This window comes from Trachurus japonicus, chromosome 3, assembly GCF_045865225.1.
Source record: "Trachurus japonicus isolate A0001 chromosome 3, Traja_1.0".
In the NCBI taxonomy this organism is placed as follows: domain Eukaryota; kingdom Metazoa; phylum Chordata; class Actinopteri; order Carangiformes; family Carangidae; genus Trachurus; species Trachurus japonicus.
Window position 1 is genome coordinate 19,913,523 of NC_140909.1, and position 144,179 is coordinate 20,057,701.

At 41.6% G+C, this 144,179-nt stretch overlaps 3 protein-coding genes across 19 annotated transcripts; all 3 read left to right on the forward strand.

Moving 5' to 3' along the window:
* Positions 1-287: 287 nt before the first annotated feature.
* On the forward strand, positions 288-6,778 carry aktip (akt interacting protein). Of its 6 annotated transcripts, none has more exons than XM_085765714.1 (10): positions 288-424; positions 1,147-1,271; positions 2,297-2,511; positions 2,674-2,738; positions 2,886-2,986; positions 3,887-3,975; positions 4,334-4,432; positions 5,418-5,525; positions 5,677-5,737; positions 5,920-6,778. In XM_085765714.1, the coding sequence occupies exons 2-10, from the start codon at positions 1,224-1,226 to the stop codon at positions 6,025-6,027; spliced, it is 894 nt and encodes a 297-aa protein (XP_085621840.1). In that variant the 5' UTR covers positions 288-424; positions 1,147-1,223; the 3' UTR covers positions 6,028-6,778. The 6 variants fall into 6 exon arrangements, with proteins under 6 accessions (XP_085621840.1, XP_085621859.1, XP_085621874.1 ...); XM_085765733.1 differs by having other exon boundaries at positions 2,300-2,511; XM_085765748.1 differs by having other exon boundaries at positions 2,303-2,511.
* A 1,786-nt stretch (positions 6,779-8,564) lies between these two features.
* On the forward strand, positions 8,565-81,372 carry chd9 (chromodomain helicase DNA binding protein 9). Of its 12 annotated transcripts, none has more exons than XM_085765819.1 (39): positions 8,565-8,742; positions 13,180-14,908; positions 33,599-34,008; positions 46,409-46,514; positions 48,172-48,318; positions 49,007-49,075; positions 49,309-49,364; positions 50,157-50,274; positions 50,588-50,674; positions 50,945-51,082; positions 52,819-52,940; positions 54,529-54,772; positions 57,529-57,705; positions 57,859-58,002; positions 59,929-60,184; positions 60,762-60,972; positions 62,907-63,102; positions 63,447-63,629; positions 64,623-64,808; positions 65,057-65,167; positions 65,293-65,492; positions 65,628-65,827; positions 65,974-66,133; positions 69,061-69,150; positions 69,917-70,020; positions 70,345-70,462; positions 70,602-70,659; positions 70,862-70,910; positions 71,093-71,339; positions 71,478-71,683; positions 72,204-73,082; positions 73,318-73,487; positions 73,740-73,970; positions 74,888-75,065; positions 75,388-75,527; positions 75,689-75,922; positions 76,162-76,311; positions 76,481-76,585; positions 77,292-81,372. In XM_085765819.1, the coding sequence occupies exons 2-39, from the start codon at positions 13,286-13,288 to the stop codon at positions 78,291-78,293; spliced, it is 9,105 nt and encodes a 3,034-aa protein (XP_085621945.1). In that variant the 5' UTR covers positions 8,565-8,742; positions 13,180-13,285; the 3' UTR covers positions 78,294-81,372. The 12 variants fall into 12 exon arrangements, with proteins under 12 accessions (XP_085621945.1, XP_085621922.1, XP_085621955.1 ...); XM_085765796.1 differs by having other exon boundaries at positions 75,379-75,527; positions 77,292-78,682; XM_085765829.1 differs by having other exon boundaries at positions 73,740-73,919; positions 75,379-75,527; positions 77,292-78,682.
* Positions 81,373-82,173: 801 nt separating this feature from the next.
* Positions 82,174-95,361, forward strand: LOC146989904 (retinoblastoma-like protein 2). Its single transcript, XM_085765769.1, has 14 exons — positions 82,174-82,308; positions 88,682-88,804; positions 89,235-89,338; positions 89,841-89,944; positions 90,072-90,209; positions 90,413-90,577; positions 92,285-92,333; positions 92,483-92,583; positions 92,721-92,897; positions 93,398-93,469; positions 93,568-93,625; positions 94,335-94,495; positions 94,658-94,825; positions 94,914-95,361. The coding sequence occupies exons 2-14, from the start codon at positions 88,731-88,733 to the stop codon at positions 95,136-95,138; spliced, it is 1,596 nt and encodes a 531-aa protein (XP_085621895.1). The 5' UTR covers positions 82,174-82,308; positions 88,682-88,730; the 3' UTR covers positions 95,139-95,361.
* Positions 95,362-144,179: the final 48,818 nt, after the last annotated feature.

Below are 144,179 nucleotides of genomic sequence, written 5' to 3' on the forward strand. Positions count from 1 at the left end.
CTTATTGTGTCCCCCCCGAGTACAGCGAGTGAATTAATAAAAGTGAACAATAGCATCCTATCATGAGTAAAAAATATAATTTATGTGACATAGCAAAGTGGCACTATTGACCTTTGTCTGACAGAGAAACCACTGTCCCGTCAGGTTTAACGTGACGGAAGCACCAACAAATCAGCTGTGAGAACGTTCATCCTGTAGACCAATGAGAATCCGAGCTCACACACCGAAACGCCCCCTCATTTCGTTAGATTGAACTCCGGTTTCTGTGTCTGTCAAATTATTTAGCTAGCTAACGTTAGCAACTTAGCAGGAATGCCACCCAACGGAATGGCGAGCAACAGAGACTAGTTTCCCTGAAAATTATACCGAGACACGCGTCAACGCATCTGTTAAAGGAACATTTATAAGATCTCGAGCAAATACGGTGAGTCACGCCACTGAGGTTGTTTGCGTGCAAAGGCTAAATTTAAAGGGATAATCAAGTTGTTAGCAACACCAAAGGTAGCTTATTCAGCTAATGCTCAAGATGTCATAAAAAAGTGGATGAAAAGAAGCAGCTGACACAGCGTCAGTGTGTTATCATTGACTTTTTGCATACGTTGGAGAATTAATTGGTCATATTTTCAGCGGTCAGCTACAATCACATTGGTTTTGCCCACCTACCGTAGCTCCCTAACGTTAACGTTTGCTAAGTTAGCACTGTAACCTCAGGCTTTGGCGAATGACACGATAACTCGATATCCTGCCAGAAATACCCCGACAGTATGAGCTAATTTTACTGAAATGAAAACACGGCTCCCGACAACCACTTTACAAAACTTAGCAGTAGCTATACGAAAGACTTTGAGTGTCGACAACAACAAAATAGCCTACGTTAGCATATTCCAGTACCTAGCTAGGTTAGCATGAGGCTAAATGTCCCAAACACTCCCTCGTTTGGAGCGAACTAGCTGTTTAACTTTTCTCACTTTGTGTTCTGTCAATGTGCTGTTAAGATATTTTAACAATGAACGCCAAGTTGAAACCATACGTGTTTGGTGGATGACATTAGCTAAACATTGGATCGGATGCTTGACTGTGCATTGTGTTTACAAACTGTTTGTATGGGGCGGACATTTGTTTCACATGTGTTTCTTTCCATCACAGCAGTTGATGGCCTGGACAGCAGTTGTCGTGGGACCTTCATAAACGGAGGAACACCAACCTGAACCTCTGGATGAGTAATGAACTTAAACCCCTTCTGGAGCATGTCTGCCAACACAAGTCGTAAGGTAAACGCATTGAATTGCAACGTGCTGGCTACAGTGGATCTGAAAAGTTGGTCAGTGGCCAGTAAGTTAAATCCTGGGCGTGGAAGGCATATTATATAGAACTTTAGATTGTACCCAAATATATGAAAGTCTGTGAAAGACTTCATCTGAAATCGGATGCAAATGGCAGTAATGTTCTTCTCAGCAAGGGATATGAGATATTGGTGTTTAACATGTTAAATATGCGTCATTCAATAACATGATAGTTGTGCCCACTATGGTGGGTACACATGAGATCACATGTGGGCTGACAATATTGGCAAAGGAAAGGATTCTTCAAAGGTCTTAAGATGGTGGAAGATTGGAATTTGGGAACTTTTACCTGAGAGTTGTAACTTAGATTCAAGAATCAGATCTATCAGCAAAAATTAGCTTGTTGTGCCTAGACTTCTTCTCCACAGCTTTGTATTTTTGTACATTTTCTCAGAATTTGCAGGGATGGTTTGCACTATAACAACAACATTATACTCAAGTTGGGGGTGGTCTACTAGTCATTTTTAGAAGGGGGAGCATGCATTGTAGCATCTTGGTGCAATCCTGGTGAGGTAGGGTGGGGGCAAACTGTATTACTTTGTGCATTTGTGTGAGTTTATTCCTCTACCTGCCTATTCACAGGAACATTTTTGAAAACATACTGGGGGCAAGTCTGACATCAGTGAATGTACCAACTAGGTCTGTTGTATTAATGCACTATTCACTGCAAGCATTCCTGGCATACTTGCAGAATTAATCAGCAACATTCGTTGTGGCTTCCTGACACATTCCTGGCATCATGGTGTGTGTCCAATACAGTGTACAGTGACACTACCACAGCTACCCAGAAGCATCAGTAAGATCTATCCATCACAGCTCTACTTGAGAGCATGCTATTGTCTAGACACTGTTTTCTGCTGGCTGCAAACCAGTTGGGTCATAACCTGAGATGTTGATGACGGCACATGGTCCTTCCCTTGGCCAATCATTTCTGTTATATTTCTCTTTCTAAGCAGCAGAGACCTGACAACGAGGAACAGGGCGGACACGGGGAGCAGAGAGCCAGTCCAGCCCGGCTGACCTTTAGCAAAAAGCAGCTTCCACCCATTCCTAAGAATGCAACCCCCATTACCAAGCCTGCATCATTGGGCGCTCCAGCCCAGTCAGCCAATGGCACACATGCCTCCTACGGTCCTTTTTACCTGGAGTACTCTTTGTTGGCTGAGTTGTAAGTACTAGTCCAGTACAAGAAATTAAAAGTTCAATTGATTCGTCTTTACTCCATTGGTATTTGTTGTGTTATTTTAATTAACCCAATAATGAAACATGTTGCATGCATGTTTTCCTCCCTTTTTTGTATTGATTTAACATATTGCCATGTGACTTGCAGCACACTAGTGATTAAGCAGAAACTCCCAGGAATTTATGTCCAACCATCCTACAAGTCGGCACTAAGTAAGGACTCTCTCACACTAAAGCACTTAATGTTTTATATTTGCATTCATGTAAGACCTACTTAATTTGAAATGTTTCAATTTGTTTCAGTTCAGATTTTTTGCAAACAAGTGAAGATTTTGAAATATCATGTGTCCCTCTGTTTAGTGTGGTTTGGGGTCATATTCATCAGACATGGCTTGTACCAGGACGGAGTCTTCAAATTCACTGTGTATATTCCAGATAACTATCCGGATGGAGAGTGCCCTGTGAGTAATGAAATATTGACTTTTTTTTTTTTTTTTACAAGGCCGCAAATTCTAAAGAAATGATGCACGTCTTAAAGATTTTGGAACTGTTACGCAGGGACATGTGTTCAGTCATATTTTCCCCGTGGAACATCACACTGAAACACTTCAGATCTATCTAAAAGTCAGTATGTTTACATGCCCAGCTTAATCAAGCTATGCTCAAAATTCGATTTTGGCGTCTAATCGGACTTCTGTCCTTGTCCCAGTTTACATGCAACTGAGAAAATCTAATAACTTGATGGGAACGTGTCCTCCTCCTCAACACTAGGTGGCGGTAATGCGTCGTTTCAGCAGGTTAATACGGCCCCTTTTCCAGTTGACCTATTAACTAGGCGGCAGACCGGCATTTTCAAACAACAGCAAGATGGTTAATCGTACAGTTTTGTTCATCTCGTATGTAATGTGCGTGTTACTTATTGTGCAGATGAGGTACACGCTATCCCTCGTGGTCATGGTGATTTCGAGAGGCAGACGAGAATGCCGTAACGCTACAACAATAGCTTCTGCGACTGGCTTTCTTGGATGTTTTTGTTCCGGGGTCTTACGCCAGTGCGGGGGGTGTGGAGCATGTGCACATGCGTTGTCTAGTTAAACTCAGATTAAGGCATATACATGCCGGAGAAAGTCGAATTCCAATCGCATTATTATATTAATCAGAGTCGGACTAACGCGTTTACATGCGCTCAGTTGTCCAGCTATAGTCGGATTAAGGAAATAATTCGGTTTTCTCAAGCGTTATGTAAACGTACTGAGTGTAAATCAAACTATAATAATAAAACCTAACATTCATGAAATATTATTGAGAGGGGAGAGAAGTGGGAAAACCTTCAACTATTTCTTTCTTGTGCTTCATTTTAGAAATTGGTATTTGACATCCCAGTCTTCCATCCTCTTGTTGACCCTGTGTCTGGAGAGCTTGATGTGAGAAGAGCTTTCACCAAATGGAGGTCTGGTCCCTATTCCCACGCTTGTGTCATTTACTCTCCCATGTTCTTCAAACTGTGGTTTTTCAGTTGAAAAAAATGCAAATTTTAGTGAAAGCTAATTAATTAATTTTTGTTCATCCTTAGAAAGTCTATCCCACACACTGTTAACTTAGCAGGGCATGGTATGCAAAGTTGTACTTAACAGAATTTGCCCGAAGGACTATTTAAGAACAATGAAAAAATAAGCAGTATGACATGGTGTGAAAGTATCTTTGAAAATAAACCTGATCTGGTGTTTGATTTTATTATTGGTCAAGAAACACACCATGTTCCTTGCAAAAAGGTTTGATAATATTGTCATCTCCTTGTGCTCTTCCAGACGAAATCACAACCACATCTGGCAAGTCCTGATGTATGCACGAACAATTTTCTACAAGATCAATACCACAGAACCACTCAACCCAGAGGCTGCAGTTCTGTAAGTGTCTGACTTGTTTTTATTCAAATGCACAAGAGGACACATTTTAGCGACAAGTAACTTATTCTGTTCTGAAATATTGCCAAAGAAGCTTACTGAAAATGTTCTTCATTTCCAGGCCAGGTATTTTATCTTTTACATATTTGCATATGATTTTAAAGCTAGAGACAATTTAAATGCAAGTCGGACATGATAAATCTTTGGTCTTTTTTTTCTGCTAATGTGACTGACAGAATTGTATGAAATAAGCTTCTGGCTATATTGTGCTGGTAAATACTGTTACAAATGACCAACACCTACTGTGTCATGTTGAACAAATCATAAATCAGAATATTTGTATTTCTATGAATTTGGCTTTAAACAGGACACTTAAAGGGACAACGAGGAGTTTCTATTTGGTTATAAAAAAAAGTCTCATGTTAATGTGTGGATGAATCTACGCTACCCACACTTGTTAATGGCTCCATTTTCGATAAATATATTGTTTTGTCTCTATCGTTATTTTGTTATTTTAATTAATGGTGGAAATGCTGGGCGAGCCGACCAGCGTTTCCTCACTTTCGCGGACGCTCATGAGAATAACGCCGCCGCATTGCCGTTTATGGTCGGGACTACGACGGTAACTGAACCTCTTTGAACCTCTGACTTTAATTCTTGATGAATGAAAACATGAGTCCGTCTTGTGCCGGTCGAAGAATTCTACGGTGCGCGCGGAGGCTCATAAAAGTAGTGTGAAAACGCTTCGCTTTTCCAAAACTCCTCGTTGTCCCTTTAACTTGGAGCATGAACTGCACAGGTGTAGTTAATGCGAACGATCTCTTGACTCCATTTAATGTGTCAATGACCATTACAATAAGAGGACCCTAGTGTTTTGAATTAACTCTAGCTGTTGTCAGTTATGGCTGTGCTTTTCTTGCTACAAGTCTTAAGTGTCTACTGTGATTTGAATTGCCGTAGAAACATTACTATTTCTTTTCTTTTTCAGATATGAAAAGGATGTGCAGTTGTTCAAAAGCAAGGTGGTGGACAGTGTGAGACTATGCAACAGTCATCTCTTTGACCAGCCCAAGATAGAGGATCCCTACGCAATAAGGTTGGTACACTGTCTCCATTTTTAAATTCCACAACTCTGACCACTACAGGTCAGTCAACTTGTTATTTCATGTGCATTCGGGATGAAACTGTGAAGGGTAAAAAATGTATGTTTGCAACACTCACTGTGCCACTGTTTTTATCGGTTACAGTTTCTCTCCATGGAACCCAGCTGTTCACGAGGAAGCAAAAGAGCGGATGTTCACATACAAAGTAAGTTTTTACAAAAGTAGTGAAGTTAACTGTCTCAGGTTGTAAATGAGTAAAAGTCAAGTCTGTTGCAGTTCTCTAAGATTAAAACCCAAAGGATTTGGTTAAGAAAGTGTGGGCTATGAGCACCTTGATTGGTTGAGCTGTTCCTATTATGTAACTGCTAATTTGCCTTGTTGCCCTAGAGACGGCCTGACGATCACCACAAGGGAACGCAGGTTTCGGGGCTGTCTTGGGTGAAGCCTGGATCGACGCAGCCATTCAGCAAAGATGACAGTCCTCCCCAGAGCTGAACCTGCACTGCGGCTGCAGTGGCCACTAGAGGGAGGCACAAGCATTGGATGCCAGGCCACTGGCAAGCCTCAGCTGTTTCTGTGAACTGGATCCTTGAAACAGTTGGGAGAACTTAATATTAAATCTCCACGTTATTGCTCGGCTTTAAAAGCTTTGTAGGCATCTCCTCAAACAGCTTTAGAATAAGGAAAAACGTTTGTATCATGTGTAAATCAACGATGACATATGGATGTCTCTGCAACATCATTTAGGCTGTGATGCAAACAAAGAGCTTTCTCATTTAGATTTTTGGATCCATGCACATGTTGGGCTAGATGATAACATAATGTCCCAAACGGAGCGGAAAAGTATGAGCAAAGCAATTTGCCTTCATACAGTGAGTATAGTGGAACTACATGATCTGTACCACTTGCTGAAACTGGCTCAGGACTGTTTATTTGTCAGACGTGGAATGTCACAGCAAAAGCTGTGTGAAGGAAACATCCTAAATACCACCTCTCCCAACACCCAATTAGGCTGACATGCTTTTATATTTGTTTCTTATTGGAAGATTATTTCTTTTTAATTCTACTGTCTGTCCTCTCTTGTCTTACATAGTCCCTAATATATATATATATATAAAGCAGAGCAGCCATGTATGGTTTTAAATGAGATGCTAAATGAGTTCATTTATTTGGTCTGATTTTAAATCATTTGAATGTTTTTATGTACCTTTGGCTATTGGTTATTAAAGGTTTGATGTGTAAATAATGGTTGCTGTGGTAAGGTTTGACTTAGGGAGACATGACTGCTTGGATTTTCTAAGTGAATGTTTTGGTTCATTTTCTCTCCAAATGTTATTTAAGCATCTTTATAGATCTTTACTTTACATGTCAAAGAAGTTACTGCGGGACTCCAATATAGGTCTAAAGAAATGTATTTTCATAAGGTTTAGTTATTATCGAGTTTCTGAGCAGCACAAAATAGAGATCAAGTCCACTAGAAGAATACCCCTTTTCTGTTTTGCCAGACCAAAGTAACTTTACCACACTATCCGGCTACTTTCAATATTATCTAACTAAGGATGTGGATGAGGTGTGACATTCTAAAAAGGTGTGAGAACCTCTACCTATCTATTTTATGATAGCTCATATGGTGCTGAAACATATTAGATCTATTTATAGCTGCAAAAGGAAAAGATGTGACAAAATGTGCAATGTACTTGTACACACTGTCTTTCAGGCCTTTGGCATCTTCAAACATAAGTTTTAATGTGTTCAATATGGAACAATTCCTGCTCCAGTTTATGAAAGACATTGCTGCATAGATCATGTGGGATATATTTGCTTTTTTTCTGAAATCAATAAAATGCTCAGTCAAATCATACTTTGTTTTCTTGTGTATAACTTAAGTATGTCATAATTAATACTGAATTTAAACCCCTAAAGCAGAGCACAAATTACCTTAAGGTTGTTAGAACTGGCTCTGAGGCCGTAACAAACCACGGAAAAGCACACATTACGTGAATAAAGGCAATAAAGTTTATTGAAAGAAATAAAAATTAAATATACACAATGGGGTGCGGAAATGAATGTCAGTGGTGCGTGAGGGTGCTTATGTGCCATATTAAATATGTGGTGCATGTCGTCGGTGTAAAGCAAAACAAACCACAAGCAAAGGCCCGGGGAAGATAGACAACCTCATCACATCATGTTTGACCAATAGGCAAACAATGCATACTGGTAGTAGTAGCTTAGCTCAACTAGATTCCACATTGTCCTACACATATTGCAGAAGGATAATTATGACATTATTTTCTGTTATGGGAATATACATTTATTACAAAATAGAGCCAGGGACAGGGACTTGCATGGTTCCTGGGGTCAGTTGGTTAGGGTTATGTACTGAACTTAGGCTTTATCTTTATCTTATTTAGCTTTGATCTTTTATACCCACTGCCATCAGACTTTTTAATTCTTCTGCAAATGGTAGATGAGCTGACAGACAAATGAATTTCTGTTTGGGGATTAATAAAGTAGCCTAATTCATAGGCCTATTGGTATTATAGTCCCTCACTTTTAAACAATTTTGGATTAGGCTAAATCAAAAAAAGCTATTAAATCAAATTAGCAATATGTAACGTGTGCTTCAAGAGATTAAATGTCATAAATCTTCTTGGTATGAAAGCTGTATTTAGGACAGTAGGCTACTCCAAAGTGGTATAAGCGAATTTAAAGGCAGTATGTCACTGGATCTGCCACCAGAGGTCGGTATGTAACCACAGTGGGGAGGGGCACTCCCACTCCTGTCACGTTTGCATTGAGTAGAGACTCCGCTCCATGTGCTAAAGTAAAACCTCTCCGGATTGGCTCTGGCCTGAACGCGGCCATCTTATGCACTCTGTCAACATAGGGATTTTGCGGCTGAATAAATGATTTAACCAGAAGGTCCGCGGTCCTTACTTGGGCCGGCAGCGCAACAAAAGTACTAACAGAGAGTGAACCGGTGTTTAATCTCGCATTAAACTACGATATTGTGGCAATTTGTGGGTGGTCCAATCACAGAGCAGGTCACTAATATGCAAATGTGGTGTTATCACAGTCACGTCAGCACCAGCGGTAGAGCCGCTGTGCCGTGGTCGCCAGCAGGAGTACAACTAACAACACAGTCACAACTTCGCCGATAACACTCAACCTACATTGACGCCCGGAGTTGCGCTTTAGGGATCGTTTCAGGTAAGGAACAGCACGTCTTTAGATTATTTTGAGAGACGATTTAGACTAGAGGGGTTCTGTTTCATTCAGGGTAGGAGCTGTCAAATTTCTGACAGTCAGTTAGTGAGGCTCGCCTCAGCTGTCTGATGACACACCGCCTTGCTGAGTGTGTATCTTCCCGGTAGATATGCTATGACTTGTCCTGCCATACTTGTCCGCGTGTGTTTTCCGTCATTTGGCTTTTTAAACAACAAAAGCTATACTTTCTAACAGTTTGCGGGCTCAATGAAAACGTGCGCTACTTCTAAGTAGTCCACCGTGGTTCTCGGCCATGGTGGTCCTGAACTGACAGCGACCGGCCGGGTTCACTCTCTCAGCACCGTACTTTAATGTGGACGCGGTAACTGTTGGCAGAGTCATAGGCTCCGTCCACCAATTTATCAAATACGCGGACGAAAGTCGGTCGAAAACACCGTCGTCGTATTATCATGGACACCATCACTGTCGACCTCTCCATCCATCTCCGGCCTCTTCCCCCTCCTCCACACCGTCCTCTTCTTCTTCTTCACTGAGGAAACGTCACGGTAGTGACGACACCTTTTGAATCCAGTGACTTCCAAAGTGGAGGTTTGGCCCGGGGCGCATGTGACTTATCTCAATGACCCCGGGTCTTACGCTTTACATTTAAAACCAGATGTCCAGGTGCATTCTTTTTGTTGTTGTTGTTGTTGGCGAGCACTTGTGCTTCAAGTGGCGCAACACATTGCCGCCTCGTCGGCTTCTCAAACAGCGTGCTCGCAGGAGTTGAGTTGAAGCCATTAGCTACTGGGTGAAGATGAAAAGGATGCTGCCGACTTCTGTGGTGAGCCCCGAGTCTATTTCATCGTAGTAATCACTTCTTGATAAAATATAACGCGGCGACGATGTTTTTCCTACTTTTACATGGCACAACTGTAGCCATGTTGTAACCCTTAAACATTTTATAATTCTTTCTTTCTACTAAATGAAATGCGCTTTCAGTCACAGCAACACTTACTTAGTTACTTGTGCAACATGGTTAACTTTTTACCTCAGGAGATAATAAGGCATATTCTATATTTACTTAGCTTCTAGGCTACTGCTTGGTGTTGTGCTGCGTGAAGTGGCCATTTGTGTGACAGCAGATCCAGCTGGCTTCAATGGCGACCTCCGGACACTTGCTTGTACATAGTTCATGTTGATATGGGACCCGAGTTGCACGTGCTTGGATGGTGCTTACAACGTCACGATAATGAAGGAAACAGCTGGAAGTCGGCAGAGACAGGAGAGGTGGGGGTGGTGTGCTTTTGGACTTTTAGGCCGGGGGCGTTTGTTAGCAGTGGCTTGATTAGCAGGCTCAGGAACATGCTGTATTGATTCAGGGCACATGGCAAACGTGATTTAATCGTGTATTATTTTTCACAACACATTGCAGTTATGGGATCTACCATCACTTCCAACTGTTGTAAATCCAGTTTCAGTGGACTGTTTCTTTTCCCTCAGCCTTCAAGTTGAGGGCAGCTGTGATTCAGACTTTTACATTGTCAGCAGTTTGACAAAAAACCCAAAAAGTGTCAGTCCAAGCTCAGGATAATTATCCCGAAGATAACTAAGTACAGAAACAAAAAAACAACCTGTTATTTACTCTAAAAGCCATTTACTAGATTAAGAGATTGTGTAATATCACTTTCTTATGATTGGTAGTTTTTTTTTTTCTATTGTTCTTAAATTGCTCCAATGTGGCTATTATGCACATTTACTCTCCCAATTCTTGCCCAAGCAGTATTGTATGTTTTCACATGCCTCCCATTTAGCTTGTTGACAATATGAAAGAAATCATCGTTATGTTGTCCGTGAATATAGGCAAGCGGGAATGCCTCATTGTAGGGCAGTCGCATGACTCCCCAATCAACAGGACAGTTAACAAAGCACTGGGGTGAATGTGAAACTGGAAGTACAGCCTGAACTGAAAACAGGAATGGCTTCATGCCTGTGTGGACACATTTATATTGGAAGCCGTTGATGGTGATTGGTGGGGATAGTGATAATATGCATGGTAGGCTACATACCTGTTCGCATGAGGCTGAGCTTTAGCAGGAACTGTGTGTAGTGATATTCCAGTAAAGCTGAGTACGGTAATTTTATAGGCCTAACTTCTCTTTGCTCCTTTGCTCAGTTAATGTTTTGAGTTTGGATAAGGCTTTGTTTAACTGAAATTACAACATTTGGGTAGCCTGACAAGCCAGACTATATCACTAAAATGTATAGTCTGGAAACGACCGGTAGACCTCAGCTCAATCCAGGGGGCGGGATGAAGGCTGTCTTTCAAACTGCCTCTGCACGCAATAGGGTAGCGCTACGACCAATCAGAGCAAAGAGCAGGATGTCGTTAGCCTGACAAACCAATTAAAATGTATGTCGTCATCGCGTTAAGCCCGCCAACGACTCTCTAAACAGATAGAGCGCTGTGATTGGTGAACACAATCGGTGTTCGAGACTCAAAAAGTTCCTATGGCTCGTTCCTAGACCCACCTACGGAGCAAATATATTTGCTGCCGCTAGGGTGCGTCTAGATTTCTAGGCTAACATTTGGGATGAAGTACTGAAAATAAAACTTAATTCACACCTGACAGAAATTAATTTGATTTGTAGCACTGTCAAGTGCAGTGCTTGGTCCCTTGTTTTGAAGAGATAGCCTAATTTCTGGTCAACACTAAAAATTATTTACTTTAAAATATTCTACTAAACTAAATCATATGTCTGGTCTAATTAGTCTAATTCAATTTTAGCTCCTGAAATTCATGAATTAGTTCACATACGCTGCATGAACTGACTCAACCACAGTATGATAGATATGAAAACAGGACAACATGCTGACTCAGAGAAGTTTCAGAACAAAAGTTTCTGGGATCAAACCTGCCGACACCTGCTGGGGCCTTTCTGTGAGGGGGTTGAATGTTCTCCCGTAGGCTGTGTGGATTTTCTGCAGGTGTTTTGGTTTCTTCTCACCATCCACACACATACAGGTTAGCAGCGAAAAATTGCCCATAGTTGTGAGTTGTGAGTATGAATGACTGTCAGCCCTAGTGACTGGCAACCTATCAGGGACTGGAAAGGTTGCCAGATAATGAGTGATTGTAAACCAAAACAATGGAATCAACAGTGATACAAATAGCATGCACTGGTTGATATGGGCCAAGCAGGCCACATGGCCAGATTTACTGCTTCAGTCTAGATATTGAAAAGATGGCAAATGGGATCATCAGTAACCTGCCCTAACTCCTGAATCACATTTTAGTGTAACGGCATGGGCATGTTGCTGATGCTTGTTAAGACAATATTTGAGTTTTCAAATTCACTCAGATTGTAAAAAAAATAGGCTACATAATTGTTCATCCTCAAATTGTGAGTTGAGGGTGTTTAACCACTTACTTGCGCTCAGTGTTTGTCATTGTTAATAATTTATTTGGCTTGTGACTCAAAATCACATGTGCTGTAGTTTTGGAGAGAAACACCACAAGCAAAACCTACTGTAATTTGAAAAGTAGTACAAACAACAGTTTTTTTTAAACCACGTATTAGCCTAATGATTTGTATTTAAAATAAATGAGAACCACTTTAGTATCCCATGCAAGTTAGACTGAGGCACTGGAGAAATGTCTGTGTCTATTCGTGCCTCTGTGTGCCTGGGTGCATAGCAAGTCAGCATATAATGACTGACCTGGGTTAGCTTCTGTCATCTTCCGCTGGTCTGTGGTTGCAGAACACACACACCCACACACACACTATCTCGCACGCGCGCACACAAATGCACGCACGCACGCACGCACACTCTCAAAGGGCCTCATCTGCCTCTGTCCCTAGCTGTTGAAATTCTATCAGCTGTCTGCACCTCCCACACATTCTGCAGCGGCAGGGCAGGCAGCTTCATTGGTTGTGGGTGTGGGGGGTGGGGTTGAGGTGCATTTGTGTGTGCGTTTGTGTGTGTGTGTGTTAAAGGGAAGGGGGTACAGGAAGAAGCACCTGCTGGTGGCTGGCGGTTGGTTTGCACCAGCTGCTTTGCTGCACACATGAAAGCCAGCCCAGTACTGATGTATAATTGACAGAACCAAATTTCTCCCAGACCCTTCAGACCTAGCCCTTACCTGCCTTTTGAAAGCTTTTTTTTTTCTTACACTGGATGGAATTTTCTTGTAGTTCTATTAAGAAGAAACTGATGATTAACAACAACAAAAAAAGACATGGTGTGTGGAAAAAAGAACTTGATAGACTAGTCTAAAAATAATTCATTTGCCCGTTTTTGTGGTGGAGTTTCCACTGGAATCATTTAATGATTATCTTGAAGTGTGTTTGCAAACTGATCTGCTCTTTATTTAGATCATACACTATGCAGTCTTTATCATCTGATATTTACGTTGTTGTTTTTTTCTTTTTGGACAGGGACTCAACATTTTGGACATGCTGTAACTGTAGAAAGTGAGGCTCATTGGGACCAGCTTGGATCCAGTGGTGTTCCAAAGGTTCCAGTTACCCCTGGGGCTCTGCCATGGATTTCTTTGATGACCCTAGTCTCTTTGTTGGAGGTTTGGATGGGCTGGATGAGGATGGGTTTCCTTCAGCACCATCACTTGTGGATGAGCTAAACCTCAGTGCTGACTTTGAACCCCTCCAAGTGGAGCCGTTAGGTTCAGGGAAGCACCAAGAAATAATGCCACCAGTTTCTGCCCAACCAGTCCTGCCCAACTACAGTCAACAGATGGGTCACTACATCGGTATTAAAGCACAGAATCCCACAGGGCAGGCATTTTCTGGTCCTGGGGGCACCAGTGTTGTAGGTGGTGGTATGATGCCAGAGCAACATGGCCAGTACCACAGCGCCGCCATGAGCCAAGTACCCCAATCCAATGGGCTGTTCTGTAACAGTAGCAGTCCAATGTGGGGCAACCAAGACCAGAATGGGAACATGTACCACCCCATATCTCAGCAGCAGCAGCAGCAGCATCAGCAACAACAGCTTTGTCATCAGCAGCAGCCCCAGCAGCCGCCTCTGCACAACCAGCAACTTCATGTCAGACAACAACAAATACAACAGCAACAACACCACCCCTGTCACCGTCAACAACAAGAGCAGCAGCACAGAATAAGGCAGCAGCAGCAGCTACAACAACAACAGCAAAGTCATCAGCAACAGCTGTTAAACCAGCACCAGCACCAACAAATTAACACACAGACTATGCCCCTGCAGCAACAGCAGCATCACAATTTTCCCTTTCACCAGGGAGGTCAGAGCCAACAACAAGTTCATCACGGTCAGCAGCGGGTTCAGCACCAACTAAATGTAGGGGGACCAAGGTTCCAATCAAGGGCTTTGCCAAGTAAGTCTTATTTAGATAGTCAAAATGCGTCTCTGAGTGGGCCTTGCTTACAACAACACCAGCAGCAGCATGGTAGGTACCAGTTGACCAGGGGGGGCCAAGCCTTCACTGGATCGGGGCCAGAAGACCCTAACCTGCCCTTCGCGATGCACTCATCATCTATGGTTCACTCTCTGCCCACGTGCTCGGTCAGTTCTGCTACTGCATACCAACCGGCTCAGTACCCCGCTTACCCCGGAGAGCCAGAAATACCCAGTCTCAATCAGCAGTCTATGTCCGCAGCCTCAGTATCTGGGCCCACCACCACCACTGCACCCCTCACGTCTACAGTGCCTGAGCTGTCGGGGACAGTATGTCAGTTTCCATCCACAGGAGCTATGAGTCAGCAGCACACAAGGGTCCCAGTCAGCCAGGCAGCAGCAGAAGAATGTCCTTTCCGGGCCCTACGTTGTTCCAGGGAAACCCAGGGAAACTGCAGGTCATCTGAGATGTTTGGTGAGTCTATGAGCTGCTACCCCAGCATGACCAGCCAGCTGCCCTCTGAGCAGCCCCAGAGCTGCGGGGCTATCAACACTAATGGATACCAAGCTTTGGGTGATAGCCTCCTGACATCAGACGCTCAGGAAGAAGACTTGGAGGGACTGGAGCCTCCTGACCTCCTGCCTGACCTACTGCCCCAGCTGGAGGCTGCTCTCAGCCAACAGGATGACTCCAACTGTTCCTGGGCCAATTCCACTGTGGAGGGGGGACATGAGCACAGGAAACCACCACCTGTTGAGTACAAGGAAGAGAAGGTAATACAAAGCTATAAACTTCATTCATCACTCCTTTTGGTTTTTAGTATTACATAAGCATGGCTGAATATTTCAGCCAGTGATATTCTCTCTGTTCCACTCTGATTTATATGGGCACTCTGGGCCCCATTTCCTCTCAGCTTTGATTACCCAGGAGAAGAGATGATAGTGACGGTTAATACACACACACTTAATATTTGCAATACTAATGGGGAACATTTCTTTGCTGAAATTTAAGAGAATTAGTATCACTATATAATGGCACAGAATTCAGTCACTCATGTAATGTTTAACCAACTACCCCAGATAGAACATGTGCTTGTCTAGTAGGAGACCTGCGATCAATGGTGGAGTGGGGGAAGGTGGAGAGGCGGTACCTAGAGCCATTTGAAAGCCCTCTGAAAATGATAATGGTCCGTCCAGCCTGGTCTGCTAAGTGCGCTGACAGCAGGTCAGGCCTGATTAGGCTAAGAGTGGCAGGAGTGTCTTCAGGACTTAGCTGTAAGCATACTTAGGGCTATATCAAGATGTGGGTCAGGGCAAGCCAGAGGCACTTGCACACTGCCTCGATAGAGTGTGGGGGAGGTTGCATGCTGTTGTGGTAGCTGCCACAGTCTTCTGTGTGTCTGTGTCTGTGTGTGTGTGTGTGTGTGTGTGTGTATGAGTGCATGTGCACGTGTGAGAGAGTGGGCGGGTGGAAAAGAGCGTGGTGAAGGAGAGTCGTAAGCACTCGAGGGAGGGGGAGGGGGTTTGGGAGATGGAGAAAGCAGTAGTTCATGGAAAAAGGAGGGAAAGAGACAGGAGAGGAAGAGCTCGAGAGTGAGAAAAAAAAAGCGAAGGGGGAGGCTGTGAGAATGCATTAGCTGGCTGTAACAGGCCTCAGGCGGTTCCTGGACCTCAGTTGGCTGGTAACTTAGCAGCATCTACACAGCCTCCTGGCCCACAAGTGACACATGACCAGCAGCCAAAGCAGCAGACGTTTCATCGTGGTCTGCACTCTGCACATTCACGTTTGTGTGTGTTCCTTTTTGGTAACATTTTGTGTTAGACTTCAGCAACGTTATTTCAGAAACTGTGTGAACATATTTGTTTTGAAGGCAGCAGAAACTGATTATCTGAAACCCCAGCACATGTTGATGTCAATAATTCACACTTGTTTTTCATGTGTACTTCTGTTTTTCATGGCTCACTGGAACTGACACAAGTGTTGTTTGACATTGTCTTAACTCTTCACGACCAAACCCTCTCTGTATCTGCACCTATCCTAGGGTGACAAAGGCATGATCAACTATGTTACAGTAATCGGTTTCAACCAAACTCATGCCCACGAGCCAAAACACAACCTGTTTGTTGACTAATGCCACAACAATCTTCCAATGGGCAGCAGGCGACTACAAAACTGGTAGTCTGCCTAAACCAGACCTCATCCACACAGGCTATTTGCCCATCTGCAAAGGTCCTTGATTGAATTGGGCCGTGAACCACAGCCATACGCATGAGCCTCTCCCTGTCTGTGTCAACATCCAGCCCTGTGTTGATGCTTACAGGCTGACTGTGCTATTCATGTGCACTGATGTGTGAAGAGCCTGCTGATAGTGTGTTTGCTGAACAGGCAAGGCATCAGGGGATAGCTGCCCACTCTTCACTCCCCCACAGTGAATGTGGCTAATTAGGATTTCCAATGGTTGTAATGGTCAGCTGCAGCTGTGCTGAGCACCCGTGGTTCAAGAATTTGGTTGCTGTATTCAGAGGTTAAATTGAGTAAAAATAATGTCTTGGGCCCTGTTGCAATGGATCTAAATTTAAATGAACAGATTGTGAGGAACTCTCCTCTGTCACATGAATCATTTTATTTCACTGTGAAGTGTCTTCTGTGAGGAAGTAGTTTAAGCTTGCAGGCATCAAGCACTCCAGTGAGACCCATCTGAGCTGCATGCCACTCTGAAATCCTTGCGTGTACTCAAGTGAGTCAGCAGTCAGTCTTTTTGCTGTGACTAGTTATGAACTCAAGACTGATATCTTTAAAATATCTGTGCATGTTAAAGTGGCAGACGAAATGGTTGTGCGACATGGATCAGCCAAAAACAGATTTTTCCATCTGGTCATTTTATCTTGACAATAAAAAGTCATTCAATTGGTTCTCCAGAAAATGTATTAAATTATATGTTGCAATATTTTTTTTTTTTTTTTTTTAATGATCCATTCCTAAGGTTTAAGGATAGATTGGAAAAAGTTGCACAGAACAGGAGTCTTTCAAAAGTGCAGACTTGATTTGTTGGTTGATTTTGGATACGTAAATGTTCCAGGAATTTCATCTTTGGAAATCTAGTCGTAGTTTATTTTCAATGGGAGCGTTGCTTTTTGCCTCTTTTTAATTTTTTTTTTTTTCATTTAAATGTGTGTGAATTTTCATTTGATAGACCTACATATTGATACAAATTAAACCATGCCCCAAAGTCAAACAGGAAACTGGTTTCAGATATGTGTGGGGCAACAACAGCATATTCAAAACGCCCTTTCCTCGGTACACTCAAACTGAAAGAGGGTGTCTACCAGCCTGATTTTTGTCCCACCCTTTCGCAGCAGATGAGGCATCATCAATTCAAAAGTGACATGGTCCATCACCTTCGTGTGCATACTCATAACTGAACTTCAAAAACTGGTTACGGTAAAATCTGTATTGTGCAGCTGGTCTACACTGATATGTCTTCAGCACTCTTCGAAACAAGAGAGTGTATTAATGATTTGACTACAGACTAGACCGGGAGAAAAAAAAAAAATCAGTTTTCAGTTTTTTAAGTTGCTCTCTTTCTTGTGTTTCTAGTTAGTGTTTTTTTTTTTTTTTTGCCATGTCACTTTAATATATTATGGTAGATCTGCAGCCCTTGGTTCATTGCCTTGCTGCTCGGATACTTAAGGATTACCACATTTTTGTCCTGTTCTTACAGTGCTGTTGGTAATTCTCATCAAACAAAAGGCTGATGGGCTACTGTGGCCACTACAGGCCCTCTGGCAGTGACACTGACCAGGTGCCTCCTCCGTGCCGGCCTGCCTCCCTGGCTTAGATTTATTATCTGACGTGGTGTCACTGCTCACCCCTCTCTACCCTGCCGCGGCTCCTGAGCTGTGTTGCCAGTGAGCAACTTCGGGTATATGTGTGTGCTTGCTGCGTCAGGGTGACATGCTAGCTTTGTTGGTTACTGACCTCTGGGAAGTTTATATAACTCCAAGCCAACCAGCCGACCAGACAGGGCAGGCAGTGCCATAATCAGCCCTGAAACCTGACACCATGCATCACCCCAGCACTCACCCCACCACCCACTATGTGCCACACGCACATTCTGAGCACACACACATATCCCTGGGAAACCTGCTGCTTCTGTGGTCACATGGTGATAGGCTGTCTCATTCACACACTTTCCCTGATTGCCTCCCTCAACATCTATACACCCCCCACCCCACACACACACACACACACACACACACTAGACACACAGACAAACACACACACACACACACACATACACACCACCCCAAGCCTTGCCCCCGCCCTCTCTTGCTCGCTCTGTCAAGTGTTCTATGTGTTTGCATCCGGCCTCATTTGCCTGTCTGTTTTGGAGGCCTGCCAGATGAAGGCGGGACAAAGAGTAACTAAGGGTCAGGGGTAAACAGGAAGTCAGGCGGTGTTTGCTGCGGGCGGAAGGGGAGGGGTCTGCGGAGAAGGAGGAGGAGGTGGGGGGAGGAGCTAAGAGAGGAGAGGAGAGGGAGGAGGGAGTTGTACTTGGATTGACTGTGTCAGGAGCATGTGGGAACGCTGCCAGCCCAAACTGCACAGTAGGTCTGAATTTAAAGTATGCTCTTTTATTCAGTTTGTCTTTTCTTTCCCTTGCCTTCTTCTCTATGGATTAAATGGCCTTGAGTATTTTTCAGGAGTGATGGATGGGTGAGTGCTTGCTCAGTGGTCAGATGTGGAGGTTTTCATTTGTGTTTGTGACTGGAATGTGAGGCTTTTTGGTTGTGACTTTTGGCAGCCTCCTTGAACTTGTGTTAACCTTTGACTGGCGCAGAGGGGGAAGCCGGGAGCTGAGACAACCTCTGTGTCTCTGAGCAGACAAAGACCTGCGTTTGATGAAGACCACACGAAAACTAAAAATGAGGCTTAATGAAGGGTGCAACAGGGGAAATTAGAAAAGACATTAAAGGGTAATGACCTCTTTGCCCTTGTGTTTATAACTGACACGGTGGTTGCTGTTTTCTGATAGGAGCAAGAGACTGTCGGTGAGAATCTTGAAGTAAAACATCTTAATATTAAGTAAAGCTTTAATAAATCTAGCTGTAGTTAAAGTTAGAGGAACCTTAAATCTGTCTTTCTGTTTCCGTTTACTCACGGTGGTCTGTGTGCCACAGTTTGACTTTGACAGAATCTAATGTTGGTCATGCTGTTCACAGAGATGACGGTTGGCTGACTGGTTACTGATTTGTAGGTTCAGCAAACAGGTTTGTGTCATTAGGAAGTCATTACCTAGTTGCCATGGACTCCAGCGTTGTAAGACGAGACTTTGTTATTGTATGTTACTCATTGTGTAGTGAGACATGCTATGGAACTGTCAAACAGGTTCACAAAAACTTTGTGTTTGACAAAATTTCTTGGGAAGGAGGGGCTGCAGAGATATACTACAGAGAGCTATACACACCACTTTGCATCAAATTTTGAGTGCCAATGAGATTGTCAATACGGATAGACCATCCTCACATCCAGTGAGAGTGCATTATTCTTACCTGAAGTCCCTCCATTGCCAAATGAGAGGAAAGGGGGTCAGGAATGAGTAATGAAGCAATACTGTAATGCACCAATGAGAGGACATGATGGGTATGTACTAAAAACAAATGGTCAACTATCCAACCATTACGTTTTTTTTTTTTCTTTTCTATTCTATTCTATTCTATTCTTAATGCTTAAAATAAACTGAATCAACCAGTCAATCAAATAAAAACAACCACCACACATACACATACACATACACATTCACATTACGCATCATGTCTTCAGGTATGTGGAATAGTTGATACCCACACATATACTTCCAATTATTGATAACCATGTGAAGGGAGAAGCATGACGGACAAGGTCAAACTGGTGTAACCTAAGGTCACGAGGAAATCAGTCATTTAGAATACCCTCCCTTGTCTGTGGAATGCATTCCCTCCAATTTAATTGTAATGCCATTGTTGTTGCAGCATAAATCTGAGAAAGATAAACTCATTGGGGCCTGTTCAAATTTGACGAAAAGTGATGTGTGTGTATTGGTCTCTCTAATTTCAATTCCCCCAGTGCTTATGAAGTACTCCCATATGATATTTTCCATTGTAGGATATCATCCCAAAAAGGTTATTTTCTGACTTTAGGAGTTTATCAGGTGCCGTGGTGAAGTAGTTAAAGGGACAACGAGGAGTTTTGGAAAAGCGAAGCGTTTTCACACTACATTTATGAGCCTCCGCGCGCACCGTAAAATTCTTTGACCGGCGCAAGACGGACTCATGTTTTCATTCATCAATAATTAAAGTCAGAGGTTCGAAGACGATCACATACCGTCGTAGTTCCGACCAGAAACGGTGATTCGGCTGCGTTATTCCCATGACTCGCCACGAAACCGAAAGTAAGGAAACGCTGGTCGGCTCGCCCAGCATTTCCACCACCACTAATAATACCAAAATAACGACAGAGACAAAACGATATATTTATCGAAAATGGGCCCATTAACAAGTGTGGGTAGCGTAGATTCATCCACATTAACGTGAGACTTTTTTATAACCAAATAGAAACTCCTCGTTGTCCCTTTCAGTTTTGAATTGTATAAAAATAAACAAGAACATTTTTTTAAAAATGGTTGAAAAAACTTTTTACTGTCTGCATGTGTTTCAACAGTTCCGTCTTCCCTCTCCTGCAATCGGCCATCATGATAATGTTAATGACTTAAATGGCTATTTCCTGAAGAACTGAAACTATGAAGTAATGATAAAAATGGTAGAAAAGTAAGTTTCCAAAGTACCACATACTGCATATCTGGGGTTTAATACAGCCTCTTTTTGTCCTCATCAACAGATTTTTATTTTATTGACAGAAATTTGAAGGATCTTTTCTGGTCCTGCTTCCAAACAAAGTTGCTTTTTTTGATAAACAATATTTATATATTTTTCATCAAGATATATCATTGTCATCACTTGCTGATCTTGGTCTGCTGTGTCTCACAGACCAGCAGCCACTCTGACTGTCATGATGGTTTGCTCTACTTTTCATTTATTGTATCATATTTACAGCATCAATTGGATGAAATGCAGCAATTTAAGAATCCTGAAACAATCCAGCCAGCCTCTGACAGCTGGCTGTCTTAACACCAAACTGTTGCAGAGTACAGTGTCTGTCTCTGCTTGTGTCAGTGAAATGATCAAACACTGACAATTAACTTTTCATAATAATCAGATTCCTTGTTTGTTTTGCCAGTATTTTTCAGCAAGCAAATTGGTCTAGTAAGTCTGCATATACTTTTGTTCCTCAATGCAGCTTTGGATAGTCACATAACCCAATCCTTGTGAAATTTGTGCATGTATCTTATCACCTATCCCCCTGTTTTAGGATAAATGTCTATTATCTAAATGTGTGTGATTGAATGCAACATTCCTAACACAAGCCTTCCAACTCACATTTCTAGATCATTAATTTTCTTATTCTTTCGCAAAATTGCCTTCATACAGAGTTGAGGTGATCCAATTAATTATCTTCTCTTTTGTGTTGGAAGTCTGTTTCTGGCCTCTACCATTCCAGTGCAGATTGACTCCACAGACATCTACTTTAAACTAAGCAGGAGGTAGAATTCAGAGCACGGGGGGAAAAAAAGATCCTTATACTTCATCAATTCCTGAAGGCTGCAGGTTGACTACACACCTGCTCTGTATCTCTTGTGTGTGATTGTACGTAGCTGTCTCTGTGTGTGTTCTCTTTACACAGGCATTGGCCCTGCTCTCCCTTTGCACTGCTTCAATAATGAAGGAGTTGTAAAGGTCTGGCAGTAAGCCCCTTGCTGAATTCCCCTCTTCCTCATCCCTCCCTCTCTGTCTCTGTCCAGCTCTCTCTCTCTCTCTTTCACATCCTGAGGGACCTCCTCTCAGCTCCACTCTTCAGTTTGCACCGATGTTCCCATTAATGAATGGCATCATCCGGCTTGTTTTGCACAGTTCAGCTTCACTTCACTGCCTGGTGCCTGACTTGCTGTGCCATCTCTGATTTAGAGAGCAGCTCAAAACAACCACTAGTAAAAAAAAAAAAAAAACAGGCTTAACAAAGAAGCTTTACAATTTTGTTGATGACACATCATGTAAAATATAAAATGTATTTCATTCCTCTGGGGAAAATGAATTGTACAGCATTTTGCAAAACTGACATTTTTTTGGGAGCCACCTGTGCTGCCTTTAAGTCCAAGTTACCTGAGGCTCATGTCAAAGGAATAAACAAATACTGTATGTTATCTTGTATGTCTGGTTGAGGAGACCCCATACTTTAAAGGATAATTTCAGTATATTACAATTTAAGTTTATTTATTTAAAATAGAGACAATACATTAGGGCTGGGCGATATGAGAAAAAATCCTATCACGATAATTTTTTTCATATCAGTCGATATCGATCACGATAGGACTCAAGTCACTGTTTTTGTCAAGCCTAAATGTTCCATCATACTCACAAGTGAGATTTGAAGATATCAGAAGGTTATTTCTCATTTAAATATTTATTTTTTGTCAAAAATTGAACATTTCAGATGTAATGATTAACATATAAAAGCAATGAGTAGCCTAATAACAGTTTCAGATAAATAAAACTGTACAGTTAGTTTCAACCAAATAATTTGATTGGACAAGAGACATACATGAGTGGTGATATACTACAGTACAACAGCTGGGTCTTTTTACAGACATTATCACTCCACGGTTCAGGCGTTCTTTAACATTACATCAGACAGGAGTTAAATCAGAGCCACGTTCCCCATACAGGAGCTGCTCCATCTCTCTGCTGCTACACTTATAAACGGACTTGAAAATTAAAACCCGGACCTGACGTGGCCCGTCTAATTAGCGATCATTCTCAGCCTAAACCCGGCGGAAAAAGGAAGACTCGCAAGTGGCCAGTGTTTAGGTCGGCACAGCTGAACAGTGTCGCTCTGGTGTGAGGAGCAGCAGCAGCAGCAGCAGCAGCAGCAGCAGCAGCAGCAGCAGCAGCAGCAGCAGCAGCAGCAGCAGCAGCAGCAGCAGCAGAGTGGCTACGCAGTGACTGCGCTCCCTTTGATGTGTGACGGTGGCCGGAGCTCGAGCCGCTCCGACTGCCTGCTGTCTCCGTGGTTAAAGTTTAGTGTTGTTTACGGTACTGTATCAGAGTTCCATCAATCGGGGTTAATGTAAACATGACGTACCACGTCTTTTCGCGGTCACTCGTCCTAGTTCTCCTCCATTTTTTCTTTCGAGGCAACACTCATTCTCTCTCTCTTTTTACTGGCGATGTCCCGCTGCTGACGCCAGGCTGCAGCAGCCCAAACATTACCACGTGTTGTTGTGCTGTGTACAGTCTTCCTGTGCTGTGTCAATCTAACCTGGTTGGCTCAGCCAGTGGTTCAGCGCGGCGCAACTCTCGTTTTCATTGGCTGTTTCAAAACATGAATGAATGAAACCTATCGACTTTCTATCGACCACGTTTCATATTGCTATTGAGTAAAGTTATATCGCGATATATATCGTTATCGTTTTATCGCCCAGCCCTACAATACATATTACAAGCCTGTTATAATGTGGCTCTCATTTCTGTAGACTATCTTCTCTATTAGTTATGATCATATTGCAGCCTACTCATCAGAGTAATTTCTGATTCGGAGACAGAATCATCACAATTTACATATCCTCGTTGAGCATTATTTTTCACTGTGTGATAGCTGTACAGATTGAAGGTGTGCTAGTATTTTCATTTCACCCAAAAGAGACCTGGTATTTTTGAGTGGTAAAGTGTGTTTGAATAGGAAAGGATCCACATTGGCACTGCTGAGCTGTAGAACATGGGAATTGGCTTTAAACTGTGAAGGGTGTCCCTCTGTGGATGGATGGCCTCTTGCTCTCACTTTGGCTCATGCTCGCCAGTGCATGCACACAGTGCTAGCCCTTAAAATATCACCTTAAATCTTGCTTAGTGACTGCCCTCTGAGCTGACACTTAAAGATGCAAGAGGGGCAGATGCCCTAGTTAGAATCAGTTATTGGGCCTGATTGACACAGAGCCAATTTTAGATTATACGCTGTATTCTGCACAACTCTCAAACCCAAGTCTCAACAGTTTGTTTTTCAGTGGTCAGTGGGAAAATGAGCACCATGAAAGCTGTGTGGTGTTTATTATCAGGCCCTCAACAAAACAAGAATTAAAAGGCCTCCATAGCAGGGATGTCACGATTATAGATTTTTTTTGGTACGATTAGAGAAATAATCACGATTATCACTATTATTAGGATTATTATATTAAATAATTTTAATGAATGTGTGAACTATGAATGTGTAAAATCAAATATTGTCAAAATATAATTGCATTACTAATTATATAAACAACATATTTAAAGTATCTATTAATATAGGACCAATTATTAATCCTTCAGAGGAAATGTTTTAAGTATTCAAATGTTTTAATTTAATTGTTTTTTTTTCTAACAAATGACGGGCTAACATTTAAATTCCTACCAATTCAGTGTTACATTATGGGCATTAATGTAATTTAACTGTGTATTTACCTTTACCTCGGCTTAAAAAGCCAGGTGGGTATCCTGCAGGTGATGATTCTTCAGACATATTTCCTCCTTTGGCTGCAATTTCATCGCGGCATGTTTGACAGGCTGGCGCTACGTTTGTTTGGAGGGGATCAGTCTTCCTCTGCCAAACTTTACCACTGTGAAAACAAGTAATCGTGACATTTCTACTCCATAGTGAATGTTGTATATTGGATATTTTGCAAAATACACTTCTATTACACTTGAGCTCATTGCTTTCAGAAACACTAAGTGGCAGCACCTACAGATTTGGCAGTTGTGATGAATGGTAATAACCAGTGGCAATACAGACGGTTGAGGAGAGGGAATAATGTCAAACTTTAAGTCATACTAGTACAAAATGCTTCTCAGTTGTTAACTTGTTTGCAGCATCTGGAGATATGAACATTTGGAAATTTATTAGAATACAGGTTTTGTGCTGTTGACATTCTTGACAAGGTGAAATAACTGAATACTGGTTAATATAAATATCACTGCTGGACACTGTGGATATTTTTCTAGTGTGTGTTCAGTGAAATTGAGGAAACTGTTTCTAGTTTTAAAACTAGAATAAACTGATCCACATATGACAATTAGATCACAGAATGATGATTGCTTTTCTCTTTCCCTTGCATTTTTGCTCTCTGTCCTCACAGTCACCCCCTAGTGTTCATTTCTGTCCAAACCAGATTAGGACCAGGTCCAACATGCTGTCTCTTTGACACTTCACATGGACTGTTTGCACTCAAATCTTCTTATCAGTAGCAAGAATATGCAGGTAGATTTGTCTCAATAATATTTGTGCAAACATACTGACAATCCACGTGAAATTAAAAAGCTGACACCTGCTATCTCTTTAAAGGTTGGAGAGTTGCGATCTGTTTTATTTTCATCATCATCACATAGTAAAATCCATTCATCTGCTTTCATTCACTCAGTCTTACTGCTGCCATAGCAACAGGTGCCTGTTTGGTAATGATAATGTAATCTACATTATCAGCAAATAACAATTATATTGAGATTTGTCATTTCATAACAGAAACAAACATACACCAACAGACATACTATCAAATACCAGGACATGTCAGTTCAAATCTGACATCCATTAAGTCAAAATTATCATTTGACTGTTATAAAAATGTTTGTCCAAAAATGATTTACATCCACCTGCAAATTAATTGAGAAGTGTCTGTATTTGAAAACATTTACATATCCATTTCTTTTTTGCCAGTTATATTAGTAAGTTAACAAATTAAATTTTTGTATTGGAGGGTGTTTATGTTTCCAGACTGCACATTTGCCCACAGATTGTCAGTCTGTTCGTACAAAAAAATATATAGACAAAACTACCTTCATACTGGAATGACTGTCTGTGCTCAACTTCAGCTCAAATCAATTAGCTGACTGCATAATGGTGAGCTAATGGGCTGTCTTTGTTAAAGCCTGTTGGAAAGGAGATGCCTGGCAAAGTAACAGTGACCACAGTAGCAACACGTGGCCCTGCAGTAGCTGGACCAGAGAGTTGATTGTATCCAGTTTATTTATTTGTTGTATTGAACTCACCTGGTCTAAAGATGAGTGTGTGTGTGTATGTTTGCCTACACAGACCCCCACACAAAAGAAATTGTAAACTGCAAGCAATGTTGTATCGGCTGGGTCCACAACAGTTATCGGACTTGACTAAACTTTGTGCGAACTGCTGACAAGGCAACGCGAGCATGGCAGCGCGGGAGTAAATCCTTGCTTGTGTTAGTGGCCAACAATAGAGGATGGAGGGTAGCACTCTGGAGTGAATTTATACCTGCCCTGGTAAATAAATGTGAAGAAAATATAAAAATGGAATTTTGTTGTTTTCTTACAATGACATTGCATCTGTAGTGCTCACTCATCTTGTGCTTCCCTGCTTCCCCCTGCCTCTGTCTGGCTCAGTATGCCTGTCTGGTCACAGTGGAGCAGGCCAGATTGTAGTAATAATGCTCTGTTAGACTTCCAGCAGCTCCTCTAGAGGGCACCATGCTCAGCCCAGATACTGTTACTCTCGGCCCTGAATAAAAGATCATTAAATGCATGGTGCTGTATTTAACCGGTTGAGGAAGCATTGCTGTGCATCATGTCTCCTTTCATTTATCAACCCTGCTGCTGCCTCACACTCCAACGTGGCAGCAAACTGGCCTGTAGCTGTAGACCTAATTAGAGTCTAATCATTTTTTTGCTACTAAACTTAACAGTCTGTTTCATTAATGAAGACATAAGTATGAGATCTGTGGTGTGTTTGTTGAAACGCCGTAGACCAGGGGTAATTTCAGTAATCACAAAGAAAGAAGGAAGTGTGGAAATTGTGGTAAAGATTCAGCTGAGGTTAGAGGTGAAAATGACAACACTGTGTTTATCAAGCAGCGTTTTTGTTTGTTGGCTCTGTAGTTGGACTGTAGAAAAGAACAGCTTGTTGTTAACACTTTGCTCACAAATGTTTTGCTTTGATTTCTTTCTTTTCTTTCTTTCAATTCATTACTTGCAAATCAGCTCAAGCTGTGGATGTCAAATCAGAGCGAATCAATTCTGATCTTGTGGAAAACTCTGGTTGCTCTTTCACAGACAATCATTTGTATGGAGAATCCAATTCAGTTTTGAGCAGACTGTTCTTATTCTGCTACTGCTGATATTTTGAAGGGAATGGGGTCATTTTAGGAGATCTTGATGAATTAATTTTATTAGTTTAGATGACCAAAATTGTCTTGACAAATTTGATAATCAATTATGAAGGTTTGAATTTTTTGTATTTGATCACTGTCAGTGATTTAGATCATTGGTTACTGATTGAACTATATTTTAAAAGTGAGTTATTTGTGTCTGAAACTATAATGTTGTCAGTCCATTGTAGATTACCATTAATTGATGTGTATTCAACAGGTTGCTCGTGTGTGTGCTAATGTGCTAAAACTTAACTGGTGTTCCCTCACAACTATGGTTGCTTTGATAATCTAGATGTAGTATTGTATTACTCTTTTTTTTCATATAATGTTGTTATGAACACGAGGTGACATTAGACTCCAGTTAGCAATGGATTTCATCTCTGTATGAAACTGTGAAGCACCATGGTGCTAGTCATCTTTTCATTTTCAGTCAATGCATTGCTAGTTTTCAGCTCTCATTTCCCTAATGGTGAGTTAGCAGAGACTCTCACGGTGGTACAGGCAAGAAATGAGAGCAGTGGCGCGCTAATACAGGCCCTTTGATGAGGAAGTAATGGAGTGTTCAGAGACAGACACCTGTGCCTCAGCAGCCGCCACCCCCCCCACACACACACACACACACACACACATTTTTTTTCACTTGCTTCCTTTCACCAGCTCTGCTGCTTCCCTCCCCTTCCTCCCCTCCGCTCCCCTCCCTTCCCTTCCCTTCCCTTCCCCTCCTCTGCCTATCCCCTCCCTCATCTGTCCTTAAAGGAAGCCACTCCCCCTCATACAGAGCTGCCAGGCTTGTTTGCATATTAACCGTTTAGTTGCCAAGGAGCTGTGGCTTCATGCCATGTGACCGTTGAAGCATGTGCATGTTATTGACTGTTATTGTCGAGTGTTTTTCTCTCTTTGCTTCTCGTCTTTCAATCAAAATAAATGTTTTCATGTAGAAAAAATTGTTTTTATTACCAACAATCATATATGGCAACATAGTGTTTGTGCTTTCAATAACATATTATTCTGACCTTGCTTGTCTTTCTCTTGCCTTTTCTTGCATCAAATAACCTTATACAATGACATTCTTTCTAAGCAAAATCATTTTTTCAACCCAGTAGTGTAAAGGTCATCCTGTGTTGGTGTAAATGATAGACATTGAATCATTATACCTACAGCAGATGCAGTGATGAAAGACACCATTTTGTGTTCGTTTTGGCTGTTTATGACTGATAAGTAGGGACTATGTTGAGACTAGTTTAGATGTTTTTTTTTAAGGTGTATGTGAATTTTAACATCCATTGCACTGTGAATGTGTGAGTAGTCAAAGCTCACCCCCACGCTGCTGTACCCTGGTGGGCATTATCTGACAGCGGATTTGTTTAGCTTGGAGAGGACGCTGTTGCTCAGCTCCCAGTAAGCATGTGGTCTGCTTTAAAGTCCAAACTCCAAGGCCTGTCCTGGCAGGTGGATTTGATGCCTGCTGCTGTACACACTTGGAAAGGACAGCCATTGTTATGCCCACATAGCAGTCATGAGTGTTTTTGTGGGCGATATAAAGCTGTTAAATGTTAAACTACACGAACCACATTTATAAAAAGAGACAATTCCCAGCGCCGCTTTCATTCCTATATAAAGGCAGTGCTCATTTCTCTGACCTTAAAACCCATGTCCCTCTCTGCACACACACGCACGCACGCACGCACACAAACACATACAGTACATATACATATTAAGTAAGGCTGTCCACAGCATTCCAGATGGTCAGATGAGTAGAAGTTTTATTTAGGTCATTTTTACAACATACAATGTAAAGCCATATTGTGGTGAAGCCCATGCTTGAATAAACTCATAACAAATAGGGTAGATTATTTTAAGTGTTCATTATCATAAGCTTTATACAAAAAAAGCAATACAAAATAACATTTTAGGCCTCACGTATGGCCCTTACACTCAGTCCTGTCTGGCAGCCAGGCTCCTCTCATTGAAGCACAAACACAACATTTTATATTTACCCAATGACAGGGTGCCTTGGAGATATTTACTTGTTAAGATTTTTGTTTTGCTTCGTAAGAAATTGCATCAGATCCCAGACGTTGTCTTGCTGTGTGTGTTGGGTTGTATTTGCTAATCTCTTTAAATAAACAGCCTGTGGTCAGCTTTACCTGTTAGGAGACACAATGACATTGTATTGTAAAAGTCTTTTCAACTACATGTGATTGTCATCCATGCCTACTACATATATATCATAGTCCTATATTAATCACCAGATCATCTGATGTGGTTGAATCAACGCTTATAGCTATTTCCAAAATTGGATTTGTTATTTGTGTAGGGTCCAGCTATCAGTTCCTCTCTCCGGTGACGGTGACATGGTGTGAAAAAACAAACTGGATCTTAGTCTTGTTCAAAGTGGACGATTCACACCAGCCTGTGTGTCTGCAGCTGTATGAAAAGTGTACAGGGTGTTTGGGAAAGACGGCAGTTCAGCTGTGCACAGTAAATAAAGATTTAAAAGCCGACGGGGTGTCTGTCAGTAACTCCGACCTGGCCCGATAGTGCAGTGCACTGTACCTGGCTCAGGGCCAGCCGTGTATCTCAGCATAATTCCCGATACCATGTGCCAGCCAATGCACATGGCCCCTGTATCCTGCTGACAGGAGTCCCCCGAAAGGCTGATTCGTTCCTCCAAGTTCTGTTTTAGTGCACGGGAAGAGCTGCATGTTGGAGGCATCCCAGTTTCCCCTCTTGGAATTAATTTTCCACAAGTCATGGCTGAGTGACCAGGACTTGACCTCACGAGTGCTTGAATTCGCCACAGGCTGCATGAGTTTAGAGGGGTCAGGGATCAGAAGCTCTGGTGTTGATTTCTTAATGTCTTCAACTTTGTGCGCTGTTTATATCAGGAGTACATTTTTAGCTTTGGGGATTTTGTTTATCTGTTTGTGCATCTAGCTCTCTTGGGCGACGCTGTTCCATAAATAAATCGGCACGTTACTGGCAGTAACCTAAATGAGGACAGAAAAAAACAAGCTGCGATGTTGACAATCTTTGGTGTGTGAGAAATCCAGTACTTTGGGGGTTAAGTTGTGAAAGTTAATGTAATAACTGCTAGCACCATCTGCTGGCCTACTTCCTTACAAAGAGAGAGAGAGTGAGAGAGCGAGTGAGTGAGCAAGGGAGAGAGAGAGAAAAACGAGTCTGGGTTTTAACGACATCTCTAATATTCATGCTGATGCATTTTGCTGCTTTGTGCTTTCATTTTCCACCGCTCTGCCTGCCAGATTCTCGAGCTCGCCATACACGCCCCAGCCAGGGAAAGGGGAGGGCAGCGAGGGAGAACAAGGAAAAGGACAAGTGGGAAAAAGGAGGAAAAAACAACCGGCCAAACAAACGGGCAAGCTTACACAAAAGCGTTTTTTTTTTTGTGTGTAATAAAAGGAGTAACCTACCTTATCCTGGCTGGTGAAGAAGACGAAGAGGAGTGCAAGAAGGGAAACGGCAAAGCGTAAAGATCAAGAAAGAACAAGAAATAAGAGGGAGAAGGCTCAGAAAGTCATAGAGAGCGCACACGAAAGGCAGGCGGAAAGAGGAATCAATGAGAGGGGAGGAGAGAGGAGGCAGCGGAAGGCAACTCTGACACACACACACACACACATAGTGAGGGAGACTTGGGTGAAGCCGGACGACAGCAAAGCAGCACGCAGCAGCAGAATGAGAGCTTCCTGGACTGCCACGCACCTCCTCTACCGCCCACAACGCTGCTCCCTCATCACCCTGTGAAGAGACAAACGAGGGTGAGAGAGAGAGCTCCCATGCGCTCCTCTTGAGCCCTGCCCGCTGGGGGAGGAGGAGACGGAACAGCTCCAGCACTCTCACACTGCCTGAGGAGAAGAGCTGACCGGGGAGGAGGAGGGGAGGCAAAACGAGGAGAGAGAGAGGGAGGGGAGGGGGGGACACACGGCTCAAGGAAGAGTGAGAGAAAACGACTGTTGAAAGGGAAAGAGTGAGTGTGTTTGTAAGAGAGAGTGAGTGAGCAACGGAGAGAGAAAAAACCCGGCGAAAGGGCAAGGCTTTTGTTAGCCGGTTGGAGAGGGGGAGGAAAGAGGAAGGAAAAAAAAACACCATGTCTACAGTGAAGAGGCCAAGAGGAAGGGTAAGTGAGCTGCTCTGAGAGCTGGGAGGGAGGAGGGACGAGGGGGAGGAGGAGGGGCCGGCAGGAACTGAACAACCTCTTCTGCTACTGGCTCATGCTGCACTGCCGCCATCTTGAACTCATTGCTTTTTTTTTTTTTTCCTACCCTCCGTACTCATTTGCTTTGCTGTATTAGACCTCACTGAGGCACACTAGATTTACAGTATTTTCATCCCCCCCACCCCCACCCTCCATTCTTTCCATAAAACGCTTTACCATCCTGCTGTGAAACTGTCCGCGAGCTGCCCCGCGCTGTAGTTTATGTACAGTATATGATGTGAGTGAGTGTGTGTGTGTGTGTGTGTGTGTGTGTCCTCCATGAGTTGAGGCTGTCAGTCATCCGAGAGCTCACTACATGTGGAAATGAGGGGGTGAGAGCGAGGGAAAGCTGGCTGGCCCAAATGGAGCTTACTCTACCTTTTCATGGGCTGTAATGGTCCCCACCGTTTTCATGGGACTACGTGCTGCTAGAGAGATTGAAATCACTGCAGTGTTGGCAGGCTGTAATTTCAGTTATTTATAGATGTATTACACAGCTGCAGCGCTCTCACTTTTGGTGCATTTTATCTTTTCTCTCCCCCTCCCTCCCTCTCTGATAGATGCCTGTTTTAATTTTTTCTTCCTCTTGTTACCTTTTTCATGTGCTCTCATGTTCTTCCGCACTTAAGCATTACTTTCGACCCCTCCCCCTCTTTTTTAAAATTGTTTACCATTAACGTGAATGAGAACATTCTAGCATGATCCAGTAAATTTCTTCCTAATAGCCTCAGCAGTGTTGCACACGTGAAAATCATAATGCAGCTCTTGTGTGTGTGTGTGTAAGTGTGAGTGTGTGTGTGTGTGAGTGTGAGTGAGTGTGTGTGTGTGTGTGTGTGTGTGTGTGTATTTTCTCCCCTTCCTTCCAAATGAATCGCTGATTATTCAACTCCCTGCCCCCACTTTGTTAGTGAGGTTCAAGCTAATTCTCTTTATTTAGCTAGCAGTGTGGAAAAAAGCAACTGGCCGCGCCTGGGCCATGTCGGCATACGCAACACATTTTTAGATTAGGTCATCCATTTATGGGTTCCCTCTCCGCTGGGCTCAAGGCCCACCACAAGGCGCTTGTGTAGGCATAACCGCAGTCACGCCATCTATTATTCACATATTATCATGTATCAGGCAGGCTGGATTATTTATGTCTGCAAGGCTCACTGTAACCTGCTACACTGAGCCAGTGTTTACACTACCTTTGAATAGCCCTGCTCCACCTAAAAGAATTCCATTTAGATCAGACTCAGAGTTTTCATGTGACGTGGTTTCAGAGTTGCAGAGTCCTCTCTCCACCTGATCCAAATGAGTTCTTGGAGGAAACGCTGACCTTTCTCATGCCGGGGGTCTCCTGGTAGAGTTGGCGAGTAGGCTGAGAGTTGAAGTGAGCACCATGCAGAGTGAAGCGAGTCCTCTCCCCACTCCTGGCATCTCAGATGGGGACATCACGAGGCTCTGCTGTCTAAGTGGTTCACATGGCCTCCACAAGGTTATGTTTTTTCTGAATGGGCCAGTGATAGTCATGGTGGTCACATCGCAGTATTGGTGTGTTTTGTTTTCATAAAGGGGATGGTTTTAATTTCTTATTTCAGTTTTAAGCCCACATTCAGACTTATTCCTGCTCTGCTTATTGTTTAGAGAAATGGAAGTGAAACAGAAAGAACAAAAGACTTGCTTGTTTTGTCACCTGTTATCTGAGCTGTATGACATTGTAATGGCTTCAGATGCAGCCATAATAATAATAATCCTTGTTATTAATGTTTTAACTATAATTATGTTTTACCTGTTATACAATATTACAGGTAAACAGTGAAACTGGGCTGAAAGTAGCTTGGCGTTTCATGATTTGTTCCTACACACGTGGCACCTGATTGGTTGCACCGAGTTCTGTCTGATATTCTCCTTTAGTTTTTAATTGCCCAAAAGAGGTTTAATTATGAATACATTTTCTCTCTCTCCCCTCAGCCACGAAAGAACGCTAATGGTCCTGGTAGTCAGGTGCGGGTCCTCAGTCCCCCAGTGAAGAGCAGCTCATCGTCCTCCTCCTCTTCCTCATCGTCTTCGTCCTCATCAAGCTCCCCATCGGAGAAGAGGACGCCACGGAGGACGCATCATCCGATGGATTCAACTCCACAGGAAAAGCAGGAGAAGGCCAATAGGATAATATCAGAGGCTATTGCAAAGGCCCGGCAACGTGGGGAGAAGAACATCCCCCGGGTCATGAGCCCCGAGAGCTTCCCCAGCTCTTCCTCGCAGTACAAGGCCCACCGAGACCGCGGGCACAAAGGAAACGGCAAGGCACGGACGAAAGAGAAGACTTGTCGGAAAGCCTGCATCGTACCCTCCACCAAGCCCAAGCAGAAGGCCAAGATTGGGTATGTACTAACAACCATTACTACTGTTCTGTAAACCACTGAAATCAGCTGTTAAAAAACAGTCCATTTAATAGAACTTTGATCTCATTACTTTTCATTAGGCAGAATATAAACCCCTGCAGCACAAATGCACATTACAGGTGCCTGGAGACCAATGTGATATCTTAATGCCTGAAAGGGAGAAAAATACAAAATATTCAGTGGAAAATTAAATCCATATCACAGTAAATGACCAAATTGGTTTAGAGGTCGTCAAAATCAGTGTAGTTTCTTTGTGCAGATCAAATCATCGCTTTGGCATTATTCACTGCAGTTTTGACTGTACTGGGAAAAACGGTTCAGTGTTTCTCATCTTCAGACTGCCGACAGCTCGAGCAACTTCGAATGAATCTTAGCTGATTTCCAAAGAAGAGAGGTACCAGTACAGCACCACAAGTGAGGGACGCACCTCATTCTGTCTCTATTGTGTTTAGTGAGTGGCAGAGGGGCAGCAGAGGAGCAGCAGTTCGTTACCCAGATGAAGGATGTGTGCTGTGTGAAAGACCAAATAGTTGAGACAGGCTGTTGCTTCTAACTGTGGATTTCAGCAGCTTAGACATTCCTTGGATGGTACTGTTGGTTAATGTGTAGTCTCTACGGACCGTCTGCCAGTCACTATTTTATACATGATCCATTGTCTGACAACAGACGCAGAAAAACAGTCTCTGAGAGGTGTGTTGGAAATGTGGCTGTATTAAAATACTATATGTGAACACAGAGAGTCGGACAGAAGCAAACTGATAAAGTGCTATCGGCTGACACGAGGCAAATGCAACAAAATTAATAATTAGCATGTTACGCCACCTAATCACATTTAACAATTATTCTAGCAGGCTTTAGCTTCTTTGACTACAAGTAGTTGTTAGCAGTATTTCCACAGTTTCGAAACACGTCCTCAATTCTGCCGCACATGGTTCAGTCATGTACTTGGTTTTGATCTTGACTTGTTGTAGTGCATAACCTAGAGGAAACTGATAAATGTCACAAAGCACTGGAAGATCAAGATAGGCAGATGTCTTAACGCAGTGGTCTGTTTCACTTGCTCTGATTTAGGGGGGGAAAAAACTAACAAATGAGTTAAAACCCTATCTCATCGAGCCTCAGGGGTGTGAAAGAGTTTTTTGTGACAAAAGGACAAAATGTTGTTGCTGCTCTTTTATGTCTACCAAGCTGCTGAATCACTTGGGTTCCTATCCCAAATGACCTATTGAGATCACTGTTTAAGAAGAAGAAGAAGAAGAAAAAGGAACCATCTCATTAAGAAAAATTGATCACGTTAAGAGTCCGAATTAGAGCCCATTGAGTTTGAGATTACTTTGTGATGAAGATAATATTATTATATACGTAGATGCTCATATTAAACGGTGCATATATTTAAGCAGTAGCAGTTTGGATTGGACACTAACACCTCTGTACTTGCCGTGGACATACCATTAAATTATAAATGGCTGTATTTAGTAATATATAGTGTTAGAGCTTTTCCTTGTATGTGTTACTATATAGTCTATCTGAGTAACAAGGCCTGCTTGTGTGTTGTGTGAATTTTGCTGGTGCATTTTTACTTGCGTGCATTTTCTGCCTGTCGTTGCCAAGATGGAAGCTCAAAGTTCAACAGAATTTACTGCATGCCATAACAATAAACCAGGCTCAGTCATCAGCATAGACATGGGAGGAGCAAACAAAGGCTGCATTTACATGTGAGACAGTACTGCCGAGTATATTCAGGGAAGTAGTGCTGATGTATAGATACCGTAATCCGCCTCCCATCCCCCTGTTTAACTGCTATATGCAGTGTGTAGCTATAAGCCACACCCAACACAAGCTATTGAAATATCAGCTGGTGCAGATGTGAGGGGCTGAGGCAGGGAGCTGAAGGAGAAGAGGAATGTTTAAATATGGAAATGTCGGATGGTGCAATGGGGAAAACAACCAACTTATGGAATCAGTGTCAAACCATCATTCAGAAAGCTTGTATTTTTGAGCCGCAGTTTAAGATTGACTGACAATGGTCAACAATAATATCTGACTGGCAGCTGTGTTGATTAATAATTAGATGGGCTAGGCTGAGGGAGAAAAGCTGTGGCAGATAATGGATTTTGCTGTGTGTGTGTGTGTGTGTGTGTGTGTGTGAGTGTGCGTGCGCGTGTATGTGTGAGATAATGAGAAAGTTGTGGCAGTCCTGATGTTTGGAAGAATAGTGAGATGTTGGAGGCATCAGTCATGGTGATAGAGTCCCAGCAGCTTTTCCGGCTTTAGCTGGATGTGCTTGCCTGGTGATGCTTTTGGTAAGTCGGTCCTCTCAGCTGCTTGGGAAACTAACGGATTGTTGATCCGGTGGTATCCGTGAACAGGCCCAGTTGTGATGATGAAATTAAATATCCGTTTGATCATGTAATTTAACTTTGTAGCTGAATATGTTTGAGATCAAGAAACTTAACGTGGTTATTCCGTGCAGACCCAGATCTCTTATCCTCCCAACTGCCTTGTGTCTGTGGAGACACTTGATGAAACCATTAGTATTTAATCAAATGCAGCGCAAGACTTGTTAATCATGAAGGGCAGTTGACAAGTTGTCTGCAGTCCGTCATTCAAATGTGTCACTGATAACAGTATTTGTTGTTATGAGGTAATGAGCTGTGTAACCTATTTTTATTCAGTAACCATACTTGGCCTACTTGCAAAAAAAGCATCAGATCAGGATGCATGCAGCATAGCCCGCTTATGTAGCCTAATATTGTTTCAGTCATCCTTTCATAACACTCATTGCATCATGCACTCCAGCCATTTTAAAATGTCAGGTCAGATGATAGATACTGAATTATATACAGAGCTAAGCCCTTTTTACTTGATTGAAAGCTTTGTTTAAAAAAAAAAAAAAAAAACTTTTTTGTTTGCTCTAGATTTTTAGAGCTCAATTACTCGTCACAATTTTGCCATGGCTATTATTTCAAGATCTTTAAGGAGTCAGTGCTGGCCTGGGAAATAAAGGGCATGCTACCATGGACCTTCCGTCCACATTATCTCGAGTGAGTCTCAGACTATTCAGAATTGGCTGTTATACCAGATGTATTTGATTTTGTCAAAGGAAATCAGGAAAAATCTAAATATCACCCTGTAGTTTGTTGTGCCTGAATGGTGCAATTCTAATTTTCACTGTATGATGATAATCTCTCACAGTCCCTCAGGATGTGTCCACAGTCATCATTTACAGCTATAGCTTCTACTCTGTCCTCCTCTGCCTTTGTTTGAATTGTGAAAAAAGGTTCAGATACATAGACCCTCAATGTGCCAATGACGTATAGTTTTGTCTGTATATGACAAGAGGCTTGTAGGAGTGTGTGAATATATAATCTGAGGTGTGAAGCATCATAGCTGGCACGTTAATAGGGCTTTTACTTTTCTGCTGATTAGAAACTGTGCAATGAAGAAGAGACCATTTTGAGTAGATTTTCTAAAGAGATGTGATCTCAATAAGCAACATCGATTTGACGCTTAATGACCACGATGATGTGGAAAACATATTTTTATAGGACTGGAATATCCATTTCCCTTTTATAATCCAATTACAAACAACCCCATACATTTTAAGGATGGCAAGTTCAGTTTCCCGAATGCTACATACAGTACTTAAAAGTCCCAGTCTTACTGTTCACACTACACGGCTTGTTGTCTTGTAATTTCTTGAAATTGTTGTGGCTTGCCCACCACAAGACCAGGAGGAATCCCCCACAAGTCTGTTTGGTCTAACTATGACAGGTCATGGAAACACAGGTGACATGGGAAATTACACCATGAATCAGACAGGATTTTCTTCTTCTTTTTTTTTAAATGGATGTCTGCAAAACACAGTCGATCCAAGTTGTTTGTGCCCTGATTCGTAGGAAACAAATAAGAAAGAAAAAGAAAAGAATACGGGTGAGGAAATGGATTAGGATAAATGGGCTGCAGGGATTGATGTGGTACAGCTCCTCCCCCGGGTTTCCCCTCTCCTTGTGTCTTGCGCTCTCATTAGCTGTAGTTCATTGCTGCACTCATTGCCAGTCACAACTGGGTCACAATACTTTTCACACCACACCACACTGGATTTGGACTCACCACAGGTCTAGATATTTAGCCTGCTAGGTGTCTTTCAGGCTTCTGCATTCATTGCATTGGTGAGTTTCTCAGATCAATATCCACATGAATAGTGTTCAAGTATCTGAACTATCTGAACTGAACTTTGGCTTTTCTCCAAAAATTGCCAGTGTCTAAAATCAACGTTAAAATTGTCTAGTGTGAACTTAACAGAAGGCAGTCAGGCAGGTCTGGGCCACGAATCGTGTCAAGTCAGACCATGATCAGTCACAGGCTCATGGCACTGTAATGTAAACAGAAAAACTAAAAGCATAAACACTCCCATACTAGCCTGAACATCAGGTGACCTGATCATACTCCCACCTTTGAATACAGCTAAGATTATAGAGCTCAAATTTAATAAAACAAAGTAGGACATGCACCACTTTTTATTTTTTTAAATAACGTTTACTTGTATTTCACTTTCAAGATAAAAAAATACAGTACCAGTATAAAAGCACACAGCTCTACTAGGTAAAACTGGGCTGATTAGACAGTTGAGTACACACCATTTATCAGTATGACATCTCGCTGTGGCAGTGAATACGTGTGGACTTAAGACAGTCAGGGGAAGCACGCAGACATCAGAATGAACATGCTAACTGTAATACAACGCTGACCTGTTTGTAAATGGTTGTAATATGGTAACAAGTCTGGTGGTGGCTAGAGAAGAGCTGCTGTTGTGAATTTGTAATAATTTTACTGATAATTTGTAATGAGTCAACAAAGATTTGAGCCAATGTACTGTCAAGGCCTTTGAGAAGGATTTGTTTCAAACTCGTTCTCGGACTGCACCTCCAAGTTTTCTTTAGGCTACTGTAGGTTACTAATGTAGCTAATGGCAGTACTGTACTTGCATCTGGAAGTGGTTGACAAAACCTTAAACCTCACCATATTTGGCTTAAACCACCAGATGCAGTAAGATCGAGTGTTTGTTAGTCTGCGCATGAAGCAGAAATTTGATTCACACCGCCACAGTAATGTAGGGTGATGGAGAAGCACATGATGTCACGAAGCTCCAGTGAGAGATTCATACAGGAGAGTCCTGTTCATAAGCATGCGCCACCCAGGATCTCCCCATAAAATATTAATGCTTCTCGGCTGCAGAGGTACTAACCTTCCACTAAAGTCATTACTTCAGCCTCCGCTCTGTCGAGGGTGTGTGCAGGCTTTTGTTCAGAAAGCCTGAGGTTATGTGTGTATTTGGTGTTCAGTGTATGTTCACACTCCCATTGGAGCTCACAGTTCTTACAATAAGTAGAGTATGGCACGGGATAAGACTATTAAGCTAATTGTCTTTGTGCATGTATCTCTGAGACTACTATATTGTCATTACTACCAAGGTTTCTATCAAACAACTCAATGGAACTGCAGGCGAGTGCCTTCTTACTCTGCTGGTTTATTCTACTAGCCACTTGGCAAATAAGTGAGGGGTCATATCCATCATATGGAATCTGTCTGACTGATGAGAAACATGCATGAAAGCAGCTGATTTAAATATGGATACACCAGGCACTATGACAGGTGGACTAGCAACATGACACATATCCAAGATATGTGAAAATATTATGTATTAATCACTGATCTTTTTCTTGGCTATTTAAGTGTTTTAAGGAAAAGACATCCACTTAAGAATTATTACTATTAGTTCAAACTGGCTGGAATTATAGAAAACTTACATTTGGTTGACAACATGCTTTATCATTGAATTGTCTCTAATTTATATTTCATCAAAGCTCAATATAGACTGTAAGATCCAATACTGATCACACACATCAAATCACATGAACATGAACAAGCTGCTGCTCATACCTGCTGCTATCACTCAACATTATCTGTTAAAAAAATGATGCAAATGTCTCTCTACACCTTCAATTTCCAGTTGTTAATGTAATTTTAATACCAGCACAAAAATCATAATCATAGGTGAAAAAGAACATTTATTCAGATTTTTTACTTAGCAGATTATTATATGATGGTTTGGAAACTGTATGTGAAGATCTGTGCTGTAGTACGGGTCTTTTTCATAGCAGACAGATTGGCATAGTAGGAAAAGCACAGGTGTTACGACTCCTCTTTCATTAAATGAAACAAAGGCAGCGGCAGATTTGAGGTTATTGTGTCTCCAAATATTTACGAACAAAACCTATCCTTGGCTGAGGCGAGGGTTATTTTACAGGTCAGGCTTGGCTGATCACAGCTCTCTGCAGGCTGGAATTAGCTTTTCTGGGCAGCCTACCTGCTGAAAAATAACCTCATATAATCACCAGATGAAAGCGCTGTGCCGCTCATTCCCTCTTTTTTTTTGTTTCTCCTCCCCCCTCCTCTCTTTACATTTTTTTCCCCCTAATATAAATTTGGTTCTTCCAGCTCGCTCAAAGCTGTGCATCCGATGTTTCCTGCAAAGAGGCATGTTCTAAATATGCTGATGGTACAAAGCAGCGGGGTAACATGAAAATATCAAACAAAATGGTGCTCGTGAGATCAATTACATGATAGAAAATGGAGGTTTAAGTCAACTGTATATGCTGCAGCATATAGCTGTTCATATTTCTGTGCTTGCCTAATCTCTTTTCCTTCACTTTTTCATTAAGAAGAGCTAAAGCTGTTTTTTAATTGAGTGTTTTTCTAGTTAATCCCTTGCAGAGTGTGTATATGCGCATGTTCACATGTGTGCTTACGTGTGATATATAAACATGTTGTGCTGTTTGCATGTCTTTGTTGAAATTTGTGCGTGTTGCCCATTTTTAAAGTGCTTGCTGAAAGAAGCAGAAATCCCCAGTGTGGCCATGTGCACTCCGCAGCACAACTCAGTGAGAGGGGTCTTGATAGTGCTGCTACTACCGTTTTCAGTTGTATGCCGTGTGGCACTGAGATTATAGACCTCCATTCATAAGAACTGGGATTTCCTGACAAGGACCGGCACCACCGTCTTAATAAGCCCCTCAGGAGGAGAAACATACACAGACACACACCCTTCACGCTCAACACCAGTTTTGAGGATGACTCAGTCACACATAATCAGAATTCCTAAGGTGGTCCAACTTAAAGGTGATGGAGGCCCCTCTGAGATGCTAAAGCACCACACTACAGCCTTGGCCTCCAAAGCACTGTCATATCTTGATTCTATTAAAATCAAAGCCTCACACATTCTCTCCCAGTGGTGGGATGCCAAGTAGGGCAGGACAACACTGGGGGGACAAAAGATGGAGGTTATTTGGCACAATAGGAGGATGGAAGCCAAGTAAGCCTATCACTCTAAGGAAAATACTTGTGGTGGCCTATCATCAGGGATTGATCTGTAATGTCAGATCAGGGGCAGCTGTAGTCTAATTAGAGATGCGAGATTATGGCTGGAGGATGGCCTCCTTAAATCATGGTGGGCAGGCAAATAAATCACTTTATCCTCCATCGGCAACAAACATTATGTGCAGCCTGTAACATTAACATGAAAATGCATTGAAATGTTCCAATATGAAACAATATGGAGCAGAAGAAGACACAGTTGTGAAACTAGAGAAGCTGGTATCAGGGGAAGTGAGAGCTGAAAGACGGTATTTATGGTGATATCTGTTACAACAGAGATATTATCGACACAATAAGACATTTATTTTGATTCTGCATTATGACACTTAACTCACTCTCAAATAATTTTAATAATTGCATGAAAAAAATAACAGAAAATGAAATGAAACATATTTTTAACAACAATCAAACAGGTATTAATAAATAATAATAAATCCAAGATGAAGCACCACTTAATACTGTCAACACTCCAATTGTATTATGTCATTTACTCTTTTAATTATAGAAAGCAATCGTTTTTGTTGCTTTGTAAAGTCAGAAAAAAACAAGTTTTGAATCATGAGTGATTTCATTTAAATGACACCTAACATGTACCAGTGGTGTGAAGAAAGCCCTTATCTCTTGTGGGGTCATAGTAGTCGTTTGCTAGTAACTTGTTGCTTCTTAGTATTTGGACAGTCAATAAAATATGGTAATCAATTTTTCTTTTTTCTGCATTGCTCTCTAATTACTATGGATTTACTGATTACAGCTCTGTGCTTCTTGTATTCTTTTGGTTCTACAGAAAATACATGGCAGTTGTTTACAATGCTCCCTGCCAAATGCTTTGGCATTTACTAATGTGTTTTGACACACATGTTCCCCAAACCAGTTTTAAAGCGGGCATGGATAAAATAACTGGCCTGATGAGGAGCGTAAATCGAACAGCATGGGGTATGTTATGAGTGGGAACTGTGTGAGGTAAAATGTTGAGTAACAAATGTAGTGTGTGTATGTCTTTGTCAGAATATACTGGAAGACGTATTGGAAGACACACAAGGTCCTGAATATGTTGAAGTTAGCCCAGGCTGGACTCTGTGTATACTCTACTGAGGTACTTAAAATATAGTAAAGATATTTTCTTACATTTCATGTGCTGCTTTCACATACAGTCATTTCTAAATACTGCACATGGTGCAGGTGTTATGCTCCCCAGAGGATAAGACTAGTAGGAGTCAACAACTTTTACAAGTGAACTGTGAAATAAATGACGCAGACTCAAGCTTGTTTAATTTTGTTTTCAGCTTGTTATAAAGTATATGCATTCTTCCTGTGACATAAAGCAAACACTGTTGAGCAAACATTTTTGTCTTTTTTGTCCAAATTTTTCACAAAACATTTAATTTGGGGAAGATCTGCCTGTCAGCCACGCAAGACTGTATACCACTCTTCAAAGGCTTAATTCACAGCACATTTCTGTGGCAAGTCTCTACAAAAACCTGGCTCTGGGTTGTTCAAATCAGAGGCCACAGTTTCAGACTGAAACTGGTTGCTTTCATAACTCTTTTTCTTAGGAAGAGGTTGATTTGAAACTCTGTGTTTCCTCCCTGTCATTTGAGCTAATACATTTCAACTTGTGGGGAGGCCATCCAGTCGTTGGTCGTGTGTGTGCGTTAGCAGTGGTGTTACTAAACCCCTGGGTGGTCCTGTGTATCAGCCACAGCAGGGTGGAACAGGCTGTAACCATCTCTAAGATGTGGTTTAGGTTTTGTGTGTTTCTTTGTGTGTGTGTGTGTGTGTGTGTGTATAGAGGAGATATTTTCACTATAAAGCCTTAACTATGCCACGTTGTTCCAGTACACTCCAGTAGCAGTAGTTGGTAGTATCAAACAGCAACCTCACCATCAATATTCTGTCTGTACTGGCTCAATTGATGATTTCACAGCCCTCAAGTATCTCGTTTCACAGTTCAGGTTTTCCCATATGCGGATCAGAGGGATGCTTTAGCCCTGTTACTTCCTGTTAGCCGCTGAGCTGCTGCCTGGTGATGTGACACTGTTGTTCAGCAAGGCCTGCATCTCAGCCAGCTTCTGTTTGGTCGAGGAAGAACATTGTGTTCTGTCCCATTCGGTTGCTTTATAATATTTCCTCTATTCTTCTGGGTGTCACAGCTGGTTATTTTTATTTTTTTTTTCGTTCATTGTGTCTCTCTGACTTGGCACATTTCTCAGCTGTCCGTAGCGTCGGTGAACATGGGTGTTATTTTTCACAGGAAGTGATGTCACCCTGAACATTACCACCCACATGGTCAAATACACTCCCCAGGACACGTTGCATGGCAACCATGAAGTGTCATTGTCAAGAGGATTTGTGAAATATAATATCATCCAGAGGGGGCAGGGATGCCAGATAGAAGGGACTCTTTATCTCAGTGCTGCCTGGAGAACCTGCTGTTTACTAATTTATAGTCGGATAATACAATAGATGTGTGGTATAGTCCTGATTATTTCTCAGCTTGATATTTTTCTTTTCCTCAGTTTGGCCTTTTTCTCCATACATTGTAGTGAGTAATTGGTGTTGGCCAGGTGTTATTTCCAACGTGTTAACTAGAGAGGTGAGAATGCCTAACAATTTCAAGGGACTAGAGCAAACTGGTTAAATTATGTTTCTATTAACTACAGAAGCTGAGAAACTGTAGTGGTGCAATAAAATGTGGTGGCCTTTAGAGCGCTTGTGTGCATCTCATTTTCCTATGTATCTGCGTCATTTGTCCTGTGCACCAGTCATCGTCTGTAAATGGTACGATGAGTTGCTTGTCATACACACAGTGTCTCTGTGCCACCTCAGCGTCATTTGTGCCGTCAGAAATTGACTCCCAACAATCAACGGCAACATCGACTGAGCTGACAAGAATAGAACAGAGGTCTTAAATTTGTACTGAAGCTGCATTTAGGAATGTGTGTTTGTATTATTTTCAACATCATCACAAAATCCAGTTTAGTGAAGTTGTGGTTATTCCTCCTTTATCTCTATGTTGTATGAAGCATTATAAGAAATATGAGAAAAATCAAAGGACATCTTAGTCACAGGTGTGCTTTTGTCCCAGTCTGTCTGTTAACATCTGAATATGCCAGTATATCAAGAACATAAACCATGATGAATATCTGAAGTAGAAAAGGTTTATTAAAAAAAGGCTATGGTGCTTTACATGGTTGATGTGTTTACTTGCATGTTGTTCAGCAGGTCGGTCTGCTGGCATGTGAGCCCTCTTGGTGTCTGAATGAGAATGAGGCTAATAGGAGGCGGTATTGCCAGCATGAGAATTTTTTTTTAACCTGCGGTATGTGTCTCTAATGTAATCTCATATGAACAAGCCCACAGGGACAACTTCCTCACTAGAGACTCACTAGAGACATACCTGCTCATGCTCCAGTCTGTCTGAATAAGCATGTGATTGTGTGTGTTTGGAGCACAGAGTATGTCTGCCTTTGTGGGAAGGTTGGGGTGGAATTGTTATGTGTGCTAGAGAGTGAGACAGAGAGAGAGAGAGTAGGGGAACATGCTGCTGTACGTCCGATTAAGACAGTGATTTTATTTTTTTAAATATTTTTCCATTAACATCACACCAAGGCTGAGATTTGGCGCCTGTGGCTTCCAAGAGATGATACACATGGAGAGGCGCAAAATAGGAAACGTGTGCATATGTGGTGATAGAATATACGGAGAAAGGTCATAGAAATAATATGTGCGTGTGTGAAATGTGTATGTGTGAAAGAGAGAAGAGGGAGTCGGGAGTACGAGGCACTGGTGAAAAGAAGAAGCTTGTGTCTGTTCATTGTAAAATCCACTTCCATCTGGACTCCTAATATCCTAACATCCCAGCAGTCTGTCGTGATACTACAGTTCTATTAGGCCCTGTTAAGAAATGCAGTACTCACAAACTAGCAACGGTAATGAAAGGAGGAAAATATTTGCCAAAATAGGACTAAGTGATGTTGGTTTGAATATGCAGGCTAGCTGGGGGCTTTAGCAAAGCGCTGAATTCCTTATAAATTAAACTCGGGCAGCTCCCATTGTAAGCATGTTAATACATGTAAGGATTTCCTACAATCCTTCCACTGCTGTTGTTGTATGTTGGGGTTAAAAACCACATGCTGACAACCATACAGAGAGGCATTCCTACAGTATTTAGGTTACTGCTGCAAATGGGATCTATTGTTAACGTACTGCAGTGCAGCACGAGTTAATCTATGAGCACTTGTTTTACTCAGTCTTGCATACAGGTGCAAACCTGCAGGGGGTTGCAGTTTGGGAGTGTAGTCAACAAACGGCCAAATTAACAAATAGGTTTGAATGTCTATTTTTTTTAATGCAAGACTGCTTTGCTGACATAATGCACTTTGGTCAACCTGGGTTGTATTTTTAAATGTGCTATATAAATAAATATGTATTGTATAATGTTTATCAGTTTGTCTGCTACATCTCTCAGTGTGAGCAGTATTATAATGTCTGTATGACGGTTATTTTATAATCCATTAAAGACAGCCTGTCACCCAAGCAGTTTCTTATCCTCCCACAAAAAAAGCAGTTAAAGAAGGTTTGTCCCAAGTTACTGCAAGTTTAGTGCACAATATCCTGTCTAAGCCTCCGTGCCTCACCTGATCTGTCATGCAGAATTACTGAAATAATTGAGTTGATTTCATTTCAGCCCACGCTAGTGTCAGGTATGCACTGACAGAATTTGTGAAATTCATATACACAAATATACCTACGTTTTGAAAATATTTGTCTATCGGTTCCATTCAGGTTCAAGTGGTTAAAGTCTATCACTGTCTGTCTATGTGTTCACCGGCTTCTTCTGGGTTGCATGTTTAAGGCTGTAAACAGAGCAATAAACAGTGCAGGTTTTCATTACTCTGGGCGTCATCTCATATTCATGATGCTTTTCTTTTCTGTCCTTCAGGAAAATTGTCATCAAGATTGGAAAGAAGAAAAAGCGGAAGCCGGAGTCTTCAGAGGAGTCGGACGATGACCCTCCCCCTCGACACACCTCCAAAGATGCCGATTCTGTAAGATCCCGCACATACACTTTCAAATAAAGACATAAAACATATAGTACACATTGCTATTACTGCAACTGAAGTTGTTAAGGCTTCTGAGCACTTGGAATGCATCTCATCTCACCTCATCAAATTATTATTAATTATTATTATTATTAGAACCCAGAACTGTGAGATAACACAGGATATTTGGTAGGCGCTCCCTAAATTACTCAGATGTGGTGTTTGTGTTGTTACTTGTGGTGTCACACTGTTGCTCAGAGATAATAAAGGGAAAGGCTGGCTCTACTTCTGACACAAGGCAGTGAGTGAAGTGGTGTCCTCGACCTGACTGTTCACACTGCTGCTGAGCCTGGAGGAAGGCTTCACAGCTTTACTTTGAGCCTGGGAGGATTGACTCTGTGGTTCATGTAGAGGCCGTTCAGTGGGTGGCTATCACAAGTACATATTCTTATCTGTGTCAATGGAGACTACTGACAGCAGAGAGGCATTATCTAGGTCAAAGCATCGACAATAGCACCGTCCTGTGCACGTGCACATACGCCGCACACCTAAATATATACTGTATAGCATTAATGACAAGTTAAATCAAATGTAGAGCATTACTCATCTTCCTTTGAAAGGAAACATCATTACCACTGCCTTTGTTTTTGTTTATTATTTTTATTAGTTTTTTTTTTTTTTTTTACGTGTGTAAAAAAAAATTTACATTTATTAATCCTGAGTAATGACAACTTTGCCTCCTCCTTTGCCCCACCACCTCTCGCTCTCCTCTTTGCGTCCTATCCGGACGACTGCTTATGATATAATTACCCTTGTTAAACGGTGCCCCTGGCCTTAATTAAAACAGTCTGTTGATGACTCATTTAGGATGATCCTGTGGAAGAAGTCAAAGTAACGTGGCCGACAGCTAGAAAAGAAGCATGGCCTCCTCAGGGGTTCAGCCCTGTTGTCATGGCGTATGGCAGGTTTGACTTCCCTGCTTCTGGTCAGCTAGGGTTTGGGGATGTGAGGGTATATCTCCATGGGGATATTATACTCAACACCTAATTAACTTTGGCTCAGTGGCATTTATTCCTAATTAACTACATATTATCATTAGGAGGGGCTCGTGTATTGATGCAGGATACAGCAGCCCACGCATATGATAATTATAAAGGCTTGACAGGAAGGAAGAGGAGCTGGGTTTGAAAACACTCATTTTTTTCAGGCTCACAGAGCCTAATGTTTTTCAGAATTCCTGACCTGGTTTATTGAAAATTAGGCATTCATGTGTTTGTCATCTTTGATATTGGAAAAACCCGCATTATCATTCATATTTGTGTTTATTTTGAATCTTAATTATTTTATCATTCATTTTTTCCCCATCCATTACAAAATAATATAGCATGATATAAAAAAGAAACAAGCCTCACATGAATCATGACACAACTGCCATTATTAATAAGTGAGGGAACTAGTGTGGTTTTAAAAGTGCTGTTTACCCCAGAACTCTGGAAAGTTCTCTGACACAAGTGTAAAATAGTAAGTTTGAGGCTAAGGGTGTTTCCACACTTGTCTAGAGAAGGTCGACGTTATTTTTCAGTCATGAGACAGACATGAAGTAATCCAGATCAACTGATTGTTATTGTAAATGATCTTGTTTCTTTCTTATTTTGCTTTGCAGAAGAGGAGATCTAATCGACAGGTGAAAAGAAAGAAGTATGCTGAGGAGCTGGAGGCCAGATTGTCAGATGAGGAAGTCAAGGTTATTGTCAAAGCCAAGAAAACCAATACAGCAGCATCCAAGCAGCCGGCTCTTCAACTCTTTGTTGTAAGGAGATCTACCTACAACTCCCACACACCTCACAAGTCGAGTTTAAATTCATTTATTATTATTACAATTTGGAGTATCACAGAATTTTTTATGGCAGTAATGTGCATAAAAATAGGAAAGAGCACATTTTTGAAGAACATCAACAGGACGACATTAGAGTGCAGCAAAGCCTGATCTATGCACTGTAGCATTGTACTGTTCAAATCAAGGCCTCTGCAGTACGCATGTACAAAATGGAGCAACATATATCCAGTGCCCATTTTTAATCATTTAGGTGCAAGGGCAGAGGAATTAGCAGGGCGGCATCGTGAAGGCAGCCAAAAAACATTTCCTAACAGTGTAAAGCAGTGTAATCATGTCTTTTTAGTTGTCAGTTTTATTTATGCAGTCCATCACAAATTTATCAGAGGGCTCAACAATCTCTACAATTTATGACAGCCTCTTACATTAGACAGTAATTTGGATAGGAAAGCATTCATGCACAGATGAAAAATTAAAAACCTCAGGAAACACACACAAAGTCATATTCAGACTGTTCTGTTTTTATTTAATTTACTATTTTCTTTAATCGCACATTATACTGTCTGGTCTTTGCATCAGGAATCTTTAGGATTATACAAACATATGCTTTGAGAGACTATGAACGCGCTTGACATTAAATGTTTCATGTTCACTGCACTTGTAGGAGAATCCCAGTGAGGAGGACGCTGCTGTTGTTGACAAAATCATGTCTTCTCGTATCGCTAAGAAGGAGGTAATGATGATTTACTACTATTTCTTTTTTTTTTCTTCAATGATAGTAAATTCTGCACAGTTATGATGCAAATTTATTTTCTGTAAATAATGTCAACAGAACATTACTTTACTTGATATTTGGTATCTTTTATCAACACAGTAATCATGTGTGCAGCTTTAGTTCAAAATGAAATTAGGAAGGAAAAACTCAGTTTAAAGTCTGTCTCGATTATAATATTTTATTCTCTGTAGGTTTCTCCAGGGGTGATGGTCGAAGTGGAAGAGTTTTTTGTAAAATACAAAAACTAGTAAGTAAAATCATCACTGCATTACATCATAAACCATCACAAAATAATTTCAGGCAGATTTTCATTTTGTTTTAGATCAGCATTTATTTTTGGATTTGGATTCATGTCTCGTGACTGAATTAGACTATATTAATAGGATCTCTGTCATACGTGGCCTATAATCATCCCAACATAAGTTAGGTGCTTGATCTGCTTATAGACAATGCTCCTGATATTTCACTTAGCTTCCTACATTAAGACAATAATGTGACACCTTCAGAACAGATGCCCTGAAGGCTTTTTGCAAAGATACAGACCACTTGATTTCACAAGCATGCAACCATGCCAGGCAGCCTTGGGACAGCTTTCAGTGTTGCCTTGTATGTTATCATAAAATTGTGCAACAGTGATTTAATTTCTCTACTATGTACTCAGGGACATTATTAAAAATTCTCCTTCCCGTGGCAAATTATCAGTCAGAGAGTTTTGAAAATTAGGATTCATGAACCACCGGTTTACTACCTCAGCCTCCCAGAGAAATAATTTCTTTTCACATGACAGATCATCTGTCATCGGGCAGATTGCATTCATTACTTTTTCAGCCTAATGATGAAAAGAATGGAAATATGAATTTCACATTTGAAATTTTCTAGTCCACAATGACTAGAAGCAGGAGTCATATTGGCACAAATAGCTTGTCAGTAAAAGTGCGTGTGACCACATCTGCAAACTGTGATCACACCTGCTGGTCGCTTCAAATGCTAGTTAGAAGGTGTTTTTCAGGGTTTCTCACCTTGATCTCATGTGTGTCAGCTCCTACCTACACTGTGAGTGGGCCACAGAGCAACAGCTGGAGAAGGACAAGAGGATTCAGCAGAAGATCAAACGCTTCAAGATGAAACAAGCACAGAGGGCACTCTTCTTTGCAGATGTAAGGCTGTGTGACTGTGGTTGTGGACATGCTGTATATTGTCTTTGTGTCTGCACACATTCAAGCATTCAGTATAAGCAAGTGTGTGTTTTCACAACACGTTGCCTTCTATCATGTGTGTGTCTAATGCAAGGTACTTTTTGTGTTTTGTTTGTGTGGGCTGGCACATCTGTGTGCATACATTTGAATCTCTTTACTCACTCTGTTGATACAGTAGTGATGGTTGTCTCTCTCCAGATGGCGAGTGGGCACTCAGGTTTATTCTCTCATTTTCTCTCCCTCTTTCCCTCTTGTGTTTCTTTCTGTCTCTTAGATGGAAGAGGACCCCTTTAACCCTGACTATGTAGAGGTAGACAGAGTGCTCGAGGTGTCATACTGTGAGGACAAAGACACAGGAGAGGTAAAGCGAATCCTCTTTCATTTGGTAATCATATCTGTGAGCAGTGTGCGTGTTTATTTGTGTCTGCGTGCCTGAACACGTTTCACTTTTTTTTTTTTTTTGTCGTTTTGCTCCTTTCAATATATTCTCCACTCTAGCAATGTCTTTGTATCTTAGAAGTGCCCAAGGCCATCCTAATGGGCTTCCTCGCAGCCTTTGTTAATATTATAAAAGCAGAGCTTGACCTCGCTCTAGTCTTTTCCAGCATTAATTCTTCTCTGCCTCCTGCAGGAGGTGGTGTACTACCTGGTGAAGTGGTGCTCTCTGCCTTACGAGGACAGCACCTGGGAGCTGAAGGACGACGTAGATCAGAGCAAGATTGAAGAGTTTGAGCAGCTGCAGGCAGTCAAGCCAGACTCGCGCAGGGTGGTAAGCCTTGCCCACCCACATTCCTCACTTGTCACTGTACTTCCATTTCCCTCCTGTTCTCTCCTCCTTTATATGTATATTTCGAGGGCTTAGAACCAAAAGGGCGTAAGTGACATTTGACAAACTTTACAGAGACTTCAATCAACTGTATTCATTAACCTTAAACCACAACATTGCAACCACAGACATGCTTATATGAATGAGTATTTATGTAATAAACTTATGACATATTAACACAATGAACATGTTCTTAAACATTTTAAAATCAAAAAAATATGTCAAAAACGTCACATACGCCTTTTTGGCACCAAACATTTCCAAGTCTTCTAGGACATATTGGGCGTATCTGCTGAACAATGCATTGAACTGATTGAATAATTAACACTTGAATAAGTAATTAATTGTCATGTAACTCATTCATTAATTATTTTAAAAGGGTCCTATGTTCCCCGCTGTTGCTGGTCGATGGACTCTCTCTACTTATCTGGACTCTATCCATCTATCTGGCCTGTCTAGCCTCTACCTGGTCTTTTTACTGTACTAAACTTAACCAACTCCTGTCTTTATTGCCTAAACCGAACCAATGGGACAATTACACTTCTCACTCAAAGTCACAACTCAACTTCTCACTCAAAAATAGGCAAAAATCTGCAAAGTCACAACTCCACTGCAGGTATGGGACAAAAAATGGCATGTTGCCCTGGTCTTTTTGGGGAAAAGCGGGGAACATAGGACCCTTTTTCTATTAAAGGGTTCTATGTTGCCCAGTCACACACATAACAGGTACATAGGAGCTGGGGAACATAGGGATGACCCCAGTAAGGCTCTCAAGGCATGATTCTGTCTTACTGTAATCACTCTTGTGAGGGCATACATTCAAAAACAACTCTGACTCATCTTTAACTTCTTTAATATAGGATTCATCAGTTTGTTTCATAATATTCATCAAAATCTTTTCTGCCTCAGACAGTTCCATGTCTGCAGTTTTCTCAGCCATTTTCAATGCTGTTTAAGGGCAACAACTACACTTACGCCCTTCTGGCTCTGAACCAACATGTGGGTCCGACATGTATTTAGATGTATTTTTCAGGGCCAGAAGGGCGTAAGTGCACTTACGCCCTTCTGGCTCCAAACATTACTCACATTTTTGAGTTAGGTCTTTATTGTTTTATTGCTTTATTCAATACAGTTTGATCTCAGATGGGTCATTTTGGCATCATTGGATAGAGCTCATCAAGACCTTTCTTTTGATATATAGAACTCATTTTCGCCCAAAATGTCACTTACGCCCTTTTGGTTCTAACCCCTCGATTTATTGCCGGCATTTTGAAGTGCTAATACTGTAAGTTAGTTCCCCGTAATGATACATGTGTGTGTTAGAGGAACATGTGGTGAGAATGTGTAAATACTTCAGGCCCTGTGCTACGTGATGAAATAAATAGACACCATTAGCTAAACAATTAACCACTGTGAAGGCCACACTCACACATGAAACACAAACACTGCCACTTAAAGAACAGCATGCATCTCCTTTATGTGTTTCCTTACTTATTTAAAAACATAACTCACTGTCCTGTTATGTCTCACTTTTCCAGATATTGTTCACTGTCTATCATCATCCTCATTATGAATGGAAAATAATATTTTAATTCTTTGGGAATGTGTTCATACAAAATATAAATGTAGAGTCAAATGTAATGTATAATACAAACTCTCCCTGTACATTCATCCCTTAGGAGCGGCCCCCAGCCAATCTGTGGAAGAAAAGGGAGCAGTCGAGGGAATACAGGAACGGCAACACCCTCAGGGATTACCAGTTAGAGGGAGTCAACTGGCTCCTCTTCAACTGGTACAACAGGTTAGTATAGTAGTATAAGTATTGTATTTACAGTGCATACCTTCACACATGCTCTGCTCTTACACACTGAAAAACCCACCAAGAGGCAAGTCAGTCTGTTGGTTGTCCATCTGCAACCATGATCTGGATCATGTTTTTAGTCATTAGACTCAAAACACAATCAGACAAATTCGTACATGAACTGATGAAGCCTCTTGGATGAGAGGTGAAACGTCTTCCTAGACAAATAACTAAGTCCAGTTGCTTTCGATTTAACCTCCTTTGAAATACTATGACCTGGGCAAATGAGAATATGCACCGGCCAATCAGACACATTGCACAAGTTGCAGAGTTGAGCAGCTACTGGTGAATGTTCTGCAACGCTGTTTCATACCAGTACTCAAAACACAGTTAAACATGATTGAATGGATTGAGCCAAACCAAAGCAAACTTTTACAGTGTACTTCTATAATTTCAACTAATAAAGTACCACTTTATCTAATGTAGTCCAATGAAATTAATGTGATATGAAAATGTGATCTAATAATATTTGTAATATATATTTCAATCAACATGTCATAATGTCTATACCTAGATAAGCTATCCTGAATGGTGTCAGCATCGGTATTAAGTATCTCTGTATTTGCCAGTAAAGCTTCAGTAATCTCATGCTGATAGAGTACTACAATGTGTGCACTGATTCTGGGATTTGATATTGGCATTTTGTATTTCAAGAAGAACATTCTCTGTGCACAGCGATTGCAGATAATGAATAATAAATCACGTTTTCTGATGTACCACACACAAACTCACACACACACACACTCACCCACATCAGAAAACGTGATTTATTATTGGTCCACACATGTGCATGTGTGTGGACCATGCTGTTGTTTGGCTGTATTCACATTATTTGGTTTGACCTGCGAGGAGAGACGAATTTCCTGTCAGAGTGCACACTGCTGCAACAACAATTGCTTTTCTTTACTCATGAAACAGTGCAGTAACTCTGCATTGTACTTCTGGAGTACACAGTGTCAGTGTGCTTGCATTAACCCTGGGAATTGGCTTTGTTATGTGTGAGCATGCAGGAGTTTGTGTATGCCCACGCAGAAAGATTCATCAAAAGTAGAGAGCTGCTTAAGAGGCCTGTGGGAATATCTGCACGTTGCAATTAGCATCAAGACATAATACCCCCACCCACTGGACAGCTGAATAAATGGTTTGCCGGAGTACACCACGCAGCAGAGGCAGTTGCATTTGCCATTATGTTGTATGTCATCGCTTTGCTGTGTTATTATTGCTGATGATGTCGTTTTCTCCTCCGTTGTTTTCTGTTTAGTCTTTTAGTATCAAGGGATTTTTGTGCCTTTTTCCTTGTTTCCCTCCTTTTCTTCTTTGTCTATTTCTGCATCTTCACCAGGCTATTTTCTATATCTTTACACATTTTCCTATGTACTTTGAAACCACCACAAGCTTTGCTACATGCAGCAGAAATGCTCCTAAATACACCACCACTTACCTATACTTTTACCTAAGTTTTCTCCTGCTGTTTTTATTCTCCCCTATTTTTTTCTTTTCTCAATCTTGTTCTTTCCTCTCCTGACAGACGGAACTGCATCTTGGCAGACGAGATGGGCCTGGGAAAGACCATCCAGTCCATCACGTTCCTCGAGGAGATGCATCGTGTGGGCATCAAGGCGCCATACCTCATTATAGCTCCGCTCTCCACAATTGCCAACTGGGAGCGTGAGTTCCGTACTTGGACGCACCTCAATGTTATCGTCTACCATGGAAGCATGGTCAGCAGGCAGATGCTCCACCAGTATGAGATGTATTTCAGGGATGCACAGGTAAATGGGCATTAAGCTTTATAATTTAAATAGTGATGGTGACGGTTAAAGCACATTCACACAACAAGCTCAGTTCCCAGCACAAGAAATTTAATTTTGAAGAATCATCTCCCCAGTTCTGAGTGTAAATGTATGTCAGCTAGCTGCTAGATGTCGCAAAAGTCAGTGTAGGATATCTATACAGGGGGTAGTGCAACACACTCAGTAAATTGCATGGCATTCTTAGCATATCCCTTTCTTTGAAAAAAACACTAGTTCTGTCCTGTGTTATACTAGCACGATTTAGTCTCAAGGTTTAAGACAGAAGTGAATTTCTGTTTTATAGTATCATATTAAGACCATTAAGAGCTTATTATATCAATTTAAGAGAGAGTAAAAGTTCATCTCTCCAGTGTGATGGAAATCTTGTGAGCCTGATGGAGGAGGTTTCAGGAGACCTCAGATATCATGGGCATAAGTAGTTATTTCAGCTTGAAGTACCAAGAGGACAGTCAGTGGACAATTACAGATGTTACCAAGTTAGCTAATATAATGCTTTACCACATCTGAAGCTGTCCCTTGGACTGGATGTATACACACCACCAGGATCCTTCTTGGTGGTGCCAAAAATATTCCCAAATAAGGCTATTCCATATCTCCCATGCACATGTGTGAAAATTCTTCTGGGGACCTAAATCTAAACATGATCTCATGTTGTACCTAATTCATGTTGAGGGTCTTCCTTGACTTTTGTCTTAATAAGGATGATGCATACTATTCATCCCAGGGACACTATGGCTCTTCCCTGAATGTTTACAGACCTCCCTTACGCTTGCTATCAATAAGGGGCCCTGCTGTAGCTGTGGTTACTATGGTTACTGCTGATGGGAGTGGAGCAGCTGTGCACTCACCGGGCCAGAGATGGACATCGTGCTATGGTGGCCTGTAACTGACCCTTTGTATTAGACACTTACTGAATAAAAAAATACAGACCAACAGGAAAAATAGACTCAAAGAATGACAATCTTTCGAACACAGAAGTACGTATTTAGATGGGTATATATTTCTTATAAGTATACTGTTCAAATATGTGTTATATTTATTGCAGGCTGACAGATGTGGTTAGAGCACGCCACTGTTGTGGATTCACAGCCGAGCACACATCTTGTCTCACATATCCAATACTACTGGAATCATGAGGATTGAGAGGCATTTTAAGTCACCCTGAGATACCTAATCTTTCCCCTTTTTTGAACACAGTCGAGCAAAAAGCAACATCACTGTGCTTACCTTTTGGAGTGAATAGCAGTGATTCACTTCGATTAAAATAATCACAGTGCCTTTTAGAAAACAGCAGCACTGTGTCAACAACATGAAGTCCTGTGAGTAATCTAATGATATGTTTTAACATGGGACGCCTGCACACAACAATGCCAGTCGGATATTGAAAAGCCAGGGAGAACATGATTATCATGTGTAACAAAAAAGCTCAAATGCACCAAGACTCTGTAACCAATGCTATAGACTCACTCACCACAATGATTCAGAAGCAAACCTCACCTAGAGAAAGAGGAGGGCAGGCAGTAGATGAAGTGTAGTAGTTGTAGTGAATGCAGTGCGATGACCCAGGCAAAAGTTTTCTCTTGACAAAAGGTTGATGTTGATTTTGTTTGTGGAACATAATTGCTAAGATTTAGGAAATCTGACTTGATTCTGTCATCCATCCTCTTAAATTATGTGAGAATAGTGTTGAAATCAAATTCTGCTGTCCGTGAAGCTCTTGGCACATGGGAACGTTTTCATGAATAAGTGGTTCATAGTACTAATGTAGCATATAACACGATTCAGAGAAGGGCACATGCCTGACAATAAGTAGACTAGTAGGCAGTTAGTGAGCCTTGAGCGGAGGCTTTCTGTGGTTGGCAGGCCACGTGATGTGTTACAACAGGCACTTAGGAGCTCTTAGTATTCAAACGAACTGTAGGAGGAATTAAGACGAGTGAGAGCAGAACAGAGCGGAGCCGCCACCAGGCTGTCTCCCAGGCAGCCTGTGATGTCATAGCAGCCCCCAAGGGGAGCTCTCTGTCAGTGCTGCTCAGGCATATCAGAGAGAGAGGCTCCTCTACAGCAGTCTGTTGGCTGGCTGGCTGGCTGGCTGGCAGGCAGGCGGGCTGGCTGGCTGGCTGTGGGAGGAGGTTACTGGATAACTGAGTATCCCTTGAGGACTGTTGTCAAGGCAATAGATACAAATGATGAGGCGTGGTGAAGCAAAGCCTCCCCAGACGGAAAAACAAACATATAAACAGCATAAAGACTCGCTAGTGGGTGCGCAATCATGTCTTGGTTGTACTGTAGATTTGCCTCTCAACCAAGAGGTGTGTGAAACCTAAAAATAGAGTTGGCCATGTGTTTGCTGTCAACAGCATAAGGCTGCAAATTAGTAGGTTTATGATGTCAACAAGTGAGAGGAGCACATCCAAGGGTGCACTGGATCACTGTACCTGAATTATGTATTGTGTCCACTCTGTATTTTCCGATATAAAACTTACATAGTCATTAATACACTTAACACTCAACATTTAATTTTAATGACAGTCCACATTCTCCATTATTTGAATTCTACAAATCTACAAACTAATAATGCAAATGTTATGTGTTTTTATGTAGCTCTTGAGATACTATTTCTTGAATATAGTGACCCAAATGCAATGTCACAAAAATGAAAGTTGTTTCAAAAACCTTAAATGCTTTTCCCAAATCTCTCCCTTTATCTCCAGGGCCGTGCAATGCGGGGGGCCTACAGGTTTCAGGCTCTGATCACCACATTTGAGATGATCCTGGGAGGCTGTCCTGAACTTAACGCCATAGACTGGCGCTGTGTTATAATCGATGAGGCCCACCGCCTCAAGAACAAGAACTGCAAGCTGCTGGAGGGCTTCAAGCTCATGAGCCTGGTACATAAACCATCATCTTAAAATAAGAAACAAGAAATCATAGATATATAATTGTGTTTGTGCATTTCTTGTTGATCTCTACCATTAAATGTCATGAAATTAATTTTAATTGCTATAATCCTCTCCTCCCTCATGCCTCTTGTCCTCTTTTAGGAGCACAAGGTCCTGCTGACAGGCACGCCTCTCCAGAACACAGTGGAGGAGCTCTTCAGCCTGCTCCACTTCCTGGAGCCTGCACGCTTCCCCTCCGAAAACACTTTCATGCAGGAGTTCGGAGACCTCAAGACAGAGGAGCAGGTAATCCTACAGATCTGTAAAGAATATGTCCTTACCTTTAATCTTTGTGACTATTCAGAGTTAAAGATATATGGCTATCACAATGAACATACATTAGTAGTAGCTGTAATACTTGAACACAGGAATACACCTGATGAATCTGTTATATAAGGTTTGACAACATGGTGTCATTTTAGACATCTAAATGGTAACAGTTGTTGGAAATAAACATTGCTTAATAATTATTTGAAAAGACAGCATAATTATTGTTGCTTACAGCACACGTGATATGAAGATCCTCTTGGTACAGCTTTTCCCCAACTAGGGCACAGTGACATTTTGACACACACCCAGCATATGGTGGATAATGATAGCAGATAATGGGGTATTATACAGCACAATTGTTGGACTATATATTGACACCATTGCCCACAAGAATAAAAGGTTTTATCTTTCCTTCTAAGTGTTGCAGTTTGCTATGTCATTATTAGCCAGTAGCGCATAAGGGATGCTCGGGAAAAGACCATTAAAGCATGTTTGAAGTATGGTGCTCGTTTTGAAAGCTAAAATATTTGGAACTGCTACAGTTCAACTCTGGATACTAAAGTGGAAGCTCTTAGGGACAGTGTGAATGTGAAATCCTTTTAATAGTAGAACTTGCTGATGCTGTGAAGGGGTACTTTATCAGCACAGCACATAACATAACTGATGATAGATGGGGACCTGCAAGTGTAATAAAAAAAAAAGAGCAGTGGTAGGGGACAGCTGGCTCACTGCTGGGGGTATAGTAGTAACTGGGTTTTGCAGAGTGTGCTACGGAAGCACAAACTGTTGATTTATGGTGAGAAATAATAATCTGAACTCTTGTTTCAAAACTGAATACATAAAAATTCCAGATATTAACTCTACAGTCAGTGGGGAAAAATGGGCAAGCGTAAGGATTAGGGATGCACATGATTAACCGTTTAACCGTTAACCGATAACAAGAACTTTGACCGATTAATACTATCGGTTATTTATTTATTTTATTAGCTCCTTATGTCGTCAACTCATGGGGGCGTGTCGACACGTGCAGAGTTCACGTGCCTTCAGTCATATTTCGCAGCAAAAAGTTACACAGGAGGACTGACAGTATGTGCAGCAGCCCCCATGAAGGAAGATCAGACAATAAATGTAACCTACATGGACATAGATGTGCATCACCTGTAACTACGGCGCTGGAAAAAAAAAAAAAGAGGACGTCGCTGATTTCCAGCCTGTTCACCTGCAGCTCTCCTGCAGCTCTACAGAGGAGGAGCTCTGCTGTTCCTTCAGCCTGGTGTTGGGCTGCACTTTGTATAAAAACAGTTCTACATTGGACGATCGAACCTCCAGAGCGCACTGATCAGCTGTCGCGGCGCACGTGTGTATTTAACGGCAAAAACGGTTAACGGTTAATAATCGGTTAACGAGCGTCTGTTATCGGTCAGAAAAAAAATTCAAAATGTGCATCCCTAGTAAGGATTTGAACAAGTTTGACAAGGGCCAAATTGTAATGGCGAGACGACTGGGTCAGAGCATCTCAAAAACCAGCAGTGGACTGGCAACAGGGTCATGGGCGGCCAAGGCACATTGATAGGGAGCGAGGGCTGGCCTGTGTGGTCCGATCCAACAGATGTGAGCTACTGTTGCTCATATTGCTGAAGAAGTTCATGCGTGTTCTGATAGAAAGGTGTCAGAAGACAGAATGCATCGCAGTCTGTTGCGTATTTGGCAGGTGATCATAATGTAATGCCTGATCTCTGTATATACTGTATATTAGAGAGTATATGATGTAGCCTTTGGTATACCATTCAAAAGTACCAGTGTTGATTTGCTACAGTATGTAAGCCCATACCTGTGTCCGTATATGGTATCCCTCAGCAGTTACTGGGTGTGAGTAATCGTCCTTATCTCTTTGGACCACAGGTACAGAAGCTTCAGGCTATCCTAAAGCCCATGATGCTGCGCCGGTTGAAGGAGGACGTGGAGAAAAAGTTGGCTCCTAAAGAGGAAACCATCATTGAAGTTGAGCTCACCAACATTCAGAAGAAATACTACCGCGCCATCCTAGAGAAAAACTTCTCTTTCCTAGCTAAAGGAGCTGGCCAGGCAAACATGCCTAATCTGGTCAACACCATGATGGAGCTAAGAAAGTGCTGTAACCACCCCTACCTCATTAAAGGTAGGACAGTTCCTTTATAAGGTTAAATACAGCAGTGTTTCCCATATGTCTGCCACAAATAGCCTTTTCGGCTTTTGGTGTATCGTTCTGTCCATTCATCCCCCGCCACAGTCTCTTTGCAAACCTGTGGGAAACACTGTACAGGTTAACATAGTTAAACATGGTTCAAATATACTGCTGTGATCTGGGTATGCATAGATGCAGCAAATCTGCACACACATAATTTCCAGTTTAGCCTGTGTAGCTGATGTAGGTGCACTATAATTTGATACCGGAAAAGTTTCCTCAACCGGTTCTGCATACTGATAAGATTGTCCTGAAAAAGCCATGAAAATCTCATCAGATTTCTTAGGTGTTTGCATTAGCACTGTCTAGTGTTTTGCTTTTGTTTCTTTTTTAAGTAAACCACAGTATCAGTATCAAATGCAAGGTTGCTTCAGATAACACATTGTCTGAAAATAAATGCCATACTATAAATGTTGCATCTGTAATGTAGAATCTTGTTCTTGTGGGAGGAAAACAAGAGAGAAGCGTGAGAAACTCCTGATGTATCCATGCTTTTGCTTTTGCCTATCAGGGGCAGAAGAGAAGATCCTGGAAGACTTCAAGGAAGTATATAGCCCCACTGCCATGGACTTTCACCTGCAGGCTATGGTGCAGTCTGCAGGAAAGCTGGTCCTTATTGACAAACTTCTGCCTAAGATGAAGGCTGGAGGGCACAAAGTGCTCATCTTCTCCCAAATGGTGCGCTGCCTGGACATCTTGGAAGACTACCTCATTCAGAGAAGGTAATGATGAAGGATTTGTTATTTACTGGTAACAATTTGAAGAGATAGAAGTCTGGAGAAGTGATTTTGAAATTGTCTCACATTTTAAATGTCATGGATTGTAGAAAAGCAAAGGTTTTTCCATGACTTAAGTCATGGAAAAACTGTGGTATTTTAAATGGGAAGAGTTGAATTCCTGCTTCCTTCTGTCATAGCGCACAGTAAATTCAGCATGTCCATATCTCTCATTGCATTTTTCATTGTTAAGTGCTGCTTATGCTCAAACATATAAAATTACTCTTACTTAATGCTTTATTAAATTCGTCATGAGTCAAAAGGAGCATCACATTTCAAGCAGGGATCAGTACAGATTACTAGGAATATATTATCATCTGGAAACTTCAATGCCTGCAAATGGCAAGGAACAGTACGTTTCAGTTTCTACAGTGGTGTATTTTAGCTTGGAATACATGACAGCCAGTGGTCAGTGAGAGCAGCGGGCAGAAGCATTAGCAAGTAGAGGTATGGAGCCCTGTGATTCATCACAACAAATGACTCAGAACAACACATACAGCCATTGATCTATCCATCCATTTTCTACATCCATTATCCTGCTGTGGGTCTCTGGGGGCTGGAAATATCCCAGCACCCCCTGGTCAATAGTTAGTGTGCACACATGCAACATGCATACAGATTACAGGAAACCATGTTAACATTCACACTCATACCTGCAGGTAATTTAAAATGTTCAGTTCATTTAACCTGTGTCCTTTCACTGTTGGAAATTGCAGTTGTGCAGAAATTGGGTGTAGTATTTTCTTCTCTTGTCTTTCACTATTGTTTTGTATACCCAAGTGGATCCCATGGAATCAATCAATTTGACAAAATATTAAAAAATATATTCCATCAAATTTACAGATTATAAATAGGTTATTTTTACCCAACCTTTAGCTTTCTAAATCTATAACATCTCAGCTCCACTGGGTTGTTTCAGTTTTAAAGTTCAAAGGCTGATTAAAAAAAGCTGTCACACAAATAAGTCAGAGGATTTTCTGACAGACAGAGTGTCTCTTTCCTGCTTCGGTGCTAAAAGGAACTTGCATCACGGCCATGATGATACCGTGTAGAACCTGATGCTCTGCCAAAACACAACCCTGCTTTGAGAATCTAATTATCATGCTTCACCCCGCCTTCCTCACTGTGCCTGGAACTGTTTGTGTCAGAAATGTCTTGGGCAATGCCCAAATGCCCCATTCATAAACCTGCAATGTAGTCATCAGGAACATTCAGCCAGACAATCATGGGGAAGGGTTTACAGCTAGTTCAGTTTAGAAATGGATTGACCGATTTAGGGAATAAAGAGTTTAAGTTTCTTGTTCTCATCTTTGTCTTCATTTATATTCTCAATTCTCCCCAGAGTCAGTCCTCTGTCTTTTTCATTTCACTTCTCTGTCCTTTTGTTGCTCCAAAGCCTCTTTTTCTGCCTCTCCCTCTCTCTTTTCCTTCTGGCTCCCCACCAGCAGCAGCAGGAGCAAACCCTTAACTATTGTAAACATGTGAGGCGCTGCACAGCACAGACCTCAGACAGGGTTCAGCAGCAGGTTACAGAAGCCCTCAGGGCTCCAGCACATTAGACAAGTCGGAGTTTCTGTGAGGTTCCTCCTGAGTGGAACTGGATTACCCAGGGGAGGGCAGGGGGTCGGATTGTGGGAGGGGGTGAGAATGGACACAAGGATGAAAGAGCATAACCACTTCTTGTAGGAATAATCTTATTTTGGATGCTGCTTCCGAGGTATAGATGGCAAATAAAGGAGAAGAGTTTAGGTGAATTTTTTTTTATTATGACAGGTTCAAACCATTATCAAAATCTTGTTTTACTCAAACTCCTCAGGAAAATACATTATACATTAAAATAAAAATAGGTGTGTATTCAGTTATTTATTTATGTTTTGTAGGTACTTGTACGAGCGGATAGATGGACGAGTCCGTGGGAATCTGCGGCAGGCTGCTATTGACCGCTTCAGTAAGCCCGACTCGGATCGCTTTGTTTTCCTTCTGTGTACGAGAGCTGGTGGCCTGGGAATCAACCTCACAGCAGCAGACACCTGCATCATCTTTGACTCTGACTGGAACCCACAGAATGACCTGCAGGTACGACACACACACATGCGCACACACACACTCACCCTCTCTCTTGCCTAACTGTAAATGCAATGTACAGTGATTTATGCAATAATCCATTAGAGATTTTCGATGCACTGATAATAATCTCTGTCTCTGACATCTGCTCATGTAAACACCTGCCAACAAACTCATCATCACAGAAAGAGCTTCACACTGTGCCCAATCAGGAATATGTGCAGATACTCAAGAATAACAGTTGCTATTTCACTTTTATCAGTTATTTAAAAGCAGTCGTCGTTTGGGCGCATGAAAGAAAAGCTCCTCAACATATTTTTAGTGCTTTTTTACTCAGGTGTTTCTGTCCATCACAGGCCCAGGCTCGCTGCCATCGTATCGGTCAGAACAAGGCAGTGAAGGTGTACCGACTGATCACCAGGAACTCATACGAACGGGAAATGTTTGATCGCGCCAGTCTCAAGCTGGGCCTTGACAAAGCGGTGCTGCAGAGCATGAGTGGTCGAGATAACAGCCTGGGAGGAAGCACAGGGGGAGGGGTAAGTTTGAGAATTGCCCAAATGATTTGGAACAGAAATGGGGAATTGCATCACTAAGTCGTTAAAATTATGCTCAGCTAATTTTCAAAAAGAGATGTTTGTTTTTCCGACCGTGCTTGTGATGAGTATAATCAATTTCACAAGTTTACTAGACATGAAATTGATCCACTCAACTATCCCCTCATCAAATTAAGGAGTCAGGATGGTGTGGCTTAAGGATAATAATTTTCACAATGTTTTATTGTGACAAAACCCAAACTCTAGACTCTAAAGTACTAACTTGCATGGCACATTTAGTATGAAAATCTGAAAAGCAAATCAAACCTGTTTCTCACCCTTACTAATTCAAACCTTCCTGTTATATGAATGAAGTTTTAAGACAATAGTCTGTTACATGCTTGCTCTTGAATGACATTAGAGGAGCACTGGAACAGATGGTAGACAGAAACAGGATGCCAAGCAAAGAAACAGGACTGGTTAAAAAAGACAAAACTTGGAGCTCACTTTGAAAATTTCCACTTGATGTGTACCCAATCCTATTAGAGTCTAATCTCTTTGTGAGGGAGTGTGTCAACAGTGTGTGAAGTGTGTAGGTTGATGTTAAGCTATGGTTGGTGTCCTCTGAGAATTATCTGAACTATAAGGAGGTTGAGCTATTAGCTGAATTCCACATCTGGTCTGGTTGAACATATTTGCATACTAAACAGCTGCTGGGGTTATATCCATGGCTGCTGGTATTATGATTTTAATAATCCGGTGTATGTGTGTGTGTGTGTATATATGTGTGTGTGTGTGTGTGTGTGTGTGTGCGAATTTGGCAAGCTATTTATGTTAACACTAAAGTTTTATTAGTCTCTGTTTGACTCACGATGTAAATGGTGTTCTATACTGTTTTATTTCATCACGTGTTTGGCCAGTATCGTTTATTTTTCATTTGTTGGGGTGCTTGTTCTTGACTGTAACCGTCTGTCCTTGGTTCTCCTGACCTACCAGGCTGTGCAGCAGCAGCTTTCCAAGAAAGAGATAGAGGATCTCTTGCGACGTGGTGCCTATGGGGCCATCATGGATGAAGAGGATGAAGGGGCCAAATTCTGTGAGGAAGACATTGATCAGATCCTTCAACGCAGAACAAAGACCATCACCATCGAGTCTGAGGGACGAGGCTCCACCTTTGCTAAGGTAAGTTAAATGGTTAACTGCTCTGACACAAGTTACTTCAACTAAAACTTCATATAATGTTGTCCTCACCATGTGTCAGAGACAGCTTAATACACATTGAAATAGTATACCGGTATACTTGATTTAGTGTTCTTCCGTTAACACGATCATTTGCTGCTGTTGTTGATCAGGAGCAGCTCATGGTACAGGCACATGGGGAACGGCAGATCTGATTATGGGTTTAATATGATTGTGATGTCTGCTTTTAGGCCAGTTTTGTGGCGTCCGGAAACCGCACAGACATTTCTCTGGATGACCCCAACTTCTGGGACAAGTGGGCTAAAAAGGCTGACATTGATATGGACATGGTCAATGGCAGAGTAAGTACTGGCCCAAATGTTGCAATCCACAAAATTTGGACATTGCTCGTAAAGATACTACATTATAATATTTCACAAAGATATAATGCTTAGACTTCACTTTTCCCTCCACTTCCTAACTACAGAACAGTTTGGTGATCGACACACCTCGCGTCAGGAAACAAACAAGGCCGTTCAGCGCCACTAAGGATGAGCTGGCAGAGCTTTCAGAGGGCGAGAGCGACAACGATGAGACCAAACCTAAGCTCAGGCGAAACCATGACCGCCTTAACAGCTATGGACGCACAGAGTGCTTCAGGGTAGAGAAGAACCTGCTTGTATATGGGTAAGATGGTTTTAAAAAATTGTAAGTTTGTGATTACTGTGATTACTGTTACTGTGATTACAGAGAAATGCATTGTTCCACAGGATTATAGCCAGTTGTGACTCATTCCTCCTAAATCTGGTGTTTGTTATCCAGGTGGGGTCGTTGGAAAGATATTCTCAACCATGGGCGTTTTAAGAAGCAGCTTACAGAGCGGGATGTAGAGTCAATCTGCAGGGCCCTGCTGTCCTACTGCCTGGTCCATTACCGTGGAGATGACAAAATCAAAAGCTTCATGTGGGACTTGATTGCCCCTACTGAGGATGGACAAACTAAGGAGCTTCAAAATCACCTGGGTGAGTCTCAGGACCTTAAATTTGTCCACCCTGTTTTTTCAACAGATGATGATACATGGATAAATTAAGCCAGGGGGGGATTTAGGAAATTATCATCATTTCTACCTTCCCAGACTTTTGACCTCTTCTTCTTCTTCTTCCACTAGGTTTGTCTGCCCCAGTCCCTCGGGGCAGAAAGGGTAAGAAGATGAAGACGCAGTCGAGCTCTTTTGACATCCACAAAGCTGAATGGCTCAGGAAGCACAACCCAGAGCACATGCTTCAGGACGACGGCTACAAGAAACACCTCAAACACCACTGCAACAAGTGAGTGTTTCTTTATAGCATTGTTTACATTCTACACATACCATTTTAGGGATTCACCTTTAAGATTTCATCCATTTCATTGACAACATGTACAATATTTTTCGCAGCCCGAAGTATATGAAACAACTTGACAAGATAATTATTCTTAACCATCTAAAACGGTGTTATCAGATTAAATTGACAGTGGGAGTATCTTTTTTAGCATGTGGCTTGATTGTTTGTTGTGGGTGAGACTGAGAGTGTTGTTGTATCTGTGTTTAAACCTATACTGTAGCTGGCACGTGCTCGCATGGTACAAATTTTCATCAGTTTATTTTTTTTATTAGAATTCAGCTTAAGTGTATCAAAACGCAAATCACATGTGACTTTAAAATGTCTATTGGAGCTGATAGTTTACTGAATCATTACCGGATATGCATCTCTTCGAGACCAGCTGACTGATACAAATCTTCATGAGACTTCAGCCCAGCTAATGGCCGTCATAGATCTCTCTTATTTACAGACAGAGGGGATAAAGATGGCCACTATCAAAACATGGGCCGGAGAGAAATAAAACCAAATAGATGGCTTGTGTCCATAGGGCTTTGGACGCAGAGCGCTGCAGCTTCCATAGAAAGTTCCCCATTGTTTCCTGGTCTAGTAGTGCTGAATCCAGGGATTGTCTGATATGTGACACGCCGGGCAAATGGGGACACACAGTCAGCAGGGTTTGCTGACTTGTGCGTTTTCAATCTGAGGACCTGGAATGTGTCTGGTGGGGCAGGGGAGGGTGGGTGGCCTCGGGGGCATTCACTGGCCTCCTTAACAGGACCGTAAAAGTATGACAGAGCTTCTTCACAGCAATGGAAACTATAGGAAGTAGCGTGGAATTTTTCTGGTTGTGTCCAAAGGTCTTTAAGCGTGAAAGGTCTTCAATTCTGATCATGATGGGTCATATTGTTGTTAATTTCTTCCTCCACATGCACTTTGCCTGTACTTTTCACAGTATCAATATAGACAGTCCCTGTGCTGTATACTGTAGTAAAGGAACACGACTGTATTGAGTAATTATTCTCTGGTAGTATACAGTGAGCAGGCACATTAGAATTACATGGTGTTTGTGTGTTGAATCAGAATGACATCTGTGGCTCAGTATCTCCCTGCTACGTTGGTTTTTGACGGATTGTTTTCTGTGACCAAACCATGAGGGAGTTTTTTTGCATGCCGCTCGTGTTACGCGCACTTGGCTTATTTGCTTCTCGGAGACTGTGTATGACTGCTCTGAGATCCTCTGCAGCCTCTCCAAGTGAACCACATCAGACACACACAGACACTGACAAACAAAGGCTTTGGAGGGAGAGTGATGAAGGGCTGTGCTGACAGGCAGAGGAAGCAGCAGCTGCTCCTGGGCGGGTCCGGGCCCAAAGGAGGATGGAGGGTGGAGGAGGGAGAGGTAGGAAGTTCAAGACTGTGATTTACCAGCTCGACAAGTCCAGACTGGTCACCACAGACATCCATCACTTGGATAGACAGACAGACCTCGAAGCCCTGCAGCTTTTCCAGGTCCTGTCAGTGAATCAGGGAAGGATACAGGGCTCATTTATAACAATATTCAGCTTAGTTACACCAGGAGAAAGATGGAATGCCTGGTACTCTTTATTTAAGAGTAGCAGTCCGTATTTTTTTTATTTTTTCAGTGCTCTCTAAAGGAGAGCTGAATTGTAGAGAAGCCTTGACAGGGGAGTTCACAGTTCCATCAAGTGATAGATGAATATAGTATTGTTGGTAAGTGGCTGCATTACAAAGGTGTACACAGTGTCACTGTTAACTTGGAGAGGTTTCTATGTATATTATTTCTATGTATGAACCTGGTGTTCTGACATCAGTAGTCTGACAACAGGTAATTGTGCTCTTTGATTTCTGGTTCTAAGAATGAGTTAATCTAATAATTTACAGGTACTTGGCAAATTAATTATTTTTCATATCTAAATTCCATTAATTTAGTTGGAAAAAGTCATTATGTTTTAATATGGGGTTTTATTCAGCTCAATATGTCAGTGTGGATGTTTCCCGTGCTCATCTGACAATGTCACACATCCGGGGAGATGTAACCATTCACTAAAGTATAATTGTAGGCCAGCTAATGAATCCAGAGCAGAAGCAGCACTCCGTAGAGAATTGGCTTTTATGCCAGAAATCCTTAAACCTTGGCACCACATTTTTCCAGCAGCAGACATTGCACGGTGGAATTTAAAATAATTTTGTGTTTATACAAAAATGATTACACAGAACACTTTCTACATTAAGCAAAATCTCAAGGCAGACCAGACATTACAGCCTGGCACACCAGCACACCACAGTTCCCACCACTTCACTGCGTCTCCGCTCAAAGCCTACTGGCTGTGATGTGTGATCATGCATCACAGAGCTAATGTCTCCCCTGTGAGTCAGCCCCTCTCTACCTTCCCAGCCTTCATCTACTGCCAGAGCACGACCGTATGATGACTGTAGAGAGACTTGCGTCTGTTCATTCAGTCCTAAGAGCCTAGCTGTGGAGCTGCTCATTACTTGCCGCGAGATCCGTACAGTAATGTCGACTTCTGTGATACAATAAATCACCAAGTTGGTGTGAATACCTGTCAATCAGTGAGTTATGCAGTGTGTGTCCTGCTCTGTGGACGGGCTGCACAAGTAATGATTTATAACTGTTAACACTGCTCTTGGCCAAGCACTGTTACAACTGTATGCTGTAGTGTACAGTCGTGAAATGAAAGGACCATATATAGCACAGTCTTAGGATTAGAGCTGAATTGTCACACATTTGGAGTGTGTTCAAAGCGCTGTTGCCTGTGTGCGTGTGTGTGCGTGCATGTGTGTGTTGGATCTGCTCACTCAGCATTTGTGCATAGTCAGGGCTTTGTTGTGACCGCTGGGTTTTCTCTGTGCAGGGTGCTGCTCAGGGTCAGAATGCTCTACTACCTGAAACAAGAGGTGATAGGAAACCAGGCCCAGAATGTGCTAGACGGCGTGGACTCCAGGTGAGCTCAACTTTGACCTATTCAGATGTTACCTTACTTTACATACACCTTCTCCCCTCTGCGTTAGTGTTGCTAGCATTTTTCGTCATCTTTCACTTCATAGGACTCTTGAAACACAAGCATCTATTTTCAAATGAATATAAGATACACAGTAGATGGTACCTAACATTCTGCGTAGTAAAAGCTGTAAAACTGAGCTGCTTAGGTTCTGTTAAGAGCTGTATTCATGATATACACAGATGGTGGATTTAGCAGCTTAAATACACCTTTATAGACCCAGACAGAGTTGTATAACGGCAACAGTAGTGTAACCATATCAACGTAAAATAGCTGTGTAATAATGTTTTTTCCTAGAGTGGCAAGTGTAGTCATTAGCATACTGTATCAACCTGTTGAAGGAAGAAACAGCTGATCAGCAAAATGAATAAGACGGTTTTAGAGCTCCACCTGCTGGTGAAGGTTATGATTTTTTTTGGGATTTTTTTTCTGTCTTCTATAGTACAATGCTGTCGGGTAGTTACAACCAAAGAGAAAGAAATACCCATTTAAAGTTTTTTTTTAAAAATGTGTTCATATTTTTTGTTGTACAGTTATCATTGTTTGAGAATAAAGTCCTCCATAAGTGTAGGCTGTATGTTTGTCATTTCGTGTTCCACAGTGTTGTCTCTGTCTAAACATAAAGTGAGGTCAGATTGTTAGATGTCAGTAAATGAAGGAAATCAATAAAAGCCTCACCACATTCATATCTGCTGCTCCTCCTCTCCAGTGAATTAAAGATCTGGGTGCCAGAGCCTGATCATTCAGAGCTGCCAGCCTTGTGGTGGGATGCCATTGCTGACAAGTGTCTACTGCTGGGCATATACAAGCATGGTAAGATGCCTCATCTCTTGCTGTGTGTGTGTTGTTTATAATATTGTAATTCAAATAGGAAGTGTCACTTTTACATACGGGAATAGTCTGCACCTGACATCAGACGTTAACAAGCTGCTGTGTGACAGCCAGTGCTTAAGCAAAAAGTGTGTGTGTGTGTATATATATATTATAACTGATAATTCTGGTGCCACTGTTTTTAGTGTTTTCCATTGATGCCAAGTAATTGTGGGAAATCAGCCAGCTTGTGGTCCATATCTAAGGGTTTCCATGAATTATCCTTTGCTAACTTTGCTGTTTGCTTATCCTCCTGTGCACTCCTAGGTTATGAGAAGTACAACACTATACGTGCAGACCCTACCCTGTGTTTCCTAGAGCGTGTGGGACGACCAGATGAAAAGGCCATTGCTGCTGAACAGAGAAGCAATGATTTTATGGATGGGTGGGTACATCACATCAGTCCTAGGCCTTATAAACATGATTATTTCTATTGTTATAAAATGATTGGCTTAAGTTTGAATATATAAAAAAGTTGCCTCAGCCATGTTGGGAAATTACACCAACTTGACGTGTGTGTGCAGGGATGGGGATGATCCAGAGTACAAGCCTGCTCCTGCTCTGCTGAAGGACGATATGGAGGTAAGACAACAAAAACTACAGAGACATGGACTATTCAATAGGCTGAAAAGTTGAAAAGTTGAATAAATTGTGTGTATTTCAGTTAGTTGTGTAGTAGTGATTTACCATAAAATCTATTGCAGTCTATCAACCTTATATTTCTTGATCAAATAAGACGTCCAGGGCACATTCCTCCATAAACACACTCTTTCCTCTCATGCAGGATGATGCCTCTTCTCCTGGAGACTTGGTTGTCACTGACAATGCTGGAGGTGAGTATTAGACACTTGTAATCAACAGCGGATTATCATCAGAGAAAACTCCAAATTTGAAGGATATTATTAAAATGATTTTAGTTTCTGTGTAACTGATCAGCAGAAATCCAGCATGTTGAAGTGGTAGAAAAGTTAAGAACATTCATTCATCTGTTTTTGAACGTGTATTGTATGTACAGATGCAGTTCAAGTTACGGAAGGCGAAACTGCCTACTGGCCCTCGTCCTCAGTGTTGACTGCCAGGCTGAGGCGTCTGATCACAGCCTCCCAGCGCTACACCAAGAGCCGGCAGATCCTAAACATTCACCAAGCTCAGTCTCAGTCCCAGCAGACCATGTTACTGTCTACTCCGCTCTGCCCACTGCCCCCCACACTCAACGACACCCTCAACCCCAAGATGGCCGCTAAGATTGAACGTCAACAAAGGTCAGAGCACAGAGCAGATCAAGGAAGTGAAAAAAACAGAAGCTCATACTCATTGTGAAAAGAATGTTAAGTGAGATTGTATCATTGCTACATATATTATTGTCTGTGTAAGTGGTGCAAATGTTTTGTATTTCTTAGATGGACCAGACGGGAAGAGGCCGACTTCTACCGGGTAGTCTCCACTTTTGGCGTTGTTTTTGATCCAAACCTTGGCCGGTTCGACTGGACCAAGTTCAGGGCCATGGCTCGGCTGCACAAGAAGACCGACGAGAGCCTGCAGAAATACCTGTGTGCTTTCACTGCCATGTGCCGACGAGTGTGCCGCCTGCCACCCAAAGAAGGAGGTCAGAAGCTTTTTTGCCTGTTCACACATAATGATGAGAGGTTGTTTTGATGTTCAACAGTCACTATGTCATGACAACACATGATAATACATAATTCATTACACTGTATCACATGATCACAACAAGACATGATGCTTGTCTAATAGTTTTTTTCTGGTTTGTATATTTTTTGTTATGTTAAGATATGATGGTATTGTCAGAAATGGTGTTTATGCTTAGCCTGAAGTCCTAATGTCACACAAAGACTTTGCTCAAGATGTCTTTTAACACTGGTTCACATGGCATGTAATCCATATATTCCTGGCTGTAAATGGTTTTATTCTGGGTAGAGGTCAGTAGCAGCCTGGTAAACAAGCTTGCTCAGCAGTCCTGACTCTGAGGTTGGGTTGATAAGGTTAATAATTTGTGGAAAGACAAACAGTGTCATGTTGAAACTCCTGGCACAAACAGGTCTGACAGTCCCACTGGTAAAGCAGCCTTTATTTCCTCTCTCACACTTGCTTCTCCGTCTTTGCTCCAGACTCCGCGGTTGACCCGTCTCTGACCATCCAGCCTATCACAGAGGAGCGAGCGTCTCGTACCCTCTACAGAGTAGAGCTGCTTCGGCAGGTGAGGGAACAGGTCCTTCGGCATTCGTTACTCTTCGAGCGCCTGTCACTGTGCCAGATGAGCTCTGACTTACCCGTCTGGTGGGAAGCCGGTACCCATGACCGCGACCTGCTAATTGGTGCTGCCAAGCATGGCGTCAGTCGCACAGATTACCACATCCTGAGAGACCCTGAGCTCAGCTTCATGGCTGCCCAACGCAACTACAGCCAAACAAAAGCTGCACAGCAGCAGTCGCGCTGCACATCCACCCCGCTCCTACACCCTCAGCACCAGGCCACCAGCTCGGTGCTGACAGGCTCTCCCCTGCCTCCAGCGAACCAGAGAGACACAGAGTCCTTTGGGATTGTGCCCAAAGTGGAACCGGCCTCGGAGGGGGAGGAGAGCAAGGAGAAACAGGGCGAGAGCTGGAGCCCTCCTCAACCACCAGCTACACCCACTGGTCTGGAACAGAAGCCTGTCCTGGAGATGCAGGACAGCGAGAGGCAGATGGTGGCAGCACGAACCAAACCCCTCACTCCCAACTCCTCCGAGAGGAAACCCAAGAAGGCCAGCAAGAGGGGTCGCAGGGAGGCCAGACGTGGCTCAGAGTCTAACTCGGACGGCTCCTCCTCAAGCTCTTCATCACGGTCCTCCTCCTCTTCGTCATCTTCCTCTTCTTCCTCATCACATTCCGGGTCCAGCTCCTCCTCCTCATCTTCGTCTTGCTCCTCTGGCTCTTCATCATCATCGTCCTCCTCGTCATCATCTTCTGATGACAGCGAAAGCGAGGGAGAGGGCGGGAAGAAGAAAGGTGAGTACTAAACATGTAGGGCTAAGTTTTGTTTGTTCGTTTTTTTAAATTGTATTAGCTAATTTGTATGTAATGAAATGTGACCAAACTGAACTAAATTTTAGATGAGTTACAAAAACAAACAAACAAACAAAAATGACTATATCCGGTTTTCTGATGCTCTAGATTTGGGCAGTGTTTAATAGTACTGAATAACTGTTATAATGTCCATCTTTGTGTCCTGTCATGATGACAGTGCCTGCAGCAACAAGTGTAAAGGGCTTCGACGAGGACAGTGTGGCATCTCTGAGCACTACACAGGATGAAACTCAAGACACCCATGTGGCTGAGAACGGCATCACCAACAACTCGTCACATCCTTTGCAGGGAGGAGGATACATGCTCGCTGCATCCTACTGGCCAAAGGTGAATAACTGTAAATATGTGCAATCAAGACACTGTTGGTGATGTAAGGTATAATGACAGTGCCAAAGGAGATTGTTCTGGTCACACAGTAGTATTTTATCATCAAATATAACACATATTTTGTTCATGACGGTCAGTTTTAATGATTTTAAGTTGAGAAAACATATCAGCATGAAAACTTACAACATGGCTGTTGACAATGGGGAAATCAGACATGCTAGAGTTTGGTCATCTGTCCTGTCGTTTGCTTAGGATCGCGTGATTATCAACCGCCTGGACAGCATCTGCCAGGCAGTGCTAAAGGGCAAGTGGCCAGGAACACGTCGGGTCTACGAGCCGGGAGGCGCGGTGGCCTCCTTCTACACCACCAAGCTGCTGGACAATGCCAACAGCCTGTGCGAGGACCCCTCTGCATCGCCACAGGGGTCAAAGGTGACCAAGCATGTTGCAGAAAACAAGGAGTTCTCAGTAAAACTCAACGATGTATGTTGATTTCTCCCTTCCTCCCCTCCTCCCTCTGCTTCGCCCTAATCGTAGGATCCTACCACTTCTGCTGCCATGACCGGTGTTAGCTGCCATGTTCAGCATGTTTCTCTGGTTTTCTTCCGTCTTTCTTTTGGGTATGATTAGTGGTTTTGACTGCCTGGCAGGAGAAGAGATTAATTTAATAGCAGCCTTTCTCTCTTTTCCCACACACACTATTTGAATTGGGCTCTGAGGCTGCGATTACATCAGGACAAATCACTCAGTCATGAGAATATAATAAGGTTCAGTTTGAAACCTCTCTAGACTGAAGGGGTCTTGCTTATAATCTAGCTGAAATGTAAACCTAGGCTGTGGGTGTTTTCTAATGTGCTTCTAGGCAATGTGGCAATTAACTTGGCAGGCTTGAGACTCACTTCAGTTTATTCCGCGCTTCTGTCTTGCTTTTTGATCGGCCTATTTTTCCATATTTCATGGTTTTTACCATCACAGATCCTCAAAACACCTGCTGCTTGTTCCCTTTTCAAAATATGGACTTCATGTGCTGACAGCAGCTATCTCTTTGGCATGGCTTCCCGGTACACTCCAAACTATGAACAGACTTTACCCCTCCGCCCTGCTAGCCACTACCCACTGTGTGTCCATTTGTCCCAAATACTACTAACAAGAACAAACCTGAACAATATTTGCTGTTATAAGAATTTGTTAGAAATTAGATAATTTGTGAGCTACAATGAAAATTACTACATGATTCTTTAATTACTGAAAGAAGCAGAGAAAACTTCCCTGTATCTTCAACACCCTGGGAAGGAATTTTTTTTATTTTTTTTAATAATTTCTCCTTGTTCATAAATCTGTGTTTGCCTTGCCTTGAGTATTTTTCTAGACTTGTCTCACTCTCTGGTGTCTGTCTGTAGCAGGAGGGAGGTCTGAAGCTGACCTTCCAAAAACAGGGACTTCCTCTGAAGAGGCCTCTGGAGTCAGAGGAGGGCCCCCAGGCCCAGCAGCAGTACCTGGCCCGGCTTCATGAGCTGCAGAGCGCCTCGGACACCGGCCTGACTGATATCACCAAGCCTCAGTGCAGCTTCCAGACTGGTGTGTTTATTCAAAATGTAGTAATAGCAGATGATTTAAGATGAGGTTGTCCTGTTTTGCTTTGCCACCACTAGATGGCAGCAAGGTTTTGGTGATTTGCATACAACAGCATAAGACATTCGTCACCTTCCCTTTTTTATGGAATAGAGAATATGCATATTCAGTCTATATCATTGAGCTTTTAGTCTTCAAAGGGCTCATTTAAGTCTGCAAGATATTTAAGACTTTTTCCAGATGTGTCTTCAAGCTTCATTTAATTTAATTAGGCTTTATGAGTGACACAGTTGATGACTAACAGCTGGTTCTTCTTCAGTGCCTCCAGGTCTTACTGGTCAGATGAGGCTGAACGGAGCAGTGGAAGGCCAGCCTGTGATGAAGAAGCGAAGGGGAAGGAGGAAGAACGTAGAGGGGGTGGATCTGCTCTTTATGAACAAGAGCAGAGTCCCTGCAGCTCCTGATCAGGTAGGCAGATTTTATGTGTTCCTTGTTTTTGTAAAGATTGGGGCACAGCTACACACAGTATGCCTGTTATGTCTGTATAGCGTGCTCTATGTCTACATTTCAAATGAATGTATTAATGGTATTCTAAATGAAGAACACTGTTGCATTCCGTGTATCCCCAGGTGCCTCCAGGGTGGGGTGGTATTGGCCAGGTGGGCATGGCGGCCGCGGCCTCTGCACCGGGCTACAGCCACAGCTCAGGTCAGGTGCCTGCGGACACAGAGAGCAGAGTCCCAGTCATCAACCTCAAAGATGGCACCCGGCTTGCTGGGGACGACGCCCCCAGGAGGAAAGATCTAGAGCAGTGGCTAAAAGAGCACCCCGGCTTCGTAGCAGATACCGGAGCCTTCATTCCTGTGAGTCCTACCTTTCTGTCCTCTCATCATAAATAATAATAAAAAAAAAAGGTGCAGCAGGTTTAACCTAAAAAAAAAAATGAAATGCAGATTGCAGTTGAAATAAGATGTCATGGAATAAATATCCTGTACGTTTATATATATATATAGTGTGAACAGAACTAGTAACTAGGTTGTGCATAAAATATTCTGCTGTTACATTTTCCTTTAACATAAGATTTTTTCCATTTCATTCTCAGGGGGTAAATAAGATGCAAATGCAGTTCCACTTCCAGGACGGTCGGCCAAAGCAGAAGCGGCATCGCTGTAGGAACCCCAACAAGATAGATGTCAACAGCCTTACAGGAGAGGAGAGGGTCCAAATCATCAACAGGAGAAATGCACGCAAGGTGTGTTTGGGTTTGGATTTCAGTGTGTTGTTAAAATCCTTTGTATTGCGGCGACACAATAATTATTCAATATCAGACTCATCCTTTCAAAAGCAGCCTTACATCCTTTAGCTCTGGGAAACTGTGTGTGTAACAGTCTGGTTCATGTTGCCTGGCATTCTCTCTGAAGGTTGGCGGAGCCTTTGCTCCTCCTCTGAAGGATCTGTGCCGGTTCCTTCAGGAGAACCCAGAGTACGGAGTCCCACCTGAATGGGCTGATGTGGTCAAACAGTCGGTGAGTAATAAACACACCCACCATCAAAAACCATGAGTCCAACTACATCACGTGAAAGAAGAGGGGCCATTTTGGACATTTTCTATAATATACACAGGTTGTTAGGTGCTCTTTAACTAAATGAATGTAATGTAATAGCAGCACTAAATCTTCTACCTTTGTTGATTATTGTAACCAATAATTATTGTACCAATAATCAACATCATTTGGTCAGTTCAAGGTCTGGGAAAGAGTAGATGGTTTGTCAACAATCAATACTTGTAGTCAACATGTTGGATGTGTGGGATGGGATGGTGTAAAGACTTTGACGAGGGCCAACACATTGTGGCCAGATGGGATGGAGCATCATCAAAACAGGAAGGTTTATGATCGTGGGCATCAGAGGTGAGTACCAACTGACATGGGTCCAAGGAGCAAAGGCCGGTCCCATCTGGTCTGAACTGACAGAAACCAGAGGGCTAACACACCACAAGTTACAGTAAATAGTAATGATGGTTATGGGAGAAATGTGTCACAGCTCACATGCCTCTGTTTGTGGCTACAAAGCCCTGGACCGGTTAGAGCAGTGACCATGCTGGTCATCATGTTGTGGCTCTTGGGTGTATGTTTATCCGACATACCCTGCAATATTTTTAATGGAGATTTCCCTCTGGTTTGTGTTGTGTAGAGCTGCTAACGCTGTGTTTATGTTCTGCGTTTCCCCCAGGGCTACCTCCCAGAGAGTATGTTTGACAGGATCCTGACAGGACCCATCGTCCCTGAGGAGGTGAGCAGGCGTGGACGACGACCCAAGAACCCCCTGGCCAAGGCGGCGGCGGCGGCGGCGGCGGCGGCAGCGGCGGCACCCAACACAGCGGCCTCTGCCCTCGGCCTGAACCCCCTGCTGGCCAACGGCCTCCTCTCTGGGATGGACCTCACCAGCCTGCAGGCGTTCCAGCAGAACCTCCAGAGCTTACAGTCCCTGCAGCTCACCGCAGGCCTGATGGGGCTGCCGTCCGATGCTAGCAACCTGGCCGCGAGCAACCTAGCTGCCATGTTTCCCATGATGCTGTCCGGTATGGCTGGATTGCCCAACCTGCTCAGCATGAGCAGTTTGCTCGGGAAGCCGGCTCAGGAGGGCGCAGGAAACCCGGAGGAAAAGTCAAAGGGAACCACCAGCGGTGCAACAGGAGAGCCATCTGCCTCTAAAGCCCCTTCTCACACCTCAGACACCAAAGGAGAAAGGACAGAGGGCTCGAACACCACTCCTTCCTCAACTTCCAGCTCCACTTCCTCTGCCACCGCCCCACCAAGTGCTTCAGCTGCCTCTGCAGCCTCCAGTCACCCACTGTCTCTTAACCCCTTGTTACTCTCCAGTATGCTTTACCCAGGGATGCTTCTCACTCCAGGCCTTAACCTTCCTGTGTCTGCCACACAGCCGCAGAGCTCAAACAGTGACACCACCCTTCCTCCTGCTCCTCTTCCTCCAACGGCCTCCGCCTCCAAGTCGTTGCCACGGGAGACAGGGCAGCCAGCAGCAGAGAAGGACGGAGAGGAGGAGGACGAGGCGTTAGAAGAGGCTTTGGACGAAGAAGAAGAGGAGGAGGAGTCAGCAGAACAAAAAGAGAACAGTGGGCCTGAAGGTTCGGGGAAAGGCGAGTCATCTTCATCAGAGTCTGGGAGCTCTTCCTCATCCTCAGATGATTCAGACTCCAGTGATGACGACTGATCCTATGAATATATTATTATAAATTTATTTATGTATTGCCTAGAAATGTATACATATATTCACATATATATGGATTTTCCAGCACTTATGTTGCGATCGATTTCTTTACGTGTAAATACAAGAACTAACTAAAATGTTGTGTAATAAAGACGACAAAAACCTCAAAAAAAGAAGAAAAAAAAGAAAAAACTGACTTAAAAGGAACTGAAATAAAATTTCAGTGTTTGTTCACAAGGTACAGTCTTGTTTTGAGACATTTTGCATGTCAGACTTTAGTAGATTTCTGAATCTGTGAACTTGTACCACACAATTATGTACAATTGCAACAAAAAGGCATTATTGTAATTATGTCAGGATTTAATTTTATTAAAAAAGTGAAACTACATCAACATGCTCGTTGAGCTGTACTATTAATATATTTTGATTGTTGGGGGATGGGGGAATGACACTTGACAAACACTTTGGTTTCTCTTGTAAATATTCAGTACTTTTACAGGTTCGTTGACACTTATGCTTTGCAGATCATACGTTGGATATGTCAGCAATAACTTGGGCAGCTAATGAATGTCACTGAAGCTGTAGATTCTCTGTCTGCCATGTTCCACCCTAGTGCACACACCTCACACCTACCTGTCAACTTGGTTCAGTTCCACATTTGTTCCTCATCCATTCTGGAGACAGAATTATCTAGAGCCCCTTCTCTAATATCGCTTCAGTTTTGAGGGGAAATCTGTATAAGTATTATTTTTATTCAATCAAGAACATAAGCTGAAATCCTTCAAATCGGATCATAATTTAATTCTGTGATATGTTTTTAAGGTTTCATCTTCATTTTTTCACCATCACCTTACAAAACATGTTCCAACATGTCCAAGGCGCACTTTAGCTCCCCACAGTAGGCATACATGTTAACTTGCACGTATTTTTCTTCATTCAGTGTCAGAGTCTAACAAACTCCTTGAGCTGTGGGAACAGAAACCAACCTTTTTATTGTGTGCCAAAAACTGCCCTTTGACCCTGTGAGGTCCTGACAGAGTTTTGTGGTCTCTGTTTATTAGAGAAGTTCAGGATTCTTGATGACATGGATATTATTACTAAGACTACTACTACTACAGCCCCGGCGTATTTGACTGCATCTTACCTCAACTGTGCTCAATGGATTGGCTTCACTGTGCAAATGTACATGTGCATGGATGTGTTATTTGTGCTGTCCATGTACACAGTGTCCTTGTCTCTGCTGGAATGTGTGTGTCAGAGGCCTTTTTTTTTCTCTCCTTTTTTTTTTTACTTAGAGCTTCCACTGTGTTGTTTTGTTTGGCTGGTCTACTCCTCTCACCTGGTATCTACTGCTTCCATAACTTCCCAGTCTGAATGTCATGCATTGAGTAGGGGAGGGGCCTTTGTAAGCTATGATATAGTGTAAACCACATTACAAGTGTTTTACACCTTTTGAACACCGCTCACTGCAGATTTGGAGGAAATGTCCGTGTTGCATGATCACCTGTCTACCAAAGTCTTGTAGAAGTTACACGGCACAAGCACAAAGTAGTTCAAGTTCTGGCTAAGATTGTAGTAAATGTCATCGTCTTTGAGTATTACATTTTTTTTTTTACACAGTGCCAGATGGGCTAGTTCAGGAAGGGCTCAATAATAGAAGCTTGTGTCGCTGGAAGTTTGCAGCATTGTGTGCGCGTGTTTCACTTCGTCTTTGACTCTGTTCTGCTGATGGATGGAGCTTCAGCTAGATGTAGAAGTGCCCTTATCCTGTACCTCACTCTCTCATTCAACTTCTGTCTGACGAAGCAACCTGCTCAGATTCCTGCTCCATGCCTGTGCATTTCCGTTCATCATCGCTGTACATGTTCATTTTTTTTTTAAAGCTGTAACACTGGAGTTCACTCAAGCCGAAGTACCTTTTGTAATTTTTCTCGAGCACAACAGTGCTTTTCTCTAGGACTGCTGTTACACAGTGGACTGTTAGATAGACATTTCAAAAATACAAAAAATAATTTCTGAGGTTTGTTTGGACTGGGAGGTGGGGGATGGGAGGGACAACAGAGCGCTCCCCCTTGTGCTGGAGAAACCCACTGAAATAACTCAGTCTGTTAAGTTCTTACTTATTGCTGTAGCATTGTTCCTTGGTGGGTTAAACCATGAACAACCCCACGGTCTGAACACAAAGACTGAAGACACGTCTGACTTCTGATGTTGCTTTAAATTGGTTTTCTTGTATGCCTGTTATATATAGACCTCGTCATGGGTTTGCTTGCAATGCAAATGCATTTTTTTTTATTATTATTATATTACTACTAACAGTGCGGTATTTTTCTATGTCTGAGCAATGAACTTAAACATGCCACTGTCATTTTGTATATCTACACCTCTGCTCTCTTTAAACTTGTAGTGCCCTTATGCAAACACCCAGCCATTGCTACTTCTACTGTAGGTGACTGATCTAACAAATTTAGCCCCTTTGTGTTGCCCCACAGCGATGGGTTGATGGGTTGATGACTGTGCTGAGCCTCTTTAGGACACAAATGGCAGAACTGGTAGACATATGATTGGGTTTTTTTTTGTTTTTTTTTGCTTTACTAGTGCTATTTCTTTTCTCCTCGGTTGTACTGTATAAGGACTCCCAAAGCACTGCCAGTGCTAGAGAAGCAGTGTTATACCTGCGTTGAACACACGCATACATACACACACAAGTAAACAATGACCAATATGCAAGAGGAATTACAAAACACACTACTGCTGTACAGGGAGGTTTTCATTCAGTTTTCATACATGTAATCACTGAGATGACAAAACTAGCATCAATGGTTTTGTATTTTTATTTCAAGCTTGATAATATCCTAAATGTCACCCTGGTCAGTTTTTGTCTTGTTTTTTTTCTTTCATTGGAAAAGTTGTAATATTTGCAAGTTGTGGTCTGTGTAGTCAAAAATAATTCTTTATGTAGTGCAGGAAAACGCGTCTTAAAAGTCATTTGTAATTTATTGGATTACTTTCTATGAAGTTCTATAGAGGAAATTGAGGTTTAATTATTTTTATTAAACATATTCTTCTGACTATCCACAAAGTGTGCCTTTGCCTGTTGCTTTGTCTCGGGACCTTATTCAGTACAGTACATCATCAATACCAGGAACTGTCTGACATGTTCTCTGAACGCTCTCCTCACATCTGTGCACTTGTTCCACTCGCAGAGACATTGTTCAGGCCACGCAACAAACGTTTCTTCTTACAGTGGCACAAAATAAACTGTATCTGCCTCATTGTAGGCAACAACAATAATTCTTTTCTCCTTCCTTTTATAATTTTCTAAGTTGATATGATTATTTTTGCCACGAGTTATATACACTTGCAAAACACCTCTACTACAATAATATCACATAAATATTCAGAGCACAAGTTACTTTAGGTTCTTTTAGTGCCATTGCAACTGCACATCAACTACATGAACAACCTCTTTCTTGGCATATGTTGGTCCTCCCCTGACTCTACAGTGTGCCTAGAGTCCCATCAGTGGTTAATGTTAACACATTGTTTGCACAGTAATTTGGCAGCTTCTTGTTTCAGTCCTGGATAAAGCATCTGTTAAAATAACCCTTACCCTTCTGTTTTTTTTTTGTAATGACACTGGTTTGATACTGTGAGCTTGTGCTTGAGAGATACAGTGTCAGTACATGAGCAGTTTAAAAAGCTAAAACAAAGGGTTAACAAGTCTGTCCTCTCTACTGTAAGTCCTCCATTCATCCTCTGGGTGGCTCTTAGTGTAAGTCACCACGCTGCTTCTTAGTGCTTATCATAGCAACCAGACACAGATGACAAGTCGGGGCTTGTCTGCTGACTGAGGCCAATGGGCTGAACTTCCTCAGTCTGCAGAGCAGCAGGTTGCTTGCACTGAACCATGCTGCAACTCTGCACTGCTACAGCCGGACATCACAGCAACACACTGGGGGGAGAGTCTTAGACCAGAAGACTTTTAGTCTGGCTTTCTGAAACCTCACCATAACTGGTAAGTGACCTGTTTATGAGTTCTGTTCTCTAACGCTACAAGAAGTCAAAAAGCTTAGCATCAATGAAGTGACAGATAAAGCACAAGAGCCATTTAATGTCAGCTGACAGCTCCAAACAAAAAAGCAACTCTGACATCACTGACTTTTGTTGCTTGACGTTCCACTGTGAGTAAAGTGACTGTTTGAAAAACTTGACTGTATAGCAAGGACTTGATGCACTGAACAATAAAGCTTTATTGATGATTGAAATCAAAAACAAATCCATTTTATTTGGTCACTTGCTTACCACGTGTCTGAAAGTGAAAGTAAGGCCTAGTTTGATTTAACTCCTGTCAGTAAAGGCCACTCTGAAGGAAACAGGAAATGGGTGTGACCCAAACAAATTTGCCCTGAATTATGCATCATTTAAATGTATAGGCTATGTGGTTTGTGACATTTCCAGTCAAACAACAATACCAAACAAGCAAGCAGTGACAAGCTGCTTTATCTAAGACAAAATATAGAGATATATAGTTAATGAAGCGTAACAGATTTGGGCCAGTTAGACAAAGAAATGTTAATGTTAATTTTATCACTTTTTTTTGTCCTATATTTTGTTGCCTGCTTTCTAATGGCAGATTGATCTGGTGTCAACGGAAGATAAACACTTCAGGGCATTGTAGGGCCTAGAACAGGCCACAGTATGATTCATGTGTACGAGGAGCTGTGCGCAAACTGAACTGATACTCTCAAGTTCCTGTTTCTGGGTTTTAGTTGGTGTCTGACTATAAAGAAATGTCTGCAGCTGTGGAAGAGAGGATTAGTACAGTGCGAGTCTTTCTAGAACCTGCAGTTTTCCCTCTACGTGGCCGGGGCTGTTGACAGATCAGACACTTGTTGCCTCTCCAGATTGAAAAGCAGCTTATTTGAAGTGAGATAAGTCTGTTAAAGGTTTCTTTTATAAATGTGCCAGTGCTGCTTTAAAAGACGTATTTGAATCTTGTAGTAGAAAAAAAAAGCGACCAACAGCTGAAATTACGTGTAATGATAAGATAAAGGGATATAAATAAATGAGCTGCAATTATGATCAATAATGATCATCAAATAATGCCATTTACAGATGTATATAGATTGATAAATAAGTTATTATCTTGGAAATGTTTCAAGCTTAACAAATGATGCAGGATTGAACCTTTCTCTTGCAGATGTTAGAGGGCATATCAACTATTTTGATAACTGATTAACTGCTTGAGTAAGACATAATAATAGCAAACATTATGCCAGCTGCCTGTTCTGTGAGGACTTTCAGCTATTCTGAGTATATTTAGGTCTTGTTCAGATAATGTCTTCTACACTGCTCAAAAAAATAAAGGGAACACTTAAACAACACATCTTAGATCTCAATTAATGAAATATTGCAGTTTAAAATCGTTATTCAATATATAGTAGAGTGTGTTGAGAACAAAATAACATAAAAATGATCAATGTAAATCAAAATTATCATCCCAGGTTGATTTCACACAGGTGTGATATACTTGGAGTTACAATGTGTTGTTTAAGTATTCCCTTTATTTTTTTGAGCAGTGTATTTTCTTTCATAACACAACTGACAAACTGATTGAACAAGAAAATATGATGATACATAAAATGATATTTCTGATAATTTAATAATGAAATCACTTGCAGTCAGACATAAAATAATCTGTTCAGTGAAAAGGTTGTAGGGGATCAGTGTTTCAGGTCTGAGGCCATGTTTTCCCTGGGCTAAAATGCTAATTCCTGAAGTGTGTTTTTAGATGGAATACCAACCTGTGTGTGTGGACTGGAACATGGTGTTTACAGTGAGAAAGGTTAGTTACTTTAACTAGATGGCTAGACTGACTGTAACTTTTCCACCATCTCCTAAAGACAGAGGATAACAGAAAGGCAGATTCCTTCATTTGAAAATATATTTTGTTTTAATTTTAAAAAATCTGAACAAGTGATGACAAAGGAAATATCATTTGCCACAATACCATTCTGTAGCTCTGTAACAGTGGCCAAAACTACAAAGACACAATCACTCTACAGTGTTTCTACACATTGTCTATATCTCTCTCTCTCAAACACACACACCTATCACCACATGGCGTCTGCAGAAACTGTAGATGGAGGTCTGTCTGCCTCCGTGAGGACAGTTACCCAGATGATAAACGGCACATGTGGGAATCATTAGAGGAACAGAGTTTCCATTCAGGCCGGAGAGTGAGCAAGAGAACACACACACACACACACACACACACATACACGTATTATTGAAATGGCTGAAGTAGAGCAAGGGCCTCAACCAGAGGGAGGAGTGCTAAGATCTTATGCTTCAGTAACTGTAACAACAGGCCTATAACTCTGTGAAAAACAGCCCGTGGTAACACTGCCAGAGTCTTAGAGATGACTCTTGACCTCCATGGCGACATCACCGCCAATCTTTTTTTTTTTTTTACATGATACAGTCTGGTACAAAAACTCCCAAAATGGAAGCTCACGCAAAGACTCATCCAGTTCAGTCCTGATATTTTGTTTGCCAAGTCCTGGTAATGCGGTTGCTGACTCCTCACTGGAACGTGCACCGTCACAGCAGGCTTAGTCTTTGTTTAATTATGCTCATTGCTTCTCGCAGAAACACATTTTCCTTCGGCATCTGAAATATTCCTTTATTCAACTTCAACTTCAACTTCAAACTTCAAACAACTTTATTAATCCCACCAGGGGCAATTGATTTCAGCAGCTTGCACAGTCCACGAAAAACACAGTACGAGTACACACAATAATACATATAACAGATAAGGTAAATAAATAGATAGAATAGGATGCCAAGGGTACAGTGTTGTCAAAGATCCGTTGAATGAGTGAATAAGTACATAAGTTGCACATGTTTGACCAATAAAAATGTGCATGGCAAGAGGAATAAAATCATTACAAAGAATTTAAGAGGCGCATGCTCAACATGACAGCTCAGTCTGCAGTCGATACTAAATGACTGAATAATTAACTTCATTGGTCAAGCTGTAGTCCCTGTTTGTTTTGTTCTGTATTTTTACATTTTCTAGTATATACTGTACAATAAAATGAAGTCAAACTCCAGACCCAGACCAGAAAGGAACATTTGGGCATTTTGGGAAATATGTACCTCACTTTCTTGTTGGTTTTAATTAGAATATTGAAAAACTTTTTACTTCTTTACACTCAATATAGCTATCTAGCAGGGGGATAGCTTTACAGTACAATGAAAAGCTCAATCTGTGTTTTTTTTAAAAAGTAAGTTAAAGACATTTTATCTTAATTTGTAGAAATGTTATAGGCTAACCATTGGTTTACTTTTAGCCTACTTATTTTTATTGATTTGTTTTACATTTTCTTGTTTTACTTCACTATGTACAACACTGTATGGAAAAGTAGAGTTGACTTGAGTTAAGGTTTGCATAAAAACAGAACCCCTACTAATGTGAACAAAGAAATATATTCAAAGTACAGAAATAAGCATGAGTAAACAAAGGTACTACACTGAACTTATTAAAGTTCACCGGGGTGACCAGAAGAAATTCTGGCAGGTACTTAATGAAATCCTCTGTCGAAAGCATAAAGAATCTGTGATCCCTCATGCTAACAAGGAAAACTCCAGAATAACGGAAAAGGCCACTGAGAATGACAACCTCGCCAATGAATTCAACAATCATTTTATTTCTGTTGGAAAAAATCTTTCTCAAAACATTAGACAACCACATAATATCACATTTAGACATTACCTCCAAGGAAATTACCTAAACTCAATTTTTCTAAGGCCAACCGATGGAGATGAGGTGCATAGAATCACTATGAAATTGAAAACATCTCACACTGCTGGTGTAGATAACATCTCAAGTAAAATTCTTAAAGCAATCATAAATGAAATTTTGGAGCCGCTTGTCTACTTTATCAACCTCTCCCTACTCAGTGGGATTGTACCCAACATGGCAAAAATCGCTAGAATTGTACCGGTATTTAAGTCGGGGGATAAAAACAACTTCCATAATTATCGACCTATATCCATATTGCCTGTACTATCTAAGGTTTTAGAGAGGGTTGTATATAGTAGACTGAGCGACTTCATAGAAAAATTCAAAATCCTGGTCCCATCACAGTATGGCTTTAGAAAAAAAGAGTACCACAGCAATGGCGATCCTTGATCTCTTAGAAAAAGTCAATGATACAATAGAAAAAGGTGAGTGTGGCATTGGAGTCTTCCTTGACTTGTCGAAGGCGTTCGACACTGTTGATTTTGAAATTATGTTAAATAAATTACAGTACTATGGCATTAGAGGCATTGCACTCAACTGGTTTAGAAGTTATATGTATGGAAGGAAACAATATGTCGTTATACAATTATAAGTCTAAATATCAAACAATGGATTATGGTGTCCCCCAAGGATCTATATTGGGACCGCTTCTCTTTATAATATATATAAATTATTTAATTCTTTCTTCTAATGACCTGGAAAGGATCCTAAATGACGAATTAATTAAAGTTGATGTATGGTTAAAATGCAATAAACTATCCTTAAATATAAAAAAGACAAACTTTATTATTTTTCGTTCGAATAGAAATCGGAGTAACATCGGGCATGTCAAAATAGAAATAAATGGCAGCCCTATTGAGAGAGTGCCGTCCACTAGATTCCTGGGGGTTCATATGGATGAATTCGTAAATTTTGGGAGCCATATTGATGAGTTAACAAAAAAACTATCAAAATATGTTGGACTATTTTGCAAACTGAGGCACTTCTTACCTAATGAAGCACTTCTAACATTATATCGATCATTATTTGAACCCCATCTTACTTACTGCAATATAATTTGGAGCAATACATTTCCCAGTTATCTGGGCAAATTGCTGATTTTACAGAAGAAAATTATACGTATTATATCTTGGTCCAAATTTGATGCCTCCTCTGATCCACTCTTTCATCAATATGGTCTTCTAAAAGTTACTGAACTCAACATTTTTCATAATGTCTGCACCATGTATTCTGTTGTCAATATGCTTAATGACAGACTTTGTGACCTTATTCCAATTTCCTCTCCATCACATGCCTATCAGACTAGGAAAAAGTATCATATTAAGGGTAGAAAACGGAAACTCAAATGTACTAGTTTCAGTATTGTTTGTAAAGGTCCGCAGTTATGGAATTATCTTGACAAAGACCTACAAACATCTTCAACTGCACTTGTTTTCAAAAAGAGACTGAAGAGGCAACTGCTGCTGAAATATGCATGATAGTGATGTAATTTTCTCATGTTTACAATTATGATGACTGATGTTGACCAGGCTACTTGGTACTTGTTAGGATTAGGAGTTCTTCTTTTTTTTTCTCTCCTTTCTTTTCTTTTCTTTTCCTTTGGGGGGGGGGCGGTTATGGGTTGTATGAGTGTGTGAGTGGAAATGTAGATTACCCTGTGGCGTGAGAATGTGAGGATCGGAGTGTGAGTGTTTGGAATATATTTTGGGTTCATTTCACGCAAAATGTATTATGCGGTTATGTGTACTGTACTGTATGTCTATTTGTATGTCTCCTTCCTGTGTATGTATTCCTGTCATTTTTGTGTCTGGGCCCCTTTTAAAAGCTCTTGAGCTTCTCAGGGTGTCCCATTTCACATATGAAATTACAAATATTTTAATGATTTTAATACCTTTTCTATATGTGAATAAAGATGATGAGAGAAGGCAGCTTGTGTAGCTTTGTATGAAGTCAAAAAGTACACCTGCTAGGACCTTTAAACTTACACCTTTGTTCAGTTTGCAAACTCACATGTAAAAAAAAACAAACAGAAGTTGTGGTTGTGCGGGGGACTGCGTGTTCTAATTATTTCTTATAGTTGGTAGTGGTGGTTTAGATGATGGTATTTGGTTTTGTACATTAATTTTTGTGTGTCAATGAAAACGAGCTACATTTCACAGTAATTTAGAAGGTTTTGGAGCCACCCCGGCTAGCTTTTTTTAGTGTTAATGCTAAATCGAGCTAAGCTAACGGTGTCCTGGCTGTAGGTTCATATTTAAAGTACAGACGCAAGATTGGTATTTCATCTAGCACTGGGGAAAATGAAGAAAAATGATGTCAAGCTGGAAGGCTGCACAGAAAACTGTAAGCGATGTCACAGACACAAAGTTTGTGTCTTTTACAGTCTGTGGTTTTGGTGCCAGACACCGTTTCTAGAGGCAGTTTCTCAGTGTGTGACTGTTTTCAATAGGCCCTAAAGTGGTATTAGACTGAATGAAAACAAAACAGTTCATATCATAGTTGTATTATGACTTGTGTTGGTCACCCATCATCCTTGCCTGCAGTGTTTTACCCTGACTGTCTTTTGGTGTTTCTTATCTAGGTGCCCATTCCTACTCTGGCTCCAATCCTGGGTGAGGGTGAAGGTCACCATGGCAACCAAGCCTCAGGGCAACGCACAGAATTCAAGGTTTGGCCCAAGTGAACGGCTGATCAATGTGTTAAGGTTGGTGCCACAGCCTTTGTACAGTATTATCATACATAGACCATTTTGTGTGAGACAGAGGCTCCATGTGAGACTGTGCTTGTTGACAACACTGCCTCTGTCTTACTGCATAAACCCTCCACCTAACCCTTACTAAAACCCTTTATAATAATGCTGCTAGGTTTAGTCACTTATCTTCGCAGGGGCCACTCACGGTTTTTAACATCTGGTGTCACTAGTGAAGGGTTCAAAGGGCGGGGTTGGATAGAGACAACGGACTGTTTCATTATGTGCAAACTTAATGTCGAGGTCTGAGGTTTGAGGTTTCGTTGCATTCTTTGAGTTTTTTATGTTGCAGATTGTGGCCTTTTATTTACTTTCCCAAACAACGACTCAAGTACATTCTTTTAAAAACGTGGTCCAATTCCTTCTCTGGTTCCTTTTGATCCAGGTCCTGCTCCAGAGATCCAACCGAGGCAATTAAGGCGAGACTGAAACGTATGCTACAAATGTTTTATCTCCACCACTGCAGAAATGGAGAAAATGAGGCGAAAGGTACAGTATGAGGATAACTCTATGGCTTATCAATGGGAGTAGGGAAAAGGCACGTAAATGTTAAAAAGAAAGTCTTAATTCCAGTGTATGAAAACTGCGTTACTCATGTTCAGTATTTCTGGAGGATTTAGGACAATGGTCATCACAGGATTATTTGTTTATTGACCTTTTCAGAGAGTATAAACAAATACAGGTGTTACCAAGGATACTAATTAAGGCTCCATTCCATTTAGTGTAGAAGAGCGTTTTCTAATGAGCCACACCTGTCTTTGTTTATACTCTCTGAAAGGGTCTATAGCCAACAAATCATATCATCATGACCAGGATATTCACTTCAACAATGTTTCTATGAGTAAGGCAGGAAAAAGCTGTCCCACCTACAGATCCTTAAACCCCCTCATGATTAGAGGGCACACTCTTCCTGATAACAGGGATAAAACCGAGAAGTTAAACCCTTGTTGCCGACACACCTCACTTCTAATCCATGTAATACTGTTCACAGAGATGTCACTGAAGTGTTGCTATGTGGCAGCAGCCTGGTATTACAAGATTCTGGAGAACCTGGTCAGTCAGGAGAGGAACAGACTGGGCGTCAGTGGCATCTCAGTGAGTATACTGCCCTCCTGTGGTCACATTTTTTAACTGCTTTTCAGTCTGACCATCAAGGTTTTATTTCCACAACTGGCACTTGTCACTCAGTGTTACACCTGTGATGTGCATGTGTTTGTTGCAGGAAATCTTGGATGCTGATCTGATCCAGTGCTGTCTGGTGGCCTGTTGTCTGGAGATCAGCATATGCTCAAGCCGGCTACATGTTGATTTCCCTCTGCTCCTTCACATCTTAAACGTGGCACCGTACCACTTCTGGAGGGTAAGTTTCACAGCTTGTACATTGTATGTATACAGTTTGCATAGTACCTCTGTGTACATGTTCAAAGAGTCAAGTGTGGCAGTCCCACACCTTTTTGCAGACAGTTTAACATCTGGTTTGGGATTTGAATTAGCAACAGAAATAAATGTCAGCTACAGTATGTCTCCTGTTAGTCTGACAGTTTCTGTGCTGTGCTGTGCCAGGTGATTGAGCTGGTGCTGCGTGCTGATGCGGGGCTGCATCGTGCTGTTGTCTTACACCTTGCCCAAGCAGAGGACAAAGTTCTGGAGAGCTTGGCCTGGACCAGCAACTCACCGCTGTGGGAGGAAATCCAAGCCAACGAGGGCTGTCTGCCTACCTGCCAACAGGTTGGCAAGAGCACACAAACACTCTACACCTGGCATCAGGGGGTTATTTAAGATTATACTCAATGTTCTCTCAAGGTGACACTACTTTCTGTGTAAGATTGAACTATAAATATGATATGATACTTCTTTTCTTTCCTTCTAACAGTACGACCATTATCAAGTGCTCACATATATTTTTTTTAAAATTCGCATTCACTTATTTGGCACATGGTTTATCCAAAGCAAGGACAAAGTACAAGAAGATTAGGGCCCCCTAGCAAGGAATCTTAGACTAAAAGTGATTTAGGAAGTTTCTGAGAGCAACTCTGAGTAAGGAGGGGACAGAAACTTTTATCTTAGTTAGGAGGTGTGGTTGACCCCTTTGCTAGAAAGGAGGGAAAAACAAACAAAATGCACTCATAGTGGTGAATGGACAGTGAAATTCACCGATCACAGAACTTAGTTATTAAGAAAATAATTTTATGTCATCAACAACTTAACAAAGTTCAATAAATTGTTTAAAAGAAGCTGCAAATTGTTTGAACATACAGACATGTGTTTACAGTACATGCCGATAGTTATAAGATATGTATTTGCTTATGTTTAATCGCCATCCTGGTCATTTCGCATACTGATTTGAGAGGGAAACTCCGGAGTTACAGCAAAAGCCAAGAGGCAGACTGGAACACAGCACAGCAAATTAATGTATCGTCGTCCGTTTGTGGGCCTACAGCTACAGTAGCTACGCGCTGTAATTGATCACTGTGCTGACAGAGGGTTTTGAAAGTCATCACTGCTGCATCAGTGCATTTTTCCAGTTAAATATTATAATGGTGCGATTACCTTCATTTCTGCTGTTATTGCAGTATTTCGCGGTGGGAGGTCAACCACAAACATAATCCCTGCACAGTCTAATATGTAGAGTTTAATTGAATCGCTGTCATTCAGTGTTTGGAGAATATTTCGCTGATGTCTCTGTCTTTCTGCCATTTCCTTCTTTTAGGCCTCTTAAAAGTCCTCCTCCTCCTCTTAACAATTTGTCACCTTAGGAGCTCTCTTAAGGGCTAAGATACTTTGTGAATAACCTTTATCTTTAGAACGTCCTACTTTTAACTTTAAGGGGAAATTCTAAGGTTTTTCTTGAGCTACTTCTAGCCTTAGGATTCTTTGAATATGGGCCCTGGTGTAGAAGTGCACTGAAAGTGCATAGTAAGTGCTTGTCAGGTACGTTAGGGTTGAGAGGTGTTACTGTAGGAGGGGAGGTACTCTCAGGAGACGGAGTGAAGATACAGAGGAAAACCTCTGCTTTGATCGCATTTGGTAGTTTGCTCCACTATCAGGGGACCGGCAGTGACATCAGTCTGGACTACTCTGGCTTGTGGTCCCTGTGGACTGTTCCTGACTGAGACTGCCTTGTGCTCACGAAAGTCAGTAGTAGGTGACATTCCTTGAAAGAGTATAAGCTTATTTAGTTGAGTTCAAGTACATGTAGATGGGTGCAGACCTACAAGTCACTATGAGGGCAAGCAACACTGAGCTGAATTTGATTTGTAAGGCCATCGAGGTCAATGAGTATCAGAGAGACATGTGAGCTTTTAGGCTGATCATATTCTGAACTTCTGTAAGGGTTTCACTGTGCATGAACTAAGGCTCACCATCAGGGAATGGCAGTAGTAGTAGCAGTAGTTTACACATTCATGGCTTTAACCTGGGTTTTGTGTCATATAGGTGATGTCTCCTTCATGGCTGGAGAATTCTGACGCAAACCAACCAGGAGGTATTAAACTGTGTTAATTAAGTCTCCTCTTTCATTAGTTGTAATTCTTTAATTTTTAACACACGTTTCTTGATGTATTACATTCCTTAAATATAAATTGATGAAAGTATTTTGAATATTGATTGACTAATGACCTCTGTTTTTGCCAGTGGATGTCAGAGCTGGTCGTTCTGCCAGCAGCAGCCAACAACGCTCCCCATCAGCTGTGAACAGGCCCAAGGGAAACTCCTTCCATCTGTTTGTTCGCAAGGTCTGTTGATCCACAACACCAGAATGGTCTGTTAGTGTATAAACCGATATTCTGTTATATTGTTCCAAAATACAGTCACAATAATGTGTTTATCATGATCAGTTTATTGTGCTGATGCTGTTTTCTTTTTGCCCCAGGTTTACAGGTTGATGTCCAGGCGGCTGAAAGAGTTGTGTACCACACTGGACATTTCTGATGAGCTGCGGCTGAAAGTCTGGACCTGTTTTGAGCACTCTCTGGTCCACTGCACCCACCTCATGGTGGACCGTCACCTGGACCAAATGCTCATGTGTGCCATCTACATTACTGCTAAGGTGGGTTTGGATTTATCTGTGGAGGGCTTAGCATTTCTAATGATCAATAATTGATTTGGTAAACATGCTAGTGTATGAGGCTAATCTGAGGATGATAACTGTTTAAAAAAAACAGAACCAAACACCCGAGTTTTCAAGATCAATTTGAGCTATTATACGACGAAAGATATCATTCAGTAACTTCACATTCTCATGTACCTAACGCATATTTTTTCCAGTGATGACTCAATAATGTTGATGTATTAATGTCTTGACTGTCAGAATAGGGAGAGCAGCCAAATGCCAATGCCATCCTCTTCTATTTATTCTGGAAGTGGAGTGTTCACTGCTGATCAATGACATAATGTGACTATTATTAATCATGTTTTTTATTGGTATTAATGGGCATTTTCCTAGCACTCATAGACTTGTTAACACTATTAATTAGCAGCTATCGTTTCATTCATTTCAAGGCAAACAATGAATTACCTAACTTGTGCTTATTTGCATTGCTTTTACAGATCACCAAGGTGGAGATACCCTTTAAGCACATAATGAAATGCTACAAGTCACGGCCACATGCTGGTAAAAGTGTAAGTTTGTTATAAGATTATTCCTGCAATCTCTGTAGTACACAAGTGGATCAACCCCTGAGGCTGTGTTGTATGAACATGACTGTTTCTGTCCTCAGGTTTGCAAAAATGTGTTGATTTCAGGAGACGCAGAAAATTCTATCACTGAAAACAACAGTAAGACTCCCTTTAAATAATAATAAAAAAAGACCAATGCATGAGGAAGGGCATCAGCACCTACTACTCTGACATAAAGCAGTCAACATGGTTCTCATGAGGCAATAAATACATATGGGACAGAGAACATACAGTATATTAATTCATCTATATAATTAATAATAATATAATTGTGCCTGTTTATTGAACTGTCAGATGTTTTTTACTTGAGATTTCTAATAAGAGTATAAATCATTCTAATTTGTGAACAGATTATACTTGTTGTGATTTTTTTTATTATTGCAGTGACATAGATCCGCCCTGTTTGCCCAAATGAAACACTTCATCTTTCACAGCCACAGGAAAACAAGTTGATTAATTAAACTCATGATTAAAGCACAAATTGCCTCATAAACATCAGCAAAGCCTGCTGTAAATCAATAGCTTCCCTCACTGGCATTGTGTGCATATTTCTTGGTACGCAGATTAAAAATGCTAATTTTCCTATGTCTGTGTCACCACCATGTTACCTTTAGCTTATCTTCCACAGCAAAATCTATAGTCGGCCATAAGTCAAGAATTATGTAGCTGGGGAGCTACGTAATGGCAAAATGAGACCCACAAAGTAACCACAATAATTCACACCGTATCTCCTGCATGATATCAGTAATGTAAGAAAAGATGATGTAATTTCAAGATTAGGAGTGATTTATTTTGTTGAATATTACAGATAATGGACACCACAGTAACAGTATCCCCACTCCCGACTCACCATCAACGCATTATCCAGGATCCCCTCAGGAGCAGAGGGGCAATCTTATCTACTTTTACAACCAGGTCTACACGACAAAGATGCAGCACTTTGTCAAGCAGTTTGCCCCGACCTGTGGGGTAAGTGAACCATTTCAGCTGGTTGGGTTTTACTGAGTAAATAGAACGAGAGAGGGTAACAAGCTGAGGTCACAAATGCTGTAAAATACTGTGATACTTTATTTATCTCTGATTTGGATACGACAGGATTTTCTAACATGTGTTTGTGTAACTTTTATGCAGGGTGATACTCCTCCTCTGTCCCCATACCCCCTACAGTGGAAAGCATCTCCTCAGAGACACCAGCTGAGCAGCAGCCCCAACTTCTTCATTTCACCGTACAAACCTGAAAACCTCTCCCCCACTCAGCCCACCGGCCTGTGCTACTATTTCAACTCAAGTCCTCCGGAGGTCCGTCTGTGGACATGTTTGTGTTATCTTGAAATGACATAGCTCCGTGTATGATGGAGAATGAAGATTTTCTTTCTGTTTTTAACAGCGTCTGCGTGAGATCAACAACATGGTCAAGACAGGCAGGTCACCCAACAGACGAAGGTACGTGGTGTCTCTGGATGAGGAGGGAGAGGACGGTCCCTCGGCCAAAAGGCCTCGTCTGGACGATCAGTCGGCCTGGCAGAGGAGACTGAGGAACGTGGCGAACGATCGTGCCACAACAAGGAGACAGGACCAGTCCTCTCCAGTTACAAAGGCTAAACTACACTAGAGCAGAGAGGAGCATAAAGTCTCTCTCTGCTCCTGTTTCTGCAACCGTAACAACGGTGTCAGGAGTCAGAGGGAGAGCACAGAGCAGCTTTGTCTTCCTATCTGTTCAGACTTCCTTAGGGTCAAGTTCCTTGTCAGCTCAAACTGCTGTCTGCAGCCTGTGCTAAAATTGAGCTTTTTTCTTTTTTTGCTCTATACTGTTCTTGACACCAACAATGTGGTCTAGGTGTCCCTGACTAAGGCACTTAACCTCCAGCTCATTGGCCAATGGTAAAAGATGGTGGCGGTAGAGGGCAGCTCTCAGCTGGAGGTGTGTGGTGCTGTGTGAATGTGAAGTGGGACATGTAGCTGTAAAGGGCTCAACTGACTTTCTGCAGGTAAATAAAGGCAATAACAATAACTGAGAGAGGGGTGCAGTTAAAACAGCTGATAGTGTGGACCAAGCTTGTTTTTCCAGATTGTATTCTGTAATCCTGTATTTTTTTATGTTTATATATTTTAAAGATGCTGAGGTAGTGAAACTCACAGAAGAATGTAATGATTATGCTTTTGATTTCCATGTATTTGCAGTTTTGTTCTATATTATAACTTGCTTATGTCATTTACAAACAAACATGTGCCCTATTTTGCTTACGTGTTTGAAGAAAAAAAAAAGAAAAGAAAGACTGCTAGCATTAAAAATTATTCAGAAAGGTTTGTGAAACTAAAAAAGATGTTAGAATAATATCTTTACATCCCATAATTGGAGTCAGCCAGAGCTTGTCAGTCAAAACATTTACAGAGGAAATGTATTAAAGTGTATATTATTGTCCTTAGAATTTAAAGTGCATACCATAATTCCCAATATCTTCAGAAACTGATGCAAATGAACTAGTGTTTCTTTGTGATATACGTAGTAACTATAATATCTTGAGAGACCAAACTAATTAATTGCATAACATTGCATCAAGAAATAATACAAACAAAATGTACAAAATGTTGGTCTCCTTTTGATGAATTTCAACAAAATAAAAACTATAAGTTTAGCTAAATTTGCAATCTTCTTGTGGCTTGAATTTTGTAATGAATGATGGTTTTCTTGCATAAAAAAGAAAGAATATGACACTAAGAGGCAAGTCAGTGAGATATGTTTGTTAAGGTCGCTGCGGATTGTGGGAAAAACAGCCATAGCTGGTCTCCCTAAATGGAAAAGAACACACCTCCTAGAGTAAAACATAGTAGGCTACATCATGCTGTGCGGCTGCTTTGCTGCCTTTGGTCCTGGAGACAGCGAATGTATCAAAAGAATGATGAAATCACAAGATTACCAAGACATTTTTGAGTGAAAGGTGTCACCCGGTGTCAGAAAAGTAGGTCTGAGGCAAAAGTCTCAGGTCTTTACAGTAAGCAAAACAAAGGCCAAAAGCATGGAGCAGGACAAAAGGGTTGAAAAAGAGAAGATGGATTGTCCTGAGCGAAAACCTTTGGACAGAGTTGATGTCTGTCATTGCAAAGGGGACTAGCAAAGTTAAAAGAGCAGAAAAATTGGCAGAAACTACCAGCAGAAAGGTACAAGAAGCTCTTAAATGGCTGTGGGAAACAAAGGTGCCACAATTGTGTCCATTTGTGTGTGTGTGTGTGTGTGTGTGTGTGTGCGTGTGCGTGTGCGTGTGCGTGTGCGTTCATTATTGTCCTAAGTGTTTTTTCCTTTAGCTCAGTAATCTTGAACATTTACTTAAAGCAGAAGTAAGTGGTCCGGTCGTTTTCGCTAATGCTGCGTTCCAGGCAGGCTTTTGAAATCGTAAATTACAGCTTCAAGTCACAACTTACGACTTTGTAGCGTTCCAGGCAACCCACTCGTGTTTTTCCGACCTGTTTTACCGGTGAAAGTCACTATAACGGCCACTCGTAACTTCCGACCGGTGAACTCGTACCAGATCGAACTGGTACGACTTCACGGTCGGAAAAATACGAGTTTCCTTGAACGCACCATAACAGTCCTCGTCCCTACGTCGCCACATTCACGGCGTCCCTTGGCTGCACACACAGCCCTTCATGCCGTTCTCTCTCCTCATTGGATAAAAACTGTAGGATACGATAAATGTTTTCTCCTCGACTCAGAGCAGAGCAGAGTGACTGACAGACCTGTGTTTCAGTCCACACACTCTATGTAAGTGATTGCTGTCGGAAGATATAACTATTTAAGACTTATATTAACACAAATATATCACTTACTTCTGCTTTAAAATGTCCTGGTTACATACAGTCTCTGCATCCCGTCTAATATTCCTAATAGAATCATTCTCTGTCAGCACACAGACTGTTCTTTGGTGTCTGCTGAATTTGCACTGACTTTGAAGTTTAAGCAGCTCAGGCGGAGGGGCCATTGACTTCTTTGTCATCCCTCCTGCCAAGATCTGGTTAGAGTCATTGTTATTCCAATCATTCACCATTTAAGAATTATGGACAGAATGTGAATGGTTTTTTATGGCCTTCCCTTGATCAGTGCCTTGATACAGTCCTGTTCCCCCTCATGGTTCGGTTTTTGCTCTGGTAAAACACTGACAGCTGTGAGACTGCTGTGTGTGTCTTTCCACATCATGTCCAATCAGCTGGACTGACCACAGGTGGACTTCAGTCAAGTTGTAGAAACATCTCAGAGACAATCGAGAGAAATGCTGAATTTCAACAATGTTTTATGTCAATGTGATATTTCAGTTTTTCATTTTTAATACATTTGTCAAAACTGCTGGAATTACCAAAAGGCTGCAGCATAAAGAAATTGAAGTGGGCACTTTCTCCCTTATGAAAGTATTTATTTATAGGCTTGTTTTTACCCAACAGAGCAGCAGTACAGACCAATCAGGAAAGGGCACAACATTAATAATACATTTTTTTGATTACATCTCAGTGATTCCATCCTCGTACAAAGCTGTGTATCTGACCTAGTGTTTTGTTTCCCATTTCCTGTACGTTAAGACTCATTAAGCCTGTAAATAAAAATCTGCTGACTCAAGCTGACTGATGATAAATGAATTCCTCTGACTGAATGAGAACAGAAAATACCAGCACATCCATTGTGGGAAAGGTGGTTACCATGGCTGCCCTGTAACTGACACACAATCCCTTTCAGTGTTTATCATTAACTATGTTTTGGCATGCTACTGAGTTAATTCTCAACCAGTGTTGCTTAGGAAGTCATTACAAAAAGGTGGCAGGACCAGCAGACAATGGCTCGTAAAATAAAACCAACAATCAGGTGCCCTGACTCAGAGGGCGGTCTCAGTGTTGTCATAGAGAACAAAGGCACCTAAGCCCAAAACACTCACACGCTTTTTAAGGTTTTGACTGGTGTTTTAACACCTTATACCCCTCTTGGCTCCCATCAACTGAAGACTGCACTGCAGACTCTGTAGATTTTGCCAAATCATGGGTTGTAACACAAGCCGGGGGACCACAGCAATGGATCCTTCTGAAAAGCCTGAGGAAAGGCCAAAGACGGCCACCTCCACCAAGGAGGCGCCTGCGGAGGAAACAAATGCAACAACAGATAAAGACAAGGACGAACCAACAGAGAATTCCAGCTGAGTGCCATCAACACCTCATCCCAAACTCTTCTCAAAGTAAGAGAAATAACCAATTTCACCAGAACTGTCTTGTTTTTACGAGAAAATATTATTCACAGACTTGTGCATGAAGACTATTTTTCCATTTTACCTTACCTGACTCTGCACTCTCATTCAGTTTTGTATCTATGAAACAAGGATATCGCACCTCCCCATAAAGCAAGCAATTTATGACCATCGCATTGGGGTCACTTTGATACAATCACCTCTATAACTTGACCGCTACGTCTCTCTGAGGCTATCTGACATGACAAATGGGCTGTGTGGTGACTGAGATGGGCTCTGTGTGTCTGTGTCGCAGTGTGTACAGATTGGCCTGTCCGGGGTGAAGGAGGGCCTGTCAGCAGGAGGAGGCGACGCTGCACTACTGTCCATCAACCTCTGTGTCATCTGGGCCAACCGCACACACACAAATGCACAGAAATCCACCTGTTATGTTCATATTTGAAAATCTATTTTGTGATAAATACACTGTGTTGTGTTCAGGGTACCAGTGTTGCCTTTATATTCTTTTTTTAGCCCTCATTTAGATCTTTGCACAGCCCCCCTGTGGCGTCCTTTGCATCGCCTTTGTTTGCTTTTCCCAGCAGTTATGTGTTCATTCTCCTCTCCTCCTCCTCTGAAGTGCTCGCACACCTCTGGTCAGGGCTGATAGTTACAACACACTCTTTCAAACGCTTCCAATTCTGCTGCAGGCTAAAGCAGCAAGCCTTTAAGATAGTCAGCTTATGTTTCAGCTGTGGGTACCTTGCAGCTCTCCAGCTAGATAGCATGCTCTGCATATCAGAGACTGTTTCTGCTGTTCATTTGGACAGTCGGAGACAGTGAGTGCTTTATACAGCGAATCATGAAATGCTGCCAAGGGTTATGAAAATGTTCCAGCACTTTCCAATTTTTGCCACCAGGGGGCATTGGCAACCTCCCCACACAGTTCGCTCTGCTGCCACCAGGGAGCAGAAGTGATCTTCCCACATTTGCTGGGAGACATCTGAGGCTGGCTCCATTTGCTGAAGACATTTAATCTGAAATATAGGTTGTAAGTTTATTACCAGCTAGTGAATGGAGCTGGAATGGAATAGCCATTTCACAAAGTATATCAAAAATACCCATCTCAGAGGCAGCGGGAAATTACATGAAAATATTACCATTATACAAATGGAAAGTGTGATTGAATAATGTGCTAGAGAAGATAAATGAAAAGCACTTTGTTGGAAAACGTGGTACTAAATAGGTTTTTAATTTCAGTAGTGGGATAAAAGAAACGCATTTTTAGCCCATTTTACTGCCAATTGATCAGTGGTTCCACACCTGCAGATAGAGAGGGAGCCTTATCGTCTCATTATCATTTAATTAATATGCATACACACATGCCAATTATCTTTCCTCTGCCATTTAGCAAAAATGAGACATTGATGTTTTAATGGTACCGGAATGGATAACTCTGCTGTTGCTTTAAAGACAAGGCAGCCACATTGATTGACATAGCTGGGAAATGTTAAAAGAGACAATTGAATTAAAAGCAACCTGAAACACTTGATTATTATATTAATACTTCTCAGCAGCTCAGCCATTTGCTGTCCTTTGCAAGGGCTGTAATCCTGTGATCTAGCACAGTTTTTTTATTAACTCTCTTGTGCAAGATATAAAAAGGGCAAGGCTTATGGTGCAGTATGTGTGTGTATATATACACACACACATATATACATATATATCTACCAATGAGAATCCATTATGGAAACATTTTATTTGAAGGACATGCAGAATAGCAAGCTATTAAATTTTTCCACTGTGCCATGACTATGAAAGTACCCAAGGCCACACCAAGTGAAGCAAACCCAGGATGAAAGTTATATTAATCATTATTCGGTTTACTGTACTGTGCGCTGAATTTATGTTCATGAGTCACAGGCCAGTGTTATGTACCAGCGAAATAGGCAATATTATGGAAGGGAGCACTATTGACATTTTTCATTTGTGCATAAATGCCCCTCGTTGCGCATTATGCCCAAGGCTGTTTTTTTGTTTTTTTTAATCTTTGAGCCCAATGCCACAATGGTATAATGTTAGAGTGATTCTGTATGATCAAAAAAGAAAGAGAGCGCCAGTGCCATACAAACCTAGGATCCATGACTGTTCCACACACAAGACATCACAAAGGACAAACTTTGTGCTACTGGAGGCAGCTGTTCACAGGATTGTGCCAAAAAAAGAGGGCAAACAGAAAATGAGAAGGGCAACTAAAAAAAACTCTCTGGGGTGTAATCTCCTTACTCAGTAATGGACCATTTATATGACATGTATAATGGGCTGCCACAAATATTCACAAGTAGTGGTCTTATTTTCAGCTAGCCTCTCTTTAAAGATGTGTTCTTCACAGGGTATCTTTTGTGAATATATGATCAGAGGCACGACAGCCCCACTCTTTAATCTTACACTGGCCTTGAAGAATGTCACTGATTCCAACCACCATGCCCCCTCCCCCTCCTCCTCCTCCATCCCTACCACCAACACCACCACCACCAACACAACTGCAGGCTACAGAGAGTGTCGTATTATTCGCACTGCGGTGCAATAACACATGCTTTTTGTTGTTGAGAAGGCTTATGGGCTCGTGTTAAAAAAAGACAAATCACTAGACACTCACAAAAACTTCACACAGTAGGCCTGAAGTGTCACTAGTACAAAATGACAATAATCATACTGAGGAAGTATAATAATGTGACAGGACAAGAAAAAAACTAGTTTCAATGTCGGTTTGACCCTCAAAGTGCTCTGACTCTGCTGTTCATGTGGGCTAACTTGTGACTGCGCAATGAGAATGAATGAAGAAAACATGTTGAGGAAAATAAGAGGTTTTCGTCCACATCAGTCTAACAAACCTCAGCTGCGATTTACTAAAGTGGTATTAGCTCAACAGGTTCATCCATACTGCCTTGGGATCCCCCGGTCCTGCTCAGCAGTCATGAGGTCTGTATAAAACAAATATGAGGCACTATAAGTTTGGATGCTTTCAAAATATTCAAGATAAGGCTATTAATGCATTTCATCAGTATTTGTTCTGACCACACTTTTAGCTCTAGCTCTTGTCTGTACATTTGTGACTTGTGCATCTTGGACAACTTGCTCCAGTTCTTCTGTCTCATCATGCAATCTCTGGCTCCACGATCTACACTATGCTCTATACTGCTCGTCTCTGAACATATGACTCTGAATGAATTGGGAACTGCTCTGACGCCTCAATGATGATATTGTGTGATGGAGAAGAATCAAAATATGTCAAATATTTCAAAGATCAGAACAGGATTGGTCCAAATGTGACACTTGTATCAGAGAATTGTCATTTTCATACAATGGCATACGTGGAAATTAACAGCATTCAGACCAACAGAGAAAAAATGAATGTGTCCCAACATAAAGAAACCAAAATCAAAAAAGTGCTGACTGAGAAAGCAAAAGTCATCATGTCACTTAGAGAGAAAGAAAGGCTAATGGTAATTCATCAGTTTGTTCTGATTCTCTACTATGTTTATGATTTGAGGTGCTGCTTAAAGGAGCACACATCAAAAAGGCATGTCCCTGGAGCAAAGCTGCTCACAGTCTATCTACCCACTGCTTCCAAAAGGATTCACTCGAAGTTGATCACAAATGAATACAGGGACTGAAATATCCTACCATTAAGTTTTTTGTCAAATGTCATAGCAATGAAAAGTCTGTAGGACACTGCAAATAGATTATGAATGAGTGGAAAACCCTATAAAGTCCTGGAGGCAAATAAGATTTAGCTGAAGATAAAGGTCAGGGCGCTGGAGGAGAGATACAGGGAGGCATGTGGACAAGGATGACTTGATTATCCTGGATGGGAGCACAAAGAGACATGTCCTTTTGCAACAGGGTTAGAAGAAATATCATCTTCTAATAACAGGAGGAAAAGCTCCAGCTTTCCAGCTTTAAATGCTCAAATCATGGAAGTAAATAAATTCCTACATAAAGAGATTCATTTCTACAACCCAAGTTCAGGAAGTGATATCTATTTTTTAACTGCCTATATCTTAGATATAAGATATAAAGTATCCCTGGGGTCTAAGTGTGATTAAGTGGACTTACCCAGTATAAGTCTTTGGAATTGGAACAATATACTTTAATTTTGTACAAATCAGTATGTGTGACCAGTGTTCACCTTTAAATTATAGATAAATATTTGAGGAGTCACCCCAGTTTGTAGAGTGTCTGCACCTGATGTGTTCCTCAGCGAGAGGAGAGTGACTCTAGCACTGGCTAAGTCATTACTGTAGCTCTAACTCACTGCAGGAAAATACACACAACTTTTCTATATGGCTGTGTGGCACGAATGTGTGCACGTGTGCATGGCGAGTTCATGTAGAGTAATGCCTTTCAAAGAAAATGGTGAAAAATAGGAAATTGTACTCCAAATGTCATTCATTCAGCTCGGGTGTCGGGATGACCTTCAGCAGAATCAGCTCTTCCTATTGTGAACGTGGACGACCAGGCTCTGTAAAATATCAAATTTGATAAGAAAAGAAGTCGGTGTGAAAGCAAACGTGTGATGGTAGCCACTGTATGGCCAGTGTGGGTACAGACATGACTCTGTTATCTACATGGACGGACACAAGTGCGCATTATATGTGCTGCTGTTCATTAGATAACCTTTGCGAATACACTCATAATCAATACACTTCATAGATTTTTGTTTCATTTAGCTGGTTAAACTTCTACTACTGTACAATATAGCTTACTTAGTTCAGAAACAGAGAGCCATAACAAAAAGCACAACTTGGGCATAGGACAGGACTAGCAGGGATATTTTAACTCAAATGTTTGAAGGTGGTGACTTTTCTGAAAATCACCTTTGAGAGAAAAGGTGTAAGTCTGCTATTACTAAATGTAAGCTACAAATGTTAGCATGAACGGCTAACTGACCCTGATACTATCAGTCCAAGGGACCTAAAGTTTTTTTCTAACATCAGTTTTTCCCATACATAGACCAATGTGTGGCACAGCACCACAGAATCAGGACGAAGCGCCACAAATTGTTTTTTTTTGGTGCGCGGTAAAAACGAAACTTATCAACCAGTGCATTCAGTGTTTCCCATTAATTAACGAGTGGCGGCCTGTCACTCTCTCACATGCGGACACATGAACACATGGACAGGACGCGCTGTAACGCCATAAACAAATGCGCTAAATCACGCTAATGTGTTCAAATTGCACTCCGTGATGAAGCCCCTGATCTTGAGGGGTGATGTAGAAGTTGTGGTTGTGGAGCACCAGAAATACCTATAGGTGTCAGTTTTAACACTTGGGGCTCAGTTCTTTTGATGTACCCAGCAAGATGTGGGAGATCTTCTACCAGTCCATAGTGATGACTGCCATCTACTGTGCTGTGATCTGTTGGTGGAGCAGTGTAAGTGTCAGAGATGCCAGCAGGATCGATAAACTCATTCGCAAGACAAGAACCATCATTGGTTAGAATCTGGGGGCAGAGGGTCACTGACCAAACTCTCTGTCATGGACAATTCATCCCATCCCCTCCAAAACGAACTGCAGACAGATCCCATTTCCTAACAGAATCATTCAGCTCCTCTGTTACAAAGAGTGTTTCAGGATATTATTTCATCAGCTCACCTCTGTGTGACATGAGAACACATCTGCATCTGTATGTAAAGGCTACCTATGGTCTATTCTTACTGTGCGTTCACACCAAATGCGATGGAGGCGAAGTCATCACCCATAACGCGATTATCGCGTCGCTAGATCACATTTTTGATCATCACTTCATCGCTTCAATCGCACAATGACACAACCCATCTCCCACTATTTTCTTCACCTCCTGCTATTTTCTTTCTCTCGTCAATCATGGCCGAGTTAACCGTAGGTGCACTTCACCTGTTGCGGTCATCCAATTTGGATCGGAAACCCAAACGCCACCATGTCTGGGTTCATGATTTTTATTGCGATCGTGGTGAAAGTACAATGTTGTGTTGTAAAGCTCCGGGAAACTGCACACAGCCACAATAATCTGCTCCTCCATGTTTCGAAATGTGCGTCTGGCTTCGGTGACATGGTTGGATATCAACACTGATTGGATGTCGCGGCACAGTTTCATGCGATGTTGCTTGAAAAGTTCAAATTTTTCAACATCAAGCGACACGCGTGATGAGCCGATGGATGCTTCATCGCGTCACACTTATCACCCGAAATGCGCCGCCCAAAGCAACATCACGAGTCATTGCGTCATTTACATTGATTTTGAATGGAAGCTTGTGGCGTTCATCGCCTCCATCATGTTTTGTGTGAATGCACAGTTACACTGAAAATGCAATAAAGTATGAATCTAACTTTGGTGTTGCATAAGGCTGTATTTCTATAGTAAGCTTTTCAATACAGTTATGTTAGTACAAAATAATATTTCATACACTTTCAGCGACAACACTAAGGCTAACAAATACCTTCAATACCAGGATACACTTTCAGCTTGAGACATCATGCCTTTCATAGTTCTCTCATTTTAAAATGAGTCAGCTGGAAACATTAAAAGGTTAGTTTGCTACCGCTAATAAAATCTTCTGACTGCAGTCCACTGTTACAACTAGAAATGAGGCACCTGCTTATGTCTACCTAATTTAACGTTGCCACTATTAAGCCTGACAGATGTAGCATCATTAGCTACAGGGTAAAGTGTTAAGCATCTAGAGTCTAAAAAAAGCGTCAAGTGTTCAATGATTATTATTTTTATTATGATCATGGAGTTCATCCTTTAACTGCAGATAAAGAATCTAATGCCTGTCAATATCTTCTAGGACATCTTTAAAGGCTCAAATTGGAGGCTTTTCTACAGCTACATAGCCAATGTTAGTATTAACAGCTAGCTACATTTTACTTACTAGTCGAGAGGAAATGTTATAAGTTCAGTATCAAACTTAATTCCTCAAGACGCCAGCGTTAACTCTTGTCTCTGCCACGTCTCCTCTACTGAAGTCAGCATGCTAATCTGCTAGCTTCAGCCTTTCTTGTGTGATAGCGACTCACTGTAGCCTCTGATCTTGAGTGTGTTATAAACGCATGTCTTATGCAACAAAGCTCTTTACAAACTACAATCACCACCACTCACTCCTGACAAGAAACCATGGTTATCAGCAGGGAAAACAAATAGCCCCTTTAACCAATATATGAGTTATTGCCAACGACTGTTGTTCTACAGCTGAACCTTTTGAGCCTTCCTGGAAGGAGAGGCAACACAGGACCAAAGTTTTCCCTGAGGACACATAAGGAATCATGTATGATATTAAGACAGTAGATAGCCTACAGTATACAGCGGAATGTGTGCCAGGTTTTTCTGCTTTGGCATATTCCACATTTAACATCCCTCGAAACAAATCCATTAGGATAAGAAAGGGTTATTATCACAATCATTTTCCCCCGACTGTCTGTTCGAGCCTTGACTACAGGCCTAATACCCCTGAACATTACTAAACCATCTGCAGAAGGGTTGCTTAACACACATCAAATAACAGTAAAAGTCTGTTAATGGCATTATTGCCTGCTGTGTCATCATGCCACAGTCCTGTGTGTGCCTCATGGGAAAAGACAGAAATCTGTTCTATTGTTCTCAGTTAGTCTCATGACCGAAATATTATTTTCTATTTGTCTATCGTTCTTGTGTCTACATTTGCTTGTTTAGAATGAGCATTATGTCGAGAGCAAAACAGTTCCAAGGGCTATAGTGAATGGATGCCTTTAGGCCAGTATGTTTGTTTGTCTGCCGATTGTTAATAACAGGCTCTCCTCTATCCATGATTGGGCCATGAGGAATGTGACCTCATCTCTGGGAAAAATAATTAGGACAGCCGTCCAGGGCATACTGAGAACCCCCCTCTGTCTCTCCTAGAAGCAACACTGCACAAAGACAGTCCTCTGTTCTAGATATTAGCTCCACCTTCATATTTCTGTATAGGCTCTAACTAATAATCGTATTGGGTGCGAAATAGAACCAAGCATTTGGCCTGTAAAAGAGTGGCTGCAATTAAGACTAAGATCAGGCAGGAGAAGGCTTTCAGACTAAATGTAAATACCGATTACAGGTTTCACAGAAATAAAGTCTACATGTCAGGTTTGATCTCTTTGCAGCTCATAAAAGTATGTCTCATTGTTGCACCATGCTATTAGTGTCCTGCTGCTGAATGACTGACTCGGGTCAAAGACAGGAAGAACATTTTTATTTGATCATGAACAAAACAAAAAGAAGACTTGGCAGTAGCAATGAGCTTCTAGATGGCTACATTGGCAAAGATTTCCATTATTACACTGCAGTTATCATTACTGCATAATAATGAGATATGTGCAGCTGTTGTTTTTCATATAGTGCCATTGTGTCACATAATTACACCCTACACTGTGCCTCCTTTAGGCCTATTTAATTTATTACACTTCCATTTACACACAAAAAAAGACATGCCTCTTGAGAGCGGCCTGTTACTAGAACACCTTTGATATTGCTTTTGCAGTTGAACAATTTGATTAGGATGTAAACAGAGATAAAGGTTTCTGTTGCGACAAATGACTGGCACACAGAAATTGAATATTTGATGTTGCCTGCTTTCATCCTGCGCCTGTTTCATGATGAGACATACATCTCTGCCTTTTTTGCATACAAGCCAAATGAATCCTAATGGTCATTTGGAGGCTACGTTAGTCTTTTAATTAGCTGGAAAGCCTTTAGCCAAACTACTCTCATCCCTTTACCATCCTTCAATCTCTACATGTGGAGCTGTTAGTGGAGCCTGGTGTAAATGGTGTAATTGCAAAGGTCCTCAAAGCAATCCTCTGTGAGGCTGGTGCACTGATAGGTTGTGTGTTTGGAACAGTGTGAGAGTACATGTTACTGTTTGTGTATGTATAAGCTGTCAGTTTCAATGCACACTCATGCCAATGTGCATGTCTGTGTGTATAGAAGCATTAGTGTGTGTGTGTGTGTGTGTGTGTGTGTGTGTGTGTGTTTGCTGGCAGATGTATTAGCAGGGGTTCAATTTCTGTTGTCATTGTGACGAGAAAAAATCATCAGGTATGAGTTCCAATATACAGTGGGAACTGATGATATAATAACTTTAATGGTTTTAATGATCAGTTTGATGACTTAATCAGCGTGTGTGTGTGTGTGTGTTCGTTCTGGTTCTGGATGTCCACCAAAGGTTTACCCCAGTGGCTAAATCACTGTGTGTATGCACCCACAGATATATACTTGTGTGTTTGTGTGTGTGCAGAAAGTTCTTCTCTGTATGTGTGTGTATATGTAGCATCTGTTCATTGTTGGCTGAGTAGTACAGTGTGCGCCGGCGCTCAGGTGCAGCTGCTCTGGTCTCCTGTTGCTGTGATCTCTGAGCTGAGAGGCATTATTAGCAGCCTGCAGCTCTCGTAGCCTTTTCCACCCTAATTACATACCCATCATTAAAATGCTAATTCATACTGTTAAAAGGGGCAATTAAAAGGGTAATTAAAAAGGCTTTGTTCCACCAGTCTACCTGTGTGAACACTCTGACCATTGCTGGCCCTCTTCTGATCTTTACTATTTCCATAATGCCTGAGGTCTAATCCCCTTATCCAGGTTCAACTGGGTGTCACCTGCTACTGGTAGAGGCAGCTTTGAGAGCTAACAGATTACAGTGTAAAGGATTCGTGGTTCAAAAGAAAGGATCAAATACACTCTGATAAAGAAAAGATATTGACTTAAAGCAAAAATGTAAAATGGATCAAAATGGGGGAAAAAAAGAAAAAACATTGACCCAATGCACAAAATTCAACGAAAACACCACTAGAAGGGAGAAAAATGCATCTGAAGTGAAAAGTGAACAGCTTACAAGTGATTTTACAGTTGTCTTTATATCTAAATCATGCTTTGATCCCAAGCACCCAGTTTGAACACACAGTCTGTGACATCTGCCATTCAGTACGTTAACATGACACTTTGGTACTTTTTGCACTTGTGTGGTAATTTAAGTTATTTTGTCTAGTCTAAATTAAATAAATAGTCTGAATTTTGAATATTTATTTCTCAAAAATAAAACAACTCCTCAGCCTTTAAGGGTATTTTATGTTTTAAGGAAATTATTTTTAGGGATGCACTGATACCGGTATCAATACCGGGCATAAGTACTCGTACTCGTACTCATAAAATTGCCACCGATACCACAACATCGATACCACTTTACTACAGCATGCAGTTTACAGCACTTGACTGCAAGGCGGGCAGCGAGGAGTCATGTCAGCAGTGTGGAAATATTTTCAGGTGAATGAGAGCGACAAAAACAAAGCAGAATGCAAATTATGTCCAGCAAAACTCTCAAGAGGAGCGATAAAATCTACTGCTTACAACATGAGCAACCTAAAGAGGTAACAGGATTTTCCCGTGGCTATGCAGCTACATTTTTACCCTAATTAAAAAGCTCCGGAGTAATTATGATCGTTAACTACATGACTTGTTATGAGTGAGAATGGAGGCTTTCTGCCCTCCACCTGGCGTCTCACGGCTGAAAACCAACCTTGCAACATCAGTGTAGTTACTCGGCTGCCGCCCTGGTGTCCCAGCTCGTCTCTGCGCACCACAACACAAACGTGCTCCGTAACCTGTAATCTTTTGTTTAGACTACACAAACATACATGTAGTAACATTGTATGTGTTATACAACGTTATCCACCGCTCCCTGTATTGATTTTCCGCTGGCTTCATTGTAAACAAATGCACATGGCCTGGTGGACAGCTATAGCAAAACAGCGGAAAAGCGAAGGACTTGCATAGTTCCTCTTTGATTAAATATTTGAAAACTCAGCACGACACAGAATATAGGAGTTCACTGTTGTTTTGTTAAATTTCAGACAGTATGTGTGGCAGTGCCATGTTTAAAGCACTTTTGTTAAATGTCAGTACTCAGTATGACAAAGTTTTACTGAAATTTTACAGTATGTTTGGCAGTGCCATGTTTATAAAAGCACTAATGTTAAATGTCAGTAGGCTATATGACAGTTTTCTTAAATTTGTGTTTGTGCTGCAGTGAAACTTGTGATAGTCACCCATGTACAAGAAAAAATACTGAGCAATGTTGTTCAAATAACAGAGGATATCTGTGGAAAAAAATTAAAAAATTCAAAGTAACTTTACGTGTAACGGTCTAAGTACTCGGTATCGGTGAGTAGGCAAGTACTGGTACACTACTCGTTTTGGAAAAAGTGGTATCGGTGCATCCCTAATTATTTTCAAATAATCTAATAGTCATTCAATGAAAAAAAATTGAATAGTTTATGAGATCTTGTTTATGGAGAGACTTCTACAGCCACCAGAAAGTTCTGTGTGGAACTCTGTAGGACTTTGATGAGAAGCGGTACCGGAGAATATTCACGTATTGACGAGAGGAGACTTCGTCCTCATTTAGACATGCCATCATTATGTGATGAGGACTTAATTGAATGGTGCCGCTGTGATGAGAAGCGGTACCATTACAATATTCTCCGGTACCGAGTCTCATAACTAGGGATGGGTACCGAGAACCGGTTCCAATTTTGGAACCGGAACCGAAATCCCAAGATTCGACAACCGTTTAAAAATGCGCATTTCGATTCTTTATTTCGGTTCCTGGCAGTCACTCACACACACACATCACACAGCTTATGAACGTTGATTAATGTTATCAGTAGGCTTGGGCGGTATCCAAATTTTGATACCGTCAGACTTCCTCCACATTTTACCACGGTATACGGGATTACCGTGACTAATTAAAAATGATGACGTAAGTGGCATTACCAAACATTGGCTTAGCAGACCAAAATCTCATTGGTCGATTGGTCGCAGGAAAAAAAGCGAGTGAGTGTCACGACTTCCTGTATCTGGCCCTTCAAATTAAAAGCCCTATAGCCTTTCATATACTGTTAAGTCATATTGATTTTGACTTAATTTTGACAGACACAGCTCCAAATGTTGTTGTTGTTTTCCTGCGACCAATCGACCAATTAAATTTTGGTCAGTCAGTGATTTTTGCTTGGTCGACTATTTGGGGGCAGCCCTAGTAACGTTATACAAAAACAGATAAGCAGACAAGTCATATATATTACATTTAATTACTTTCTAATTAAAGCAGAAGTAAGCGATCCGGCCTTTTTGGCTAATGCTGCGTTCCAGGCAGGCTTTTGAAACCGTAAATTACAGCTTCAAGTCACGACTTACGACTTTGAAGCGTTCCAGGCAACCCACTCGTGTTTTTCCGGCCTGTTTTACCTGTGAAAGTGCACTATAACGGCCACTCGTAACTTCCGACCCGTGAACTCGTACCAGATCGAACTGGTACGACTTCACAGGTCGGAAGAACACGAGTTACGGGTTGCCTTGAACGCACCATAACGTCTTGTCAGCCGATGGAGTTAGCAGCCCCCGCCCTCGTCATGGATCTATTGGTCCTCGTCCCTACGTCACCACATTCAGGCGCATCCCTTGGCTGCACACACAGCCCTTCATGCCGTTCTCTCTCCTCATTGGATAAAACTTGTAGGATACAAGAAAAGTTTTCTCCTCGGCTCAGAGCAGAGCAGAGTGACTGAGAGACCCGTGTTTCGGTCCAAACACTCTATGTAAGTGATTGCTGTCGGAAGATATACCGTAGATGACCATTTATTAGCCCGGACGTTTAATATGCTAAATAGACTTGGAGCCCAGGCGTTTATAAGAACCAGGCGCGTATTTGCAACAGGCTACAATTTATTTTTGCAATGAGCAGCACCAGACCATCATGCAAAGAACGAAGAGGTCACCATAGCAACACTGGAATAAAACTACTTTTTCCCCCGACGCATCTTTATTGACATCAGACAATAAATACAAAGACAGTTTGTCTGTGTAACCGCGACACAGGGACCTGATCAGAGCAGTGTTATGAATGATAACGGAAGGGGGGGTCGATCGCGGTAATTTCAACACTGTACATTAGCGCATTTATCATATCCCTCAGTCTAGCGCGCCTGTGTTTGTGTGTGTGTGTGTCCGTCTGCATGCAAGAGAGAGAGCGAGAGGAGGGGCTGACTGACAGAGGTGAGAGCCGGTGAAGCACTGTTAAAAAAAACTTTTGTTTTCTGTGCAAGACTATGGTAAACACTTAATCGCCCGGGCGTTTAATTGAACCGGCGTTTATTTTGCCAAATGAGGTCGGACCCCGGCGGCTATTAGAGCACAGGCGCGTATTTGCACGCGGGCGATTATTTGGTCATCTACGGTAACTATTTAAGACTTATATTAACACAAAAATATTGCTTACTTCTGCTTTAATATTGGAATCGGAATCGAAATGAGGAATCGAAATAGGAATCGGAATCGATGAAAATGCAAACGATACCCATCCCTACTCATAACAGTGCGTGATTTTATTTTTAAATGATTGCTGTTTTTCAGTCGGTGATTTAGAACGATGGGCTGGCAGTACCCGCTGCTCTGGTACTGCATCTCATTTCCAATGATGGACGAGAGAGAGGGAGAGAGAGAGAGTGTAAGGTGGTTGGGGGGCTTGAATATTCACGTCAGAGAGACACTCCCATAGACTGTATCCACGCGACGCTGACGCACACGATGCAAAGGTGCGTTCAGGTACCGAAATGGGGTACCGCTTGATTTCATGTGAATCGATACTCGTACTTTGCTGGGACAGCTGGGGCTGCTGTGTGTGGGTGTGTACGTGTGTGTGTGCGTACGTGTGTGTGGGTGGAGTTAGAGAAAGCGAGAGTGAGGAAGAGAGAGGTGGAAAATGGCAGCGGAGTCACGTGAGTGATGTGTCTTTTAGAAGCCAACATGGCGGCAGAGTGACGTGTGCTACATGCTCACCGGAGCCAAGATGGCGACTAGCCGCGAAATACGGGTGGCGTTAACAAAGAGAAAAAGGGGGAAGGCCCTTGAGTTTTGCGTGTTACCTGGGCACAGGGTAACAGACTCAAGATCATGCGATCACGCCTAAAGGCAGCTTTAATATATGCGAGGTGTGTGTAGGAGAGTGTATGTGTGTGAGTGGTCGGTTATTGGTCCTTTAACTAGTGATAATTGACTTATTAACTGATCACGGTGGACGACCGGAACAACAAAAAAAGATATGTGTTTGCAAATCAAATTTCACAAACGCTCATTAAACTACATGCTATACTAATTGTCTCCGCCCAGACATAGCCTACATGTGTTCACAGGTGTGAATCATGACGTTTGTGGCTTCTTGCATTTTGGATTCCCTCAGAGTCAGTTGTTAAGGATATGAAACAGACCTGGTAATTATAACCATCAGAAACACTGAAAAACAGCAGTTTCACATTTAAAGTCAGTGTTTCACCAGAGCTGTTCTGTGGACATGAGACGGGTGATTGCTGCTAACCTGTGTTTTGATGTCCTCTTTGATAACTTATGAGGTTTTTACCAACAGCCAAATTATCCATAGAGTTGTTCTCCTCTTCGTAACAAACAAACCAAGGAATGAAAACTAATGGAAACACTCATAAAGCAGTTTCACTTCATCAGTTTCATCAGGGCATCATAGCCGCTCACCTGGCAGAGTGCTACCACAAAGGCTTCGGTTGTTTTCGAAACTGCATACTACCGTACTGCCTAAGTACATACTGCGTTAGTATGTACTGTATACTGCATACTGAATGTGGGATTCAGTATGCTACTTTAGCAGACCGACACCGTTCACACCGCAGTATGCAGTACACGAGTTTCCCAGAATGCATTTCGCGGCAACCAGTAGCGGTAGCTGTAAAACAGGCTAAAAGCTGTTTTATTTCCCGCTGTAGCACTGTTATTATGTAACTTTATCAAGTTTTAATATTTTTTCATGCGAGAAAGTAACTGTTTAGATCCCAAATATGGCCAGTTTATCCAAATGACGGCTGTTTAGAAGTTTGCTCCGATGTTTTTCGAAGAAGTGAAGCTCCGCAACGGCCGCAACATCACAGCGGCAGCTGCTGGTCTGCAGAGCTGGTCAGCCGGCCAACTTTCGTCGTCACCCCGGGGGAGAAAGCGATCGCTAATTAACGTACCCGCAGGTTTTTAGAGGTTTACCACCAGCTGGTTAAATTATTTTTAGGAGATAATGTTAGTCTCATTGATGTAATCTAACAATTGTGGCAGTAGCATTAGTTTGTTTGAATGAAAAGTGAAGCTTCCTGTGTGTATTGGACAGAAGAGCAGCGCTACCCCGGGGCTCTGTATGTACAGAAATCACCACATTTACAAAAATAAATAAACGTTTTACAATGAACCGATCAGTCTGCATTAAGTTTTATTTTATTAAGCTACATGGTTACGGTCCACGGCAAAGATACTTCACTACTCTAAAGTGTCTTTGGTTACAGTTAGACGTCAGGGGCGCATTGCATTGTGGGATACAGTACGCCATGTAGACTGGTCAGATGCATACTGGAGATATTTTCCGAATCAGTACGACATCCGGGAACTGCAGATTTTGCTTTTGTTTGCATACTGCATACTGCATTTTGGGGGGTATCCGAGTAGGTGAAATGGTACTTGGATGCCGCCCAGGCCGAGCGAGTACTCGAGTACTTGGATATCGGCTACAGCCCTACTGCTTATCATTGTTTCTTTAATAACTTATAAACCAGATGTTCAGCAGGTTTTTACCGATAGCAGAAATGTTCATGAAGGTTTCCTCTTCTCCATAACAAACATGTTCAATAAAATGGGACATATGGATGACTCAAAAACCATATAACTCGTAGCATTTTTTGTATGTTGTGGAGGACAAAACTGTGGAATGCTGTTAACTACCAGAATTCTTTTTCTCAGGATGTGTGTTTATTATAAAACTAGCATGAGTCATCCATCTGTACCATTCAGAGCCAGAAATATCTGATTCAAACTGGAACACACATATTGAGCACAGTTTCTTAGACAGTCTAGCTAACTGTTGTACATACTAATGTCAATAATTGCTCTTTTGTTCATAATGGAATCAGACAATGTTAGCTTTTTACCCACATGGGATTTTCCCAATCCTGTTACTCTGTATGTTTTCATATGATATCAAACACAAAGGGACCTGCTGAATAAGTAGCCCAGTGTTTATCTATTATAAAGCAGTTCACTGCAGATACAGCCAGTGTTAATGGAAGTTAGCACAGATGGAACCCTCTAAAAATGAGAAATGATGGATTCACTCCAGCTTGCTGATGCTGCGGGCGCTATTTGGTTTCAGGGCCGGTGAAGTGTCAGTGGTTTAATTTTATAGTGCGTAGTTTTGCCTGATTTCCCCCCGGAACAGAGCACTGCTGGAGAATGCGGAACATCTGCCGCCACTCAGAAAGAGATACATATAAAAACCATCATTCCTATCAGTGCTAGCTGCAGCCGAGTCAAGGAATAGAGCCAAACGCACATTAGAATAGCTGTCTTTTCCCTGTCTCATGTTAGCTCCTGGGGATTGGCAGTCAGAAACCTATTAAATTATCCTGTGTTGCTACAGCATTTGTAGCATTTCAAATATGAGCCCTGAGGCTGTGCTGGCTAAAGGTACAGTATCAAACACTGTGAAGAAAGTCTGCAAACTATCATATGATGCTATTATTGAATCAGAGATAAAGTAACACTATTATCCCACATGAATGTTTCATGGAGCACAGCACTTAATCTTTGTGGGAGCTTTAAAATGTTTTAATATTGTATCAAAGGGTAAATACCTCATTGTCAAATGTACCCTCCTTATGATTGTAAAGCAGAATCAAAATAACTTAAATGGCCAAGCAGAGAGAGAGAAAAAAAAAACACTTTAAAATGTTTACAATTGTTCACTTTCCAGTCACATTAACAGTCTGTGTCAAAAGTGAAGTTTGCAAATTGGCACTTGCAGAGGTGAAAGGGGAATCTAAGTGATAACATTTAGAGGAAATACTTAAAAATAAGTTCACTATGAAGATTTAGTCTGTTACAGTAATGTCCAAAACAGCTGCACTTGAACATTATTTGCAGAACCTAAACAGAAACACAGTTTTTATAATCACGTATGACACTCAACAAAATGGACCTGAGTATGTCATTAAAAAAGAAGAAAAGAAAAAGAAAAACAATAACCGACTTCATAAACAACCTAATCATGTAGCCTATTTTCTGTTGTTGTGGCTCTATTGCATCATGACTGTATTTTTTGATAGTTTTGCCTGCTTCTCTGTTTGTTATTTATTTGGTGTGTGTGTGTTTTTCATTGAGGACATGTAGTTCTACTGGGGAGAAGAATTGAAGTAATTTAGTCTGTCATGTCTGCTTTCATTTCTGGCAAATCAGACAGAGGAGCCTGCGAGTCATTAGATGAGAATGAAGCAATAGACTGTGAAATGTAATGTATACAGAGAGAGGAAAGCAAACAATGACCTTCAGTAGGAAAACAGAATTAATATGAAGGTTAGCATTGCTGTGTGGTACATTCTTTCTGGATTAGTAAACACTTGTCAGTGTGGGGAATGAAAATATCATGGGGTTGTTCTGGTATTTCTGCTGTTTTTAACTTGAGTGTGAGTCAAATTATTTGTGAGGAAATATACTTGTTTCACATAGATCAACTAAGATTGAGGATTAGAGGTTGTAATTGGCTATACCAAACAGATGAGAGTTTGTTTTAAGCTCTGTACACACAAAAGGTGAATCATTTACCATAAGCGCCACTCTAACTACTGCTGTTTTAGTAGCGGTTTCTAGACTACCACAAGTTATTTCTTCCAAAATCTGAAATTGACATGTCAATGCAGCAGCTTTGATCAACATTTTTCAGGTTTCAGGATTGAAGTTACTTTTTCATAAACACACTGAGATGCCCGACCCCAAAAAAATTTTCTTGCAGGGTTAACTCATACATGTAGAAAAAAAATCTGCAATTGCAATAAAACATTTACATATAATGATATACAGACACCAATGTAGTGGATAAAACTCAAGGAACATACACAAGCTGTGCTGAAGATATGCCAGCAAAACTAGGACCAGTAAATGTACTTGTAGTGAAAAATGACTGAGTAAACTAGGTTACATAGCTTCAGTATAAATGAATTAATCAACAACGACTTGTTTGTGGTTTAGTAGCTGTCCGTATGCAGGCATGTATTGAGTAATATAAAATAATAAAAGCAGAGAGCAAACCAATTTGCTTCTTTTTGCCCAGAGAGCAACTGGCTGTGTGAAATTTCAGCATAAAATTCCAGTCTCTCCTTGCAAGGCCACTGTTTTACTTTCTTGTCTTGTTCCCTCTCAGTTTAGTTTGTAGTAACCTTTATATCTCCCTTTAAGCACGGCCATGTGTTTGTCTGTTTGTCTGATCATTGATTTAATCTTTTTTTAGCTGGGTTTCGTTTGCTGTGCACCTGGACCCCTTGCCTGACTCACACTTTGCCAGGCATTGTGTCCCATGGAATCATGGGATATTTGAGACAGAGTTGGCATAGTTGACTACCCACCCCCCACCCCCACCCCCTTCCTGGCTCATGGTTCTGGACAAATGTAATTTGGACCAAGCTCGTCCCCACTTGTTAAAAAAAATCGTCTCTACTGGAGGTCCAGAGATGCGTTTGCAAATGTCAAATTGGTCATGGTGCAGATTGGGAGAGGAAAAGGCAAAACAAATAGACAGCTGGTTCCAATTATGGTTTTACTAGGCGCTGATGGGCCAGTAATTACAGGATTAGAGATGTGTAACTGCACACAGCTTTGGGTGCTGCTCTCCAAGTTTGGAGAGGCACAGAGACTAAAGTGGGCTAAAGCCATAACAGCTCAAACAGTGATGTTTGCACATTACAGCAGCAAAAGCCGTACGTCACTCATTGTATCCATTGGCCAGAGATCTGCTGAGGCTGCGGCTGTGACATTTGAGGTTGTCTACTTGAGGGCTCATTCCAAACTACAAAAAGATCATCTGAAGCCTTAAAGTCTTTCCCCTGCTTGGCCTCGAAATGGCTTTCAGTGCAGCTGGATTGTTTCTAAGAGTTTTGTTAAATGATAATAAAGAGAAAAAGACCAACACAGACATCCTAGCAATATCATCAATGAACAGTTGCCAAGTCTTTCCTATACACATTTAATCAAGGTGATGCCACGTTGTACCAAAACCACTCCTCCTGCTACTTGTTCTGAAAGGAATGGTGAGGGTCTGCTCACAGAAGACAGGACAAAAACGGACTGTCATACAGGTCAAGGCTCAGACATCCCCTTCCCACACTGTCCCTACCTCCTGCTTCCTCAGATGAGGTGTGATCCTATGTAAGTTAATTATTGGTAATTAATGGCCGTGCTCACATCACTGTTTTTCGCAGCTCCTGTGAAATGTTGCCATTTTAACCGCAGTGTTTCCCATACATTCATTTATTCGTGGCGGCCCACCACAAATAAATTACGTCCGCCACGAATAGATTTTTCGCCTTTCGGTTTGACCAACGCAATATCGTTCCTCATTCATCTCCACATAGTGCTCTTTCTCCATTATTGACGTTCACACACACACAGAGAGAAATGCGCGTGCATGACAGCAGTGTGCGGTCAAAGCAAAACTCATAATGGTCCGATCCGTATTTGATGAGTTTGATGAGGGGTAGACACGGTCGCGCACATCCAGTTCAATAGGTGCTGGCCTCAAAAAATGTGGACAGGAAAAGCAAAAAGAGGAGACCGCACACATCAGCTCCCTTCTGTGCAGATTTATTAGCACATCAATAGTAACGTTTCGAGCTCATAGCTCTTCATCAGACTAACTCGTACACATAGGACGCCCCGTTTTTATGAGTTTGATGAGGGAAACCAAGAAATCCCATTAGCCTCGGTAGCTTAGCTCTGAGCAGCTCGCCACTCCGCCTGGCCATTCTAAAAATAGCTTGCACCGACAAATAAAGGTAACGAACCTACTGCTATGACTATAGGGATTATGGCAATGGGCCAATTTGCCAAAATGTTGAACTATCCCTTTAAGTGAGCGCAAAAGTTCAAAACAGGAAAAGACACTGATCACCACCTCACTCGCTTCCATGCTGCTCTCCATTGTTTACTTTGCTGTTTTCTTTTACTCTGATGATACGCTGCGGTCGGGGTGAACGGCCACGCAGCTCGCCAGCTGGAGATCAGACCTGGGTTTTTTGGCCAGTAGGAAAGGAGCCATATGCCGATTGCGTTGACCCGCTAATTTTAGTGGGAAAGGGGCATTAGGTAGAAACTGTCTGTGTAAGTCAATGGTCTGTGTCTGTGTCTGTGTCTGTGGTTGCCCCCCCCCGGTCCGCTGAAATACAGAATTGTCCTGTATTTGAGGATAAAATAGCATGTTCCATTTTGAATCAAAGCAAAAGCAGGTTCATGGTCTTTCTGTCATACTTTAGTGTTCCTCTTGTATGGGTTAGGGTAATCACAGAGTATTGCGATAATCAAGTTAATTTCTTTAATCGTTTGACAGCCCTACTGAAGAAACAGTGCACTATGCAGTGTCTTTAAGGTACAAGTGAGACTACTGTTGGGGGTTGTCAAATTTTGTTTCATGCAAGTAAATACCCCAGCCCAGGGAAAATAACTTAAGGTTCATTGCATTAAATCACCAGGTTTGAGAAATCAGGTCTGCAAGCAGTATAATGTAGTCAGAGTGGGAGCTTTAAACCTGACACAAGTTTCTTCTCTCTAGTCCTAATGGATAAGAAGGATGGTCAGAGCTGTGGATGAGCCAGCCTGAGGTGTCTTAATAAATTGTAGACAGAGAGGACTGAGATGTCTGTAGGCTTCTTCTTTTCTAATGGGGACTGGAGAACCACTGGTCTGTGTCAACAGTGCTCTGAAGCAGTTTGACTGCCCAGTGTCATGTAACAGGGCCAGATGCAGGATATGGGTAAAGGAGCCCTGTCAACAATGAGCTTACATGTCACAATAAGCCAGTCTAAGTGTGTAATGGTTTAACTACCAACTGCTATTATTAATGCTTGAAAACTGACTGAGTTGATTCACATGCAACTTAACCTAATTAATCAATCATCACATCAGACAAAACACTATTTTGTTTTTTAAACAGAAATCTCTGATTCTTCACATGTGCAGATTTTTTTTTTCCATACACTGAAATACAGGAATGTCCTCGCCCAGGGATTTGAAATGTTGTGACAGAATGTTTGATTATATAGTTGTATACAGTGAAGCCCTTTGATTAATAGTAATTTGTGACTTTTTAAAAACCAAAGGATGAGCTGATAAATCAATAAAATAATTAATTGATCAATAGCAAATTAAAAAATCATAATCAATTGCATTCTTAAATATCATTGCTAAGATTGTGCAGGTAAGGAGCTTTGCTTGTACATGTGCAGCTTTCAACATGTGTTAATGTTATACTGTGTATCTTTTTACTATTAAATTTGTGTGTTTATGCACATCGTACTGTGTACTGATTTTTCTTGGTCCTGTCTTGATGTTTCATCTTATGAGTCTTGTTCAGTGGTGGTTGTATTTTAGCCTTCCTTGCCTTTGCCATGTGTCTGAGCACTGAACACCTTGTATTTCTGGACACTTCAGGTAGGTTGCTGTTCTGGAATATGGTGCACTAGAGGATAATGGGTTCCTGGCAGCTTCACATTTAATTATTTTCAAGTCTTTAGCCGTTATTTGAGTCTTTTTTTCCTCCACACATTTCTTGCGACTCTGTTGACTATGTGTAACAAAACATTTGATTTTTCTGTAATCACGCCCCAATAATTTAGCTATACTTTTAAGAGTGCTGCATCCATCTGAAAGGCATTTTACAATTTTTGACTTTTCCGAGTCTGTTAAATCTCTTTTTTGGCCCATTTTGTCTGAGGTAAAGAAGTTGCCTAGTAATTATGCACACCTTAATATAGGGTTTTGACCACTTTGGCCACGCCCTCCCTCCATACACAAATACACATCACCTCATAATCCTTAAATCCAACAAACATTCAAGTTTATATAGGTTGAAGTTCAAGAATATGTATAAAAATGATAATCAGGTCAAAATACTCACTTGCATAATAATTGTGCACGCAGTATACATTATAATAGTCCATTGGATATCTGGCCAAGTGCATTTAGTGTAGTGTGTGTTTATATGGTTATACATACTGTAACTATGAATGCATGAGCTCCTATGTGTGGTGCAGATCTGGAGGAATGGGTGGCCTTTATCATGCCCACAATAGACAGTGAACAGGCAAGACAGTGACAGTAAGGACACAAAGAGATCTCCAGCCTTCTCAAGGCCCCAGGCTGAGCCCTGTGGCCCCGGGGACCATGCTCCATGTTGTCCCCCTGGATCATCTCAGGCTGTGTCCTGCTGTGTGACACGGCTCAGCCTCCCCCCAAAGGGAAAGCTGCACAGGAGCATATGTCGGATGTGACACATGGATGCACTGACACACATGTGCGTAGCCATGCATTTATACAAACAGCAACCCCCTACCTTACACACACAGACACACACACCATTATGCGCACTTAACCACCTGAAAATAACCATTAATACACATACCAGCATGCGAGCACACCAACGTTAAAAACACTGTTACCAACCTAATACACGCACACACACTCTCTCCCACAGAGCAGACTTGCATGCCCCCATCTCGATCTCCAGTTAAACAAATCACTATTTCCCCAGCAGCAAAAATTCTCCCAGCTCCCCCTCCTCCTCTGCAGAGGCTAAAATACCATAGCAACCAGCTGAATTACATCCAGCATAATATGTATTAGATTTGATGGAGTCAAAGCGCTGGCCACAATCTAATTAAAGCTAATGTGTTTATATTTGTGTTGTTGCCTGCTGATTGCAGTCTCGGTGGACTGGCGAAGGGCTAACGCTGACATGATGAGGCCACTGTTTTGGCTGCTCAGACTTTCCCTGTAATTGAGGCCGCTGAGTTAGCTTGCTCTAATTGGTTGGCTTTTGGTTCTTCTTGTAAAACAGACGGTGTGTAAATATAAAGCCTGTGTCCACCAGATGTGTGTTTGATCCAGTATTTGACATGCATGTGTTGGAGCCGACATGGAGTCATTTTATTCAGTGCTGCTTTGTCCACCAGGCGTGGATATGGCATGACAGCCAGACAGGAGCCTCGCAGCAATTCTTTATCCACATCTGGTTTAGTTATTTTCTGAGTACACTTGTGCCTAGTGTGGTAATAAACTGTTTGGATCTGTGTTGCATTATATGTACAAGGACTTGACATAAACTTACAAAACCTAACAAGGAGGTAATTATTTGTTTTTTCTAAAAAAGGACATCATTTTTGTTACTGGTGGGTGTAATTATTTCTTGATTAATCAGTTGACAGAACTTTTATTTCAGTTTTCATAATTTAAATAGTTTTGAGGCAAAAAATACAAAAGACAGTGTTTTATTGATTCATACCTTTATTCTTGCTTATACTGTACAGATCAATTGAGCTGCCACAATGTGCTGCCTACTCCTGAAACATAACCCCTCTGTTTGTTTTGTCCACTGACAATTCAGATAGAGTTTGTTAAAACAAAAACTGAAAAACAAAAGAAAAAAACAATGAGGCTGAAGATGTTTGGAAGATACAGACAATAATATGGTCTGTCAGCCGTGGAGTGAAGTTCAGTTTAATATCACAGCAGTCACAAGACTACTCTCAGTTTTGGACACAACATGTAAAACACCAATAACATTACAACCAGCTCACTACAGTTTGTAAAGTATGTTTTGACATGAGCCACATGGGAAATCTGCACATGGAATTTCTTAGACTACAAGACAAACAGATTTTCTGACATGCAAGGAACTCAAGTGCCTGCCCCAAAGCCAGATTGTTGATCGTTCAACCAATCAATCATGTTACATACCATTAATGATGAATCTACTAAGGAACCAATAACATAATTTGTTGGATAATAATGATATAATATATTACCAATACATTGCTATGCCCTTTTCATACAAAATCTTAACATGAGTGCACTTAAATAAATAAATTGTACAGGAGCAACTGATTTATTCAAGTGTTTTAATGTTGTTTTTAAACCACAGTGCATTTGCAGTCCAATTCATATCTTAGAAAAATGCACATCAGCTTAAGAGACGTACAGTGTATCCTCTCTGCAGTGTAAACATGATAACTCACGCTGTGACACTGAGATTCTCATATCATGATGAAGCAGAGTCAATCTGCAGCAGAGTGTAGTGCTGGATAGAGTCACACTCTCCTCTCAGCCTTGTAAAGTACAGAGTGCCCGGCTCTCGCGAGGTAACCATCTTTCTTGGCCGTCCATCTCATTCACTTGTAAAACATAGCTATACTTTATGGGCTTGTTACTGCCACAGGGTTACTCTTTTATTTATTAGCCTGTCCACGGTGAATGGATGTGTTTCTGTCTGTGATGTGAACCTCTTGAAGTGAGCCTGATTCCTGTGTTGCTTCTATCGGGGTTGGACAGGAATGCTAATGCTATCAGACAATCAGTCCCCTGCCTGTGGGTGGATAAGACGTGTGTACATGTGCGTTTGTGAGTGTGTCTGTTAGTATTTGTGTTTATGTGTTTGCATCCATGTAAGAAAGATGTGATTAAGACTAAACCCTGGCATGAAAATTGTTCCATTATGCATCCTCGATTGTTGAATAGTCACAAATGTAAAGAAAAACAGAGCACAGTTTTTTTTTTTACTTTTGACCCAGAGCTGATGTTCCACCTTTACATGTATCTGTTCAAACTGTTTCACTTAAGGAGATTCTTCCAGACAGCTTTTTGTGGGGTGGGGGCTGGAGCAGGGGTTGGGGCATTGCCATGTACAGCGACCCGATGCATCTTGGACCACTGAGCCTCCATGCATTGAACTCTGAGATAAATGATAAAAGGGAGCTAATCTTCAATGGCATGCCATCATAGCTCATTTCCATAGCAGCCTCTCTTGTTGTAGCAGGATCAAATCTGAGCTGGCACAGAACAGTTGGTTCCATTCGATATGCCCCTCTGCCCACTGCACCATAATGGCTGCCCTGCAATAAGGATATACTTTCTGATTGCCAGTGAATATCCTGCAGCGATTCAATGCTTTTCCCCTCTGACGGTGTGTGGAGTCCATTCTGCTTCTGCAAGCTGAGTTCATCTTGATTTGGACAGGGAGGCAGAGGATGGAGGGGAGAAGAAAAAAGAAGAGATTTTAGTGCACTCTCTGTTCTCCGCGATAATGAATGCTTTGTCAGGGAGAATCCATCAACGGTCACTGTGGGGGGAGGAAATGTCAGGGAAAGTTATGGTTTGTTGGCTTTTAACCCACGTGGCCCAGCCCCGCAAAGTAATTGAAGTACAGAAAATGTCATGCTGTTGCACTTCATCTATTTGTATAGCTGTCTCACAGGATAAATAGAAATATTGCTGTGGCAACACGCCGAACAACAAGCATAGCGTCTGTTTAGATCTGTAAAGTGTGGGTGGAAGGTTGATGTACCGTACAATACACCACATTGCACATCCCCAATGTTGCAAAAAGAGAATCTCTATCGATTCTTGTTCTTCTACTATTTGTGTGCTTTTTATGCTCTTGTGCCTCTTTCAGAAATAGCTGCTGCTTCTTTTGTCAATTTGATATTGTAGAGACCTGAGTGAAAAATCAGGGCTTGATGATTGCAGCCTTGTTGAAAGCACTCTGGGTATCTGTGTGATATGGACAGGAAAGGGATGAGTAGTTCACAAGGCATGAAAGAAGGAAATCTGTGTATGCTGTGTGCACACCCTCTCCCAGGTGTTTCTCTGTGACAAAAGGAAAGACATGATGCTAAAACAGATAATCTGTCTGGCAGGGGCTGTGACAATTATTGGCTCCTCACTCGATTTCAGAAAACATTTCACCGCAGACGTTTTATCTCTCAACTGTAAAACTTTACACTGTCTGACTGAATGTGATTATGAGGCAATATTTAATACACCTAAAATATAAAGTTTTACCAACCAACCATTTAACTCAATGTAAGGGCACCATTTAATTTGACCCTGTTGCCAGTTTAATTATATTCACCATAATCTTAACCCATTATAGTAGACACATCCATGTCTAACTAAAAGCCAGTGGAAGACTGAAGAAGAGTGGATATATTGCAGCCAGGTCTAATTGGAGAAGGCTTGTCTGTGTTGTTTAGTGATCCATGGATGGACCCTCTGCTCCAGTTAGGAGGTATCCAGGTTTGAATGACACATCCAAGTTAGTGAAAGCTACACAACCTCAAACAGATCAACCTCTTTAACTGTTGAAGCATGGATCCTCGCACAGCCTTCACTTCCCTTTGCCTTGCCCTCCTCCAGCCTGCCTCATTCCAAGTACAAGGCCAGAAATAACTGTCAACGTTGGCCCAACTTGGCTCCTGCGGTCCAGGCTCTCTCTCTCTTGTCCATCGCCGAGGGTCTACATTCTTTATGTGAGTAATGGGAGAATGTGTGAGGCTTTATCTCCCATCCATCCCGCGTATTGTTTGACAACCCTGCCCCGACAATGTAAACGCCGTGAGTCAGAGTTCACCAAGGTCATGTGTGGTATTTACTGACCCCGAGAAAAGAAGAGAAAGAGGTGGGAGGAATATTTCGCTGGGGTTTTAAATTGACGGAGACTGAAACCAACGTAGTGGTTTTGCAAACAGCTGCTTTTCTCTTGAAGTTGGCCTGTCAAAGACATCATATGATCACGGCACTGAGCAGCTGATTTTTTTTTTTTTTTTTTTTGAGTGTTTTGATCCTGGCACTGTATGTTGAGCAGCGCACAATGATTTGATTCAAATGTTATGATTGGAAGGATGGAAAAAAAATCTGCAATCTTCTGTAATTGTTCCCCGGGATGAAATTGATTCACACCCAACCGAGCATGAAATAACATTGGCAGATGACACTGCTGTAACTGTGCCTGAAACACAACACGATTCTAATAGGAATAATCAGCACCTTTTTGCAGAGCAGAGACACACCCATTTATACTTTTATCCTATCAGTTGACGTGAACTGTTTTACCAGGTAGGGTTGTTACAGTATGAATTAATCCCTGAATGGGGCCTAAAGGAAAATGTATCATTTTGGCCATAGACTCTGGATATGAAACAGCAAGTGTGTTAAGATATGAGATTCCTGCTTTCACATTACAATTATGACAATTTTCATTTTAAAGCTATTTAAGTATGGTCAGTGTAATATTATACTCAGACCCTTGAGTTACAAAATGTCACAGTGGTGGCTAAAACAAGAATGTGGTTGATAATGCTCCCAGTGTGAATACAGAGCAATACTGGGTGAAAACATATTATGGCGGTGTGTTTTCTTGCACAATTAGTACAGCAGGCTTCTAATTTGTCCTTTTAACATAATTCATTGAAGTCAACACTGTACTTGAGTCTGATCTTTAGATGAAATCAATGTTACCTGAAACAGTTTCACCACTGGTAATCTTTCGATGTGGAGATGAGCAGGAGACAGCTGGGTCTACTCAACTAATTTTGGCTGCATAATCTGCATTTGTAGTTATTGGTTCTGCTGATTTAGTTTTGCGGTTTTGTCAAAACTAATTAGAAGAGAGTTTTCCCAAAGCATACAGTATTTAAAAATGAAATTAACTCTGATGCAAACTCAAAAGTAAGATTTACTTCATAATCCAATCCAGCATCTCTCAAAATTGGATTTGGACATTTTAAGACCTAAAATTCAGATTCATGGATCTTAAACTTTAAGACTTAAAGGGAACATATTATGGAAATCTCACTTTTTGAAGGCTCTTTAACATATATTTGGGTGTTTGGCTCGCCATTTGGCCCCCAAAATGTGAGAATTGACAAACAATCTGTAATTTGCAGGCTCCCTAGGTTGAAATCCATGTGGTTTTACGAGCTGTTCCCTCAGTTGTTTGACAATGATGTAACTAGTTTTTGAATTTGCATAATACCACCCCTACCTGGTACCACTAGAAGGGGTGGGGTGGGGCAAGCAGTGGTTCATTTACATTTAAAGGGACAGGCACTGAAACCAGCCACTCTGAACAGGGCTGTTTTGAACAGATGAAAAAAGAGCTGTGATGTTTGATCCTTGGGGTATTTTGACCTAAGCATATCACAGTCATGTCTTTAAGACACCTGGGAACTATTTGAATTTGTGCAAAAGGGGGGTATATGTCTCCTTTATGGACACTGGCATACTGAAATAATTTAACTTGCCCAATGTTATCCCCTAATGAATCCAAATTTGATCAAGTTTGAGTTGGCAAGGACACGAGTATAGCACAGGCTTCAAAAATCAGGCTCTACATATTACAGTACCTAATGTGGAAGTAAGGGAGATAAATTCATTTGATTACAAAGCACTTTCGCTTTGTCGTTTTACCAGTTCTTATACTGTAGGCAGGGAGGGACTGGCCATAGGGCAATATGGGCAAATGCCACAACGGCTGCGTAATGATGCGGCTGCGACCGAGGCAGCCGCGTGAAGACATTGTGCTGAAAAACAAAGTTGGTTGGGGTCAGCTGGTTTACGAGTAAAGTGTAGCTCACCTGGTAGAGCAGCTCTCTCTGTAAACAAGAATTTTGTTCCAGTGGGATTGAATCCTTCTATCAGTGTGCAGTTTTGGTGAACAATGCATTTTCTTTTCTCATCATCATTATGATCACTGATATATGTTTGTGTAATGTGTGCCCTCTCTGTCAAAAATGCCAGGGCCTCTTTTTGGTGCCAGTCCGCCACTGACTGTAGGTGGATCTGTAATGTCTTTATCCCTGTCAACAGACCACATCAGCTACTGGAATGCCCTAAGCCCCATTATCTTCTTCCTCTACTGTGTGAAAAGCCAGTTCACCCAGCAAAATGTATAATGATAAACACAACACTTTATTTTTTACTGTTCATTGTGAAACTGAAGAAATGCTACTCTGTCTAACCCCTTCAAGAATTGCGAATACTATGCACCCAGCAGGATGATTAATATCACAAGTCCCTAATAGGCCTCTCTTAGCCAAGTCCATAAGGGTGAATAATATACAGTATAATAAAGTACTCTGAATGGAATGTGCTGGGTGGGTACCCTATCCAGAGCTAATGTGTGACTGACTGGTGGACGGAAAGAAATGATCATGCCTACCTGGATGAATGTAAAAAAAGGAGTTATTCCTTATAAAATGTCTGTTCACAATCTCAGAGGAAACTGCAAGGTCAATAAAAAATGCTCATTGTTGCAAGTCTTGGAACTAGATGCATGAATACAGACATAAGCAGGTTTTTACCAACACAGTCACATCAGGCTCGAGTCCATCTCCTTGCAGTGGCAGTGGGATTTATCTTCAACAACATCTCACACGTTGTGGACCATGTAACAGTCAGTCACAGTATCTGAAACAGATACAAAAGATGACAAACACCAGTTACCTCATTCCCAGAATTAGGATATTGGCCCTGAAGTTACCTCACATGTTGTTCCAGTTCACCATCGTCTGCAGACAGCTAACTTCTTACAGCACCCAAGTACATCCATCATCTTTGACTGCCTGTATAGAAATGATTAGGAACATCTGAGTACTTTGAGACATTTTTCTTCTAAAATTGTATGACATTGCTTCACCAGAAATACAGTATGTTTCCTGATAACATCGATATTTGGTCTGGTTCTTCTTCCATACAAAAAAGCAAAAGGAAATGAACTCTTTGATTCTCCAGTTGCGTTGCTTTGGGAATATTGTTAAGGTACTGTTATTTACTTACAATAGTTATGAGCAAACAACTTCTGTAGAAACAGGCTTATAAAAAAGGCAACATGCATGCTTCTTGGTTTTTCTTAGACCTCTTCAAAGTCCATCTTTCAGTTATGTAGGCTACACTGCTTTAGCCAGTACATGGTATTAATTGATAGGTTACTCTTTGAACAGACATGCAAAAAAGTATGTCTTTGTTATGAATGTCATCTAAAAGGCTCACCTGAAGTGATGTATCCTACAAAACGTTGGACTTCTCTGCTGCCTGCTTTTTCAGAGATGGTAAATGTTCAAATCAAATTTCTTCTGTTGAAGGACTGTTATTCTCCTGCTATACAAATTATCTCTGGTAGCAGATATCTCTAATTACCATTCTGACTATTGAGAATACAGTTTTGACTAGAAGCAATGCTATTTACAGATAAGAGTGTGGTTCATGTTAAAGCTATAGTGCGTAACTTCTACGTGTCTGTAAATATCCGTTTCACCCAAGCCACTACAAGAGGAGATGATACAACGCTGATTAATCCGTTCGGCTCCTCAAACGCCTCGCGGTATTTTTCAGTATTTGCTCTTTTTGTATTTACTGTCTTGGAGCGACTTTCCCGCGCTGGCGGACAGGAAACGACCGAAACGACGTGTTTTACTCGGTTTTACCTGACAACGAGAAGGGAGGAGGGAGGAGAGCTCTGCTAGAAGCAACACCTGTTAGCAGCCTGGTGTTAGCCACATCGTTAGCAGTAAGTTACAAGGTGTGTAGCCCGTGTTGCTGTGTGTAACTCACTGCGGGGAGTCTGTGTGCTGTGACGAGCAGTGTGCGAGTCGCGAGTGTTATTGTCCGTGAACTGTGGTCCGTGACCAGCAGCATGTGGTGTGTTGCAAGTGTTACTGTTAGGATACTGTGTGTGATGTGCATTACCGGTATCATGCAGCTACAGGGGTAGCGATGGGGAGAGGAGGGGAGGGTTACACCGGGCCATAGGTGCCGGCCGTATTGTTGTAATAATGCAGAAATCCTGTAGGGGGCGACAGAAGTTACGCACTATAGCTTTAAATCACTTTGCCATAGATGAAAGAGGGACACACCATAATATAAAAATGTGTTGGTATCCACAGATTTACCTGTTGGAGTGCAGAGAGGCTGAGCTTATATGCTTATATAAGTAGGTTTACACAGCTTTATCTCATGTACAGGAAGTAAATATTTAAGAACAATATAACAAAAAAGTTACTTAGCAGAGCTTTGGTATGTGCAATGTTTCACAAAAGAGCCTGCAGGACAAGGATGCTTTAATTATTACAACCTTTTTCCACTGTAGTTTGTCTATATTTAGAGTCTGTCATTATGTGAAACAAGCTGTGCAGCCACAGCAAATAACTTTTTAATAATGTACTTGTAATTTGTTTGCAGGTTGAGAAGTGGTAAAGAAGATGGATGGATGGATGGATGGATGGATGGATGGATGGATGAATGGATGGATGGATGGATGGATGGATGGATGGATGGATGGATGGATGGATGGATGGATGGATGGATGGATGGATGGATGGATGGATGGATGGATGGATGGGTGGGTAGTACCCTGAAGCACTGACACAATGAAGCTGTGAGCACCACTCTTACTATGTAATACACATCATTATTACTTTACAGCATTGCCAGTTTTACCTACGGATAGCAACTTTTATGACTTATGGTCATTGCATTTAGGAATTATGCTGTTGAGTTTGGCCCAGGGCGATGGGTACCTACTCCCCCACTCCGCTGCACAGCACCATTAGCCCAGTAGCTCTCTGGAGGCTCGGGGCTGATCAGTAAACAGACTGACCTGATTCTGATGCTCTGCCTCCAGCTATTCAGCCCTGAATCGTTGAGCACAGAGCTTCTCTCATGAGCCAACAGCCACTACATGGACTTGGTATTTAAGTGGCCACTCCCCCTCCATTTTTCTTTCTGTTCAACCAACTGCCATCGCAGAGATAAATGTTTTTTTGGAGCAAGGGGCTGCCAGTTGGTGTATATTAAGCGAGCAGCCATTACTATACCGCTTCAGTAAAAATCAATGGCCCCAATTGACTTGGTCTAGAAAACAGGGTGGTGAGCCAGACTTTAAACAAACCCAGCCTTATCGGGATATCTATTAGACACCATGGGTGCGTTCTGGCTAACAGTCTCTGTATGTACTGTAGCTGCAGTAGTGTGTACATGTAAACATAGCTTGTATCAGTGGTAACTGCCCTACAGGAGAGAAGACGTGCAGAAAATCCAGTAGCAGGGTATATACAGAGCTATGAAGAAACCTAAAATGCACTCACATTCCCTGAGATTAATGATTTAAGATTATCTTCTCCATCTATCTCATATTGACTTAGTTAATGTGCACACAGTGAGATACACCATATCTCTATCACCCTGTCGTCAGAATAGGCTCAGTCCCATGAGCAGTCGGTGCAGCGTCTCCATTGTCTCTCCTGGAAATTAGTGGGGGAGGGAATTAAAGAACAAGGTTAATTAAGAAAGAGCTTAAATCACAGCTGCTAATCACTGCAACTTACACACTGAGAGCAGTATCTACAGTCATTTTTGTTCAGAGCGGGGGAACAGAGATGCGGTTCTACAGAAAAGCTCCGGAAACAGTAGGTGAGAGGCTCATTAAACTGCTGACGGTACCTTAATTCTCTCTGCGTAGCCGGCAACACACGCAAACGAGGTGAGGGAGACGGTTCCTTCTGCAAAGTTACTCTTCATAGTTTAATTAGAGGTCACCACATGTGATGATTATGCATCAGCAATGTTGTGTTGAGCGCACTGACGAGATTGACAACGGTACATGAGCACTTAGGCAGGGTAAGAGGACTGTGTGTAAAGGGTTTAAATATTATAGAACTTCATACACTTTACAGGCAATACATTCACCACTGTTCATGGCTTTCTGAGTGTGTGCTTATCTCACTTGGTTCCCTTAAACTCCCTGACCTCTTGTTGGAAGCAAGTATTAAGTCCTATTATATGTGACATGTTTACAGCAAGAGAAACGATAGTCCCAATGTAAGCAAGCCACATGAGATGTAAATGTAACATAGTGTAGTGACTGTAGTAGATAAATGATTAGACTAATTGTTACCCTTTTTAATTGTTACCCTTTTTTGGTTCTTAGGTTGCCTGTAACATCTGGCCAGGGACAACGGATGAAAATTAGCTTTAGTGGCTAAATCTGGCTCACTTGCAGTTTCTTTTTAAATTCTGTTGATCAGTGTTGCACTGTCCCTGTCAAATAAACCAATAAATTAAATTAAGTTGGGACAGAAGATTTTAGACTCAGCTCAGGGAGGAGATGGAGGATTGAAACAAACACACAGAGGCAGACTAGTTTGAATGTAATATTAGGAAACACAAATAATGCACAAACACAAAGTTGATATAAGTTAAAGCAGAAGTGAGTGATCCGGTCATTTTCGCTAATGCTGCGTTCCAGGCAGGCTTTTGAAATCATAAATTACAGCTTCAAGTCACAACTTACGACTTTGTAGCGTTCCAGGCAACCCACTTGTGTTTTTCCGACATGTTTTACCGGTGAAAGTCACTATAACGGCCACTCGTAACTTCCGACCCGTGAAATCGTACCAGTACGTCTTTTTGTACAGTCTATGTACCAGATCGAACTGGTACCACTTCACAGGTCGGAAAAAAACGAGTTTCCTTGAACGCACCATAACAGTCCTCGTCCCTACGTCGCCACATTCACGGCGTTCCTTGGCTGCACACACAGCCCTGCATGCCGTTCTCTCTCCTCATTGGATAAAAACTGTAGGATACGATAAATGTTTTCTCCTCGGCTCAGAGCAGAGCAGAGGGACTGAGAGACCCGTGTTTCAGACCAAACACTCTATGTAAGTGATTGCTGTCGGAAGATATAACTATTTAAGACTTATATTAACACAAATATATCACTTACTTCTGCTTTAACTTAAAGAAAATATATACAGAATAAATAAAAATAAATAACTCAATTACTTAGTTTGCAAAAAAGAGAAAATTAATTAATTTAAAGACTAACCCACAAAGTACCCTGGCACCATGGGTTGATACCAGGTTTTCTTACAGTTCAGTTTTCACAATTCAGTTCAAGACTCTAATTTTCCAATGTCACCCCAGCGTCCCAACCCAAGTCCATACAAGTCCTCGTTACCAGGTTATGAGGGGGAAGTGCATGTGTGGTAGGGGAAGCAGAGGGGGACTAGTGTGTAAGGGGGTGTGTGGTGCAATGAGTTTGCTGTCCTACCCTGCCCGGCAGGAGTGGAATGAACTGGAGGGGATCGGTGATCAGGCTTCAGTCAAGGCCTTCTGGTAGCTCGCCATTGCCATCACCATCATCATCATCATCATCATCATCATCATCATCATCACCTGGCCAGTTCAGTGCAGGTGCGGCAACGCTCAAAAATCCCAGAACCCCAGCAGGAATACAGGTAACACCGCGATACCAGAAGTAAAGAGAGAAAAGGCGAAGGAAGGCTGCTTTCTGCACCCGGGCTACATAAACATGGTATTTCTACTGGTCAGAGTGTTATTCACTATGATGGCCTTCAAAGTTATATACATATACTGTATATGCATCTTTATTGTTATTACTGCATGCTGCTTTTGTTAAAAGCTCCATATGCATGCGCAGTACATGTGTGTCTACTGGCAGCGAGTGTGTCCGTGTGTGATTGTGTGTGACACCTGACTTTCTGTATAGGCTGAGCAGACTACCTCACCTCATCTGGATCTCATTGCTGCCAGTTTTCAAGAAAAGCCATCAGGCTGCAGCCGTACACAGGTGGGAACCGAGGAATGCTTGGTAACAAAACCTGCAGCTTCATTCCCCTTCGTTCTGCACACTGGAAGGGGTTGGGGCCGTACCAGCTGCTCAAGAAAACCCCCATTGTGGGAAAGTCTCTCTCTGGCTAATGGAAGACAAACACCTCAGAGAGTGGAAGAGATAGCATGAAAACGATTAAAGCGTGACCCAAATTCTGTTGTGTCTCTGGCCTTTCACTGCGGTTGACAAATACAGGAGGGGACCTTGCTAATGAAAACACTGAAGAAACACTGGATGCTAATGAAGACAAACAACCTCATCCCAAGGTGCAGCTGGCACCGGCTTTGACATGACGGGAGAAGGAAGGTGCTCGTCATCAGACCTACTAAATTAAATTGAGCTGCCTTTTTTTGCCAAGAGAAAGAAATGCAATAATAATCTCAAGTGCTCTAAACCCATTTAAAATAATCCTGTCATATATTCAAAAATAAAAAGTGAAATTCTCAGTGAAGTTTTAAGTGAACAAGCAGCTTATAAAAATGTTGTTTTTTTATTGTATTTTTCATATTATGAGTGTGAAGGGAGGGCAGCACTTGAAAACATGATTCAGTTCTCAGGCTATCATGAACTTCTCATGACATTTCAGTAGCTGACATTTGCTTTCCGCAGTAAAGCTTTAAATTATCTTGTACTTTTACTTTAAAAGGCTTTTATGGCATCTCTATGTATTCATTAGTGTCAAGGCTTAAAATGACATTGCTTCCAGTTATACATACAATACAATTCAGAGTCGATATGAGAGCCGTATTTTATTATAACCTGTTACGCCGATTCTATCTATGTCTCCCATGATTACAGCTTCTTGCTTGCAGAGCTTTCTCCTTTGCCATCTTTGTCTCCGTCAGTATCTGTTTGTCTTTGGGGAGATATGTAGCAAAAGCTCCAACTAACCCTTTACTTTAATCTCCAAGCTTTTGCTCCAGCTGAGCTCTCAGCAGTTGAGCACTCCTAATTGACCTAGAGTTTGAGTGCTAATAGCCCAACAACACAGCGTATGTTGCACTTTGCGCACCACATGTGCAACTGGCGTCTTCCACTGTTGCAAGAGGTGAAACAGACAGAGAATAAACTATGAAAAGAGCGAAAGCCCCTTGATGTTTGCTAGTGTTGTGGCAGTAGTGTGTGGTGGGACTCTAGGGAGAGAGACGCACGCATCCCAGCGGGAAAGTCAACCCACGCTTTTAGTTGCAAACCTGCCCCTGTTCTCTGGTGAGTTAACATCTATGAAGGGCATGATACACAGCTGATCAGGCTTTCTGCTGGATGGACAGTTGAGCCACGAGCTCTGCTGTGCTAAGGTAAACACTGTCACATGTAGCATCTAGCATTTAGCATCAAAATACAGATAAGAAATCCTCCTTCCTATCTTTATTCAAGCCCTGGAATATATCCCTCAGGGGACTTACTTTCTTTTAAATACTCATCTCTTTAAAGATGTCAGACCCTCTGCTTTGATTCATGTCTCGCCCTATCTGTATGATCTTTGCTCAGTCGCAGAAATACTATAAAAGCACTTTGGTTTTGCAAAAAAACGCACTTGATGCTTGCAAATGGATGTAATCTTCACGATCTTGGCGATGAAACCTGCTGGACTTGGTAAGTTCTCCTAGAAAACTGTGAAAGGTAACTGCCTTCGATGTGAAGGTAAATTGGACTCATTCTTGGTATGTGCACATAGAGGTACACCGGCAGAGGAATCCCAGTCATGAGGGATTCATTTAGAAAATATTCCAGCATCCAAGCAAAGAATCTAAGAGCCCATTCCACTGTGTTTCTACCAGCCCCTGATGCCATACGTGCCTGGAATAAACAACGGTGTACTTCCGCAGGCTGCCAGTAGGGGGCACTGACATAATACAGGACCCTGCCAATCTGTTATGCCTGGCTGGCCCACAGAGATGTTTGCAGTAATTTAGTTCCACTGCCAATATATAAATAGGAATTCTGCTGTTAGCACAAAAGAGCGGAGGGGAAAAACATACTGCCGAATGAATGCGAATTGCTCCCCTGCTCCCATTTCAACATCAAAGTAATCAAGGAAAACAAGCTTTTTTAATCGAAAGTATGCAATTAGAATAAAGCAGAACTGTCCTGGCTGTGCACACTGCCAGAATGAAGAGATTAAATGGGTAAGGAGAGAGGGGGAAGCACAATTAGTGAAGCAGCAGCTATCGGACTGCAGTCAAAACAGATAATATAACACCTTTCATTTCTGTCCTATACTGTTAGGCCAAAGAAGCTTCAAGGGCAGAGGAAATACCAGTCATTAGAGACAGCACAACGATTACTTTGTAGTGACAGAAACTTATTAAAAAAACATGTTTTTGTTGCACTTACAATACTAAAACACTTGAGAGCTTCCAAAGACCTCATTTTACTGCATGATTATATGAGCTCCTTCTTCCACTGAGAGGAATTACACAGAGAAAATAAGCATGTATGTCGACAGAGTACGGTAAATAGCCTGTTACAACGTACAGGCATTAATGCACTTTACAGCCACTCTCTCTCTCTCTGTCTCTCTGTCTGTCTCTCTCTCTGTTTAACACACCAGCACACACACTCGACACCTCTATGTATAGGCATACCCCATGCTGACCTATCCTATGCAGTGTCAAAACAATGATAAACATTTGGCCGCTATAGGAGTGCTCTGGAAACCAGCCAAGCTGAATGGGCTGTTTTGTTTCACTGAACAATAGCTCTGCTAAAAGTACTTAACAGCTGTGCTATGCTCTAGGTTCCCCACAGACCCACAACAGTAGAACATACTAGGAAGTGTTGCTTTGTGCAGTTGTTCATTTCTTTATCCAACTGGGAGCTACAGCATGCTCAAAGACTTTTGAAATATAGTAGTGTGAATAAAGAGGAGGGATGAGAATCGTTATGTTAAGAATGTGCTGTGTTCGTTCTATTATCCACTGATTTTTTTTTTTTTTTTAAAGCTTATCGAACTGGGATGTTTGTTTTTCACTAGTAATTATTATTCTGAAACTGTATAGCTTATTTCCTGTCATTAAATGCTGCCTATCACACAGCTTCATTAGCTGAAAGAGTCAGTCTTATTATGTGACTGTCTTTCTGTTTCTCTACCTTTTAGCATTCTCTTAGATCTATACATCTTTTCTTTTCATCTCTGTCAGGCCTGCACACAGTCAAAGTCAGAAATACATCACTATACATCATGCAGGCGTTTTAGATCTCTTCCTTTCTAAAGCTCTGAATGTCCACGTGTCTAAAAACTGCCCTTCTCCTTAATCTTCCTCTCTTTTCTTGTAAAAAAAAAGAAAAACGGCACAAGCCATAATGTCACCAGATAACAAAGTCAATTACAGAATCACACCGTGGACAGCTGAACACAATAAGTTAAGGTATAGACCAGTCGTTGGAGCGTGCTCTGTGTTCATGTCAACTTCACTCTCCACGGGAACGGACCCAACAGCTGTCATTTTAGATCGATCTTCCCCTGAAGCCCTGTGTAATAAACACTTGAGAGAATGTCTGGCTTGGTGATGTGTGGGTATAATGAGGCTCTGTCACATGACTGACAAGTAATGTTCCCGTCTATTCTTCTTCTCTGATTTTGATGATCCCTAAAGAAACCACGTCCATCTTAGGGTCCACAGAGCGGTCATTACTGTTGAGATGTACTGGGAGAATTAGAAAAGTACTGTGTCTTTGTAAGATAATGTAGAGTGTAGAGACTCCTCTGGCCTTCAAATTAATTATCAGTTTCTGGTATTTATTCCTTTTTTGATGCCATTCATTTTTGTTCGGTATGGAAACAAACTTCCACTGGCTTGCAAACATGCCTTGATAATTCATCATGGTAAATATGATGCCTTAATTTAAGTGCGTGTTTTTGTGTTTGGTTAAATGTCTGTTTTGTTGTCTTTTCTTTGTGGCTGAGTCGTCTGTTTTCATCTCAGTGTGCACATTATTTTATGCTGTTCTTACTGTCAATCACCTGACACCCACGAGAACAAATGGAAGTCTGTACAGAAAATAATACCTCCACCAATAAAAATAATAATACTTCTACAGGTCACACTGCAAACTTGTCACATCCATGTCTCCGTATTCACATAGTTTTTTTCTAATGGGAGACAGCAGTTAATTTCACAAGGCAAAGTCTGTCTTTTAAAATAAAAAATAAATGAAAAGGTGCAAGTGCAGACATTGTGAATGATTGCAGGAAATGGAAAACTAGCAGCAAATAGTCTATGACAACCAGCAGGTGTGTAGCACGACGCACTGCAAACACCACGGTTGTAGCTGTAGTGGTTATCACATTCACTCACACAATTGCTCACACTTGTATTGTGTTTCTAATCATACTGTATGTGTTGTGTGTATATACACACACACACACACACACATACAAATCCTCATCTACACAAATCCATCTACCTGCACCCTGCCAGTCATCTGTCATATCTAGTGACGAGTCGAGTACTTAGCCTCTGGCTGAAAGTGTTGGGTTCATCCTTAAACCCACTTCTTTGTATGCTACAAGTCCCTCCCACACCCCCTCCCTTCACTTAAAGAGAGCTTTAACAAGCAGCTACACTACTTGTAATTAATTTGACTCGCATAATTAGCTTTATGGCTCCATGTATTTAAATCATTACGTCATGTAGCCTGCATGAACTGCTTTGTTAAGCTCCCCTGAATCCTATTTTAAAGCTACAGGAAAATAAAACATTGAATTTGAGTTAGCAAAAATACCACTAGCTATTGTTGGCGGTCTTAGCATCATCTTGGGAATAATCATTAATCCATAATCAAGGTTTCTCTAATATTTCTTCACCTGCAGCTTTGTTGTCTTTGTTCCACAGCTTGTCCTCGGTCACATCTAACTTTCTACATATTGACGACTGCTGTATCCAGGCTCCCAGTGATTTTGCCTTTAATGTGTGATTGACAGGTACATGAATTATTGTCTTAGACTTGAGCAAATGGTGATGCACTGATAGAGCTGTACTGTTGAGTGGCGCAGTAAGAAGAATATTTTGTTGCACTGTGCCAGACATAACCTGAGCTGTGATCGGTGTCCTGCCGACAGAAACAACAGCATTTGGAGGATCAGGGAACATCGGATCTGAGTGAAGCTCTGTGTTTAAACAGATGTGCTACTTTTAAACCAAGCTGGCTGAATTCGGGCGACCTATGATCATTAATTATTAACCTGCTTACAGCACCGTTTATTTAACACTTCACAGAGTTAATAGGTGACTGCAGTGCACCAGTATTGACTGACTGTTGTATTGAATCCCAAACCTCCAGCAAGGCAGTTAGAAGACTAAAATGAATAAATATTGATGGAGAACAGTAAGTGGTAAACTGCTTTGACTTAGTCTGCTTACAGTAAGTAGTCACTTTGATTGTTGTCATATAAAGACATAGAGACTTGGCAATCTGTTTAGTTACTTCTTGAAATTGTTTTCTTTGTACATTAAATGTGTACCATAAATGAAATGCATGTGAATCACACTGTATTGATTCTCAGATGTATAGAAGGCCTACCCTTCACCTCTATACTTTATGAATCTACATGCAAGAAACGGGCTGCTGTCGATGTATCAAACCATGCACAAGAGTGTTCACTGTGAAAAGCAGGCATTGATGAGACATCTTAGCTTGTCGAAGATATTTAGAAGCATAGGAAAAACTAGCAATGCAGCTATTGTGACACTCATGATGTTAAAAAAAAAACTGTTGATATTGCTTTTTCTCCATGCACGTCCTTAATATCCATTTATTATGTATATAAATTATATGACTAAGTAATATAAGCTGTTTTGTATTGCACTTCATTTTCTCTACTTAATTCCTTTTCTATTTCACAAGCACAAACTGCAGTCTAAACATGCAAATGGATTTCTAATAGAATCACTGCTATTCAATTTAAACAACAGTGTTTGCTGTAATGTAAATAGGAGAAACTCATTAAATCAGTCAACAGTGGCAGCTGTGCTCTTTAACTTTTAGTGCAAGGTAAATCTTTAGCGCACATCCTGACATGCCCTTGTGCTCTGCAGTAAATGTGTACAACAGTTCAGTGGTGCAGGGCATGAAAAACAGGATACCTGTCAACAAACAAACCATTCAGTTGGTGTGATACATTTGTTTTTCTGCTCAATTGTAATTCCAGAGTAAATGATGTAAGCCATATTTCTTATATATACGGTACATTACTGAGAATAAGTAATGAGGTTAAAAAGATGAAGCAGAAACACCAGTGAGCGGCTGAAAACATGGTGACCACACACACCGATGCCAACCCCTGCTCCTCCTTTATTGTATGCACCAGTCGTCCCTTTTTCTCCCAGAGAAGGGAGACCTCATTAAGGCAGGTTAAGGCAACTCACTAATGGTTCCTCTCAGTGCTAATAACACAGGGTCACCTAATATTACACACTGCTTTGTTCCATTCATCCAGCTATTTATCATGTATTATTAACAGCCAGGTATCATGAAATCACTGCTATAATCATAATGATGTTCCCATGGCCTGGGTTAAGACAGGCAACACTCACTCTGTTAGCAGATGACTTATTATGGGCAGGGAGAGTAGCGCTCCCTCCACCTGATGAATATTTCACTGCAAACTGAGTTACATGCAATAACAAATCAGTGTCAAGCTGTGTTGGACTTTTTTTGGCATGAGTTGTGTGCGGACCCAACTACATTTAGTGTGAACAACATGCTGCAGTTTTTGGTTTAAATATTGGGCCATGTGTGATATAAGAAATGGGAAGCACATTCTTTGTATACATTTATTTTTCACAAACTAAGCCGACTAGCTTTGTTATTCAGTGACTTGTAATGAATGTATCACTATAACCATGTCAGATTTTGACAACCCAACACTACAGCTGTATAATATGATGGCTGTAATAAATATTTCGATAGAATATTCATGGAGAACATAATAGAGACCTAGCTGCCTCCCAAGCCAATTCAGTTGACGCTTTTCATCTTTATTTCAAATGCAGTATTTGTTTAAATAAAGCAAAGGGTTTTTTTTCCCAAATGACCTGGTTTCAGTACTCTTATTCCTCAGACTTTTAGATATTCAGAGGCCAGAGGCCAACACAGCAGCTTTTCAGCATCTGTTTAGAAAACGAAGCATGCTGTTAAATCACATGCAGACCCCTTTCTAGACTTTGGGAATCTTGCCTCGGTCATTGTAATGGGCAAAGTTGCATTGCCAAGAAGGCAAGCTGATATGATTTAGCATAATTTGAATAATGCCATTCATGGAAATGTGCAAGGGTGATGAAATTTTAATGGAGCTTGGAATAACACAACTGCTCCTCAATTACAATAGCTTTCTCCAAGACTCTGAGGCCTCAATTGTAACATGGCTTATTTCATTACTGTACTATCAATGTTTTTATTGGACTCACTTAATTACTATGGATATCTCTGTTGTTGCAGACTAAGAAAAATCTGCAAAGCCTCTTTTTCTCCTTACTGAGAGCCTGTTCTGCAAGCTCATCCTGTTTGCTCTCATTGGGCACCAAGGGATGCTGTTGGTTTATCCTGCTGTTTATAATCCTGGAAATCATTTCAGCATCAACGGCTGCATGGATGACTTGTATGTTTAATATTAAAAGTCTGCGTAGTAAAATAAAAAAAACAGAGTGTGATCATAAAAGATGTGTTGTGATAAAGTAAGAGTTTGATGCAGAATTTCTTTCAGATTGAACAGAAGAGAACACTAGAAATAGCTTGACTATTGATACATGATCACAAGACACTGAAAGGACTGTTGTGAATAGTCAACAGTGTTTCAAAACACACAAGAGGAAAGGCAGAAATTGAACATAAAATACTTGAGAAGACCTTAAAATGAAGATAGGAGGACACCACTATCTTCCAGCGCCACCATATTCCACAACAGCCTGCCTGGGGCATCTACAGTGGCAAGAGTGGCAAGTCCAAAACCAATTAAGTATGATTCAAAAGTTGAAGTTTAAAGATTTTCAGTTTTCGATCTTTAAAAGATCAGAGTTCAAGGTTACAGGCTAAAACTTGGTAGATGTATCAGTCATTACTACTATTAGCATCTTCATGTTAATAACCATTGTGATTAGTTGTGTTATTAGACTCTAGTGCTTGAGTCACTACCTCAGATGTCTTATTTGACCCCAGTAATCCCCTCACGTCCTCAACCTTGCCTGTGGGTGTGTGGCAGTGAAAATGTGATGCTAAATGTTTGGTATCAAGCTCATAGGTACTTTAACCCCATCATCTGTCCAATCAGAGAACACAGGCCACGAAGGCTCATCTTTCCCTTTGTCCTCACTTCCTTGGAGATTACAAACACCAATTAGACTGCTGTTTCCTGACATTCTCCCATCAAAGCTGCGAAGCGGTTGGTTTTATTTTTCACATCAAAGGGTACTATTCTTTTGTTTCTTCTTTTAAATCAACATCTACCCTGAGGATGTGTGAGTTCTCTATCTCATTTTCCCTTTTCCAGCCAGAGTCAAAATCTTCTCTGAACCCAGCCATGATGGAAATGGCAGTGCAAACCAAAGACAACAAGGAGAACGCTCCCAGTAGCACTCCAGAGAGATCAATTTGTTTATTGTCTTTCCTTCATCTCTTTCTCTTTCTTCCCTTTGTGTATCTTTGCTTATTATGCCAACACAATGTGTGAGAAGTGTGAAATCTAATGGCATCACCTAGTAGTTTTATAAGGGGAGCACATCACTACACAGCCTCTATAGCCATGTATTGGGAGCAAAGGTTTAAAAATGTATGATCTATGTGCATTATGTATAATAATGTTTTAAATATAAGATCTCCTTTGTTCCTTTACGACTTTTTGTCTGTATGACCCTGGTTTATCCAGAGTAAATCCTGCCTGACACTGGATTTTTGGGGCTGATTCCAATACCAATTATAAGAGTAAAAAATTGCATTATCAAGATATCAGAGGATAGTCTACATTTGTATCATGCAAACCATGAAAGTACAAAGAACCTTATACACACACACACACACACACACACACTAGGGGTGTCACGATTCTCCAAATCCTCGATTCGATTTGATTTTCGATTTTAGGGTCACGATTCGATTCGATTCTCGATTTTCTTTCTTTTTCTTACAGCACAGAGGTCTATGCCATTTTCAGACTAGTCTACGATCATTGGTTTTATTCATCAAATTTTGTACAGTAAATCTTATTTCAAAAGATGGGCAACATATAAGTGATGCAATTTCCATAATGTATCACATTAGGCACTAATGGTCAAATTTAAATAATTTATTTACAATATAAAGGTAACAATCCCCCAATTTTACCAAGAATGCCCCCAAAATCATGATCCAGGGGCCAAAATTGCGCCCAAGGTTTCGAAACAAATATCATTCTGTACATTATCATAATTTTATTTTCATTCATTTACAGTACCGTCGCGTCATTATTCTCCTGGTGTCGGCTTAATGTAATGTAAACAGATTGCGCTGATACACGTGAGTAATGTGACAGACAGCGGGGCAGTGCTGCAGCTGCTGTGCTGTGATGGACCTGATCAGACTGGCGGTGGTCCACAGTGAATCAGTCCCAGATCCTCCACCATCACAGATCCCCAGAAAGCCCCCGCAAATAATACATCGACAAAAAGTTAAGTGGCAAGTTGCACCTTTTCATCGGCTTATTATTTGCGGGGTTTTTTTTTTTTTCTAATCTTATAACGTCACTGCAACATGCGGCTCTCAGTGCTTGTCGGTGTTGTGTAGTTAGAGCTGTGTCTCCCTCCTGTTTCCCAGGTAGGAGGGGGACAATAGCCCACCAGGGCTGGGTGATAAAACGCTATAAATTGTGAAATAACTTTTCCTCGACAGAAATATGAGACGTGGTCGAGTCGATAGGTTTCATTCATCCATGTTTTGGCAGACAATACAAATAGCCAATGAGTTCCGCTGCACCGAACCAATCACGTGGCTGGAATAGAGCCAGTCAACATGTGCATGTGTTTGAGTTGCTGCAGACGTGCACATCAGCTGACACCGCTGGTAAAATAAATTTTTTTTTAAAAAAGAGATAGAGAGAATGAGTGTTGTCTTCAAAGAAAAAGTAAAGGAGAACTCAGAGGAGTGACTGAAAAGATGTGTGGTGCGCAATGGGGACAACAGGCAGTGGTACCGGTAGCTTTTTTTTTTTTTTTTTTGGGGGGGGGGAGTGATCGTCGATCCTCTCTTTAGCTGTGTTCACACCAAACGCGATGAACGCGATTTTTTCGCGCGACAAATGACAATCCGTCGCGCTATCACTTGTGTTTTGACGCGTGACCGTTTTGTGTAAATTCGCGTCATCGCGTCCCCCCTCCCCTCCCCTCTACTGTCAATCCAGCTAACAGGACGGATGTAAAAATGTGTTGAGACACAGAAAGTGCACTCATTTTACCGTAGGCTTGACAATGGACGAGGTGAAGCTGATCCTTGACGTCCTGGTCCTGGTGTAGCAGGTAAAAAAAACTCAGCTCAGCCCCGCTCGTATCGCGGCCGTTGTACGGTACTTCAGACTGACTGTTGCTGAGTTTGAGGACTTGCTAGCAGCTAGGGTTGGTGCCAGGATCTCCAGGCAGGACACCAACTAAAGTTACAGGCTCTTCATTTCAGCTGCAGAGTGCCTGTCCATCTGTCTCCGGTGAGTAGCAGTCAGTCATTGTGTCAGAATCTCAACGCTGATAGGCTGTCGCGTCACGGCGTCACGCGATGTCGCGTCAAAAGTTCAATATTTTCAACTCGGGCGTTGGTGCGATTTTCGCTGCATCGCGTCCATCGCGTTGCGTATCGCGTCGCCCGGCGCGATTTCAC

Bases quoted from the DNA above. Each gene is read 5' to 3' on its own strand.
- chd9 (XM_085765796.1), top strand. From the start codon at position 13,286: ATGGATTTCTTTGATGACCCTAGTCTCTTTGTTGGAGGTTTGGATGGG. The intron at 64,809-65,056 runs GTAAGTTAAATG...GTCTGCTTTTAG, and splicing joins GAGGCTCCACCTTTGCTAAG to GCCAGTTTTGTGGCGTCCGG. The intron at 71,684-72,203 runs GTCAGAAGCTTT...TCTTTGCTCCAG, and splicing joins CCTGCCACCCAAAGAAGGAG to ACTCCGCGGTTGACCCGTCT.
- aktip (XM_085765714.1), top strand. From the start codon at position 1,224: ATGAACTTAAACCCCTTCTGGAGCATGTCTGCCAACACAAGTCGTAAG. The intron at 3,976-4,333 runs GTCTGGTCCCTA...GTGCTCTTCCAG, and splicing joins AGAGCTTTCACCAAATGGAG to ACGAAATCACAACCACATCT. The intron at 4,433-5,417 runs GTAAGTGTCTGA...TTTCTTTTTCAG, and splicing joins AACCCAGAGGCTGCAGTTCT to ATATGAAAAGGATGTGCAGT.
- LOC146989904 (XM_085765769.1), top strand. From the start codon at position 88,731: ATGGCAACCAAGCCTCAGGGCAACGCACAGAATTCAAGGTTTGGCCCA. The intron at 89,945-90,071 runs GTGAGTATACTG...TGTTTGTTGCAG, and splicing joins TGGGCGTCAGTGGCATCTCA to GAAATCTTGGATGCTGATCT. The intron at 92,898-93,397 runs GTGGGTTTGGAT...TTGCTTTTACAG, and splicing joins CCATCTACATTACTGCTAAG to ATCACCAAGGTGGAGATACC.